The 144,179-nt window shown below is 44.6% G+C and overlaps 3 protein-coding genes across 3 annotated transcripts; all 3 read left to right on the forward strand.

Moving 5' to 3' along the window:
- Window positions 1-48: 48 nt before the first annotated feature.
- On the forward strand, window positions 49-9,342 carry LOC149434613 (etoposide-induced protein 2.4 homolog). Its single transcript, XM_089663578.1, has 3 exons — window positions 49-182; window positions 5,272-5,346; window positions 8,517-9,342. Exons 1-3 carry the CDS (start codon window positions 79-81, stop codon window positions 8,659-8,661), a joined length of 324 nt encoding a protein of 107 aa, XP_089519704.1. The 5' UTR covers window positions 49-78; the 3' UTR covers window positions 8,662-9,342.
- A 12,183-nt stretch (window positions 9,343-21,525) lies between these two features.
- STT3A (STT3 oligosaccharyltransferase complex catalytic subunit A) lies at window positions 21,526-69,650 on the forward strand. The gene is made up of 18 exons (XM_089663580.1): window positions 21,526-21,660; window positions 35,577-35,702; window positions 41,204-41,264; window positions 43,903-44,024; window positions 44,167-44,312; window positions 45,837-45,927; window positions 46,022-46,128; window positions 46,223-46,387; window positions 49,131-49,311; window positions 51,521-51,676; window positions 51,767-51,858; window positions 53,117-53,272; window positions 55,309-55,497; window positions 57,772-57,888; window positions 60,367-60,469; window positions 63,187-63,375; window positions 65,134-65,249; window positions 69,380-69,650. Exons 2-18 carry the CDS (start codon window positions 35,615-35,617, stop codon window positions 69,416-69,418), a joined length of 2,118 nt encoding a protein of 705 aa, XP_089519706.1. The 5' UTR covers window positions 21,526-21,660; window positions 35,577-35,614; the 3' UTR covers window positions 69,419-69,650.
- Window positions 69,651-88,142: 18,492 nt separating this feature from the next.
- Window positions 88,143-90,032, forward strand: LOC149434615 (uncharacterized). The gene is made up of 2 exons (XM_089663572.1): window positions 88,143-88,484; window positions 88,596-90,032. Exons 1-2 carry the CDS (start codon window positions 88,143-88,145, stop codon window positions 90,030-90,032), a joined length of 1,779 nt encoding a protein of 592 aa, XP_089519698.1.
- The last annotated feature ends 54,147 nt before the right edge of the window (window positions 90,033-144,179 follow it).

Genomic DNA, 144,179 nt, shown 5'->3' on the forward strand with positions numbered 1-144,179 from the left:
GTATGATGAGGAAAAAATATGTGGTTCACGTTCACCCACGTGTGATGACCCTTTGCTCTCCTTCCTGTAGGAATCGAGATGCACCAACGGTTATCCAACATCGAACGCAACTGGCCCTATTACTTTGGATTTGGTTTACCCTTGGCCTCCTTGACAGCCATGCAGTCCTCTTATATTATCAGGTGAATGTTATGCTTTAAAGGGTTATTGTACCTTCAGTTTTAACTTTGCATTTAGCACCCCCTACCCCCCATCCTCCTAATCCAGTTATCAATCATAATACAGACTTTAGACGCACTATTCACTCTTTCTCTACCGTGCTGTTGGGCACTTTTTATTCCCATTCCACCTTTTGGCTGCCCGTGAAATGGATGTACATACACTCATAGCTATGGATAATAATGGTTTATATCAGGGGTATCAAACTCAATTTCAGTTGGTTGCCCTCAAAGGGCTGGTTGTATCTCTAAGACTAGAGGTCCAGATCACCCCCATCCCACGACCATCAGAAGTCAAGAGTCCCCCACCCTCCCTTACATCACAGATCACCCCCCTATACCTTGTGCTGCTGCCGGAGGGAAGCTGGGGGAAAGTGCGGGATCTGGAGGAGCACCAGAGGAGGGCAGGAATCAGCTGCCAGAGTCTGCTGAATGCTGAGGCCAAAAGAGGTGGAGATGGGGGTGCTGTGGTTGCTGAGGTGTAGGATCTGTAGGAGGAGTTCTGTCCTCCTGTCTACTGCTGATTGCTGAGACAGGAAGGAAGGGGGCAGAGACGAGTAACTGCAGTAACTGCAGCTGCACAGAGAAGCACATCTGGCAGAGGAATTCTGTCCCCCCTTTTTGCTGCTGACTGCTGGGACAAGGAGACGACGTGGGGGCCATAGCTGGAGGAAAGGTGCAAGGGCCACATAAAATGGCCTGGAGGGCCGGATTCAACCCACAGGCCTTGTGTATGACACATGTGGTCTATAGCTTGGCGACTACCTTTGTTATTTATTCTGAAATATAATGCACTGCACCCCTTTATCCAATTCACAGGCCTCCACTGCTGCAAAGTAGAGAATTGCTGCTTAGCAATAGCAGCTGTAGGCTTGTTTCATTTTTAACACACGGCTCTGGGCCTTTCTGTAGAAGTAATCTGGTTGGCTGTAAAGCTGCCTGATCACGTACGCATGCTTTGGGAGTGCCCCTTGTCAGCTCTTGTGATAGTTATTGAAGTTAAGAAAGTGAAAAAATGTTAAGGAAGCTAAAACAAAAAGAATAAAAGGAAATAAACAACTGAAACAATTCCCACCCAATAAACATTCCTAAATACAGGTTGTGCTATTGTATAAGAAATGACGACTGCATGACGCATAGTGGGTGTGACTCTGCACACCAAGCTGTTTTAGGGTCATTATTTACCCATTAACTCTGAACTGATAAGCTGCAAATATTCAAACCATTTCTATTTCATCATTTTGGGTACCGCCGTTTTGCAGGCACTTGAAAGTTTAAGGTTTGAAATATTTAGTATTTGTTTACCAAAACCATTTCACCTTTATATTTTACCATAAAAAAAACAGGGGACTACATTGTGTTTGTGTGCACTAAAACTAATTTCAGTGTTATTATATTATTATTATACAGGATTTATATTATATTATTATTATTCAGGATTTATATATTATTATTATACAGGATTTATATATTATTATTATTATTATTATTATTATACAGGATTTATATATTATATTATTATTATACAGGATTTATATATTATATTATTATTATTCAGGATTTATATATTATTATTATACAGGATTTATATATTATTATTATTATACAGGAGTTATATAATATATTATTATTATTATACAAGAGTTATATATTATATTATTATTATACAGGATTTATATATTATTATTATTATACAGGATTTATATATTATTATTATACAGGATTTATATATTATTATTATTATTATACAGGATTTATATATTATTATTATACAGGATTTATATATTATTATTATTATTATTATTATTATACAGGATTTATATATTATTATACAGGATTTATATATTATTATTATACAGGATTTATATATTATTATTATACAGGATTTATATATTATTATTATTATTATTATACAGGATTTATGGCGCCAACAGTTTGCTCAGCACTGTACAAAATAACGGGAGACAATACATTAACAATACAGTTCAATACAAGAGGGATAGGAGGGCCCTGATCCTGGGAGCTTACAATCTAGGAGTGTCCACACAATCCGATTTCACACAATCCGTGTGAAAGCTAATTACCGGTACTCAAAAGTGAATGGGCCCCCTTGCCGTCCTCTCACGCAGATTGGTTGAAAGTAGTTAAAAGCATGTTGATAAGAGAAACACTTGCTTATGTGAGAAGGGGGGGCGTGGATAAATTTGAAAGGATGTGGAAGCCATAGGTGGTGGCCCCTAGGCTGGTACCTTGGTATGAGATTATAAGATTTCTTAGATTGTAAGCTCCAAGGATCAGGGCCCTCCTATCCCTCTTGTATTGAACTGTATTGTTGCTGTATTGTCTCCCTTTATATTGTAAAGCGCTGAGCAACCTGTTGGCGCTATATAAATCCTGTATTATAATAAGATAATGCCTCCATTTACAGTTTTTGAAAAAGATGTGGATGTTTTGGATAAGTTTTGTGTATTAGGGGGCTTGTGTCTTATAGTTTGGGGTTTTTCTTTTTGTTTTGCTTTGTTTTTCTGGGAGGGAGCAGGGAAAATAATGTGTACAGTATAATGTATGTATTGTATTTATATGGGACAGAAAAATTGTTAACAAAAAAAACATTTTTTTGAACAAAAAATAAAATGATTTCAGTGTATTTTACTGAAAATATAGGTTTCATATTTCATAAACAAATAGTGACAATGATAACCACACTAAATGGCAAATACAAAATAATGTGTGAGAGCTGATGTTATCAGAACTATGTGTCTGTCAGATTACAGGAAAAAAAAAATAAAAAAAAAAATATATATATATATATATATACACACACATTTTTTTATTTTTTTTCTGTTGGCGCTATATAAATCCTGTATAATAATAATAATAATAATAATAATAAAAAAATATATATTTTTTTTATTATTTTACAGGATTTATATAGCGCCAACAGTTTGCTCAGCGCTGTACAATATAACGGAGACAATACAGTTCAATACAAGTGGGATTTGAGGGCCCTGCTCCTTGGAGCTTACAATCTAGGAGGGAGGGGCTAGTGGTACAAAAGGTAGTAACTGTATAACACACACACACACACACACTTTCATAAGAATCAACCAACAATCTAACAGCGGATGATTAAAAAAATAAACTAAAAACATTTTTTATTTGTGATAAATTGTGTGAATGCGGATACATGATGTCCTCTTAGCATTAATATATAACAATTTTATGTACAAATAAAGTGAAACACTTAGTTTTCCGTGTTCATATGCAGATCCACTACTTCTTATTCGCACCAATATTATGCTGGTGCGCTCCCCCATGTTTGTGCCGGCACTCTTCAGAAGGGGTGGACTCTCTGCCATGCATTTAGAGAAGTCAGACATGGCTGTATGATGTAATCCAAAACTGTAAATGAACTTCCAAGTGGATCCTCTTCTCATATCCTCCTTCACCTTCAGTACACCGCTCTTGCCTCCTTACAAATCGTAAATGGCTCCAAGGGTAGCAGGGGAAATCCCATCATAGTGTAGTGCCTGGTTCCTGAAGACGCTCACAGGCAGGGCGAAACATGTTGGGCGGAGCCCATATTTTTGGTTCCAGTGGCCTGCTGCGGTGGCACTTCCGTGTTTTGGTTGGCAGCCATTTTTACTTGCTGAAAGCTAATATATTTTATGTGAGTGGATTTTATCTTGGCATTTTTAATAAAAGTACTGTGCCCATTTTTGTCTGTGTGTGATAAGAGCAGAGATATACTTACCTAATCCGTCGATCCTCCGAGTGCAAGACCGGTCCCTGCCGCTTCTGCCCCACTGCACGCTAGAGAAAGGACTGTTCTTGATGTCCTCACGGCCATAGACTGGCTGTGGGCGTGAGAACGGCAGGATCAGTCCACCGCTGGACTGTTTCGACGGACTGGATAAGTATAGCTTTTGCCTGACCCATAGACAAAACGAGCAATTAACCCATGCAATGCGGGCACAGCTCCACTGCTAGGAACTAAAACAATTTATGTGGAGTTCTGCTTTAAAGCGGAGCTTCACCCAAAAGGGGAAGTTCCGCTTTAAGCCTTTGTCCCCCGCTCACCATTAAGGATTAGCACCTGTGGGGGGGGAGCGAGTGCCCAAATTTGACAGGTACCCGCTCCCACTTCTACTGCGATCGCCTAGGCCACGGGTGTCAAACTGGTGGCCCTCCAGCTGCTGCCAAACTACAAGTCCCATGAGGCATTGCAGGATTGACAGTTGCAAGCATGACTCCCAAAGGCAGAGGCATGATGGGACTTGTAGTTTCGCAACAGCTGGAGGTCCACCAGTTTGACGCCCCTGGCCTAGGCGATCGGAAGTGGAAGTTGTCCTCCCCCCCTCTGTAGTCTTCTGGGACACGTGACAGGTCCCAGAAGACTACGGGGCCATTCACAAAGAGCAGCGCTTCTTGTGCATGTGCAGTGGGCACCCAGCTGTGAAGCTGCAAGCTGTCACAGCCGGGTGCCCACACTGAAGATGCCGGGGAGAGAAGACGGCTGGTGAAACCAGCGGTGGTGAGGACACCGCGGGACCGAGGGACAGGTAAGTATCTGTATTTTTAAAGTCAGCAGCTACAGTTTTTGTGGCTGCTGACTTTTATTTATTTATTTATTTATTTTTCAGGTGGAACTCCGTTTTTAAGTAATCTTCTTCAAGCTAAAAAATGCACATTCTAGCATGTGTGTGAAAAGTGGAAATAAAAATTTGTTTGGCGGCCAAAAGGATTTAGGAGGAAGCTAATTGTGATTGTGATGTTAAAGCTTTCCCTTTAATACTTTGCCTTTGAAGTTGTATGTGATAATTCCTTGCTTCTGTGGATTGTGAAATTCGTACATTGTGACTAGCTGAACTCGATCAATTAAACCGAACCTTCTGATCAAGGAGAAAAGCCGTAAGCTGGTCCAGCATAGTAGTCATGATGATGATGATTTCATAGCGATTAGTGAGTTGCATGGATTTTCTAGGGGAAGTCAGTAGTACTGCCTTGCTTTAGGTTTCTGCCCAGTGATTAAAATGATTTTGTTCTCTTGCAGTGGCTGTCTGTTCTCCATCCTCTTCCCGCTCTTCATCATCAGTGCTAACGAAGCAAAAACACCTATCAAAGCTTAGTAAGTATTTATGAGCCCAAGTGATCTTCATTTTTCCGCTAAACCAGAAATCTCCAGAGTATGCCTTTCTGAGACTACCGTTGTTAGACCCCACCTGTATATACCCCAGACTGTATATATTTGCCTGTTTTCAGAATGCTGTACTCCCATAATGTGATCCAACTTCCCTGTGTCAGCCAGCGGCAGCTGCAGGGGAGAGGATGGAGTGCCGAAAATAGATAGGCCATAGGAGTCTATGGGTGGCATCACTGCTTCCAGGAATTCCACCCATTTTGTTGAACATGCACTTCTCTCCCCTGCAGCTGGTGCTTGCTGACACATGGGATCGCATGACTGGTTCCCATCACATGATCCGACTTCCCTGTGTCAGAGTCACCCGCACGAGAGTGGATGGAGTGCTGACAACAGGCCATAGGAGCCTATGGGTGGTGTTGCTGCTCCCAGGAGTTACAGCCATTGTCGAATGCTCTCTCCTCTCCCCTGCAGCTGACACAGGATCATGTGACTGGCTCCCATCACATGATCTGACTTCCCTGTGTCAGCGTCACCCGCAGGAGAGTGGATGGAGTGCTGACAACAGATAGGCCATAGGAGCCTATGGGTGGTGTCGCTGCTCCCAGGAGTTACAGCCATTGTCGAGTGCTCTTTCCTCTCCCCTGCAGCTGACACAGGATCATGTGACTGGCTCCCATCACATGATCTGACTTCCCTGTGTCAGCATCATCTGCAGGAGAGTGGATGGAGTGCCGACAACAGGCCATGGGAGCCGATGGGTGGTGTCACTGCTCCCAGGAGTTACAGCCATTGCCGAGTGCTCTCTCCTCTCCCTTGCAGCTGACACAGGATCATGTGACTGGCTCCCATCACATGATCTTACTTTCCTGTGTCAGCAAGCGGCATCTTCAGGAAGAGGATGGAGTGCTGACTATAGATAGAGATATATATGTGTGTGTGTATATATGTGTGTGTGTGTGTGTGTGTGTATATATGTGTAGCGGAACCGACCCAGTCTGTGCTTTGGTACCTCCATTATAATACCGCTTCCCCGTCTGAACACCGACGACAGACACCACAGATTTGAAGTAAGCCAGAAAGTAGACTAGTTTATTTGAACACAGATACAAGATATATACACTCAGGGAACAATCCCCCCTCCCTGCATAATGACACAGGGCGGGGCAATCTACATTTAGTAACAAGAGACACACAGGTATTCAAACTTCACACCAGCAGACAGTCCCATCAGGAGGGAGGGCTGCTGGAGACCCCCCCACTAAGCTAATACACATAAACACATACATCCCATAATAGTTTGCTCCCAAGCAAGACAAACAATAGAACAATGGGATGCAACCATATGACACCAAACAATCCACAACCCCCCCACCCCACCTATCTCCTAGACATGTCTACACAATATGAGGACAGATCACCCTGTACCCCTAACAGGCACAGGGTGACTTACACATAATAGGGATATGGGGAGGTGAGATGGGTCTCCCCACCTCTCTAAAGTGAGCTGGGTTCCATGGGCCCCCCACCCAAAGTGACTCCCGTCATATATATACATACCTATGGGTGGCGTCAAGGAATTACAGCTGTTATCAAGGACTCTCTCCTCCCCCCTGTGGCTGGCACAGGGTATTACGTGACTGGACCAACAGGCTGAAAATAGGTAACTATATACATCTTTTTGTATACAGGTTAGTCAACATCATAAGTGTTGGGAGGGAGAAGAGAGTATTTTTAAGCTAGGTTTAGCCTGGAATTCTTCTTTACGGTGCCTGTCAGGTTTTTATTGTTGACGGTTCATCAAACCACACCGCTTAGTCTTCTAAGAGACCTTTATGTCAGGGTGGGAGTACCACTGAATGAAGGTATCGGGTGGATCCAGGAAGAAGAAAGCCAGCACAGCAACTCTACCTCCAAGCAGGAATTGCACCCTATTGTCCACAATTACAGCGGTCATATCGGTGCGGTTCGGACTTGGTCGGAGCCGCACCGATTTCTAAAGTACCGCCTGCACTACTTTTGGTGCGATTTTCATAGACCGCTGTGTCAGATCTCTTGCAAATCGCACATCAAATCAGCATGTCGTCCGGCTTTTTGAAATCGTGCGATTTCACTATAAGTCACACAATTTCAATAATAGATACTTTTATTATGCTTTTTTTTTTTTGTTTTGTTTTTTTTTTTGTTTTTTTTCTTATTATTATTATACAGTATTTATAAAGCGCCAATAGTTCGCTCAGCGCTGTACATTACAAAGGAGGACAGAACATGTGACAGAACAATACCAATACAATGCAAAACATGAGGGGATCGAGGGCCCTGCTCTTTCGAGCTTACAATCTAGGAGGGAGGGGATGGTGGCACAGGAGGAGATAGCTGTGGGGGATGGAGTGGTAGGAAGAGTGGAGGAGGTCGGCAGGTTAGCAGGGGGTGGGGTAGGCTTCCCTGAAGAGATGGGTTTTCAGGGTGCGCCTAAAGGAGAGGAGAGTAGGTGATAATCTGATGGGTTGGGGCAGGGAGTTCCAGAGGATGGGTGACACCCTGGAGAAGTCCTGGAGGCGGGCATGGGAGGAGGAGACCAGGGAACTAGAGAGAAGGAGTTCTTGTGAGGAGCGGAGTGTGCGTGTTGGGTGGTACTTGGATATTAGGTCGGTGATGTAGTTCGGGGCAGTATGGTGGACGGCTTTGTACGTCAGTGTTAGGATTTTGAATTTGATCCGTTGTGCAATCGGAAGCCAGTGGAGGGATTGGCAGAGGGGGGTGGTGGAGACGGAGCGGTTGGAAAGGTGAATGAGTCTGGCAGCCGTATTCAGGATGGACTGAAGCGGGGATAGCCAGCGGTGAGGCAGGTCAGTGAGGAGGGAGTTGCAGTAGTCGAGTCGTGATATGATGAGGAAGTGGATGAGCTGTTTAGTGGTTTCTGGGGTTAGGAACGTGCGGATTTTGGCGATAAATATTGAAGTCTGTATGGTCAGTGGGATGATTATGTGCGACTTGTAGTCTTTTCTCATCACAAGGTATAGGATTAGGACAGCAGGTAGGTGTGATAGAGCAGCAATGAGGAAACATGAATACATGGATAACAAACACAGAATCATTCTTCTAGACAGGCAAAGTGTATACAGTCTCACTTATCTTCCTTTTTGTTCTCTTCACAGTCACTTCCAGCTGCGACTCTTCTCACTGGTGGTCTTCCTCAGTAACCGGCTTTTTCACAAGACAGTCTACCTGCAGTCCACACTCGGCACCTCCACCAGCCCTCACCCATCACCTGCCAAACACAAGGCCTCATTAGGGCATTGATTCAAGTTGTGGGGGGAAGAAAAAAAAAAAAAAAAAAGAGTCCGTCCCCTGCTGCCATGTTTTTAACTGTTACTGACTGGCGGGTGTTGTGCCATGTTGGGTTTTTTTTTTCCTCCCTTGTTGCTGAGCCCTTCAGTCTTGGAACCGTTGTATTTTTCAGAAATTCATGCGTGTCGTCCTTGTGCATCCAACATCGGCTCTGAATTGTCCACTTTTTACACTTTGTAGTTCGAAAACCTTTCCTAACATTGGCTAATAAACCTTAACGCACAGCGCCATACAGGGGGTGCTGTTCCATGGACGCCGGCGCATAGTTACGTTTTTCCTGTTTGATGATAGCACATGAAAATATTAAAAGACTGATGGAATCGTCCAGCTGCAGGCAGAGATTTATTGGGATCCCCTGTTAACGGGTTTCACGTGTGCAGAATTTGTCTGCCAGGATTGGAAGTCTTTCATAGCAGACGTAAAATACCGTCATTTCGTGGGTTTCCAGTAGTTACAGAGCACTGGGGCTTCAGCACTCAGGGATGGAGGGGTTCATTCATTTTTTTTTTTGTTTCCTTTTTAATACCTTAATGTTAATTATTTGTGTTTAATTGAGCTATGGACAAACCAGATCTTTGTCTGACTGACCATTTTGTGATTTTAAAAAGCAGCAAATGAACAATTTCTATGTGACCGCTGTGTTCTGCGTGTAATCATATTTGGAGATATCCTATTGGATGGCGTCTTTCATCGTGTTTGCAGTATTGCCTAATTGATATATACATTATATTGCCAAATGTATTGGGCCCGCCCTAACACAAAGAACACAAAGATGACCTCTTCCATGTTGGAGCGTGTATGTGGGGGCAGGATGGACGGCTGTAATGGAGGGGTACAGAGGTGGAATGCAATGCTCTGTGCTGGTTAATGCATCAGATCCAATAATTCTGTGTTCTGACATTGCAGTCTCACATACACTATATTGCCAAAAGTATTGACCCCGCCCTCCCAGTCATGTGATTCATGGACACAGGTGCTTACAATCAAGCCCCTAGGCATGCAGACTGCTTCTACAAACATTGGTGAAAGAATGGGTCGCTCTCAGGAGCTCAGTGACTCCAAGCGTGGTCCCGTGATAGGTGGCCACCTGGGCAATAAGTCCATCCGTGACATTTCCTGGCTACTAAATATTCCGCGCTCAACTGTTAGTGGGATTATAACAAAGTGGAAGCAACTGGGAACAACAGCAACTCAGCCACCAAGTGGTAGGCCACGTCACATGACAGGGCGGGGTCAGCGCATGCTGAAGCGCACAGTGCGCAGAAGTCGCCAACTGTCTGTAGAGTCAATAGCTAAAGACCTCCAAACTTGGTGTGGCCTTCAGATGAGCCCAACAACAGTGCGTAGAGAGCTTCATGGAATGGGTTTCCATGGCCGAGCAGCTGCATCCAAGCCTTACATCACCAAGTGCAATGCAAAGCGTCGGATGCCGTGGTGTAAAGCACGCCGCCACTGGACTCTAGAGCAGTGGAGACGTGTTCTCTGGAGTAACCAACCACGCTTCTCTGTCTGGCAATCTGATGGACATGTCTGGGTTTGGTGCCAGGAGAGTGGTACTTGCCTGACTGCATTGTGCCAAGTGTAAAGTTTGGTGGGGGGTTGTTTTTCAGGGGTTGGGCTTGTCCCCCTCGTTCCAGTGAAAGGAACTCTTAAGGCGTCAGAATGCCAAGACATTTTGGCCCCTTCCTGTTCCAACATGACTGCCCACCAGTGCACAAAGCAAGGTCCACAAAGACATGGAGGAGCCAGTTTGGGGTGGAGGAACTTGACTGTCCTGCACAGAGTCCTGACCTCAACCCCATAGAACACCTTTGGGATGAATTAGAGCGGAGACTGTGAGCCAGGCCTCCTCCCCCGACATCAGTGCCTGACCTGACAAATGTGCTTCTGGAAGAATGGTCCAACCTTCCCATAGACACCCTCCTAAACCTTGTGGACGGCCTTCCCAGAAGAGTTGAAGCTGTTATAGCTGCAGAGGGCGGGGCCAACTCAATATTGAACCCTACGGACTAAGACTGGGGGGCCATTAAAGGTCATGTGTGTGGAAAGGGCGGGGCCAACTCAATATTGAACCCTACGGACTAAGACTGGGGGGCCATTAAAGGTCAAGTCCTTGGAAAGGCCGGCCGACCAATACTTTTGGCAATATAGTGTATGTATATTTTTATTCTATAACAACTTTATTAAAGAATATCAAGAGCACATACATAGAGGGAAACTGGTACAATTTTCGCATTGCCATATCAAATGCACAGCGCATAAAGATGCTGCACAGGAGTCTCTCATCGGAGCAAAAATAGGCCCTTATTGATATTTTTATTTGCTCATGGCGCTCTATAATCTGCCCAAATAGGTTCACATCTACGCAGGTTGCAGAGGATGTGCATTTTTGAACATACATTTTTGATGTGTTTTTTTTTTTTGGGGGGGGGGGGGTTTGGCAAATAGGAAATTATGACCGTTCTGTTCATGTAATGTGATTTTTATGCTACTTGAGTGCCAGAGAGCGTAAAGTTGCGTTAAAGTGGCTCTACATGAACAGAACTCTCATCCTTTCCTATTAGCCAAAAGCAAATGTGACTTTGGACACACAAAGGTTCCTGCACTACTTGGATGCTGCTTGAGTGCCAAAGTGTGTAAAGTGTCATCAAAGTAATGCAGGAATCTTTGTGTCCAAAGTCGCATTTTTTTTTTTTTAAGTACTGACAGGAAGGGGTTAACATCTGGGGCGATCAAAGGGTTAACTGTGTGCTGGGAGTGTTTTACTATTGTGTATGTTGTACTGTGTCAGCACTCTGCTTTGTATTGCTCAGGGAGTGTCCCTGAACCTTTACAAAAAACGCACTGGCTCAAATTGCACAGATGTGAACTAGATCAGGGCTTAAAATTTCAAGTCCTGAGCTACTAGCCAGGCCTTAGGGTTACTTTCCACCAACAAACACACAGACATGTACATACACACATGTACATGCACAGACACATGTACACGCACACACACACATGTACATACACGCAGACACATGTACAGGTACATGTACATAGACACATGTACAATTGTACATGCATACACACACGCGTACACACACGCCATAAAAAGTTGCAATACTTCATTGTTCACTCACAGAGCTGGGTACTGCACTCTAGGGGGAGGCAGAGAACACAGCACACACTCCATTTGCTTTCACTGCGCTCAGCTATTGAGCAGTCTGACGGCTCCCACTGCCAATGACAGATCTGGCCTGAGCTCCGAGCCTGCTCAGCAAGATGGCCCTGGGGGACACACTCGCCCCCACCATAATTTCCACTCACCATTGGCGAGCAGGCGAATGGGAATTTCAAACCCTGAACTAGATCCATAGGAAACCATGTTTAGTGGACTGGAGTGAGTTTCTGCAAAATGCACTAAAAAAAAAAAAAAATACATTGGTGTGAACCAAAGGTAATGGAGAGTTACAGGAAAGAATGATCAAGTTCAGAGGTACAGGGAGGAGAGGCTTTCTGCGATAATGGTAGAGTGGCTCAGTAATGTCTGGTGCAACACAACAGGCATAAGAAATGTGTGGTGCTAAGAAAAAACACCCCGGGGCTAAAAAAAAATGGGGGTCCATTGTCTCCTGTAGAGTGCACTAGAATCAGGCCCAGGTACTGGTAATGACAGGCTTCTAGGGTTACTGCTAAACGCCAAGCAAAACCCATCCAGGGAATTTATACATTTCTCAGCCCCCCACCTCTCTTTTTTCCAGTGTTATGTTGCAGCCTGATCCTGCAGTTGTTTACATTCATTCCTTTTATTCCTTCATTAACCCCTTGCCCTCCAGAGGATTCCCCACCCCTCCCTAACCAGGTCATTTTTTGCGATACGGCGCTGTATTACTTTAACTGCCAATTGCGCGGTCATGCAACGCTGCACCCAAATGAAATTTACATTCTTTTTTCCCCACAAATGGAGCTTTCTTGCGGTGGTATTTGATCATCTGTGCAGTTTTGTGTTTTTTTTGCACTATAAACAAAAAAAAGACAATTTTTAACCATATCCATTAAAAATATGTTTTAAAATCCAAATTTAGGACAAAATGCATTCTGCTCTGTGTCTTTGCTTAAAAAAAAAAAAAAACCCAATATGTGTAAATTAATTGGTTTATGTGAACGTTATAGCATCTACAAAGGGCGATATGTACAGTATCTCCCAGAAGTGAGTCCCCCCTCACATTTTTTTAAATATTGGATTCTCTCTTTTCATGTGACAACACTGAAGAAATGACACTTTGCTACAATGTGACGTAGTCAGTGTACAGCTTGTATAACATGGAAATTTGCTGTCCCTTCAAATTAACTCAACACACCGCCATTAATGTCTAAACCGCTGGCAACAAAAGTGACTCCACCCCTAAGTGACACGGTCCATACTAGTAATGGCGGCGATCAGCGACTTATAGCGGGATGGCAGCGGGCATTCTGACACTGGAGGGGGGAAACTAACTTCCACTGACTCAATAATAAATTATAAAACGACTTCCTGTGCTAAGAATGAGACCCTATCCCTATAGCTGCTGACACTTAACCTCCTACCAATGTGAGTCCAATACAATAAATAAATAGTGCAGCGCTAAACCATAAATCTAAAGTAAATATATAAATAAATATAAATCATATAAAAGTGCAACCGTGCAAATACAGTATTAATTGAATAAAGTGTAACACGTGTATTCCCACCGGGAATAATCAAAGTGACCAAGTGATCAAATATATTCAATAAAGTGCAATCCGTGTATTCCCTACGGGAATAATCAAAGTGACCAAAACAAACAATATATCACAATACACTCTAATACAAATCTCCACTCATTGTGAACATGTCCATATATATATATATATATATATAGTGTGTCCAATACACAATCTTCATGCAGGTGATATCAAGTGTCCACACTGTGTGTATCCAAAAATAGCTGCAATGGCCCCTCACCTCCTTACATAGACCCACTTGGGCACTTTGATTATTCCCGTAGGGAATACACGGATTGCACTTTATTGAATATATTTGATCACTTGGTCACTTTGATTATTCCCGGTGGGAATACACGTGTTGCACTTTATTCAGTTAATACTTTATTTGCACGGTTGCACTTTTATATGATATATATTTATTTTGTATTTATATATATATATATATATTTACTTTAGATTTATGGTTTATTGCTGCACTATTTATTTATTAATTATAATTTCCACTGACATCTCCAGTGACACTAATACATTGATCAGTGCTAATAAATAGCAGTGCTGTGTGTGTTGTTTTGTGTAAGCATATTGCTTTGTATGGCTCTGCTATGCAGAGCCATACAAAGCAGTGTGCTGGAGCTGGCAGGGGAGAGATCCGTATTGTTTATATACAGACCTCTCCCCCATCCGTGAGACTTGGTGATCACTGGGTGTTGGTGAGGAATTACTAGCCAGGACCTGGTGATCAACAGCTAAAGCTAGCAATGGTGGTGCGGGTAGGACACGTGTGTGTGCGGCCCCCCCCCACCCGGAAATGCAGAATCACGTGTATATACAGTCATGGCCGAAATTGTTGGCACCCTTGATATTTCTCCAGGAAATCATGTATTTCTCACGAAACGTATTGCATTAACACATGTTTTGCTATACACATGTTTATTCCCTTTGTGTGTATTGGGACAAAACAAAAAAAGGGAGGAAAGAAAGCAAATTCGACATAATGTCACACAAACCTCCAAAAATGGGCTGGACAAAAGTATTGGCACCCTTTCACAACTGCGGATAAATAAGAATGTTACAAGCATGTGATGCTCCTGTAAACTCACCTGGGGCAAGTAACAGGTGTGGGCAATATAGAAATCACACCTGAAAGCAGATAAAAAGGAGAGACGTTCACTTAACCTTTGCATTGTGTGTCTGTCTGTGCCACACTAAGCATGGACAACAGAAAGAGGAGACGAGAACTGTCTGAGGACCTGAGAACCAAAATTGTGGCAAAATATCAACAATCTCAAGGTTACAAGTCCATCTCCAGAGAACTAGATTTGCCTTTGTCCACAGTGCGCAACATTATCAAGAAGTTTGCAACCCATGGCACTGTAGCTAATCTCCCTGGTCGTGGACGGATGAGGAAAATTGATGAAAGATTGCAACGCAGAATAGTCCGGATGGTGGATAAGCAGCCCCAAACATGTTCCAAAGACATTCAAGCTGTCCTGCAGGCTCAGGGAGCATCAGTGTCAGCGCGAACTATCCGTCGACATTTAAATGAAATGAAACGCTATGGCAGGAGACCCAGGAGGACCCCACTGCTGACACAGAGACATAAAAAAGCAAGACTACAGTTTGCCAAAATGTACTTGAGTAAGCCAAAAGCCTTCTGGGAAAACGTCTTGTGGACAGATGAGACCAAGATAGAGCTTTTCGGTAAAGCACATCATTCTACTGTTTACCGAAAACGGAATGAGGCCTACAAAGAACAAAACACAGTACCTACGGTAAAATATGGTGGAGGTTCAATGATGTTTTGGGGTTGTTTTGCTGCCTCTGGCACTGGGTGCCTTGACTGTGTGCAAGGCATCATGAAATCTGAGGATTACCAAAGGATTTTGGGTCGCACTGTAGGGCCCAGTGTCAGAAAGCTGGGTTTGCGTCCAAGATCCTGGGTCTTCCAGCAGGACAATGACCCCAAACATACGTCAAAAAGCACTCAGAAATGGATGGCAAAGAAGCGCTGGAGAGTTCTGAAGTGGCCAGCAATGAGCCCAGATCTAAATCCCATTGAACACCTGTGGAGAGATCTTAAAATTGCTGTTGGGAAAAGGTGTCCTTCCAATAAGAGAGACCTGGAGCTGTTTGCAAAGGAAGAGTGGTCCAAAATTCCGGGTGAGAGGTGTCAGAAGCTTATTGATGGTTATAGGAAGCGACTGATTTCAGTTATGTTTTCCAAAGGGTGTGCAACCAAATATTAAGTTAAGGGTGCCAATACTTTTGTCCAGCCCATTTTTGGGGTTTTGTGTGACATTATGTCATATTTGCTTTTCTGCCTCTGTTTTATATTTGTTCCAATACATACAAAGGGAATAAACATGTGTATAGCAAAACATGTGTTAATGCAATACCTTTTTTGTGTGAAATACTTGATTTTCAGGAAAAATATCAAGGGTGCCAACAATTTCGGCCATGACTGTATACAGAATATCGCGCAGCGCGGCTGTGCCCTTTACCAGTATTTCTGCTGTAAGGGGGTGGGCAAGCAGTTCATCTACACTCAGTACCCCATAATGACAAAGGGAAAATAGAATTTTAGAAATAAACGATAACAAAGTGTCAATGTGCGCGGTCATCCAAAAGGAAAAACTCAATATAATCTGTATAAAGGATGCAAGAGCTGAACCCCTATAGGTTTTTCACATAACCCAATACATTAACAAAATAAATAATCAAGTGCAGTGCCCCCCAATGTGCAAATTTATACATATAATAATGTGAATGTATCAATGTCCATCAAATCCACGTGATAGAAACTGTTCCCATCCACCACCCCGTGATCCTGTAAAATCCTGGTATTGCCTGGATAACCACATATCTCTGTAGGTACAAGGGGGGAAATGAGTGCATGCCCCGAGAGACAGAAAGTGTGCTATTTGCATGATTACCAGGTTGAAAATAAAGCTGAAAAAGACTGAAAAGGTAAACTAATGCAGCCGCCACAACCAAGGACTGGTAAGCTAAAATACATTGAGTTTAGATATGTGTTCAAAAGATTGTGACACTTTCATGCTCCTATACTATACACATCACCCAGGGAAGTGGTCTCCAAACTGCGGCCTGGGGGGCCAGATGCGGCCTTTTGCTTGGTTTTATCTGGCCCTTGGGGCATTATTCCTCCACTGTCAGAAACTGTGGGGCACCGTTCCTCCCACGGACACCAGTGATGGGGTACCGTTCCTCCCACGGACACCAGTGATGGGGTACCGTTCCTCCCACGGACACCAGTGATGGGGTACCGGTCTTCCCACAGACACCAGTGATGGGGTACCGGTCTTCCCACAGACACCAGTGATGGGGTACCGGTCTTCCCACAGACACCAGTGATGGGGTACCGGTCTTCCCACAGACACCAGTGATGGGGTACCGGTCCTCCCACAGACAGCAGTGATGGGGCACCGTTCCTCCCACAGACACCAATGATGGGGCACCGTTTCTCCCACTGACACCAATGACGGGGCATCGTTCCTCCCACTGACACCAATGACGGGGCATCGTTCCTCCCACTGACAGCAATGATGGGGCACTTTTCCTCCCACAGACACTAATGATGAGGCACTGTTCCACTGACACCAATGATGGGGCCCCGTTCCTCCCATTGACACCAATGATGGGGCCCCGTTCCTCCCATTGACACCAATGATGGGGCCCCGTTCCTCCCATTGACACCAATGATGGGGCACCGTTCCTACCACAGACACTAATGATGGGGCACCGTTCCTCCCACAGACACTAATGATGGGGCACCGTTCCCACTGAAACCAATGATGGGGCACCCTTCCATCCACTGACACCAATGATGGGGCTCTGTTCCTCCCACTGAAACCAATGATGGGCACCCTTCCTCCCACTGACACCAATGATGAGGCACCCTTCCACTGAAACCAATGATGGGGCACCCTTCCTCCCACTGATACCAATGATGCAGCACCGTTCCTCCTACAGATGCCAATGATGGGGGACTGTTCCTCCCACTGACACCAATGATAGGGCACCGTTCCTCCTACAGACGCCAATGATGGGGGACTGTTCCTCCCACTGACACCAATGATAGGGCACCGTTCCTCCTACAGACGCCAATGATGGGGGACTGTTCCTCCCACTGACACCAATGATAGGGCACCGTTCCTCCTACAGACGCCAATGATAGGGGACCGTTTCTCCCACAGATGCCAATGATGGGGCACTGTTCCTCCCAAAAACACGAATGATGGGGGCACTCTTCTTTCCTTGCATATGAACAAAAGGACACTATCCCTCCTACTAAAATCAACAATGGAGCATTAATGTACCGGACCCCAGACACCCATGACTGGGTATCTCCATCAAGAAGCTGCTTCTCAGGCTCTGGAACACGAGACCAGTGAATCTGGCTATTGCTACCCCCAAATCCAGACGACACCAGATTTGAAGTAAGCCAGAAAGTAGACTAGTTTATTTGAATACAGATACAAGATATATACACTCAGGGGACAAATCCCCCCCCTGCATAATGACATAGGGCGGGGCAATCTACATTTAGTAACAAGAGTCACACAGGCAGGGGCAGACTGACAACTCATGGGGCCCCCGGGCAATAGGGGGTCATGGGGCCCTTGTGTCCTTGCCCAAACTCAAAAAAGCCTATGAAAAAGGTACCAGGGGCATCTCATTGGGCCCCCTATTGATCCTGGGCCCTCGGGCAGTGCCCGAGTTTCCAAATTGTCAGTCCGCCCCTGCACACAGGTATTCAAACTTCACACCAGCAGACAGTTCCATCAGGAGCTAAGCTAATACACAAACACATCCCATAATAGTTTGCTCCCAAGCCAGACACACAATAGACCAACGGGATGCAACCACACAACACCAAACAATCCACACCACACCTATACATGTCTACACAATATTAGGACAGATCACCCTGTACCCCTAACAGGTATACACATGTGATGTACAAACACATACTGTGCATATATATATATATATTACAATAAAATATTAATGTAATGAATTATTATTGTTATTAAATTATTTTATTATATATTATGATTATATGATATACACTATATTACTAATTCATTATATTATTATGCTTATTAAAAATAGATGTCGTTAATATTAATTCAACACACATATTAGTGTAAATACTAATATAGTGAATTAGTAGTGTATAATGCTGTAAAGTGCTGCGTAAACTGTTGGCGCTTTATAATCCTGTATAATAATAATAATAATGGAAACATAGGGTATTAGAACACATATATAATATATAGTATATCATATATTTTTTTTATAATATATGATATAAAAACATACTGTGTATATATATATATATATATATATATATATATATATATATATATATATATAATAAAATACTAATATAATGAAAATATAATGAATTCTTATTATTATAACATTATATTATTTTTATAATATGTCATATATGTCTTTATTCTTTATACCTTGTGCTTTTATCATATATTATGTTTATAAACAAAAAATATTATATATAGTATACCATACAGAATATGTGTTTAGATACTGTGTGTGCATATATATATATATATATATATATATATATACAGGTGAAACTAGAAAAATTAGAATATCGTGCAAAAGGTCATTTATTTCAGTAATGCAACTTAAAAGGTGAAACTAATATATGAGATAGACTCATTACATGCAAAGCAAGATAGTTCAAGCCGTGATTTGTCATCATTGCGATGATTATGGCTTACAGCTCATGAAAACCCCAAATCCACAATCTCAGAAAATGAGAATATTTCATACAATCAATAAAACAAGGATTGTACATAGAACAATATCGGACCTCTGAAAAGTAGAAGCATGCGTATGTCCTCAGTACTTGGTTTGGGTCCCTTTTTCAGCAATTACTGCCTCAATGTGGCGTGGCATGGAAGCTATCAGCCTGTGGCACTGCTGAGGTGTTATGGAAGACCAGGATGCTTCAATAGCGGCCTTCAGCTCTTCTGCATTGTTTGGTCTCATGTCTCTCATCTTTCTCTTGGCAATGCCCCATAGATTCTCTATGGGGTTCAGGTCAGGCGAGTTTGCTGGCCAATCAAGCACAGTAATCCCACGGCCATTGAACCAGGTTTTGGTGCTTTTGGCAGTGTGGGCGGTGCCAAGTCCTGCTGGAAAATGAAGTCAGCATCCCCATAAAGCTCGTCTGCGGAAGGAAGCATGAAGTGCTCCAAAATGTCCTGGTAGACGGCTGCGTTGACCCTGGACTTAATGAAGCACAGTGGACCAACACCAGCAGATGACATGGCTCCCCACATCAACACAGACTGTGGAAACTTCACACTGGACTTCAAGATTCTTGCAGTGTGTGCCTCTCCATTCTTCCTCCATGCTCTGGGTCCTTGGGCCTCTCCATTCTTCCTCCATACTCGGGGTCCTTGGGCCTCTCCATTCTTCCTCCATACTCGGGGTCCTTGGGCCTGTCCATTCTTCCTCCATACTCGGGGTCCTTGGGCCTCTCCATTCTTCCTCCATGCCCTGGGTCCTTGGGCCTCTCCATTCTTCCTCCTTGCTCTGGGTCCTTGGGCCTCTCCATTCTTCCTCGATACTCGGGGTCCTTGGGCCTCTCCATTCTTCCTCCATACTCGGGGTCATTGGTTTCCAAATGAGATGCAAAAGTTGCTCTCATCAGAAAAGAGGACTTTGGACCACTGAGCAACAGACCAGGTCTGTTTTTCTTTAGCCCAGGTAAGACGCTTCTGACGTTGTTTGTTGTTCAGGAGCGACTTGACAAGAGGAATACGACATTTGAAGCCCATGTCCAGGATCCGTCTGTGTGTGGTGGCTCTTGATACACTGACTCCAGCCTCAGTCCACTCCTTGTGAAAGTCCCCAACACTTTTGAATGGCCTTTTCCTGACAATCCTCTCCAGGCTGCGGTCATCCCTGCTGCTTGTGCACCTTTTTCTTCCACACTTTTCCCTTCCACATAACTTCCTATTAATGTGCTTTGATACAGCACTTTGGGAACATCCAACTTCTTTTGCAATTACCTTTTGAGGCTTTCCCTCCTTATGGAGGGTGTCAATGATGGTGTCAGGTCAGCAGTCTTTCCCATGATTGTGATTCCTACTGAACCAGACTGAGAGACCATTTAAAGGCTCAGGAACCCTTTGCAGGTGTTATGGCTTAATTAGCTGATTAGAGTGGGACACTTTGAGCCGAGAATATTCCACCTTTTCACAATATTCTCATTTTCTGAGATTGTGGATTTGGGGTTTTCATGAGCTGTAAGCCATAATCATCGCAATGATGACAAATCACGGCTTGAACTATCTTGCTTTGCATGTAATGAGTCTATCTCATATATTAGTTTCACCTTTTAAGTTGCTGCACTGAAATCAATGAACTTTTGCGCAATATTCTAATTTTTCGAGTTTCACCTGTATGTATATATAGTTATTACTATTAATGTATTGGTATATACCCTGTGTGTAATATGTGTGTTTTATTATTATTGATGATAATTCATGATCATATACTATATGTTTATGTTAGTATTCTTATATTAGTATATAGATTGTGTGTAGTAGTAGATGTGTATATACAGATATGTAATACATGTGTTTTATTAGTAATAATAGTCATGGTTCGTTATCATAGCCATGTGTGTTTTTTATATTATTATATTGGTGTCTGCCCTGTGTGTAGTTACAGCACTCTTCCATTAGGTGTCGCCCTGTCCCACCCTAGCCTGATGCTGTGCAGTGATTGGCACACTGGCCATGATTTGTGCTCTCAGTACCAGTATAAGATGCCCGGATTCCTCCCAGAGAGCAGGTGGCGCTGTCCGACCCTCCAGCTCTCCTCCCAGCTTTGAGCGCCTTGCTGGAATGGACACGTCACTCTTCGCTTCTCAACCTAACCCGGCCTTGGCTTTCCAGCTTCTCCCGTGACAGTACACCAGCCAGCTCTGCCCCCTCCCCAGCGCCTGACGTCATTAGCCGTCGTCCAATAGCCATCTGCCCCTTCGCCTTCCCTCGGCCGGCCTCGTTTCCGTCCGCCAATCGAAGTGGAGGCGGAAGTGCCAGGGACCAATGGGCGGCTGACGCCGGGGCCGGAGGTGGGGCAGAGTGACTGTCGGGTTAGGCTGAGAAAGTGTGGGGAGTTTGATGGGGAGAGTGAGGAGAGAGGAGCGGCCGCTGGCAGGTGAGTGCGGGGAGCGGAGGGGGACCCGGGGCGGGGAGACGTGTCTGTGTGCGCCGTGTACTCCGCCATGTACCGCAATCCCAGCCCGCCTCTCTGCTGCTCCGTGTTCTGTGAGGGAGACTTGCTAAGACCGCATGGTGCAGCTCTGCATAGGAACCAATCAGCTTCCAGCTTTTATTGTCAAAGCTTACCTGAGCAAGCTGAAGCTAGAAGCTGATTGGCTGCCATGCACAACTGCACCAGATTATAAATGAACCAGTCTTAGTAAATCTCCTCCAATGAATTATATCTGTCAGTTATACAATGTATCAGATCTGTACCATAGATACATACAATGTGTTCATTTCCATTACAGACCCCCCCCCATCCTGTATATGTGTCATCTATATACACTATATTGCCAAAAGTATTGTCCCCCCCCCCCCCCTATAATGTGATTCAGGTGTTCCAATCCCTCCATATCATGTGATTCAGGTGTTCCAATCCCCTCCATAGACACAGGTGTATACAATCAAGCCCCTAGGCATGCAGACGGCTTCTACAAACATTGGTGAAAGAATGGGTCGCTCTCAGGAGCTCAGTGACTCCAAGCGTGGTCCCGTGATAGGTGGCCACCTGTGCAATAAGTCCATCCGTGACATTTCCTGGCTACTAAATATTCCACGCTCAACTGTTAGTGGGATTATAACAAAGTGGAAGCAACTGGGAACAACAGCAACTCAGCCACCAAGTGGTAGGCCACGTCACATGACAGGGCGGGGTCAGCGCATGCTGAAGCACACAGTGCGCAGAAGTCACCAACTGTCTGCAGAGTCAATAGATAAAGACCTCCAAACTTGGTGTGGCCTTCAGATGAGCACAACAACAGTGTGTAGAGAGCTTCATGGAATGGGTTTCCATGGCCGAGCAGCTGCATCCAAGCCTTCCATCACCAAGTGCAATGCAAAGCGTCGGATGCCGTGGTGTAAAGCACGCTGCCACTGGACTCTAGAGCAGAGGAGACGTGTTCTCTAGAGTGACCAATCACACTTCTCTGTCTGGCAATCCAATGGACATGTCTGGGTTTGGTGGTTGCCAGGAGAATGGTACTTGCCTGACTGTATTGTACCAAGTGTAACATTTGGTGAAGGGGGGATTATGGTGTGGGGTTGTTGTTCAGGGGTTGGGCTTGGCCCCCTAGTTCCAGTGAAGGGAACTCTTAAGGCGACATTTTGGACAATTTCATGCTCCCAAATTTGTGGGAAGAGTTTGGGGATGGCCCCTTCCTGTTCCAACATGACTGCACACCAGTGCACAAAGCAAGGTCCATAAAGACATGGAGGAGCCAGTTTGGGGTGGAGGAACTTGACTGTCCTGCACAGAGTCCTGACCTCAACCCCATAGAACACCTTTGGGATGAATTAGAGAGGAGACTGTGAGCCAGGCCTCCTCCCCCGACATCAGTGCCTGACCTGACAAATGTGCTTCTGGAAGAATGGTCCAACCTTCCCATAGACACCCTCCTAAACCTTGTGGACGGCCTTCCCAGAAGAGTTGAAGCTGTTATAGCTGCAAAGGGCGGGGCCAACTCAATATTGAACCCTACGGACTAAGACTGGGGGGGCCATTAAAGGTCATGTGCGTGGAAAGGCCGGCCGACCAATACGTTCGGCAATATAGTGTATTTGTTAGGTGCTCCCCCCCCCCCCCCCCTCTTGTGTGTTAGGTGCTCCCCCCCTCTTGTGTGTGTTAGGTGCTCCCCCCCTCTTGTGTGTGTTAGGTGCTCCCCCCCCCCTCTTGTGTGTGTTAGGTGCTCCCCCCCCCCTCTTGTGTGTGTTAGGTGCTCCCCCCCCCCTCTTGTGTGTGTTAGGTGCTCCCTCCCCTCTTGTGTGTGTTAGGTGCTCCCCCCCTCTTGTGTGTGTTAGGTGCTCCTCCCCCCCCCTCTTGTGTGTGTTAGGTGCTCCCCCCCCCTCTTGTGTGTGTTAGGTGCTCCCCCCCCCTCTTGTGTGTGTTAGGTGCTCCCCCCCCCCCTCTTGTGTGTGTTAGGTGCTCCCCCCCCCTCTTGTGTGTGTTAGGTGCTCCCCCCCCCCCTCTTGTGTGTGTTAGGTGCTCCCCCCCCCCTCTTGTGTGTGTTAGGTGCTCCCCCCCCCTCTTGTGTGTGTTAGGTGCTCCCCCCCCCTCTTGTGTGTGTTAGGTGCTCCCCCCCCTCTTGTGTGTGTTAGGTGCTCCCCCCCCCCTCTTGTGTGTGTTAGGTGCTCCCCCCCCCCTCTTGTGTGTGTTAGGTGCTCCCCCTCCCCTCTTGTGTATGTGTTAGGTGGTGCTCCCCCCCCCTCTTGTGTATGTGTTAGGTGGTGCTCCCCCCCCCTCTTGTGTATGTGTTAGGTGGTGCTCCCCCCCCCTCTTGTGTGTGTTAGGTGCTCCCCCCCCTCTTGTGTGTGTTAGGTGCTCCCCCCCCCTCTTGTGTGTGTTAGGTGCTCCCCCCCCCTCTTGTGTGTGTTAGGTGCTCCCCCCCCCCCTCTTGTGTGTGTTAGGTGCTCCCCCCCCCCCCCTCTATTATTTGAATGGATTTCTATGACCACAGGAAACACAAAACAGAACTCCACCAACCCTGTATGAAAACACGATGCTGCAGCACCAATGTAATTTTGTGTACAAACACGCGCATGTCCCGATTCACAGAGGTACCCGCAAGAAGTCATGGCGTCCCCACACATTACTAGAGAGCAACGCGTTTCTGTGTAGGCTGGGAGCGTTTGCGATGATGCACGTGTTCCTGCCCCACATCTAAGGCTAGATTCACACTATGTTGGTTCCCCTGCGGCCGCGTGTGCATGTGTACAGCAGCCTATTCATTTAAATGGATTGCTGCGCAGGGAGAAGATCCCCGCACCTTCCTCCACACTCGCAGCCGCAGGGAAACACACAGTGCATTGCAGTGTCCAGCACAAGAAAAAGTCCTATGGTCTGCTGTGCATGGGGGGCGGTATTGAGGGTGAACTCACACTATAAGGAGACCTGCCACAGACAATTACCCGCTGCACTAGGGGGCGATGTGGTGCACAATTCTGCACATCACAGCTTTTGTTTTTTTTGTTTTTTTTGTTTTTTTTTTAATGAACTTTATTTGGAATGTACAAAAGGAGCACTTGATTCATGGTAATGTACAGCAGTGTGATGCTCTGCACTGCCATATATTGCCGTGTGATTCAGCATGTCTGCATTTTCTCACAGCATGCCGCAGCACAGTTGTTGGCTACGTTGCAGTGTGAATGGGACACATAGGAAACAATTGTCCCTGTGTGTCCCTGTGGTGACAGACATATTACCGTGCAGTAAAACATCTGTCACCGCATATTGTGTGAATTCACCTTAAGAATGACAACCCCCCCCCCCCCCCGGGAGTCTGCTGAAGAGCCGGGTGGTTTGTGTGTGGTTCGGGAATGCGCAATTAAGTGTGTTCCCAATCTGCACATGTGTCATCCTAGCACAAAGAGGGAGTCCAGATATGGATTTTATTGCACCGTTCCATTGATTGCGGATCAATGTAACTATGTACCATACCTGCGGGATCCCCCTAGAAGCTGGAAATCGCTCTATAGGCACCGCTTCTCCAGCTGTCTCTACTGGCTTCCGGTTCCCATACCGAGCGGCTGCCCTACACACTGACCCCGGGGGGTTGTTCGCTCCGCATGGGCGTCATTCACCTTGTAGTATTCTCAGTGGATGCAAACCATTCTCTGATTGGGTGAGGTGGAGAGATGGTGTGGTGACGTCATCATGATCTACACTTTGTCCAATCAGAGGACAGCTTATATTCATTGAGAAAATTCAAAATGTCTGAATGGCGCCCAGTCCCAATGTACACCATGCAGCAGCTCAGCTCAGCACAGGACCCAGAAACAAGTGGAGAACACTGGAGTAGCAGTGTCTATACCAGTGTTTCTCAACCTTTTTTCAGTCAAGGCACCCTTTAAAATTCAGGACAGTCCCGGGGCACCCTTTAAAATTCAGGACAGTCCCGGGGCACCCTTTAAAATTCAGGACAGTCCCGGGGCACCCTTTAAAATTCAGGACAGTCCCGGGGCACCCTTTAAAATTCAGGACAGTCCCGGGGCACCCTTTAAAATTCAGGACAGTCCCGGGGCACCCTTTAAAATTCAGGACAGTCCCGGGGCACCCTTTAAAATTCAGGACAGTCCCGGGGCACCCTTTAAAATTCAGGACAGTCCCGGGGCACCCTTTAAAATTCAGGACAGTCCCGGGGCACCCTTTAAAATTCAGGACAGTCCCGGGGCACCCTTTAAAATTCAGGACAGTCCCGGGGCACCCTTTAAAATTCAGGACAGTCCCGGGGCACCCTTTAAAATTCAGGACAGTCCCGGGGCACCCTTTAAAATGCAGGACAGTCCCGGGGCACCCTTTAAAATGCAGGACAGTCCCGGGGCACCCTTTAAAATGCAGGACAGTCCCGGGGCACCCTTTAAAATTCAGGACAGTCCCGGGGCACCCTTTAAAATTCAGGACAGTCCCGGGACACCCAATTCTAAAATGTGAAAAACTATTCTAATAGTTTTATATAACACAGTAAGAGCCACACATGGAGGACACCCAACATTAGAGGGGATTTTTTTCTTCCAAAGCAAATACACTTATGCACACTGGTACTGACTAGTATTCCAATGTTTCTCTTCTCCCTCACTGAGCTAATGTGACCCCAGCACTGATGGAGAGGGGCGGGGGAGGGTCAAGCTAGGATGTTGTGCAGAAGACCAACATCCTCCTTATCAACTGATGATGTCATTGGTTGTCAGGGATGCCAGCGGCTAGAAGGTGGTAATGGTGCACAATGAGAGCCTGTGGCTTTGTGTACGTAAAAGGCGGGCTTGTTCCACCTGCTGGCTTGTATACAAATTTTGGGCAATTTTTAGACATTTTGCCAAGGCACCCCTGAAGAAACCTCAAGACACCCTGGTTTAGAAAGGCTGGTCTATGCAGTGATTTCCATGGGGATCCCACAGGTATAGGACATACACACTTTCAGTGGATATAAAAAGTCTTCACACCCCTGTTAAAATGTCAGTTTTCTGTGATGTAAAAAAAATGAGATAAAGATAAATCATTTCAGAACTTTTTCCACTTTTTAATGTGACCTATAAACTGTACAACTCAGTTGAACAACAAACTGAAATCTTTTAGGTGGAGGGAAGTAAACATAAAAAAAACTAAAATAATATGGTTGCATAAGTGTGCACACCCTTACAATTATTTATTACAGGTACTTCTATAACGCTGTAAATTATCGCTGCTATATATATTTATTGTACATTCCCATCAGTCCCTAACCCTCAAGGGGCGTACAATCGAAGGTCCCTAACCCTCAAGGGGCGTACAATCGAAGGTCCCTAACCCTCAAGGGGCGTACAATCGAAGGTCCCTAACCCTCAAGGGGCGTACAATCGAAGGTCCCTAACCCTCAAGGGGCGTACAATCGAAGGTCCCTAACCCTCAAGGGGCGTACAATCGAAGGTCCCTAACCCTCAAGGGGCGTACAATCGAAGGTCCCTAACCCTCAAGGGGCGTACAATCGAAGGTCCCTAACCCTCAAGGGGCGTACAATCGAAGGTCCCTAACTCACATTCATACATACACATACTAGGGACAATTTAGACAGGAGCCAATTCACCTCCCAGCATGTCTTTGGAGTGTGGGAGGAAACCGGATTACCTGGAGGAAACTCACGCAGGCACAGGGAGAACATGCAAACTCCAGGCAGTGGTGCCGTGGTTTGGAATTGAGCCAACGATCCTAGTACTGCCAGTCAGAATTACTAACCATTTACCCACGGATTTGATTCCAGCACTCAGTCTTTTTGGGGAGGAGTCTATCAGCATGGCACATCTGGACTTGGAAATATTTTTCGGCTCTTCCTTGCAAAAACACTCCAAATCTGTCAGATTGCGAGGGCATCTCCTGTGTACAGCCCTCTTCAGATCACCCTACAGATTTTCGATTGCATTCATGTCTGGGTCATTCCAAAACTTTCCTCTTCTTCTGGTGAAGCCGTTCCTTTGTTGATCTGGATGTATGCTTTGGGTCGTTGTCATGCTGAAAGATGAAGTTCCTCTTCATGTTCAGCTTTCTAGCAGAAGCCTGAAGGTTTTGTGCTGACATTGACTGGTATTTGGAACTGTTCATCATTCCCTCTACCTTGACTGAGGCCCCAGTTCCAGCTGAAGAATAACTGCCCCAAAGCATGATGCTGCCACCACCATGCTTCACGGTGGGTATGGTGTTCTTTTGGTGATGTGCAGTGTTTTTGCACCAAACATATCTTTCGGAATTTTAGCCAAAAAGTTCAACCTTGGTTTCATCAGACCAGAACACATTTTCCCACATGCTTTTGGGAGACTTCAGATGTGTTTTTGCAAAATTTAGCCGGGCTTGGATGTTTTTCTTCGTAAGAAAAGGTTTCCATCTTGCCACTCTACCCCATAGCCCAGACATATGAAGAATACGGGAGATTGTTGTCACATGTACCACACAGCCAGGACTTTCCAGATATTCCTGCAGCTCCTTTAACGTTGCTGTAGGCCTCTTGGCCGCCTCCCAGACCAGTTTTCTTCTCGACTTTTCATTCATTTTGGAGGGACGTCCAGTTCTTGGTGATGTCACTGTTGATGATGTCACTGTTGCGCCATATTTTCTCACTTGATGATGACTGTCTTCACTGTGTTCCATGGTATATCTAATGCCTTTTAAAATTCTTTTGTACCCTTCCCCTGACTGACACCTTTTAACAGTGAGATCCCTCTGATACTTGGGACGCTCTCTGCAGACCATGGCTTTTGCTGTAGGATGCGACTAAGAAAATGTCAGGAAAGGCTTACTAAGCAGCGGAACTTTATTTGGGGTTAATCAGAGGCACTTTAAATGATGGCGGTGTGTACTGACTCCTATTTAGCAAGATTTTGAATGTGATTGCTTATTTCTGAACACAGGTACAACCCCAGTTATAAGAGGGTGTGCACACTTACGCCACCATATTATTTTAGTTTTTTATGTTTACTCCCGCTCCCCAAAATAAAAGATTTCAGTTTGTTTTTCAACTGAGTTGTACAGTTTATATGTCACATTAAAGGTGGAAAAAGTTTTGAAATGATTTATCTGTCTCATTTTTCTACATCACAGAAACCTGACATTTTAACAGGGGTGTGTAGACTTTTCATCTCCACTGTATATGCACATCCCAGGGCTAATTTATACAGGAGCCAACTGACCTACCAGCATGTATTTGTAGTGCCGGAGGAAACCCATGCAAACTCCATGCACATAGCATCCAGGCCAAGCTTCACACTGAGAGCCCCAGTGCTGTATGATCGAATTCCCAAGCAGAAAGCCGCTGTGTCCTCAGAGCTGAGATCAGCAACCTTCAAAGTGGGCAAAATTAAAGTGTTCTAAAGGGTGAAGGTTTTTTTTACCCCAGTCCCCTCTAATACTTACCCGTGCCTCCTCTCGATCTAGCGATTGTGCAGGAGAGCAGCGGCTATCCCGGGTCTCTCTCCTCATTGGCTAACATAGTAGGCTTGTTATTGGAGACACTTGTCGGGGGGGAGGTGCCAGGATCGCCAGCAGGGTACCCGAGAAAAGGAGGATTGGGACTGTTCTGTGCATAACCATTACACAGAGCAGGTATGCATGACCTGTTTAAATCTTTCCTGTAGAATCCCTTTATTAAAGGCATGCTCTTATTATCGCACAAGGGGCATGCCATGACATGCGATGTCTCTTCTGCAATTAAACTTACCTGCCTGTCCACAATCTTCTTTGTACTCTACGCTGCACAGAGAGCATCGGCATGGCTGCTTATAACCTCCGCCAGAAGCACATGTGACAGGGTGACAACTCAGGAGAGCGATTGGGAGACACCCCATATCGGGACGTGTCTGAACAAGGACCTTCATGACAGAAGCACCGGATGTTCTTTTACTGAAAGCCGCAGATTGAAAAATATTGAACGTGGCTCCCGATATTACATTAACCCCTTGGCACCGGCGCCTCCCGGCCCTTTAAGGGTTTCAGAAGCCGGGGGGCGGGGTTTTAAGGTCATGTGACCGCCGTGATTGGCCGTCACGGCGGTCACATGATCTGGAAAGGTCCCTATCGAAAGAGGAGATCAGGACCTTTTCCGTGAGTACCGGACGTGTGCGGTCAGGGCGCGCGCGCTCAGCACATATGTTTTTCTTGATTGCACGCAAATGTGCGGCCGCTCAACGTCAAGGCCCAGAGGTTAAAGGATGAGTTCACTTTTGGGAACGTGTTATGTTAGACCCAGGGGCGGACTGACAACTCATGGGGCCCCCGGGCAATAGGGGATCATGGGGCCACTGTGTCCTTGCCCACACTCAAAAAAGCCTATAAAAAAAGTTACCGGGGGCATTTCATGGGGTCCCCTACTGACCCCGGGCCCTCGGGCAGTGCCCGAGTGCTCAAATGGTCAGTCCGCCCCTGGTTAGACCCATTTTTAAGGTGCAACATGTAACATGCTCCCAATGCTGCAGCCTCTGCCCCCGATTTCTTCCTCCCTCCCCGTAACAGTAGCACAGGGAAAAGTTCCCCCTACTGGCTGTCCCTTTTTAGAAACAGCGACCGTGTCATTCATTCACAGACTTCTGTAAATGAATGAACTACAAGTCCCAACAGCCTTACGTTCATTCACAGACCTCTGTAAATGATTGAGTACTACAAGCCACGTCTGTCGGCTTGTAGTACTCAATCAACCACCATGGAGCTGTGGAACGCCGTAGTAGTTCATTGAAGCTTTCTGTCAGTATATCTGCTTATCTGCTCTCCTGTACAGCAAGCAGATCTCTACTGACTGGTCTGCAGGAGATCTGCATGGCACCAGCGATCTGCTGGTATGCAATCTGCAATGCTTTCCAGGTAGTTCATTGAAGCTTCCTGTCAGTATATCGGCTTAGCGGTACATCCCATATGGCAATGGCAAGCAGATATACTGACCTCCGCCGAACCCCCGAGACTGACTCACCGAACCCCTGGGGTTCGATCGAACCCAGGTTAAGAACCACTGCTATAGAGGGATATGTTTTGTTCAGATTTCATGTCTGAGGATTACAACCACTATAAGGTGCCAAAACTGGATGTGATCCATTTATCTGGTGTCGTTGCATTTTCTTGGCAAGGTCCAGTAAGTGACGGCACAGATTGAGAAGGGTCATCAGCATTTATCTCCTGACCACGCTGCCAGAATTCCTTCTAGTGAGGAGATTACTGGACATCATGTTTTTTTCCATCCACAAGCTGTAATTTTTTGGCCCGTGGCCCATTGTTGTAGAGTGTCTGCTCAGGGTAAGAGCTTTGTGTTTCCTCAAAGACTTTTGAAAGATAAATTCACTGGAGGTAGAAATCTCCCAGAATAATATGGAATGTAAAGCACAGAATATGAAATGTGTGAAATGTACTTCATCCCAATGCAACACAGCAGGTGGTTCTGGGCTAAAGAACATGGAGCAGGTTAAAGCCGAACTCCGGGCCAAAAAAATAAAAATGATTTTTTGCAGTGGGGCTGTAGCCACGCCGCAAGGGTTATCGCTCTTTTTTTTTTTTTCCGTCTAGACCAGTGGTCTCCAAACTGTGGCCCTTTGCTAGCCTTTATCCAGCCCTTGCAGCAGTATTCTCCCCCCCCCCCCCTTCCCACTGACAACAACAGTGGGGCATAATTGTTTCCACTGACACCAATAATGGGGCACTATTCCTCCCGCTGACACCAATGATGGGACACTATTCCTCCCACTGACACCAATGATGGGGCACTATTCCTCCCACTGACACCAATGATGGGGCACTATTCCTCCCACTGATACCAATGATGGGGCACTATTCCTCCCACTGACACCAATGATGGGGCACTATTCCTCCCACTGACACAAGTAATGGGGCGCTAGTCCTCCCACTGACACCAGTGGTGGGGGCGCTAGTCCTCCCACTGACACCAGTGGTGGGGGCGCTAGTCCTCCCACTGACACCAGTGGTGGGGGCGCTAGTCCTCCCACTGACACCAGTGGTGGGGGCGCTAGTCCTCCCACTGACACCAGTGGTGGGGGCGCTAGTCCTCCCACTGACACCAGTGGTGGGGGCGCTAGTCCTCCCACTGACACCACTGGTGGGGGCGCTAGTCCTCCCACTGACACCAGTGGTGGGGGCGCTAGTCCTCCCACTGACACCACTGGTGGGGGCGCTAGTCCTCCCACTGACACCACTGGTGGGGGCGCTAGTCCTCCCACTGACACCACTGGTGGGGGCGCTAGTCCTCCCACTGACACCACTGGTGGGGCACTATTCCTCCCAGTGATGGGGCACTATTCCTCATACTGACCACCAACCCTGTGGCCATGTTTATTCACACTGATGCTGGGCCCGAGACAGTTTCTACCCCCATTGGCCACAATTCAGCCCCCCTAAAGTTTGAAAGACAGTACATTGGCCCTTTGTGTAGAATGTCTGGAGACCCCCTGCTCTAGGGGAATGGTTATTATTGCACAGGATTTATGTAGCACCGACAGTTTGTGCAGCACTTGACAATATAAAGGGAGACCGGTATCGTTCCGATACAAAAAAACACAAGATGGTTCGGAGGGCCTTGCTCATAGGAGCTCACAATCTAATAGGACGGGGCAAGTGGTACATAAGTTTATACCTGCGGGGGATGAGCGGATGGAACAGTAAGTCCTCATGCACACGGGATGTTTTTACAGCGGCTGTTTTTGGCTTTTGATGTTTTTTTTTTATACAGCCAGTAAACTCCCCAGCATGTTCTCCTATGTGTCCATCCCCAGCATGTTATCCTATGTGTCCATCCCCGGCATGTTCTCCTATGTGTCCATCCCCGGCATGTTCTCCTATGTGTCCATCCCCGGCATGTTATCCTGTGTGTCCATCCCCGGCATGTTATCCTACGTGTCCATCCCCGGCATGTTATCCTGTGTGTCCATCCCCGGCATGTTATCCTACGTGTCCATCCCCGGCATGTTATCCTGTGTGTCCATCCCCGGCATGTTATCCTACGTGTCCATCCCCGGCATGTTATCCTACGTGTCCATCCCCGGCATGTTATCCTGTGTGTCCATCCCCGGCATGTTATCCTACGTGTCCATCCCCGGCATGTTATCCTACGTGTCCATCCCCGGCATGTTATCCTACGTGTCCATCCCCGGCATGTTATCCTATGTGTCCATCCCCGGCATGTTATCCTACGTGTCCATCCCCGGCATGTTATCCTACGTGTCCATCCCCAGCATGTTATCCTATGTGTCCATCCCCGGCATGGTATCCTATGTGTCCATCCCCGGCATGGTATCCTATGTGTCCATCCCCGTCATGTTATCCTATGTGTCCATCCCCGGCATGTTCTCCTATGTGTCCATCCCCGGCATGTTATCCTGTGTGTCCATCCCCGGCATGTTATCCTGTGTGTCCATCCCCGGCATGTTATCCTACGTGTCCATCCCCGGCATGTTATCCTGTGTGTCCATCCCCGGCATGTTATCCTGTGTGTCCATCCCCGGCATGTTATCCTACGTGTCCATCCCCGGCATGTTATCCTACGTGTCCATCCCCGGCATGTTATCCTACGTGTCCATCCCCGGCATGTTATCCTATGTGTCCATCCCCGGCATGTTATCCTATGTGTCCATCCCCGGCATGTTATCCTACGTGTCCATCCCCGGCATGTTATCCTACGTGTCCATCCCCAGCATGTTATCCTATGTGTCCATCCCCGTCATGTTATCCTATGTGTGTCCATCCCCAGCATGTTATCCTATGTGTGTCCATCCCCGGCATGTTATCCTATGTGTGTCCATCCCCGGCATGTTATCCTATGTGTCCATCCCCGGCATGTTATCCTATGTGTCCATCCCCGGCATGTTATCCTACGTGTCCATCCCCGGCATGTTCTCCTACGTGTCCATCCCCGGCATGTTCTCCTACGTGTCCATACACATATAGACTGGAATCAACGTTTTTGGGCTGGAAAAACCCCCCAGAACTAATGTGTTTCTAGAGGAGTTTTTTTTAGCTGTAAAACGCGGCAAACTGGCTTTTTTGGATGTTTTTGTGAGAAAAAAAGCTAAAAACCGCAAATGTGGCTAAACGCTAATTCAAAAATGCTAACAAACGCTGAAAAACTCACGTTAACGTGACTACACAGACAACGCTACCAGCGTTATTAAAACTGCGAGTGTGCATGGAGCCATGATGGGCCTCCCTGAAGAGATGAGTTCTCGGGGATCATCTAAAGCTGGCCAGTTTGTGAGATAGTTGGACAGATTGAAGTAGAGCGTTCCAGAGGATGGGAGAAGTTCCGGAGACAAGCATAGGAGGAGGAGACGAGAGGTTGAGAGCAGGAGGCCTTAGGAGCTTAAAAGGAGATGCACTTATCTTATCCTCCGCTACCCCCAACCCCTCCCCCCCCCCCCCCCATCTAGCAGTGTAGGGTTCTGACATCAAGACCAGAGCAGGGTCCATTGCCCCGTACTGATTGTGAGACTGTTCACTGCCGTTGTGGGAGAGGAGGATGAGGTAAGTAAAACAATTTCTCCTCTCCCCTAGACAAAACGCATGCACAGCCCCACTGCAAGGGATCTTCTTTTTTTTTTTTTGCCTAGAGTTGGTCTCTGAACATTCCTGAATGCTTCAGGCTGCTCTCCCCACGTTTTTGCCTTTTTTTTTCTTTTTTTTTCTTTTTTAACCCCCCTGGCGGTATTCCTGAGTGTAGCTCGGGGTAAAGTTTCAGCACCACAAGCGGTAACCCTGAGCTACACTCGGGAATACACTGCAGCGCTGCTCCGGGATCCCTCGATCACTTACCTTGTCCTGCGCTCCTGCGATGTCCCTCCTGCAGTGTCACCTGTAATGTCCTCCGGCCCATGCATCTGTCTTCCGGGTTCCGTTCCCTGCGACGTCGGGACGTACGGGGGACGGAACTGGCAGGAAATTTGAAAGTTGTAAAAGTGACATTCACTAAATACACTAAAATCTCATAGTATAACATTCCTGTATCAAACCATTTCACATACATTTTGTCCCGAGTGCTTTGTCCGGCGCCCTGCCTGCATTTTTACCGCCCTTTCTGCCTGGAAACTGAGAAACGTCCATGGCGTCCAAAAAGCGTCCCTTTAGGTCAAAAGCGGTTTTAGACCGGCTAGAGAACAGCGATAGTAAATCAGAACCACTTGCAGAATTGAGTGATAATGATTCGTGGGGGAAATTCATCATCAGACACTGAAAACGATTCTGCGACTGAGCTCAGCGATGTGCGAACTTGGCGCTATATTTCATATTTCAGTGTTTTTGGTTTGATTATATTATTGAATTAAATTTATTATTATATTATTTTTTATGATTATTAAATTATAATTTATGATTTCATGTTTAAAATGTTATCATCCCCGGGATGTTTACTAGACTCTTGTTCGGACAGATTTCAGTGAGTTATTCCTAAAAATTACAGACCTACAGTAAAAAAAATACATATTTCCATGCAAAAAAAAGTGCCGCTTTGAGCACAGAAATATCGACATAATCAGGTTAAAAGTTGTTTATTATTTTGCATTTATAAAACACAACAATAACAGAACAGATAAATGATAACAGGAACCCAAAACTAAAACCTAAGAGCAAGGGTACGCAGAAAGGGATCAGAAACAATTAACAAATTATTGCCAGGCCGCGAGTAGGAAAAATTGCAAAACAAAAACAGATCAACAATCAAAAAGAGTCAAACACACACAGCAGCCACAAACAGCCGCACCACGAACCTCCCATACCACATTTTACCTTTGAAATAAAGTCCACTTACCGTCCTGTACGCTGGATACGGTCTGAACTCCGAATTCTTACGTCCTCTTTTGTCTTTGTAGGTGTTTAAGTGTTGTGCGTCCCATCCCTGCATGTGAAGATGACTCGGTTAGGGTTTTTGCGGCTGTCCTATGAGAAACAGGACACTCTCCTCAAACTCCTCATCCTGTCCATGGCTGCAATTCTCTGTAAGTACCATGGGGACTTTTACAGTTGTTTGGGGGGTTTCATAGTATATACATTGGGGGGAGATTTACTAAGGCTGGCCATACACTATACAATTTTCTGACCGATTTCCTTTAAATTTATCTTCAACTGTGTAGTGCAAGAGCCTGCCTAATTGGATACAATTGAAAGTTTTGTTAGGTTTGACCTATTATATGGTTTTTAAATCTAAACCAAAAATCGCAAGAAAATTGTATAATGTATGGCCAAGCTTTAAACTGGTGCAGCTGAGCATGGTAGCCAATCAGCTTCCAGGTTTGATTGGCAAAGCTTAATTGAACATGCTGAAGGTAAAAGCTGATTGGCTCCCATGGCTGCAGCAGATTCTGAGAGCTCCAGTTTTAGTAAGTCAACCCAATTCTCTTTTGAAACTGCATTTTGGGAAGAGCTGTGTTGTAGGGATGCACCGATATCGATATATGTATCAGCCGAAAAAAAACGTTGATGATAAATGACCTATGAAAAACCACTGCAAAATCACAAGAAAAATCGCACATTTAGTAAACGTAGTGCAGTGTTGATACTTTTTTTTTTTTTTTTTTTTTTATGTGTTTTGAATCTGCCCAGCAACAAGTTAGCCCAAGGAAAAAAAAACACCCCCATTAACAAAAAAAAAAAAATGCAAAACCGTTCAAAACCGCATGCAAAAGGACAAAAACACAAGCTGCATTGGTGTGAACTAAATGCATTGAAAACGCACATGTATTGCATTTCTGATGCGGTTTTTGAGTCACGTGACCTGTGAAAAAGCATGGCTAAATCGTGGGTAAAATTGCACGTTTATTGGCAGCCGAAAAAAGCTGACGGTAGCCACCAGTAAACGTGTGATTTTTACCTGCGATTTAGCTACGGTGTTTCATAGCTCATGTGACTCAAAAACCGCATGAGAGATGCAATACATGTGCGTTTTCAATGCATTTTAGGCCTAGTTCACATCAATGCAGCTTGTGTTTTTGTCCTTTTTGCAGTGCCTTTTGCATGTGCTTTTTTGATGTGTTTTGCATTTTTTTTTCTTTGGCTAACTTGTTGCTGGGCAGAGTAAAAAAAAACATCAAAAAAGTGTCAAAACTGCACTAAATACGTTTACTGCAGTGTCCCTACTGAAGCCTATTAAACCAAAAACACAACATTTGCGTAAAAAAAGTCCCTGACCCTTTCTAAAAACGCAGCAAAAAATGCATAGATGTGAACATGTTCTATAGGAACCCATGTTAAATGGATTGAAGTATGTTTCTGCAAAAAACTCTAAAAAATGTATTGGCATGAACCAGGCCTCCATGGGGAGGTGCACTTCTGGTTCCCTTTTTTTTTTTTTTTTTTTTTTTTTTTTTTTTTAATGACTAAAAATGTGGCAAGCAGGATTTTTAACGAACGCCACAAGGGAAGCACAACAGACCAGTGTAAAGATATACATTTGAATTTAAGGGGATACATTTATTTTGAGCTTTTCTTGAACTTTTTTTTTTTTTCTTTTTAAACTAATAAAGCGGTTCAAAAACTCAGTGTGAAAGCAGCCTATTAGCCAAAAGGTGCTGAAAATATATTAATATTCATTAAAAATTCATATTAACCACTTGCCCTCCAGAGGATTCCCCCCTTCCTGACCGGACCATTTGTTGCGATGTGGAGCTGCGTTACTTGAACTGATAATTGCGCTGTCATGCAACACTGTACATAGATAACATTTGTCATTTTTTTTCCCCACAAATAAACCTTTTTTCTGCCTTTTTTTATTTTTTGCAGTATAAACAAAAAAAGACCGATAATTTTGAAAAAAAAACAAAACCATATTTTTGACTTTTTACTATTAAACATATCCATTAAAAAATCAAATTTCATCATAAATTTAGGACAAAATGTATTCTGCTCCATGTCTTTGCTAAATAAAATATATATATAAATATACATACACCAATAAGTGTATTACATTGGTTTACATGAAAGTTACAGTGTCTACGAATGGCGGTGTGTATATATACTGGAATTTATTTATTTTTTTCTATTAGTAATGGCTGCGGTCAGTGACTTATAGTGGGACTGTAGCGGACAGTCTGACACTGGGGGAAAACTAACTGCCAATGACACTAATACAGTGTTCAGGGCTAATAAAAAGCACTGACACTGTACTAATGGAACTGGGCAGGAAGGGGTTAACATCTGGGGCGATCAAAGGGTTAACTGTGTGCTGTTTTACATTATGTGCTGTGTGTGTGTTTTACTATGTAGACAGGCTGCTTTGTATTTCTCTGCTGTATAGAGAAATACAAAGCAGCATGTCCTTGCTGGCAGGAGAGAGACCTGTGTTGACACACAGGTCTCTCCCCTGCCAGTTTTACATGGCAATTGCCGGGTGCCGGCGGGGAATCTCTGGCTGGGACCTTGTGATTGACATCCCTAGCCACCAATGGCGGTGGGGGTAGGGAGGTGCACGCACTCCTGCTACACAGAATTGCAGATCACGTGTGTATATATACGTGATTTTGCGAAGCCCTGTAGCAGTAGTTCTGCTATAGAGTGGAGGGTAAGCTGGTAATTAAAAAGTCTAATATAAATAAATATATATATATATATATATATATATATATATAAACAAACTGTCCGTTTTTTTATTTTTTTGGCCAAATGCATGGTGAAGTTTCGGCCCAGATTTTTAATTTTGGTGCACAACTGTTGTATCAGTTATTAGAGACATACCCGGTAGTCTCCTCCACATTGTTGGTTGCATTACCAGGTAATGGTCCAACACAAGACAGGAAAAAGGCCTTCACTAATAGGGAAGATGGGGCAGCCTTGATTATGTGACTGCGGGACCTGCCAAGGAGGGATTTTCAGTTGGGTAAATGGTTTCAGCTAGAAACCTTTAACCACTTCCAGAACTACTGCAACAGGGTGGCAGGGCTGCGCAAAATCACGTGTGTATATATACGTGATTTTGCATTTCCAGGTAGGGAGCACGCGCCACCATTGGTGGCTGCAGATGTCAATCACCGGGTCCTGGCCGGAAATTCCCCGTCGACACCCGGCGGTCGCCAAGTGTCACTGTCAGGGGAGAGATCTGTGTGTAAACAACACAAGTCAGTCTCTCCTGCCAGCAGTAACATGCTGCTTTGTATTTCTCTGCACAGCATGTCTCCTTAGTAAAGCACACAGTTAACCCTTTGTTCATCCCAGATGTTAACCCCTTCCTGCCCAGTGCCATTAGTACAGTGTCAGTGCTTTTTATTAGCACTGATCACTATTCGTGTCACTGGAAATGTGAGTCGTCGTCGTCGTCCCCCCCCCCCCCCCCCAGTGTCAGAATGACCGTTGCAGTCCCGCTATAAGTCACTGATTGCCACCATTACTACTATAAAGAAAAATTCCAGTCTCTATACCACCATTTGTAGACGCTAGAACGTTCATGTAAACCAATTAATTTACATGTATTGGGATGTTTTTTGTTACCAAAGACTAAATTTTGCCTAAATTTGATTTTTTTTTTTTTTACTGGACATGTTTTGTAGCAAAAAGTCAAAAATATACTGTTTTTTTTTTTCAAAATTGTCAGTCTTTTTTTTTGTTTATAGCACATAAAATAAAAAATGCACAGGTGATCAAATACCACCGAAAAAGCCCTATTTGTGGGTAAAAAAGGGCGTAAATTTAATTTGAGTGCAGCATTGCATGACCGCGCAATTGTCAGCCTCTTGCCTACCGGGCAGTTATACCCCCTTCCTGTCCAGGCCAATTTTCAGCTTTCAGCGCTGTCGCACTTTGAATGACAATTGCGCGGTCATGCAGCACTGTACCCATATTATTATTATACAGTATTTATAAAGCTCCAATAGTTCGCTCAGCGCTGTACATTACAAAGGGGGACAGAACATGTGACAGAACAATACCAATACAATGCAAAACATGAGGGGATCGAGGGCCCTGCTCTTTCGAGCTTACAATCTAGGAGGGAGGGGATGGTGGCACAGGAGGAGATAGCTGTGGGGGATGGAGTGGTGGGAAGAGTGGAGGAGGTCGGCACGTTAGCAGGGGGTGGGGTAGGCTTCCCTGAAGAGATGGGTTTTCAGGGTGCGCCTAAAGGAGAGGAGAGTAGGTGATAATCTGATGGGTTGTGGCAGGGAGTTCCAGAGGATGGGTGACACCCTGGAGAAGTCCTGGAGGCGGGCATGGGAGGAGGAGACCAGGGAACTAGAGAGAAGGAGGTCTTGTGAAGAGCGGAGTGTGCGTGTTGGGCGGTACTTGGATATTAGGTCGGTGATGTAGTTCGGGGCAGTATGGTGGACGGCTTTGTACGTCAGCGTTAGGATTTTGAATTTGATCCGCTGGACAATCGGAAGCCAGTGGAGGGATTGGCAGAGGGGGGTGGAGGACACTGAATGGAGACCAGTGGAGGGATTGGCAGAGGGGGGTGGCGGAGACAGAGCGGTTGGAAAGGTGAATGAGTCTGGCAGCCGTATTCAGGATGGACTGAAGCGGGGATAGCCAGCGGCGAGGCAGGCCAGTGAGGAGGGAGTTGCAGTAGTCGAGTCGTGATATGATGAGGGAGTGGATGAGCTGTTTAGTGGTTTCTGGGGTTAGGAACGTGCGGATTTTGGCGATGTTGCGGAGGTGGAGTCTGCATGAGTTACCATATGAAATTTTTATAATTTTTTTTTTTTCAAACAAATAGAGCTTTCTTTTGGTGGTATTTAATCACCACTGGGGGTTTTATTTTTTGCGCTATAAACAAAAAAAGCAAAAAAGTTTTCTATTCTAAAATTTTGCAAATGGGTAACTTTTCTCCTTCACTGATGTGCATTGATAGGCAGCACTGCAGAGGCGGCATGGATAGGCGGCACTGATGGACAATGATGGGCAGCACTGGTGGGGGGCACTGCTGGGCACTGATCATCAGTGCCCTGATGATCTGTGCCAATCCATCCTCTGACAATTGCCGGTTATGGGGCAGTACTTTCCTCACACTGTGACAGCATGAGGAAAGTGCAGCCGATAACCTGCAACTGCATTTACCGATGATCTGCTGTGTCATTGGACACGGCTGATAATGTGTTTAAAAGGCCGCTGTAATTGGCCTTTTACCACATCGCGTGATCAGCTATGTCCATAGGACACAGCGTTCATGGAGATCGCCGGGGGCGTGCAGAAGGGCGTGTTCTGGTGTCACAGAACGCCCTCCCAGGACTGGACAGCCGCGCTGTAGCCGTCATTTGGCAAGTGGTTAAAGTGACGAAGCGCCATATCACAAAAAAATGGCCTGGTCAGGAAGGGGGGTAAATCCGCTGGAGGGCGAGGGGGTATTAATTCCAGTGGGATTTACAAGAAGCAAATATAATGCTCTATGTTACCAAGTCAACAATGCAATGATTTTAATAAATACAAAAAAGTTCCTCTTCTGTGTTAGTTTAGTGTTCAGTTTGTAATCTAAAGGCAGATACAAAATGCACAAAATTTTTTTTTTTTTTCTTTTCAGCTTTTTCAACCAGGTTATTCTCCGTGTTGAGGTTTGAAAGTGTCATCCATGAGTTTGATCCGTAAGTTCACCAACGTTCCGTACTGGTAGAGGTGCTGGGTAGGACGTGGTGAGGTGTGACTGACTAGTACATAGAAGTTTGTATATAAAGATTAAAGGGACGGCTTGATGTTTTTATTCCACGCCCTGAACATAATACTCAGGAACTTTAATGAATGTCCTTTTGGTGTTTGAGGTCTGTTTATGGCCTTACCCTGGAGTAATAATCCCTCCACCCAGATATTTACTACTCTGGATTCTCACACTGGCTTCTCGTTGTATAGGGAGAGCTCAGCAATATGATCTACTTGTATAGTCGCAACACAAAAAAAAAACGCGCACAAGCTCTGGTACAGTCCCCTTTATCACTAATATGCGTGCATTCTAGCACATATTGGCATAGAACTTCCAGTGGCTCATTTGTTTGAAAAAATAAAAAAATTGTTTAATTCCACTATTTAAGGTGTTACTAAATCCAAAACTGTAAAATCAATCTGTAGATGCAGTAAAGTATGCTTGTTCTACTCACTGTGGAATCTAAGGGGTTAATCATCTGCATTGTGTAAAAAGACTGTTTGATCCTGTCTTCTCTGATCCTCTCCTTTTTCTACTGTCCCCAATCCATGTCCTGATAGAACAGAGCCATGGGGGCAAGCTGCACATGTTCAGTTTGGTGTGTATTGCTTGAGAGTTTTTAATGAGCATTTCTAAAAGCTTTAGCCAGTGCTCTGCTAGACACGGATAGAAGTCACAAGACTCCCCTAACTGTTGATGAGAAAAGGTATTAAGCAGTTTATTTTTCCTGAAATAATTGCATTTCCATGTTCTGTGTACTGTGAGAGACCAGTGATGCAATTTGTTTACTCCTAGTGACCACCAAGCCTATGGCACTGTTTACTCCCACCGGTGTCAGGGCATTTTGTACTTCCCACTGGCCACAGTCCGGATCTCCCCGGACCCTGCTTTCACTGTATCGGCTCTCCCCGGACCCTGCATTTCCTATATCCGGTCTCCCCGGACCCTGCATTTCCTATATCCTCTCTCCCCGGACCCTGCAGTTCCTATATCTGCTCTCCCCGGACCCTGCAGTTCCTATATCTGCTCTCCCCGGACCCTGCAGTTCCTATATCTGCTCTCCCCGGACCCTGCAGTTCCTATATCTGCTCTCCCCGGACCCTGCAGTTCCTATATCTGCTCTCCCGGACCCTGCAGTTCCTATATCTGCTCTCCCCGGACCCTGCAGTTCCTATATCTGCTCTCCCCGGACCCTGCAGTTCCTATATCCGCTCTCCTGCAGTACACAGAACATGCTAAATACCTTTTCTCATCAGCAGTATATAGCAGTCTTGTGACTTCTGTCGGTGTCCAGCTGAGCACTGGTTAAAGCTTGTAGCAGGAGTTTTCATTCTGCTCTGACTGTACTGTGAGGCAGTGCAACCCTTGGCCCTCTGTCTGGACAGTGCTGTTTGGCCCTGTGCTGATCACACGCACCTTCCCAAAGAAAAAGAAAAACTCTAGCAATACACACTAAATTAAGCATGTGCAGAGTGACTCCTAGAGCTCCGTACGATCAGCAGATGGATTGGGGACAATAGAAAGGGAGAATCAAAGAAGACAGGATCAAACAGCCTTTTTAAAAAAATGCAGAGGATTAACCCCTTAAGTTCCACAATGAGTATAACAAGCATGCATTACTGCAAATACAGACCTATTGTACTGTTGTGGGTTTAGTAACACTTTAAAGTGGAAGTAAACAATATTTTTTTTTTCAAATAAATGAGCCACTGGAAGTTCTGTGCCAGTATGTGCTAGCATGCGCCGCATATTAGTGCCTTGGGCAGCACAGTGGCTAAATGGTTAGCACTTCCGCCTGGCAATATTAGGGTCATTGGTTCGAATCCTAACCACGGCACCACCTGCCTGGAGTTTGCATGTTCTCCCTGTGCGGGTTTCCTCCAGGTACTCCGGTTTCCTCCCACACTCCAAAGACATGCTGTTAGGTTAATTGGATCCTGTCTAAATTGGTCCTAGTATGTGTATGTATGAATGTGAGTTAGGGACCTTAGATTGTACACCCCTTGAGGGTTAGGGACTGATGTGAATGTACAATATATATGTAAAGCGCTGTGTAAATTGACGGCACTATACAAGTACCTGAAATAAATAAATTATAGCAGACTTGCCTTTCAAACTATATCTCCAGCGCTCTCTGCTAGTCATGGGCACTTCCATCTTCTCCTGGTCTTCCTTCCTAGTTCTGTCTGGTCGGCCGCTTGAGTGGCTGGGCCACAATGACATCAGTCCCGCGCATGCCCACAAAAGTCACATCACCCCAAAGAGGTGGAGCTGTAAATAGTCTCTTCTGTCATAAATAAACTCTGATTTTTGGCTTTTTGGAGTTCAGTTCTACTTTAATAAAATGTAATTTATTACATTTTGAGAATTCTAATTAAAAAAAAAAAAATATATAAAACCGTAAACTGCGCTATGCATCTGGATCGGCACTTCGGCACAGAGTCTTATCCGTTGACGCCAGAGGCTATGCGGTCAGCACAGCGACTAGTGTGACTCGGCCCAGATTGTTCAGCTCTACTCCAACTTTAAGCTGTGCCTTCGTCTTATTGTTTTTGAGAATTGATCCCCCGTTTCCTGCATTTCAGGTACTTTAACTACCGGACCACAAGGTTTCTGGCAGAGGAAGGCTTTTACAAGTTCCATAACTGGTTCGATGACCGTGCCTGGTATCCGCTAGGGAGGATTATAGGGGGAACGATCTATCCAGGTATGTTGGGTCAAGGCGTTGGACCTAAAGACTGTGCTTGATGACTTGGCCTTGACCCAGCTTATGTCTTTGGTACGTTGCATCTGTTATGTTCTGGCATCCGATGGAAGACGGTATAATTGTTGTATTGGCTCTTCTTTAGGTTTGATGATCACATCAGCAGCATTTTACCACATTCTGCACTTCTTTCACATCACCATCGACATTCGAAATGTATGTGTGTTCCTGGCTCCTCTCTTCTCCTCCTTCACCACCATTGTTACCTACCACCTCACCAAAGAGCTAAAGGTAAGTTTGCTACGTTATAGGGGCAGAGACGAACCTCTGTGACTGCACGGAGAAGCGCAGAGTCTGCAGGAGGAGTTCTGTCCTTCTCCTGCTGCTGACTGTTGAGATGAGGGGGGGGTGCCGCAGCTGCGGGAGAGGTATGGGGGCCACATAGAATGCCATGGCGGGCCAGATTTGGACCTTGGGCCTTGTGTTTTGACACGTGGTGTAGGCCGTTAACAAACCTTGAAGCCTGGTCAAAAAAACTCCCAGAGGTGGCATCATTCTATTCCGCCTGGTTGCTAGGACTTGTTGGACTAGAATCCACGGAATTTATAGGCACCACAGTACACTTCTTTGTTTATAAAATTACAAAATGTTTATTAGAACATGATTAACCTCTTTGCGCCGGCCGGCCGCAAATGTGCAACCTCCCGGCATCTGGGTCTAGACATCGAACGGCCGCACATTTTGCGTTCTATTAAAAAAACATATGTGCTGAGAGCGTGTGCCCTGCGCGCTCCCAGCACACATGTTCAGTATTCACAGAAAGGTCCCGATCTCCTCTTGCGATCGGGACCTTTCCCGAACATGTGACAGCAAATCTCGGCAGTCACATGACCCTAAAACCCCACCCGCCTCCCGACTTCTGAAACCCTTAAAGGCCCGGGAGGCGCCGGTGCCAAGGTGTTAAATGCTTCCGTGCCGCCCTATAGCAGAAATACTGCTACAAGGCGGCATGGGTGCACAAAATCACGTATATATACCTGCTCCAGATATAGTGGGAGGGCAAGCGGGGATCAAATTTTGACATGTACCCACTCCTACTTCTGCTTGGATTGCCCAGCATTCCCCCCCACAGTCTCCTGAGACACAGCACAGGTCCCAAAAGACCGCAGAAGCAATCACAGTGCACGTCTTGCGGTCACCCCACTGTGAAGCCGCACACTGTCACAGCTAAGATGCCAGGGACTAAAGACGGTACCCGGCGCCCTTTCACGTGAGCACACAGGTTTTTTTTGTAGCTGCTGACTTTTAATTGTTACAAAAACCACTGGAGGTTTGCTTTAAGATCTGGGATTCAGGAAACCATTTAGGCCTCATGTACACATGAACTCTCCTGGCAGCGGTACTGCGTTTAGCGCTTGGACGTTTATTCATTTGATTGGTCAGAGTATTTTCCATTGACATGGATAAACGCCCAAGCACTAAACATGGCTAGCGTTAAGACACGTTTAGCCGCGTTTACAGGCATTTTTGCCGCGTTTTGGCCAAAACATTTCTCTCCTGAACGTGATTATTCTACGTTCAGAAGAGGAACGTTTAACTGCCCCTAAACTGGTAAAAGCCTGTGTGTACATAGACTTTGACTGAGTTTAGTTCAGGGGCTTTGGCAAAAAAAAAACGCCAAAAGCTCCTAAACGCACGTTTATGACCAGCAGTGTACATGAGGCCTACGTTTGTTGGAAGTGAGGATAGTTTTAGTCGCTGCGTATACGGAGGTGGCCAGTGTCTGAATGATGAGGGTTTCCTTGTTTTCTCCAGGATGCTGGTGCTGGTCTGTTAGCAGCAGCAATGATCGCTGTCGTTCCAGGCTACATCTCCCGTTCTGTGGCTGGATCGTATGATAATGAAGGTAACCAGGAAAATTTTAGATCTTAAAAACTCGAAGTTTCAATGTCTTGAATATCTGTTCTCTTCATGTTTTGTTGCTTCTTCACCCTGCCCAGGTATAGCCATTTTCTGCATGCTTCTGACATACTACATGTGGATCAAGGCCGTGAAGACTGGCTCCATCTACTGGGCAACCATGTGTGCCCTGGCCTATTTTTACATGGTGAGCCTGACACCCTGGTAATCTGTATATTTCTTCCTTGCCAAGAACGCAAGTGAGAAGATGTTTGATGATAACCTTTTCTGATGGTTTACAGGTTTCGTCCTGGGGAGGTTATGTGTTTTTGATCAATCTGATCCCCCTTCACGTCCTTGTCCTGATGCTGACTGGCCGCTTCTCCCATCGGATCTATGTAGCGTACTGCACTGTGTACTGTCTGGGCACCATCCTGTCTATGCAGATTTCCTTTGTTGGATTCCAGGTATGTTTCTTGCATGCATTCTTGGATGTGTTAGGACTAGTTCACAATATCACAGTAGCTGTTGAGGGACAGTAAATCCCAGCAGATGAGATGTGTTTTTAGCACCCGCTTCCCCCCCCCACCCCCCCCCCCACACCCCTCCACCCAAATGTTCCATCTTTAGCTGCAGTGGCCGGAGGTGTACACTTGCCATGGCAGGAATTCTACCCCTCGTCGCTTTCACTCAAATGAATGGGGCTGTTCTGAATTTGTGCCTCGCTACCGAGGGATTCAGAGGGTTAAAGCAGACAGAAGGCAGTTCAGTACCTCCTCAACTGCATGTCAAATGCTCTCTGCAGTGCGATCCAAATGTGTATCACTCTTCAGAGAAAAGAGCATGTGTGGACAAGCCCTAAGTGATTCTTCATCCAAGATTCACTGGAACATTTAAATATAGTGTGTGTGTGTATGTATGTAAACATGTGTGTTATATATATATATATATATATATATATATATATATATATATATATATGGCAGCACAGTGGCTAAATGGTTAGCACTTCCGCCTGGCAGTACTTGGGTCATTGGTTCGAATCCCAACCACTGCACCACCTGCCTGGAGTTTGCATGTTCTCCCTGTGCCTGTGTGGGTTTCCTCCAGGTACTCCGGTTTCCTCCCACACTCCAAAGACATGCTGGTAGGTGAATTGGCTCCTGTCTAAATTGTCCCTAGTATGTGTATGTATGAATGTGAGTTAGGGACCTTAGATTGTACACCCCTTGAGGGTTAGGGACCTTAGATTGTACGCCCCTTGAGGGTTAGGGACCTTAGATTGTACGCCCCTTGAGGGTTAGGGACCTTAGATTGTACGCCCCTTGAGGGTTAGGGACCTTAGATTGTACGCCCCTTGAGGGTTAGGGACCTTAGATTGTACCCCCCTTGAGGGTTAGGGACCTTAGATTGTACGCCCCTTGAGGGTTAGGGACCTTAGATTGTACGCCCCTTGAGGGTTAGGGACCTTAGATTGTACGCCCCTTGAGGGTTAGGGACTGATGTGAATGTACAATATATATGTAAAGCGCTGTGCAAATTGACAGCTCTATATAAGTACCTGAACACACACACACTATATATATATATATATATATATATATATATTACGTGTGTGTATATTGGAGTTGGTCTATAATGGATTATAGTATTCCCCGTCATTGAGAGGTTCTAGTTAATGCAGATCTGCAATGTTTGTTTTAAAGGAAAAGTAGGGCCAAAGCTCTTTTGACTCTACTTCTCCTGTAGTAAGCGAGATACCCCCAAAAAAGAGTGGGTTTGTACAGGCAACACAAAAACAAGTACTGAGGTAAAATAAAACAAAATTGTATTACAATACCTAAAAGACACACGATGTCATTGGTAAAAAGCAAAAGACAAAATGATATCACATTGCATGGCTACAGTTATTTGAAAGATCCGGTATAACCAGCCTGTGAGGAATAAGAAATTGTCCTCATCTTAATGGAATATCATCAGTAGAACACCCGACGTGTTTCGGATCGCTCTTTCATCAGGGGTGAGTATTTTGGTTTTTTGGATCAGGTGCAGCCATATCAAACGTGGAATACGTCTGTCATTGCCTATTGGTACAGACACGGGGATTCCATGAACTACGTGCACCCAGCCCAGGCTCTCTCAGCCCGGTTTCACACTGATGCTGTGCAGAATTGACACTTTTTTCTGTGCAAATTCCGCACCACATCAAAATCGCACACTGTTCATGCAAACCACTGTGGGTGTGTATGTTAACACCCCAAAACGCTGTGCGATGTGCAGAATCTGATCGCATAGGTGTGTATACCCATGCAATCCGATTCTAGTGCAGACAAAAAAAAGGGTCCTGCTACTTTTTAGTGCGGATTCGGTGCGATTTGAGCCATACAAATTGCACAGCACAGAAATCACATGTGATTTGCACAGGAATGCGGTGTGGTTTCTGTGCAAATCACATGCGATATGCCACACCGCAGAAGTGTGAATCCAGACTCACACTGAGACCGCAAGCAAGGGGGAAACAGAGATCCCAACCCAAAATTAGGCAGATTATTCCATGAAGAAAGGGACCCACTTCCAAAACAAAATATATTAAAAAACCACAAGATTCAAGCAGAAAAATGTATGTCTGGTGCCCTTTGAAACAGACGTTTGTGGTAATATGTCCTGTGGATGCCAAGTGATACTTCTCCTGTAGGTCAGTTTGTTCTGCACCCCTGTGACCTGGATTCAGCCGACTGCGAGGTGACAACACTCAGCCGGTCCAGACTTTGGAGGGATCCTGATTTGAATGTCGGGATCCACCCAGATGCCTAACAGACAGCTGGCTCAGCCTCTCAGCAGATGCTCCCGCCCTCTGCACAGCCCTACACTCCAGTGAAAGCTGGAGGGACAGAGCAGAGAACAGTGACTGACAGTCACTGCTCTCTGCTCAGTGAAGACCAAGAACTGAGCGATCAGCTGTCATGTGATCACCCAGTCTTAGGGGCAGCAGGGGACAAATGCAGCTTCAGAGCAATGCTGCATCCACCTAGGTGAGTATAAATGTTTGTATTTCTTCAAGACCTATACTTCTCTTTTAATCTTGAAATTCAAAACATAGTGACATTTTTTTATTTTTATTATTAGAACAGTTCATTAAAATATTAGAGTGCCGATTCTTTTTCTTTCTTTGGTAACTTAATGTAATCTATAGGCTTTTTCTTTCCACAGCCTGTCCTGTCCTCTGAGCACATGGCGGCTCTGGGTGTGTTTGGATTGTGTCAGATCCATGCATTTGTGGATTACTTGAGGAGCAAACTGAACCCCCAGCAATTCGAGATCCTCTTCAGGAGTGTCATCTCACTGGTGGGATTTATCCTGCTGACTGGAGGGGCCGTTCTCATGCTGACAGGTAGGAGATTGTGAAATTTTGTCAGAATGACCCTCATGTATGTGAGAAAGTCTCAAATGGACTTCTAATACACTGGGATTTTACAGACAGAAAAATTAATTGATATTTCAGCATACTTTGGTTACTTCTTGGTGTCCTTGAGAAGACTTATAGTGGTTATAAGCCCTTCCATACACCCAGTGAAGTAACTGGCCTCAGGTGATACACAGAGATGAAACAAATCATCCTACATACGTTGTACCTGTTTATCTGCCGTCTTCTCTCTACATCCATTCAAACTCCAGAATTTTTAAAGCCTGTCTGAGTGTCAGAAAAAAGATGACAGAGTTGAAATTACACACTGCAGAGCTCAGTGAAGAGAAAGCTGATTGGAGGGAAAGGACACCCCCCCTTCCACAGAGCTAAGGCTGCCAGTCTGCTGGAGGTCCCTCCCTTGTCACCATTTTTCTCTTGGTGACAGGAAAATTTGCTATCAGCTTGAATCACTTCTGACAGAGGAGGGAGGCAGCAGAAATGACACTCAGTGCTCTGGATTCTACATACATATTCTAGAGGGATATGCTTTGTTCATATTTGAGGTTTACAACCACTTTAAAGCCTAACTCCAAGTTGACTGTTTCTTTCAACTAGTTAGTTTGTGCCAAGCTAGCCAAACAAACTATTTGCTACCCTACTGGCTGGTTGCGCTGCATAAACTGTATGTAGGTTCGGCTGCATACTGAATACAGTGCTGCGTTCCAGCGGTGGGAAGGGACCTTCCCATCCCACTTACGTAACAAAATAGTCGGGTTGAATACTGCTCAGCCATTGCTAGGCAGCTTTGTCTCTGAATACAACGCTTCCTCTGGCTGAGGCCGAGATCATGAGGTTATCTGCCCGCCTCTCCACCTCAACCATTCAGAGAAAACAAAGCTGCCTATGAATTGCTGAGCAGCGCTCAACCCCACTCGTTTGTTTCAGTAGTGGGACAGGTAGTTCCCGTCCCTCTGCAAGGAACACAGTGCTGTATGTTTTATGTAGCTGATGCTACTTACAGTTTTACAGCTCGCCCAGCAGACGCACCTGTTAGTATAGAAAATGGTTCCAAGGTGGCCCAAACAAGCTAGGTAAAGGAATATTCACCTCTGTGCTGTGCACAGCCATGCAAAGCAGTGTGCTGGAGCTGACAGGGAGGAGAACTGTTTTGTTTATGAACAGTCCTAGCCACCCCCTCCATCACAGATCTTTGGCAGTCTCCGGGCACTGGGGAGTAATCACCTGCCGGGACCCGGTGATTGACAGCACGGCCGAGAATGGCGGTGCAGGTAGGGCTCGTGTGCACCCCCTACCCGGTAATGCAAAATCACGTATAGATACGTGATTTTGCACAAAGGTGCCGCTCTGTAGCAGTATTTCTGCTTTGGGGCGGAGCTGAACCGGTTAAGTTGTGCACACATGGTGAGCTATGTCCCTCAGACACGGCTCAAAACAAATCGGGGTAACGAGCCAATGATGTTTGCTCTTTGCTGTGTGATCAGCTGTGTCTAATCACAGCTGATCACATTTAAACAAATATTGGTTATCAGCATTTCCTTTCCTCAGCTGCTGCCACAGCACTGAGGAAAAAAAAGCCGATAACCAGCTTTCCTGTGACGGGGACATTTACCCTGGTAATTAGGGCACTGATAATCCGTTCCATGAATGTCAGTGCAGCCCCATCAGTCCAGCATATATCCGTGCCAAAAAGTGGCCCGTCGGTGCAGCCTCGTCAGCGCCCGTCGGTGCAGCCTCGTCGGAGCCCGTCGGTTTGTAGTTTTCTTAGTTTGTTTTATAACAAACTAAGAAAACATTTTTGTTTTTCTTTCAAAATTTTAAATCTTTTTTTCGTTTAGCAAAAAATGAAAAACCAACCCCAGTGATGGTTAATTATCACCAGAGGAAAGCTCTGTCTCAAAAAAATGCTAAAAATGTCAGTGTTGCATGACCGCTTAATTGTCGTTTTAAAGTGAGACAACATTGAAAGCTGAAAAGTGACCTGGATAGGAAGGGGGTGAAAGTGCCTGGTATTGAAATGGTTAAACATGGAGTTAGGCTTTAAGATATGAGAGACATCTGGTGATAGAATCAGGATTAGTTGGCAGGATTCATGTACAGACGATTGGAAATGGGATTTATTGTATAACGTATAACTTACTGCTTTTTTGTTGATATTTTATTACTTCTTTAATAGGTAAAATCTCTCCGTGGACTGGCCGTTTTTATTCCCTCCTGGATCCGTCTTACGCCAAGAACAATATTCCTATCATTGCGTCCGTTTCGGAACATCAGCCAACCACCTGGTCCTCTTACTACTTTGACCTGCAGCTCCTCGTGTTCATGTTTCCAGGTTAGAGAAATGCTGCGCTCTTTACTCCGTAAACAGAAACAAAACCGGGAAGGCTTGCTGAACTGCATTGTGTTCTTCTTTCCCTTGTAGTGGGTCTGTATTACTGCTTCAGTAATCTGTCTGATGCCAGAATATTCATCATCATGTATGGTGTCACCAGTATGTACTTCTCCGCTGTCATGGTAAGAACTATGTCCAGGCCTATAACATAATGATTCCTGACTAGGCCATTTTTTTTGCTGTTCGGAACTGTGCTATTTCAACTGGTAATTGCGCAGTCGTGCAGTGCTGTACCCAAACTAAATGTATGTCCTTTTTTTCACACAAATAGTGCTTTCTTTTGGTGGTATTTGATCACCTCTGCAGTTTTTTATTTTTTTGCGATATAAACAAAATAAGACCGAAAATTAAAAAAAAAACAAACAGTATTTTTAAATACTGGTTATAAAATATATCCAGCAAACCCATGCCCTATAGTAGAAGTACTGCTGCAGGGCTGCGCAAAATCGTGTGTGTGTGTGTGTGTGTGTGTGTGTGTGTGTGTGTGTGTGTGTGTGTGTGTGTGTGTGTGTGTGTGTGTGTGTGTGTGTGTGTGTGTGTGTGTGTGTGTGTGTGTGTGTGTGTGTGTGTGTGTGTGTGTGTGTGTGTGTGTGTGTGTGTGTGTGTGTGTGTGTGTGTGTGATTTTGCATTTTCAGGTAGGGGGCTGAACAATACAGATCTCTCCCCTGTCAGCTCCTGCACACACTGCTTTGTATGGCTCTGCATAGCAAAGCCATACAAAGCAATGTGCTTACAGTGTAAAACACGGCAAAAAGTTAGCCTTCTGATCACCCCAGATGTTAACCCCTTCCTGCCCAGCGCCATTAGTACAGTGACTGACAGTGCTTTTTATTAGCACTGCTCACTTTATTGCTATCACTGGGGATGTGAGTGACACCAAGTCAGTTCCCTCCAGTGTTAGATTGCCCGCCTCAGTCCCTCTATAAGTCGCTGATTGCCACCATTACTAGTAAAAAAAAAAAAAAAAATTCCAGTATATATACCGCCATTTGTAGTTGCTATAACTTTCATATAAACCAATTTACACGTATTGGGATTTTTTTTTTTTTTTATTGGACATTTTTAATTGCAAAAAGTCAAACATTTTTTTTTATTTTCTCAAAATTGCCAGTTTTTTTTTTTTTTTTGTTAAAAAAAATAAAAACCGCAGAAGCGATCAAATACCACCTAAAGACAGCTCTATTTGTGGGGGAAAAGGGCATAAATTTGGGTGCAGTGTTGCATGACTGCACAATTGTCAGTTAAAATAACAGCAGCACCGTCTCACAAAAAAATGGCCTGGTCAGGAAGGGGGGTAAATCCTCTGTGGGGCAAGTGCTAGAGGCTTGTTGATGTTATACATCAATGGATACGTTGAAATTGATCCCTTTTCCGTACAGGTGCGTCTGATGCTGGTGTTGGCCCCAGTTATGTGTATTCTGTCCGGTATTGGGGTATCTCAGGTGTTGTCTACGTATATGAAGAACCTTGATATAAGCCGTCCTGATAAGAAAACAAAAAAACAACAAGATTCAACGTATCCAATTAAGAATGAGGTATGTTTTTCTGACATATGGTTAATTCAATATTTTAAAAGGTGTCTTGGAAATATTATATATATGCAACTTCTATTGTAATAATGTCAGTGGTTCCAAATTAATAAGTACTGCAGTAGGGAGCAAACGCCAGAAGGTACTCAGCATCTTTGTAACTATATGTTGTTTGGTGCACTTGGGTTTTTATTTTTTTTTTTAACCTGCTTACATAAGAATCACAGTAATATTATCATTGTAAGTGGCTTTAGGAATGTATGTGCTAGAAAAGTTAGGATAATGCCGCCGACTATACATGCTATCGTCTTTAAGTGCCCGGTCATACCAGTGCGATTTGCGAATTGAAATCGCATCTAATAAATGTGAATGTCAGTGTCTTAACATGTGCAATTTGCTGCAGTGCGATTTCTACAGTAGTTCTTGCGTTACGTTTTTTGCAGTTTTGTTGCAATTTCACATACATAAAATATAATATAAATTGCACTGCAAATTGCAAGAAATCGTTGAACATTTTCACAAGTAGCAATAAAGTCTTCAGAAATCGCACCTAATATTGCACACAAATCAGTTACATAGTCTGGCTGAAAAAAGACAAAAGTCCATCCAGTTCAACCATTTAAAAAAAAAAAAAAAAAAAGTTATAACCCTACACCCACAGTTGATCCAGAGGAAGGCAAAAAAAAAACCCCAGCAAAGCATGATCCAATTTGCTGCTTCAGGGAAAAAAATTCCTTCCTGATCCCCCGAGAGGCAATCGGATATTCCCTGGATCAACTTTACCTATAAATGTTATATCCGGTTATATTCTGTGTATCTAAGAAAGAATCCAGGACTTTTTTTAAAGCAATCCACTGAGCTGGCCACAACCAGTCTATTCCACATTTTTACAGCTCCACTGCGCTACTTTAAATTGCAGCGGTGTGACTAAAGTAGAAGTATAGCCAAGGCTATTTTCACAGTTCATTCTGCACTCCTGTGACCCGTTTTCAGCCAACGGTGGGTTAAAGTACACCGTCAGCTGATGTCACAGAGCAAGTGTAGACCTTGGAAATATCCAGACAATATAATCAGGATCTGCCTAACAGCCCAAGCCAACAGCTGTCTCAGCCTCTCAGTAGACACCACTGGGAGACTGAGCCAGCCGCTCCCGTCCCCACCACAGCCCACCACTTCAGTGAGCATTGGAAGGGCAGAGCAGAGAGCCGGTAACCGGCAGTTACAGCTCTCTGCTCCGAGTTCAGTGCAGAGCTGATGGGGGACAGATGCAGCATCGGATCTATGCTGCATCCACCTAGGTGAGTACATATTTTATATTTTATTTTTCCACAACCCCATACTTCTCTTTTAACCGGGAATAATAGTATAGCATGGTGTTTTCCTAAAGTGTGTCCCCTTGATGATACAATCCTCCTTGTGGGGTGGTATTTTGCTCAGCCAAAAAGTTAAAGTGAACCTGAACTTAAAATTCAAAGATTTCTCATCTTATAGGAATATCCAGAAAACATAACTGTGTCTAAGCAGTGCCCTGAAAAAAGTGACCTTTTGCCTTGAGTTCCTCCAAAAATATAACAGTGTAGTTTCTTTGCCTAGACGCCCATAGCTGTGTGTCCGCAGTGTGAACTCCTCTAAGGCATTGTGCTTCTTACTGCCAGTTTGCATGACATTTGGTGATATCAGTACTGAGCTGCTTGCTGGAGAGGAAGCTGTTTCCAAGGACCTCTAGTGCAAGGATCTCCCTGCTTTTGATTAATCTGTTAAGGGGATCTGTGCTTTCTGATCCACTTACAATGCTTCTTGAATTGTATCACACTAGACTTATTCATTAAAAAAGTAAGAATAGATTAATAGAATATTCCTTATTATAAAATGTCACTTAGACTACTTTGTGCTACTTTGGAATACATTTTTGATTTTTCCTGTTCTGTTTATTCCACAATTTGAAAGCACTTGTCACAAGCATTCTGTTTATTTCTCATCGGTGGTTGGATTCCTTCCTGTGTTCTAATGCAGACCTCTTCTTTTTTTTTTTTGACTGACAGGTTGCCAGTGGTATGATCATGGTCATGGCTTTCTTCCTGGTCACCTACACATTCCATTCCACTTGGGTCACCAGCGAAGCGTATTCTTCCCCTTCTATCGTGTTGTCTGCACGTGGCGGGGACGGGAGCCGGATTATCTTTGACGATTTCAGAGAAGCCTACTATTGGCTGCGACACAACACGCCAGAGGTGAGGGGTGGTACTCTGGTATGGATTGATGCTTTTGTGGTGTGGAAAAAGAAAGGGAGTTTGAACACTCATTGTAAAATATTCAGCGGGAAAAAAATACACTTTCCCTTTTTAAGCTTTTATTGGCATTAGGTTGTGACAGATGATATGTTGGATATGTCAGCACAATTATTATTAAATATACAGGATTTATGGCGCCAACAGTTTGCTCAGCTCTTTACAATATAATGGGAGACAATACAGCAACAATACAAGAGGGTTAGGAGGGCCCTGATCCTGGGAGCTTACAATCTAAGAGCACAATACGCTACTAAAAGATTTTACACTTAGCAAAATCATGGTTTGTTGGGCTTCGTAAATAAAATAAAACTATGTTCACTTCAATGAACCAATCATGTGCTATTAATAATCCTGCTTTTACTTCCTTGCATGAATGGGTATTTAAAGTGATATTAAAGATTGTTTGTTTTTTTTTGTTATACTTGCCTGTTCTCAATCGTTTTGCACAGAGCAACTCCAGTCCTCCTCTTCTTGGGTCCCCTACGGGTGCTCCAGGCCTGTCCTCCCTGCCTAGTTCCCTGCTATGGGAGCTCCCTAGCTGCTCTGTATGTCCATTCACAGTCCCCGCTATCTCCTCATTGGCTGTGATTAACAGTAGCCAATGGCTACCGCTGCTGTCTCAGCCAATGAGGAGGAAGAGACCTGGGAGAGGCTCTCTTGCACATCGCTGGATCGAGGGGGAGCTCGGGTAAGTATTAAGGGGGAGCTGCACCTAGGTTTTTTATTTTCATGCATAAATGTATGAAGGTAAAAAAATATTTGAGCCTTTACAAATACCTGGAATTCATCTTTAAACAGTTACATTGGTCAAAGCTGGATATACCATACCTGACCAATGCTCCTTAATCGGAGTTCTACCTGAAAAAAACAAAAATAAAAAATAAAAGTCAGCAGCTTACAAAAACTGTAGCTGCTGACTTTTTAAAATACAGACACTTACCTGTGCCCACTGTGCATGCTAGGAGAAGCGCTGTGCTTAGTGACTGTGCTTAGTGAATGGCCCCGTCTTCTGGGACCGGTCACGTGTCCCAGAAAACTACTACGGGGAGGGAGGGGGGAGGACAAGTTCCACTTCCGATCGCCTAGGCGATCACAGCGGAAGTGGGAGCGGGTACCTGTCAAATTCGGGTACCCGCTCCCCAAAGGTGCCAATCCTTAATGGGAAGCAGGGGGACAAAGGCTTAAAGCAGAACTTCCCCTTTTGGGTGGAGCTCCGCTTTAATGAATGCAAGCTTTGATGTCACCGCTCCACCTCTCTGCCTTGTCCAAACAGAGAGCGCTTTTCATTCATTCAGAAAATGCAAATTATTCTCTGAAGGACGCGCATGCCGAGCAGACGACGACCTGTATTTTGTTCTCCATGCACCAGGCTGGCCACTCCTAGCGGTGCTGCTAGCGTTGTCTGCTTCAGCAATTTCCAGCTTCCAGGGGCTTCGGCCAGGTATGGTATATACATAGCTACATTGATCCAAGCTAGCCCAATGTAACCATGTACAAAAGAAAATGCCTGCCTAGAATTCTTTAAAACAGCACAAGTTCGGCTTATTTACCATTATTTGCTTTACTAACATAAGTGACTGTACACTTGGAAAAGGTATTGTTCAATTTGGTTTAAAAAAAAAAAAAAAAAAGTTTTCTTCACCTAAAGGAGAAGTAGGGCCAAAGCTCTTAGTTGTGCACCCCTGTGACCTGCTTTGAGCCAACCGTGGGCTAAAGCCCACTGTCGGCTGACGTCACGGAGACGGTCCAGGCTCTGCAAAGATCCCTACAATGTTGTCCGTATCCACCAAGAAGCCTGACCTGCAGCAGGCTCCCCCACCCCCTCCACAGCCTGGCGCTACATTGAGTGCTGGAGGGGGCTGTGCAGAGAGCCAGTGACTGACAATCAGCAGCTCACTGAAGACAGAGAACTAAACAATGTGTTTGATCGCTCTTTTCTCGTTCTGGGAGGCAGTGGGGGAACAGCTACAGCATCGGGCCAATGCTACATCCAACTGAGTATGACTGACTGTTTTAGGGGTTAAAGAAACAAAAAAAAAAAATCCTGGTTTTTATGCCCTTCCTGCTTTGTTGGGTATTCAAAGTGAATGCGTATTTGCTATCATTCACTTTGTAAGGTGTACAATCTCTCTACTCCTTTAGTAAATCAACACCTATGGCTTTGGCAATCACTGAATTTATAGCTAATTTGCTGTGTTGTCTTTGTCTTTTCAGGATGCTAAAGTCATGTCATGGTGGGATTACGGGTACCAGATTACAGCGATGGCCAATCGAACAATTCTAGTGGACAATAACACTTGGAATAACACGCACATTTCCAGAGTGGGCCAGGTGAGTTATGTGCGCTTACATGGACTCTGTTTAGTCTCTTATGGGAAGTGGGTAAGCTGTCAGTTATAGGGGTTTATTTACTAAAACTGGAGAGTGCAAAATCTGGTGCAGCTCTGCATGGAAACCAGTCAGCTTCCAGGTTTTATTGTCAAAGCTTAATTGAACAAACTAAAGTGTTATGATTGTCTAGTGTGGTGATATTCAAGAAACAGAAGTGGATCAGAAAGCACAGATCCTCTTAACCTCCCTGGTGGTAATCCCAAGTGTGACTCGGGGGTTAAATTTCAGTACCAAAAGCAGTAACCCCGAGGATTACTCTATAGCGCTTCTCCTGTGATCCCCGATGTCCTCCCGCTGTGTCCTCCAGCCATGTCCTCCGGTCGATGCTGGCATCCGTCTTTCCGGTTCCCTTCCCTACGAGCGTCGGGACACCGGGGGGCAGAACCGGCGAGAGAGTCAAAAAAGTAAAAATATGACATACACGTAATACATTGTAATCTGTTAGGATTCCATTCCTGTATCAAACCATTTCACATACATTTTGTCCCGAGTGCTTTGTCCTGCGCCCTGCCTGCATTTTTACTGTTCTTTCTGCCTGGAAACTGAGAAACGTCCATGGCGTCCAAAAAGCATCCCTTTAGGTCAAAATCAGTTTTAGACCGGCTAGAGAACAGCGATAGTAAATCAGAACCACTTGCAGAATTGAGCGATAATGATTTGTGGGGGAAATTCCTCATCAGACACTGAAAACGATTCTGCGGCTGAGCTCAGCGATGTGCCAACTTGCCGCTTTATTTCAAATTTCAGTGTTTTTGGTTTGATTATATTATTGAATTGCATTTATTATTATATTTTTTATAATTTATGATTTCGGGTTTCATACTTTATCATACCCGGGATGTTTACTAGACTCTCGTTTGGACAGATTTAAGTGAGTTATTCCTGAGAATTACAGGCCTACAATATAAAACAACTAATTTCCATGCAAAACAATGTACTGCTTTGACTTTAAAAAATATTAACATAATTAGGCTGCCAGGGAAGTTAATAGATGAAGTAAAAGCAAGGAGATCCTTGCATTAGAGGTCCTTGGGTACAGTTTCCTCTCCAGCAAGCACAGCAGTGCACAGCTCAGTACTGACATCGCCAAATGTCACACAGACTGGCAGAGAGGCACATGGGTTGATTTACTAAAACTAGAGAATGCAAAATCTGGTGCAGCTCTGCCTAGAAACCAATCCGCTCCCAGGTATGGTGTTTTTTTTTCTGTTTTGTTTTGTTTTTTTGGTCAAAGCTTAATTGAAGAAACTGAAGTTAGAAGCTGATTGGCCACCACTAGATCTCACACTTTCCAGTTTTAGTAAATCAATCTCATGGTGTTATGTACTAGTTCCAGAGACACATGGCTTCATATAATAGGTTTGGCTTAAGTGCCCCAAAATAGGTATTGATTGAAAGACTTGAAATGGCTACTTCCACCACACCCCAATGTTTGCCATGTGACATTTATTTATTTCAGGTACTTGTATAGCGCTATCAATTTACGCAGCACTTTACATATATATTGTACATTCACATCAGTCCCTAACCCTCAAGGGGTGTACAATCTAAGGTCCCTAACTCAGATTCATACATACACATACTAGGGACAATTTAGACAGAAGGCAATTAACCTACCAGCATGTCTTTGGAGTGTGGCAGGAAACCGGAGTACCCAGAGGAAACCCACGCAGGCACAGGGAGAACATGCAAACTCCAGGCAGGTGGTGCCGTGGCTGGAATTCAAACCAATGACCCGAGTACTGCCAGGCGGAAGTGCTAACCATTTAGCCACTGTGTGACATTCTCTTTTAGGGTCCCTATGGCAGCCATGCACTAGTTAAAGAGATTGTAAAGCCTCAACTTTGTTTTATTAAAATAACAACCATGTGATACTTACCTGCTCTGTGTAATGGCTTTGCATAGAGCAACCTCAAACTTCCCCTTCTGGAGTCCCCCGCCGGTGCTGCAGGTTCCCTCTCTTTGTGTGCCACCCATAGCAAGCTACTATCTATTGGGGCATACCTGCAGACTCGCTCCTGAGCCACCCTGCTCTCCTTTGACACAGACGATGTGACCCTGCCCCCATCTCACCTTACACCATTTGATTGACAGCAGCAGGAGCCAATGGCTTCTGCTGCTGCCCAAGTCTGAGAAAAGGAAGAGAGAGGAGAGAAAACTGCAGCTGGACACAGCACTGGATTGCTGACAGGCTCAGGTAAGTATTTAGAGGGGGACGGGGGCAGGAAAATGGTTAGTGGGGTGTGTTTATCTTAAGACAGTGATGCAGTCAGGTGAAAAACACTCAGCCATTAGATCCACTATAACACATGCAAGTACTGGAAATTATTTTGAATGTCGATAGGGATTTGCATGTTTAGATTTGGCTGGTTGGTGCCTGTTGCTTGTGTAACTACTTGTATGCTTTCTGTCCTGCAGGCAATGGCATCCACAGAAGAAAAAGCCTATGAGATTATGAGGGAGCTGGATGTCAGTTATGTCCTTGTTATATTTGGAGGCCTTACCGGATATTCTTCAGATGGTGAGAAATAAGTCTTTAACCATTAGCCACCCGGCCTATAGCCATTTGGCGGCGGCAAAAATGCATCACTTCCCCCAAAAAAATACTGATCACTTCCTCAAAGTAGTACAATGTTACTATGGTAACATTGTACTACTTTAGTCATAGTAAAATATGAAAAAAAAAAATCTTAAAAAAAGTAATAAATTAAAAATAAAAAAAAAATATATATATTTTTTTTTTCATACTGTCACCAGTCAGTGTCCCTGTTCACCGCCATGCCAGTTATATGATGAGGCTGTACTGCACTGGTGACAGTATGTAAAAAAAAAAAATAGTAAATAATTTTTTTAATTTTTCCGAAAAAATTATGACAAAAAAAATACAACTTCAAAAAACTCGCCATTCCTCTTATGAAGTACGTCGGACTGTCTACTCTGCAAAAAGGGGTCATTTGGGAATATCTGTACTGTTCTGACATTTGGGGGATGTCTGTACTGTCCTGACGTTTGGGGGATATCTGTACTGTTCTGACGTTTGGGGGATATCTGTACTGTCCTGACATTTGGGGGATATCTGTACTGTTCTGACATTTGGGGGATATCTGTACTGTCCTGACATTTGGGGGATATCTGTACTGTTCTGACGTTTGGGGGATATCTGTACTGTTCTGACGTTTGGGGGATATCTGTACTGTCCTGACGTTTGGGGGATATCTGTACTGTCCTGACATTTGGGGGATATCTGTACTGTTCTGACGTTTGGGGGATATCTGTACTGTTCTGACGTTTGGGGGATATCTGTACTGTCCTGACGTTTGGGGGATATCTGTACTGTCCTGACATTTGGGGGATATCTGTACTGTTCTGACATTTGGGGGATGTCTGTACTGTTCTGACATTTGGGGGATGTCTGTACTGTTCTGACATTTGGGGGATATCTGTACTGTTCTGACATTTGGGGGATATCTGTACTGTCCTGACATTCTTGGACCTCAAGAAATTAGATTGGCCGTCAGTACTTCAGGATTGATCAATATTCAGATCTATCCCATAGTTTGTGAACTCTATAACTTTCCTACAAACTAAATAATACATCCTAATTTGGGTTATTTTCACCAAAGACATGGAGCAGAATACATCTCGGCCTAAATTTATGAAGAACAATTATTTATTTGCAAACTTTTTTATAACAGAAACGAAGAAAAACGTGTTTTTTTTCAAAATTTTTGGTCTTTTTTTGTTAATTTAGCAAAAAATAAAAACCCCAGCGCTGATTAAATACCACCAAAAGAAAGCTCTAGTTGTGTGAAGAAAATTATAACATTTTAGTTTGGGTACAATGTTGTATGAACGCGCAATTGTCATTCAAAGTGTGAGAGCGCTGAAACCTGAAAAATGGCCTGGGCAGGAAGGTGTAAAATTGCCCGGTATTGAATTGGTTAACATGATTGTAAAGCTTCATATTTCTTTTTATTAAAATAAGAAACATGCCATACCTGCTCTGTGTAATGGTTTTTCACCCTCTTCTGGGTTCTCTGCTGGTTCTCCTGGCTCCACCCACTTGCTGAGTGTCCCCTGAGCAAGTTGCTTGCTCTGGAGGCACTTGTGCATACTCACTCCTAAGCCCTGCTTTGTGTGTCCGTAAGATACACAGAGCAGGACTCGCCCCTGCTCATTGTCACTGGCTCTGATTGACAGCAGCAGGAGCCCATGGCTTCTGTTGCTGTATCTGAGCCAAAGAGGAGCAAAAGAGCCAAGAGAGTGTGGGCTCTCGTGCACATCGCTGGATCAAGATCGGGCCACGGTATGTATTTAGGTAGGCTATGAGGCAAGCTGCATATAGAAGGATTTTGACCTCGATGCATAGAAGGCAGTAAGGTGTAAAAGACCACCTGCCTTAACGACCACTTTTAAACCCTTCCAGCCAGGGGGGTTGGCCTCTTATACGTTGGTAATGCATAGGCTTCCTGACTGATTCAGTGATCATGTGATGGGGAACCCATCTTACCGACTCATGATTGTCAACAGCGACTGCACAGTCACAGTGCTTGGGGGCACCAAGCAGAAAACCATGGCAGCCGTGTGTGTGTTTTCATGTACTTGTATAGCGCCGTCAATTTATGCAGCACTTTACATATATATATTGTACATTCACATCAGTCCCTAACTCACATTCATACATACTAGGGCCAATTTAGACAGGAGCCAATTAACCTACCAGCATGTCTTTGGAGTGTGGGAGGAAACCGTAATACCCAGAGGAAACCCACGAAGGCACAGGGAGAACAAGCAAACTCCAGGCAGGTGATGCCGTGGTTGTGATTCGAACCGACGACCTGAGTACTTCCAGGCGGAAGTGCTAACCATTTAGCCACTGTGCTGCCCATATATTTTATATATATATATATATATGGCACCCCCATGCATTTGCATATATGGCCGGCGTTGAGTTAAGAAATCATAATGCAACATCTTGGTGGCTCTATATATATATATATATATATATATATATATATATATATATATATATAATTATTTATTTTGGGTTGGAAGGGTGGCTTTTTTTTTTTCTTTTCTTTTTTTTTTTTAGATTGTTTGTAGCTACAGCTTGTATCTAAGTTTTTGTAGCTTGCAGTGGGAAGAGTTGTGGAGGGGGTTCGTCTACCCCGCCATTATTTTTAGTTTTGTGTTGGCCTTGAGATGAGTTGACTTCATCAATGTGTTTTTTACTTTCAGATATCAACAAATTTTTGTGGATGGTGAGAATCGGTGGCAGCACAGACACGGGAAGACACATTAAAGAACATGATTACTACACACCGACAGGGGAGTTCCGCGTGGACCGGGAAGGCTCCCCAGTTCTTCTTAATTGCCTTATGTACAAGATGTGCTATTATCGCTTTGGCCAAGTCTACACAGAAGCCAGTGAGTGTCCTCCATACGCTTTCCTTCTCCATTGGTATAATAGCGTCATCTTTCTGTCAGGTCATTTGGCTTTAATGGTGATAATATATACAAGGGTTAGACCAAAGAATGGAAACACAACATGATTTGCAGGTGTGAAAGTGACAACATGTTTCGTGGTATTATTTCAGGTACTTATATAGCGCCGTCAATTTCTGCAGCGCTTTACATATATATTGTACGTTCACATCAGTCCCTAACCCTCAAGGGGGGTACAATCTAAGGTCCCTAACCCTCAAGGGGGGTACAATCTAAGGTCCCTAACCCTCAAGGGGTGTACAATCTAAGGTCCCTAACCCTCAAGGGGCGTACAATCTAAGGTCCCTAACCCTCAAGGGGTGTACAATCTAAGGTCCCTAACCCTCAAGGGGCGTACAATCTAAGGTCCCTAACCCTCAAGGGGCGTACAATCTAAGGTCCCTAACCCTCAAGGGGCGTACAATCTAAGGTCCCTAACCCTCAAGGGGCGTACAATCTAAGGTCCCTAACTCACACATACACATATACACAAACTAGGGCCAATTTAGACAGGAGCCAATTAACCTCCCAGCATGTCTTTGGAGTGTGGGAGGAAACCGGAGTACCCGGAGAAAACCCACACAGGCACAGGGAGAACATGCAAACTCCAGGCAGTTGGTGCCGTGGTTGGGATTCGAACCAACGACCCCAGTACTGCCAGGCGGGAGTGCTGCCCATTTAACCACTGTGCTGCCCTAAAAGTGGAAGTGATGTAACATTCTTTTGCTTCCGCTGTGTGATGCGACACCTAGCTAGCAGGTGGGAAGCCTCACTTTCCTCACTCATTGCATGCACTGCTAGTAATACGGAGTCATGTCGGAGCTTACTGAGCTTCAAAGAGGGTAAATTGTTGGTGCCGCTTAGCTGGTGCCTCTGTGACGGAAGTTGCCAAATTTTTTGCCAAGTCGCCAGGTACAGTATCAGAGGTTCTGGCGGTATATACACTTTCCAGGAAAACGCTATCTAAGCATAAACATGGTCAACTGACCGAAAGAAACAAAAGGACATTGCGCAGGATTGTGACCCGGAATAAGAAAACAACTGCTGCAAAAGTGACTGCAGAGCTCAATCTCAGTCTTCACAGGACTGAGATTGAGCTCTGCAGTCACTTTTGCAGCAGTTGTTTTCTTATTCCGTGTCACAATCCTGCACAATGTCCTTTTGTCTCTTTCGGTCAGTTGACCATGTGACCACACCTATGCTCATTAGATGACCTTTTTCTGGAAACTGTATATGTCGTCATAACCTTTGATGCTGTACCTTGTGACACAGCAAATTGACAACTTCAGACACAGAGGCACCAGCTAAGCAGCACCAACAATTTGCCCTCTTTGACGTTCAGTAAGCTCTGACATGACTCCATACTACTAGCAGCGCATGCAGTGAATGACACAAGTGAGGTTTCGCACCTGTTAGCTAGGTGTCTCATCACACAGCAGAAACAAAAGAATGTTACCTCACTTCCGCTTTCAATGCAAAACATGTTGTCCCTTTCACACCTGCAAATCATGTCATGTTTCATTTGTCTAACCCCTGTGTATCAGTCATTACGGACTGTGGATGTGTAGTTATATTTGCTAGTAATCTACCCTTTTTTGCATTGGATGAAGCCTACATATTATAAATTGAATGTGACGATAAAGTTTGCATTATTCCAAACGCCATATTCTCCAATTTTTGTTTTTATTCTTTAAACTACAGAGAGACCTCCAGGATATGATCGGGTGAGAAATGCTGAGATTGGAAACAAAGACTTTGAGCTCGATGTTTTGGAGGAAGCCTACACCACTGAGCACTGGCTTGTTAGGATATACAAAGTATGTGTTTTTATCCTCAAATTCTCCCATTATCTTTAAACTAGAAGTGTTAAGTGGTCCTTGTGGTTTGTAAACCTTAGGCCATACTACAAGTGCCAAAGGATTGCATGTTCCTCTACATCAGTGGTCTCCAAACTGTAGCCCGGGGGCCGGACACAGCCCTTTGCTTGCTTTTATCTGGTGCTTGGGGCACTTTTTCTCCCACTGATGCAAGGCCCTATTCCTCCCACTGACACCAGTGATGGGGCACTGTGCCTCCCACTGACACCAGTGATGGGGCACTGTGCCTCCCACTGACACCAGTGATGGGGCACTGTGCCTCCCACTGACACCAGTGATGGGGCACTGTGCCTCCCACTGACACCAGTGATGGGGCACTGTGCCTCCCACTGACACCAGTGATGGGGCACTGTGCCTCCCACTGACACCAGTGATGGGGCACTGTGCCTCCCACTGACACCAGTGATGGGGCACTGTGCCTCCCACTGACACCAGTGATGGGGCACTGTGCCTCCCACTGACACCAGTGATGGGGCACTGTGCCTCCCACTGACACCAGTGATGGGGCACTGTGCCTCCCACTGACACCAGTGATGGGGCACTGTGCCTCCATCACTGACACCAGTGATGGGGCACTGTGCCTCCCACTGACACCAGTGATGGGGCACTGTGCCTCCATCACTGACACCAGTGATGGGGCACTGTGCCTCCATCACTGACACCAGTGATGGGGCACTGTGCCTCCATCACTGACACCAGTGATGGGGCACTGTGCCTCCATCACTGACACCAGTGATGGGGCACTGTGCCTCCATCACTGACACCAGTGATGGGGCACTGTGCCTCCATCACTGACACCAGTGATGGGGCACTGTGCCTCCATCACTGACACCAGTGATGGGGCACTGTGCCTCCATCACTGACACCAGTGATGGGGCACTGTGCCTCCATCACTGACACCAGTGATGGGGCACTGTGCCTCCATCACTGACACCAGTGATGGGGCACTGTGCCTCCATCACTGACACCAGTGATGGGGCACTGTGCCTCCCACTGGCACCAAAAAACAAGACCGACAATTTTGAGAAAAAAAAAAACAATATTTGTGACTTTTTGCTATTAAACGTGTGCAATAAAAAAATGTAAAAATTAAATTGTCATAAATTTAGGCCAAAATGTATTCTGCGACATGTCTTTGCTTAAAAAAAAAAAAATCTCAATATGTGTAAATTAATTGGTTTACATGAAAGTTATGGCGATTTTATAAATATATACACACACACTAATAGCAGCGATCAGCAACTTATAGCGGGACTGCAACAGTCATTCATCCCCAGTGACACCAATACAGTGATCAGTGCTAATAAAAAGCAATGACATTGTACTAATGGCACTGAGCAGGAAGGGGTTAACATGTTGGGTGATCAAAGGGTTAACTGTGTGCTGTGTTTGTTGTTTGCTAACAGTTCTTCCCCCTGTCGTTGATGCTTGGCAATCACCGGGCACCGGCGAGTAATCACTGGCGGGGACCCGGTGACTGTCGGCTGCTGCCACAAATGGCGGTGAGGGTAGGGCACACGGGCCCCCTACCCAGAAATGCAAAATCACGTATATATACATGATTTTGCACACCTGTGCCACCCTGTAGCAGTATATCTTGTTTTTTTTAAACCAAAATAACAAACATGTTCTACTTACCTGCTCTATGTAATGGTTTTGTACAGAGCTGCCCCGATCCTCCTCTTCTCAGGTCCCCTGCCAGCGCTCCTGGCCCCTCCTTCCTGCTGAGTGCCCCCAGGTCAAGCAGCTTGCTCTGGGGGCACCCAAGCAGACGCACTCCCGAGCTCCCGCTACTGTCATAGCCAATCAGGAGTAAGAGTCCCTAGAGAGCTGAGGCTCTTGTGGCCATCGCTGGATCGAGAGGGGGCGCAGGTAAATATTAAGGGGGGTGGGGTTTGCTGCACAACGAAGATTTTTTTTTTTAAAAGTAAAAAAAAACTTGAGCCTTTAGAACCACTTTAACCTGTGTGTTGCCCATGTCCCTACAAACCAGCAGGTTCACCTAATATTCACCCTCCAGTACTGTACTGTTACCTTCTCTTTGATTCCATTGCTGCGGCCAAAGGAAACAAGAAAGGCAGTGTTTGTGTATGCGGGCTGGGAACCCTTATCTATGTGACAGCCCTGGGTGCCTGAAAAGACGACCTCGAGCACCAGCGCTGTCACAATAGGTAGGTACGGCCAATCCTTAAAAACCTGGGAGGCATGTTTCTCAAAACTGGAAGTACCACTGTTACCCGGTACCTGAACAGAACAGCTGGAGAGCATTGTGTGCATGCGTGCGTACGTACGTACAGCTGAACAAGGCAAAGGAGAGTCCATCCCCCACACTAAAAATTTTTGTAGTCTTCCATAATCACTTTTCGGTGCTGTCTTGCTTGAATAACATACTTACAAGCCCAACAGATCCAGCATTGTCCTCTTTGTGGGTGCCATTCTCTTATGCCAGATTCTGTCCCACACCGCCATCTTTCTTTTCTGGTTGTCAGCAAGTGCCCACCCCCATCCCATTGATGTTATCTGGCGCCATGTCTGTTTAGCTATTCCTCCTGCTGTAGCGATATCCCTTATCCAGGGAGGCATTACTTTCTTCTGTTCATAGATAGAACAATATGGACACAGCGACAGATCTCTGCCTGCACATGTGAGAGATCTGGGACCACCCTTGTGTACATATTCTATAAATGGGGGAAGTAATGCTGCCTGGGATATGTGAGGATGATATTCGAGGAGGCTGCAAGTGACAAAATGCCATTCTTGCCTACAGCAAGAAAAGCAGATGGGGGGGCAAACTGAAAAAGGGAAAAAATGTAAAAAATTAAATTAAATTAAAGTTCATATTTATATATATATATATAGTGCAGCAACATAACTTCCTTTTTTCAAAACGCAATAAAACCCATTTTATGAATCAGAATTGTTTTTATTGTCTTTAATAATGTAGGTCCATATCTAAAGTTCTGTTTTACACAGTTTTGAAAATCATATCAGGTAGGTGACGCCCCCCATTGTCCATACACTGAATAAGTGAATTCAGACCGGTATGGGAACATGTTGGAGGAATTTGTTTTTCCACAACTTGATGAATTGGACTTAGGGGACATTTGGTTCCAACAGGACGGAGCAACGGCTCACACTTCAAGAGCATCAATGGCTGTTTTAAGGGAACACTTCCCGGAGCGCCTCATCTCAATAAGGGGCGATTTGGAGTGGCCAGCCCGCTCCCCCCGATTTGGCCCCTTGCGACTTTTTTTTGTGGGGTTTTTTGAAATCCCGCATTTATGTAAACCGTCCAAGGACCCTACAAGACCTGAAGGCCAACATCCGCGCAGAAATTGCCAACATACCCGCTGCTATGCTGGTAAGGGTCATGAAAAACGCCAGAAATCGGCTTATTCAGTGTATGGACAATGGGGGGCGTCACCTACCTGATATGATTTTCAAAACTGTGTAAAACAGAACCTTTAGATATGTACCTACATTATTAAAGACAATTCTGATTCATAAAATGGGTTTTATTGCGTTTTGAAAAAAGGAAGTTATGTTGCTGCACCCTGTATATATATATATATATATTTTTTTTTTCAATTTACCTTTTTCAGTTTTGCCTCCACCCCCTCCTTCTATTCTCACCTAGGCAAAAATGGTGTTTTAGTCTCCTGCAGCCTGCGATATCAATGTTGCATACCCCAGGAAGCATCACTTCCTCCATTCATAGAACAGCAGATGGGGATTAGACTGCAGCAAAATGTCAGTTTGGAGTGAAGCTCTGCTTTATGTGAACCTGTTGATATGCCACGCGTGGCCAAAGCGTAGATTCACGTCAATGTATCTGAAGGAGGAACTGTTGTAGCATCCAGATCTTTTCTTTGATTCTGCCACACTGAGCTAGAGGGAGAATCTATTTGTGGTCAATGCAGTTTTATTCTACTGTCATACTGTACTGATATTAAGCTGTAGTGTCCGCAGACACCCTCCTGTGCACCTCAGAGAACATTTCAGTGAATATTATAAAATGCTTATTCAATATAATTCTAAAATCTGACAAGTTCTGAAATTCTCACCAACAGGTGAAAGATCTGGATAACCGCGGATTATCACGGACATAACGTTGCCTTCAGCTTTAACACAAACAGCACTGAAAGAGCCCTTGCCTGTGAACCAGAATTTTTTTTTTATACTGTTTCTATTGACAGGAAGAATGGAACTTGATTGGCCGCGGTGGTGCACCGCTCGCTGTCCATGCGGAGCAGAGTGCTTTTTACCAATATGAATGTGTTGCCAAATGGTTGAAATTGTGGTTTAAACTTTATGGTGGTCAATTAAAGTTGGGGATACAAATTCTGTTTTCATTTTTTCTTTGTCTTGGGAGAATTGATTTTTTTTTTCTAGGGCCCCCATGGTTTAAGGGATATATTACATAATCTCACTTTGTTTAGGTTCTGGAAACCTACATGTAGTTACTTTGATGTATCTGAACCCCTTGGCCTTTTTTAATGGTATTGGCAGATTAATCACATAGACAGATTTCAAGGTAGGATTTGCTGAATAATCTATATCAATATGATATTCAGACACACATGCTGCTGCAATGCATTCCTTTTATTTTCTAAAGTCACATAAATGGATGTGAAGTTAGATGGACTTTGCCTTAATGACCACCATTTTCTCATTTACCCCCCACTTTCCTCTTACAGCAGCTGTGCTGGGTGGTCTATGCAGTTCAATAGGCACCAGAGTAAGATTCTGCCGCTCTTAGTAATGTAACAGACCTGGTCAGATGTTCTCCGTCTGCCTTGCGGGTGCTTGCACTGAGGGGTGTGGCTTATACTCAGCTCTGCCAGTACAGGGCACTGCAGCCTGAGAGCCAAAAGCAGCATTTTGACATGGTAGAGGAGGGTACAGGATTATAAACGGATAGAAGGGTGTGAGGTCAGTTGGGATTTAAAGTACATTTGTGCTAGAGCCCCCATAAAAATAACATGCTTGAGCAACTAGTGGTGTGTGGTCAGGGGCAGCTAAATCCAGGTCTTAATCTTGGCTGTGGTGTCAATAGTGGCATGTAAGACTGCGAGACCTCAGACACAAGTTAGATATAATAACATTTGGGTAATGCATGGTTCAGGGAGTACGATTGTAGGCAAGTCCTCTAATGAAATTGGAGACTGAAGTTTACTTGCGCCTTCAAACACAGTGAGGGTGAGAGGTATTCTGAGATATTTGATATAAGGCTTGGGTGGATTAAAAATTTAATTTGGTGTCCAGCCTCTTACGAAATTTGATTTGCTGCCCAGCCTCTTACAAAATTTGATTTGCTGCCCAGCCTCTTACGAAATTTGATTTGCTGCCCAGCCTCTTACGAAATTTGATTTGCTGCCCAGCCTCTTACGAAATTTGATTTGCTGTCCAGCCTCTTACGAAATTTGATTTGCTGTCCAGCCTCTTACGAAATTTGATTTGCTGTCCAGCCTCTTACGAAATTTGATTTGCTGTCCAGCCTCTTACGAAATTTGATTTGCTGTCCAGCCTCTTACGAAATTTGATTTGCTGTCCAGCCTCTTACGAAATTTGATTTGCTGTCCAGCCTCTTACGAAATTTGATTTGCTGTCCAGCCTCTTACAAAATTTGATTTGCTGTCCAGGCTCTTGCAGGTATCCCAGAGTCTCCTGCCTTCCTCAATGAACCAGAAGCCCAGATGTGTAAATTGGACAATATAATTTTTTTGGGGAGGTTTCTAAATGCTGGATTGAAAGCCTGCTTTTTTGGTTTTTTTTTTTAAGGTTTTGCTCTGATTCTTGATGTCTTGTAGTGTGGACATTTGCCATTTTGTTTAATACACCATTCTTAATTAAATATTTCCTTCCTGACACTCAAATCTGCAGTTTCTGTAACAAGTCATGTATCGGGTTGATTCCGTTCTACTGAGCGGTCTGCATTCTCAAATCAATCGGTAGAAGATGATTTTAGATTGTAAGCTCTTAACACGCAGGGCCCTCTAATCCCTCTTTATAAAATGGAGGGAGACGGGACAGGTACAATACAAGAGGGATCAGAGGGCCCTGATTGTTAGAGCTTACAGTCTAAAATCTCCTTCAGTCTGATCTGTTGAGCAGTGTGAAAGATTAATGTTGCAATATATTGATGTACAAAGTGCCTACAAATATTGGGACGATTCGGAGACTGTCCATATCTTCTGGAAGGAAACAAAACAAACCACTCCAAATAATATGAGAATCATCTTGCTCATGGGCCAGCCTGAGCCTATTCATGTATTGCCTCCGCCCAAGCAGCGCACAGCCTGTCATTGACATAGGTGACTGGTACATCGGACTGCAAGGCGATACTACTGACACTGCACCTGGGTTGCCCAGATCTACTTCTACTTGCAATTGGAGCCTTTTAGATTATAAAATGGTTGAAGGATTTCACAAACCAGTTTTGGCAAAATTTCTTTGTACAGTTTAAGTTCTAAGTCTGGGACGATGGACTGATTTCAAGTGCATTTTGGATTATCACATAACTAGCATTATCTGGGCCTCCACCCCAGTTCATTTTTTTGATAAGGCTCCCAGTAGTGCATTCCAACACCTCAGATGGCACTGCCGGGTTTCAAGGAGCAGCTGCTGTTCCTGGATCCAACTTATTCTTGCCTTTCATAGATCTGAAGTCCACCAGTCCGGTGGAGAAACCTCATCTTCACTGCTTGCACCCATGTCCTTGCCTGGTAGGTCATTACCAATAATTGCTCGACCATAGAAGAATACAGGAAAGGTTGAGTGTTGAGTTCAGCCTTACCTGGAAAATTACCTTTCCAATGTTACCAATACAGTGCTTATAAAAATTGCCCATGCACTCTACAGGGGATGCTTTTAAACATTTTGGGTTAAAGAGACCACCTTGTCCATGCAAGAAGCCTTAGGAAAGAAACCCCCAGAAACCGTAGCTGTGCTCCCACTTTTTTTATTGGCTTCTCAGCTATTAGAGATGTGCGAATCGAACCAGGCGAAGTAGAATTCGATTCAAATTTCAGGAAAAATTCGATTCGCGTCGAATCCGAATATTAGCCTACTTCGGGTGCGCAAATCGGATTTTCCCGATCAGCCGGCAAAAGTGTCCCTGCAGAGAGCTCCGCTATTTCTGACAGTTCTCTGACAGTTCCTTCACATGTACAGCGGTTGAAACATTGTATCTATTTGTTTCCATTTAGGATACAGATGTTTTTATTCGGAAACAGATACAATGTTTCAACCGCTGTAAATGTGAAAGTCAGAGAACTGTCAGAAATAGAGGAACTCTGCAGATACACTTTTTGCCGGTTTGGAATTATTCTTATTTTCATCCTACTTCTTCTTCTTCTTCATCCTCATCCTCAGAAGATGAGGATGAAGAAGAAGTAGGATGAAAATAAGAAGAATTCCAAGCCGGCAAAAAGTGTATCTGCAGAGCTCCTCTAAGTGTATCTGCAGAATAGAGGAGCTCTGCAGATACACTTTTTGCCGGCTTGGAATTCTTCTTATTTTCATCCTACTTCTTCTTCTTCTTCCTCTTCATCCTCATCCTCTTCTTCTTCTTATGAGGATGAAGAAGAAGTAGGATGAAAATAAGAAGAATTCCAAGCCGGCAAAAAGTGTATCTGCAGAGCTCCTCTATTCTGCAGATACACTTAGAAGAGCTCTGCAGATACACTTTTTGCCGGCTTAGAATTCTTCTTATTTTCATCCTACTTCTTCTTCTTCTTCTTCATCCTCATCCTCTTCTTCTTCTTCTGAGGATGAAGAAGAAGAAGTAGGATGAAAATAAGAAGAATTCCAAGCCGGCAAAAAGTGTATCTGCAGAGCTCCGCTAAGTGTATCTGCAGAACTCCGCTATTTCTGACAGTTCTGTGACATTCCCTCCATACAGCGGTTGAAACATTGTATCTATTTGTTTCCATTTATGGAAACAAATAGATACAATGTTTCAACCGCTGTATGGAGGGAATGTCACAGAACTGTCAGAAATAGGCTATTTCTGACAGTTCTGTGACATTCCCTCCATACAGCGGTTGAAACTCCTTCTTCTCATCCTTCTCCTTCTCCATCTTCTCATCCTTCTCCTTCTCCTTCTTCTCATCCTTCTCCTTCTTCTCATCCTTCTCATCCTTCTCCTTCTTCTCATCCTTCTCCTTCTTCTCATCCTTCTCCTTCTTCTCATCCTTCTCCTTCTTCTCATCCTTCTCCTTCTTCTCATCCTTCTCCTTCTTCTCATCCTTCTCCTTCTTCTCATCCTTCTCCTTCTTCTCATCCTTCTCCTTCTTCTCATCCTTCTCCTTCTTCTCATCCTTCTCCTTCTTCTCATCCTTCTTCTTCTCATCCTTCTTCTTCTTCTCATCCTTCTTCTTCTTCTCATCCTTCTTCTTCTTCTCATCCTTCTCCTTCTTCTCATCCTTCTCATCCTTCTTCTCATCCTTCTCCTTCTTCTCATCCTTCTCCATCTTCTCATCCTTCTCCTCTTCTCATCCTTCTCCTTCTCCTTCTCATCCTTCTCCTTCTCCTTCTCATCCTTCTCCTTCTCCTTCTTCTCATCCTTCTCCTTCTTCTCATCCTTCTCCTTCTTCTCATCCTTCTCCTTCTTCTCATCCTTCTCCTTCTTCTCATCCTTCTCCTTCTTCTCATCCTTCTCCTTCTTCTCATCCTTCTCCTTCTTCTCATCCTTCTCCATCTTCTCATCCTTCTCCATCTTCTCATCCTTCTCCATCTTCTCATCCTTCTCCTTCTTCTCATCCTTCTCCTTCTTCTCATCCTTCTCCTTCTTCTCATCCTTCTCCTTCTCCTTCTTCTCATCCTTCTCCATCTTCTCATCCTTCTCCTCTTCTCATCCTTCTCCTTCTCCTTCTCATCCTTCTCCTTCTCCTTCTTCTCATCCTTCTCCTTCTTCTCATCCTTCTCCTTCTTCTCATCCTTCTCCTTCTTCTCATCCTTCTCCTTCTCCTTCTCATCCTTCTCCTTCTTCTCATCCTTCTCCTTCTTCTCATCCTTCTCCTTCTTCTCATCCTTCTCCTTCTTCTCATCCTTCTCCTTCTTCTCATCCTTCTCCATCTTCTCATCCTTCTCCATCTTCTCATCCTTCTCCATCTTCTCATCCTTCTCCTTCTTCTCATCCTTCTCCTTCTTCTCATCCTTCTCCTTCTTCTCATCCTTCTCCTTCTCCTTCTTCTCATCCTTCTCCTTCTTCTCATCCTTCTCCTTCTACTCATCCTTCTCCTTCTTCTCATCCTTCTCCTTCTTCTCATCCTTCTCCTTCTTCTCATCCTTCTCCTTCTTCTCATCCTTCTCCTTCTTCTCATCCTTCTCCTTCTCCATCTTCTCATCCTTCTCCATCTTCTCATCCTTCTCCATCTTCTCATCCTTCTCCTTCTTCTCATCCTTCTCCTTCTCCTCATCCTTCTCCTTCTCCTCATCCTTCTCCTTCTCCTCATCCTTCTCCTTCTCCTCATCCTTCTCATCCTTCTTCTCATCCTTCTTCTCCTTCTTCTCATCCTTCTCCTTCTCCTTCTCCTCATCCTTCTCCTTCTCCTTCTTCTCATCCTTCTCCTTCTCCTTCTTCTCATCCTTCTCCTTCTCCTTCTTCTCATCCTTCTCCTTCTCCTTCTTCTCATCCTTCTCATCCTTCTCCTTGTCCTTCCTCATCTCCAAGGGCATTTAAATTAAAGGTACAGTGTTCTGCACTAATTTAAAGGCTCTCTGAAGCCTAGAAACCCTTTTAATAAGTTAAATTCGTAGCGAATTAATTTGCATCGAATTTCTTCCTCAAATTCGGCGAATCAGCCGAATCGAATTTTTGAATAATTCGCTCATCTCTATCAGCTATTGGCAAGAATACCAGCACTCTCGGGTATAGAGAAGTATGTGCTTTGCTCTCCAGTGATAGTGTCTAGCAATGAATTGCTAGGCCCAAGTACTATCACATGACCAGGATGGTGATGTTAAGGCTCCATCAGGTTTCTGATGCAGCCAAACTTGGTGTCGGCCTCAGAAGAGCAAGCTGCAAGGGAAGCATTATGGGGGGGAGTCAAGGGATGCTCTTTCCAGAGACACACTCATCCTTCCCTGCATGGCCTGACTGACTGTTTAAACCTTCCTCTGGCTTTTAGGGTGGCCAAGGCAGATCCGGAATTCTACAATAATTTCTCCAACCCTCTCTCCCATTTGTATGGATCCCCCAACACAGTATAATGTATCGACAACAAAGTTTCAGTCTCTGCAGCTGGTTATTCAAACAATCTCATCTGAACAAGACAACCAAATTACTTTGTAGGGTGTGCCTGCCCCTCTATGAAGTGCTCATGTCGCTGTAGTGAAGGAGGCCAGGATGTAAGCCCAGAGTAAATTTTGTACCAGTCATGCCACCGAACGTTCTTCAGAAGTCATCAACTGGGGAATGGACTGCTGCAGCTCTTACCGATTCCTCTAACCTTCACATCAATGCAAGGATCCTTATCCTGGTGTGCTAACGTAAATTGGGAAAATTGTGTGCGGTTAGAGGAACTTCATCCCAGCTGACTTTTTTTTAATTTCTTGGGTTATCTTCAAAACTCAGACATTCTTGATGAACCCTTCTGCATGCGGCACAGGGATTTTTGGTTCACACATATTGCAATTCCTGTTTTAAAGTGGTTGTAAAGCCTTCCCTATACCCAGTGAAGTGACTGACCTCAGGTAACACACCACAGAGATGAAACAAATCCTCCTACATAAGTTGTACCTGTTTATCTACAGTCTTTAGCTTTAAAAGTAAGCATCCTACCTAAGAGCAGACACCACAACATGCCCCCCCCCCATTGCTTTTAAAGAAAATGATTCTTTTCTGTGGCCCTATTCTGACTTACCTGTAAATTCCATAGCTGGGAGTACAGTACAGGCCACCATCCCTTCCATTCTTTAATTACTCTACATTGCTTACTTAAAAAACTGAGATCTCAGAGTGAGATAGGGGAGACATGTCCTCTACAGCTTTGTCACTGTCTGGTCACCAGGTACCACCAGCCCCTAACTCAAGGTCTATGAATACGTCATGGCTAAGTCCTGTACTGTACTCCAAGTAATTGAATTTACAGGTAAAGTCAAATTTTCCCGAGTCATCTTCTAGGACAGCTCACTTGAGAGATAGGGCTCCTCCCAGGAAACACCCGCTCCACCTTTTTTTCCCCTTTATAGGCGTCCTCTCTCCCATTGGCCCCCAGTTTTAGTGTTTCCTCCGGCCAGGAAGGAGCTACGCCCGTTTTTTATTTTTTATCTGGGCTCTCTGGCGGAGTACAGAGGGTCCCTGGCTGGGGCCCCCCCCTTCCTCCAAGCAAGGCAGGGGCCTTGTGAGGGGGGGGGGACCTTTCAGCCAGTTTCACCAGGGATGCCCGTTGTGGGGTGGGGGCGTCGGCCCCAGATGGTCCCAGCGGGGCTCTCCAGGGGGGTAGAGCCCGCTCCGCCGACCGAGGCATTGGTGTCTTTCCCTGGGGGTTCAGGTAAGTCTTACCTGCTCCTGGATCCCGGCAGCATGGCCAGGAGGCTCGGCTGCGGTCTGGACGCTGCGATCGCGTCACTTCCGGGCGCCGGGTGTCGTCACTTCCGGCGCAGGAGCAGGGAACGGCCGCCGCCATCTTGGAAATGGGCGGCGGGCCGTGGAAGGAACCCGTGCCACGGCCGCTTCTCCACCGGCGGCCGTGAGAGGGGGGTCGGCGAGGGGGGATCGCAGGGGGGGGGCGGAGCCCACCAGCCCCTGAAAAACCGTCGCACCGAGGCAGAGTCTGCGGCGGCATGGAGGCAGATCTGTCAGGAGCGGGGGAGGCCTGCAGTAAGGTAAGGGCCTTGTTTGGCAAACTTCCTTTTGTTTTTACCCCCCTCCTCCCCCCCCCCCTCCCCCCTCCCCGGGATGATTGGGTACCCCCCACGCACACACAGCCCCCCTCTCCCCCCCCCCCCCCAGGCCCACAGCTGGAGCTTGCACAGTGGCACAGGGGGGGAGGCGTTGCTGTTACAGACGCATGAACGCGTGTATCTCCTTGTCCCCAGATGGGCCCACAGGAGGAGGATAGAGGGGAGAAAGAAGCTCCTTGTGAGCAGAAAAAGAAGTGTGCCACTTGTAGGAAGAAACTGGCGAGCTCCTGGAGGAAGCAGCTCTGCCAGGGGTGCATAGACAAGCTCATCAAGAAGGAGTCTGGATCTCTTTTTAAAGACTTCCTACAGAATATGACACAAGAGATGTCCAAGACATTTCAAAGCTTCAGAGAACAGAAGCCGGGACCGGCCCAGGATGAGCCCCAACCGGGCACTTCTGGCACCCAAGGGGGGAAAAAGAGGAAGCTGGTAGCGCCGGTAAGGGACTGGGAGGACGAACAGTCGGACACCTCAGACTCGGAGGAGGGTGAGATTGAGGCTCAGGGCCCAAAGGCAGACAGGTTCCTTTTTCAGGTGGAAGACACGGAGGACCTGTTAAAGGTGATCTATGAGACCCTGGATCTGGAGGAAGAACAGCAGGACCTCTCCCTCCACGACCAACTGTACGCAGGGCTACAGGCAAAAAGCAGCCGTACATTCCCAGTACACCCTGCCCTATGGTCCACGATCAGGAGAGAATGGGAAGAGCCAGAGAAGAAGGCTTTCCTTCCCAAGAACCTCAAGAGACGTTTCCCCTTTAAGGAGGAAGATGCCTCGGTTTGGGAGACTTGCCCAAAGCCAGACGCCCCTCTCTCGAGGATCTCGAAGGACACGGATCTGTCCTTTGAAGACGGTGGGTCCCTAAAAGACCCGATGGATCGGAAAGCGGACGCCTTCCTGAAGAGGGCATGGGAAGCGTCCGCAGTGAATTTTAAACCTGCAGTGGCAACGACCTGTGTGTCCAGAACCCTGGATGTGTGGTTGGGGCAGCTCCGTTTGCATCTGGAACAAGGCACTCCGGGGGAAGAGATTCTGAAGTCCCTTCCGGTGCTGGAGAAAGCGGTAGCCTTCATCGCGGACGCATCAGCAGAGACCATCAGACTCTCTGCTAGATCTACGGCGCTCATAAACACGGCAAGGAGGGCTATTTGGCTGAAATCGTGGCAGGGGGATCTGGCCTCCAAATCTAAACTCTGTGGCCTGCCGTTTGAAGGTAAACTCCTTTTCGGCCCGGAGCTGAATTCAGTCCTGGAAAGGTCGGCCGACAGGAAAAAGAGCTTCCCGGTCCCCAGCAGGCAGGTTGGACGGAAGGGGTTTCGCCCATCCAGGCGATACGCGTCAAGGGAAGCTAGGTTCCAAACCCAGCGCCCAGGCTGGGGCGCAAGAAGAGGCAGGAACGAGCCGAGAGGCAGGGGAGGTTTCCTTTTCAACCCCGGCCAGAATAGACCCAAAACCCAGCCGAAGTGACTGGAGAGGCCAGGTGGGAGCGAGACTGGGGCGCTTCCACGCACAATGGCTAAGGATAACCCAGAACACCTACATTCTAGAGGCCATCCACAGGGGGTACAGAATAGAGTTCACAAGGGCCCCCCCTCAGAGATTCTTTGCAACACCCCTGCCAAAGGACAGGGCTATGGCGGATGCGCTGGTGGACCTCCTACAAAATATGCTCAGTCAGAACGTTATCTGCCAGTTGAGAGAAGAGGAAAGGGGAAGTGGATTCTTCTCCCATTTCTTTCTAAGGAAAAAACCGTCAGGTACTTACAGGATGATATTGAATCTGCGGAAGGTGAACGAGTTCGTGAGGCCCAGCAAATTCCGTATGGAATCCATATACACGGTGAAGGAACTCCTTTCACCTGGGGTGTTCATGGCCTCGATAGATCTGCAAGACGCATACCTACATGTCCCGATAAGAGAAGATTCCAGGAGATTCCTGAGGTTTGCGCTGGAAGGAGAAAAGGGTCCGGTGCTATTTCAGTTCAACACACTCCCCTTCGGCCTGTCGTCGGCCCCGAGGATATTCACCAAGATTTTAGCGGAGCCTTTAAGAGTTTTGAGACTGGAAGGGATAAACATTATCCCCTATTTGGACGACCTGCTTGTATTTGCGGACACAGAGGGAGGCCTGAGATCGCACATCGAACGTACGATATCTTTTCTGGAAAGTCTGGGGTGGCTTATCAACAAGGAGAAGTCACAGCTAACCCCCTCCAAGAGGATTACGTACTTGGGGTACGTCCTGGACTCCGCACAGGCCCGATCGTACCTAACATCAGAAAAAGCCCTCAACCTGCGGCAGGACACAAGGGCCCTCCGGAGGATGTCGACCTGCACGGTCAGGACCGCGATGAGAATAATCGGGCGGATGACAGCGGCAATTCCAGGGGTGCAATGGGCGCAACTTCACTCCAGGGTGCTGCAAAATCACACCCTTTCCCACTGGGACGGCAGCCGAGCAGGTCTGAGTTCCAGGATCCGCATCACGCACGAAGTGAAGGAATCGCTAAGGTGGTGGGGAAGCAGCCTCACCTTGGAACGAGGAAGAAGTTGGAGGCTGGCCAACCCACTGCGGATCACCACGGATGCAAGCATGACTGGTTGGGTGCCCATATGGAAGACGGCCTGGCCCAGGGCACGTGGAGTGCAGTAGACTCCAGCAGGTCGTCAAATTACAGGGAGCTGCTGGCAGTTTTCAAGGCACTTACGACCTTTCAGGAAAAGATAAGGGGGAGAGGTGTCCAGATTCTCTCCTACAATACCACTGCAGTGGCGTATTTGAACAGGCAGGGAGGCACAAGGTCCCCAAGGCTGATGGAGTTGGCCGGATCCCTCCTGAGCTGGGCGGAGGAAAACCTGGAGTTCATCACGGCAGTACATCTGAAAGGGGACCTGAACCAGTTGGCGGATCAACTGAGCCGAAGAGAGGTCATCCAGACAGAATGGTGCCTCAGCCAGTCAGCGTTCGATCAGATTTGCGCCAGGTGGGGCTCCCCCTCTATCGATCTATTTGCCAACGGCCAGAACACAAAGCGGGAAAGGTACTTCTGCCTGCAGAAGGACCCCAAAAGCGAGGGGATAGATGCGCTAGCCCAGCAGTGGGAAGGAGACCTCCTTTATGCCTTCCCTCCATTCAGACTACTGCCGAAGGTGATTCAGAAGATCCGGGTGTCTCAAGCCAAAGTTATTCTGATCGCGCCATTCTGGCCCAAGAGATCTTGGTTCTCCCGGTTGAAGGAGCTCAGTTTAGCAGACCCTTGGATGATACCACCCACGCGCGATTTACTCAACCAAGGGAGGGTGATGCATCCTCATCCAGAAAGGCTGTCCTTAGCGGCGTGGCTTCTGAGCGGGACAGGCTAGCGGAAAAGGGGCTCTCGGCAAGAGTGGTCGCCACCCTTTTGGATGGCCGGAAGAGGTCGACGAACGCCTTGTACGACAAGGTCTGGAAGAAGTTTTCCGCCTGGAAGGTCAGAAACGAAGCACCGGGCACGCCCATTTTGCATACAGTTCTTGAATTCCTTCAAGCCGGGGCGGATAAGAGTCTGGCCGCCAATACCCTCAAAGTACAGGTAGCGGCTCTGTCGAACTTTCTCGAGCTGAGGTTGGCGGCAGACCCATTAGTAATCAGATTCCTGAGGGCTATCTCCAGGCGCCGTGCCCCGTCCTTGCCAAAACTTCCATCATGGGACCTGGGCACAGTCCTGAAGAGCTTTCAGCGGGGGCCTTTCGAACCGCTGGATGAATGTTCGCTCAGATCTTTGACTCTTAAAACCATCCTCCTCACGGCACTAGTTTCTGCCCGCAGGGTCAGCGAGTTGCATGCCCTTTCAGTGATCGAGCCGTACTGCACCATCTTATTGGATAGAATCATCCTCCGCACGGACGCGGCCTTCCTACCTAAGGTCGCGTCACACTTCCATAGATCTCAGGAAATAGTAATACCTTCCCTGGAGGCCGATCCGGGCAGCGCGGAGGACTGTAGCAGGTTAGACGTAAGACGGTGTTTGATCACGTACATCGAACGCACAAAGACATGGAGACGCTCGTCCCGGCTTTTCGTCCTATTCCAGGGACCAAGGAAGGGGGACGGTGCCTCCAAGGGCACCATCGCCAGATGGATCAGAGAGGCAGTTTCGGAAGGTTACAAGTCGGCAGGCCTGTCACCACCGCCCGGCCTAAAAGCCCACTCCACAAGGGCCACTGCGGCCTCCTGGGCGGAAAAAGGGGGGGCCTCCCCCGGACAGATCTGCAGAGCCGCGACGTGGTCCAGTTTCGCCACCTTCACTAAACATTACAGGCTGGATCTGATCGGCAGCAAGGACCAGGCATTTGGCAGGAAGGTCCTACAAGCAGGGTGCCCGCCCTAATGTACGTATTTCTATTCTACTCCTCTCAAGTGAGCTGTCCTAGAAGATGACTCGGGAAAACGCAGTTATTTACCTGTTAACTGTATTTCCAGGAATCTTCTAGGACAGCGTAACTCCCCCCCGATTACTGTTTGATCACACGATTATGTGCAGGTATGTTGCGAACCTATGGGGGATATCTTTATTACTGGTTTTCTTCTTTGTTTTTCTCCTAGGCCTTCGGTCATATTCTTATACTGGGGGCCAATGGGAGAGAGGACGCCTATAAAGGGGAAAAAAAGGTGGAGCGGGTGTTTCCTGGGAGGAGCCCTATCTCTCAAGTGAGCTGTCCTAGAAGATTCCTGGAAATACAGTTAACAGGTAAATAACTGCGTTTTCTCCTTTTACAGAAAAACATCAAAGCACAGGTTCACTTTAAGGGCTCATTCACTGGTTTAGCAATGTGAGTTGGTGTGCGTGAATCCCAAGGGCACCTGCAGAAAGATATAAGGTATATGGTGGCAGCACAGTGGCTAGGTGGTTAGCACTTCCACCTGGCAGTACTAGGGTCGTTGGTTTGAATCCCAACCACGGCACCACCTGCCTGGAGTTTGCATGTTCTCCCTGTGCCTGTGTGGGTTTACTCCGGTTTCCTCCTACACTCCAAAGACATGCTGGTAGGTTAATTGGCCCTAGAGTGTCAGGGCAAGGACAGATGTGAATGTGTAATATAAATATAAAGCGCTGCATAAATTGGCAGCGCTATACAGCAAGTACCCGTAATAAATAAAAAAAAATAAAAAAAAACAATATGGTGAGCTGTCAATCACAGGGCTCAGTTCACAAAGCTTTACACACCAATAAGGATCTTTATTTTCAGCCATGTGACTGTTCTTAGAAATCTGATTGGATAGGTTTATCAAATCCTTATTCCTGCTCAGGGGATGGGTTTCAGAAAAAAATAGGAAGGAGAAATGTCTATAGGGAGCATTTAGAAGCTCAATGACATTTCCCACTTTCCCCAGTTTATACAAAATTACAAAGAAAAAAAAAAACAAGATGGAAACCATTGGATAGAGTTGGACTTTAAGGTCCAATTTAAGTAACTTTGGCTACTAGCAGATCTCTCTGACAATAATGACTTTTGTATAACATTCAAATTGCCATCATTACATTACACTAATTAAATCATTAGAATAATCAATTACATCATTAAGTTATGTTAATTACATTAATGACACTAGTAATGATGTAGTTATTGGTGTCATTAATGTAATTATTTAAATATAATTATCATTTATTTTATTCTTGTAATGATTTTAATGTAATATAATTAATGGTATTAGTGTCATTAATGTATTTACAAATAATGTAATTGTAATTTAAATGATTATTGTAATGTAATGATATTTATTTCAGGTACTTATATAGCGCCGTCAATTTACGCAGCGCTTTATATATATATTGTACATTCACATCAGTCCCTAACCCTCAAGGGGCGTACAATCTAAGGTCCCTAACTCACATTCATACACACACATACTAGGGACAATTTACACAGGAGCCAATTCACCTACCAGCATGTCTTTTTGGAGTGTAGGAGGAAACTCACGCAGGCACAGGGAGAACATGCAAACTCCAGGCAGGTGGTGCCATGGTTGGGATTTGAAGGAACGACCCAAGTACTGCCAGGCGGAAGTGCTAACCATTTAGCCACTGTTTTGCCCTATGATATAATTAATGTTATTGGTGTCATTAATGTAATTTTAATAAAATGTAGTTTATGTAATTGATTATTGTAATGATTTTAATGTAAAGGTATCCTAGATTGTAAGCTCCAAGGAGTAGGGCCCGCCTAACCCTCTTGTATTGAACTGTATTGTCTCCTGTTATATTGTAAAGCGCTGAGCAAACTGTTGGCGCCATAAATCCTGTATAATAAGTTATTGTCAATAATTAATGTAAATATTTAAATATGTGACTTGTGTAATTTGTGATTATTGTAATGATTTTAATGTAATCAATTACATAAATTATGTTTAATTACATTAATGACACCAATACCATTAATTATATTGCATTAAAATCATTACATTACAATAATCAATTACGTAAATTACATAGATTTTTATTTAAATAATTACATTAATGACACCAATAACATGAATTTTATTGTTTCATTAATATCCCCATTGCACTGCACAGGAGCCTGGACTTTGCTTGTTTGTTCTTTGCCCATATAAGGCTTGGCATTTCACATGACTGGGTTCCATTTAAGAGAGGTAAGTAGGCAGAGAGGCATTTGTAGCTGGGAGAGTGAAGAGGTAAGTCGTGATTTGCAGACTGTAGGGTGTTTTGTGTGTGCTGCTATTGTGAAAGGGGCGGGGCAAGCAGGTGTAGGATTTGAATTACTGTTGGATCCCAACTGACTGTTCAGTTTAAACAACCTGCAGCAGTTCCATGAAGACCAAAGCTGGGCAACGCCCTATAGAATATAATCCGCCCCGGTCTATGCAGAAATTAAAAATGATTTAATGTAATTAATTACATTAATTATATCATTCCATTAAAATCAATACACTACAATAATCACACAAATTACATACATTTTTATTTAAGTAATTACATTCATTAATGACACCAAGAACAATATATATATATCGTTGCATTAATATCTTCATTGTACAGGAACCTTGGCTTGTTTGTGCCTTTGACCATATATGGTATTGTGCTTGGTCACATGACCGGGTTGATGACATCACAGTGGAGGGAAGGCAGAGAATCAGTTGTAGCTGGGGGAGTGAAGAGGTAAGTTGTGTTTTTTGTTCTGTTCTACTTATTTATATAACTCTGACATATCCTGAGGTTTCCTATATTCTCCTAATAATCTGATCTGATGGAAATCAAACGCCAACCAGATCTTCTGTCATTATTTGTTATTGTTCATGGAGTTTATTGATTTTAAATATAATAGATATATAGATGGACATATAGATAATAATGATGTATATACAGGGACATGCTGGCTGTGATAGTTTTAAATCCTAACTGATATTTTAGTTTAGCTCAGCTGATGACATTTTGGGGGAATTAAAGCAAATGTCATGTACAGTCTCTGTAATTAGTAACACGCTTTTCCCCAACTTATATCATGACATTATTATATTATTTAAACAATTACATTCATTAAATTATATCATTTCATTTAATCATTACATTACAATAATCAATCACATCAATTATGTGTTTGCGTTGATATGGAGAAAGGGGCGGGGCAAGCAGGTGTAGGATTTGAATTACTGTTAGATCCCAACTGACGGTTCAGTTTAAACAACCTGCAGCAGTTCCATGAAGACCAAAGCTGGGCAACGCCCTATAGAATATGCTCAGCCCCGGTCTATGCAGAAATTAAAAATGATTTTCATGTAATTAATTACATTAATTATATTTAAATAATTACATGAACACGGATTACATTATATCATTGCATTGAAATTATTACATTACAATATTCAATTACACAAATTACATACATTTATATTTATTTAAATCATTACATTCATTAATGACACCAAGAACAATAATTATAGCATTGCATTAATATCCTCATTGCACTGCGCAGAAGACATGGCTGGACTTGTTTGTTCCTTTGCCCATATAAGGCTTGGCATGTCACATGACCAGGCTCCGCCCACTGTTGATGACATCACAGCGGAGGGACGGTGATTTAAGAACTGAGCAGGCAGAGAATCAGTTGTAGCTGGGGGAGTGAAGAGGTAAGTTGTGTTCTGCTCTGCTCTGCGCAGACTGCAGTGTGTGTGTGTGTGATGCTATGGAGAAAGGGGAGGGGCAAGCAAGTATGTGATTTGAACTATTTTTAGATCCCAACTGACTGTTCAGTTTAAACAACCTGCAGCAGTTCCATGAAGACCAAAGCTGGGCAACGCCCTATAGAATATAATCCGCCCCGGTCTATGCAGAAAAGCCTGTGTACAATGTCATTTATTACAATATGACCATTTCTCATTATTTGCACCAATTAGAAAAGCCTGTGCTAAGGAAGTGAAGGGTGAATCTCCCTGACGGGGACACAGACAGCAGTAAGAACCTGCCAGGGGGACTAATCCATCTCCATTATGTCCAAAACAAAAAAAAAGTTTTGTCTTTAGTTATACTTCAATGACCTCCGGGGTTTAATTTTTTATTAGATAATGGAAAAAAGAGGGAAAATTTGGGTTTGCATATTCACCTCTTTTTTTTTTTAAATCGATCCCACAATCATTGGTGGTTATTGGTGATGCATACCCTGCCCCCTCCCTCTCGGCTCTTGTTCAGTCGTATGATTGCTATAAGTGGTAGTTATGGGCACTGACTTTGTGTGATGTCTAGTTACATGAATGTATTATTAATCTTGTCTTTCTTTCTTTACAGGTTTATTGTCGGCTACTTCATATTTGGTAACCGTTAATTGACGGTTGCTAAGCGGTTGTGATTTTTCACACAAATTCTGAGAAGTGCAAAAATGACCCAATTCGTAAGTATTTTTTTTTCACTATTCTTGTGACACCCACCCACAACTGCACATATACAAAGGGATGGGGGGGGGGGCTCATGACATTATCAACCTAATATGGACACATGGCTGCATTTGTTTTCATTTTCAGACTTTTTCACTAAATTTTCACCTACATATCCTGTGAAGAACACATTTCCTGTCCCTGGGTGGCTATGTTCACCTCTCCCAGGGCTGTGGATATGGGGGTACCACCGGTCCTCCTGTATGGGGCCCAGGCCAGCAGGGGGACCCAAGCAGTAGGGTGAATTGGATGTAGACATGGAGTGTGATTGGCACAGTGGGGGGGGGGAAGCTACTTGAATCGATCCCCTGTATGACTCTCTGCAGCAGCTGAAAGCTGGATTCTTCTCTTTTCCCTCCCGACAACTTTCAGCCACTGCAGGGAGAGCCATACAGGGGATCAGTTCCAGTAACTGCCCCCTTGCCATAGCCATCACTCTCCTTGTGCACCATACATTTCCCTTTGCTGCCCAGGCCCCCCTGTGTACCCCCACAATGCTGCCAGCTTCTCTCCTCTCCTTACCACCAGCAGCTATAAGCACGCAATAGGATCCTAATAGGAACTTTCAGGACGGAGAGCAGGGGAAGGGTCCGATGAATGCCACATTTACCAGCCCATTCCTTTCCTGAATAAACACAATGAGTGCTCGGCGTTGATCACTCACTGTGTTCATTCCTAACTGAAGCCTAGTAAACAGAGTTTATTTGGGGGTCCCTGTCAGGTTGGCTGTATGGGTCCCTGTGGTTTCTAGCAGCAGCCCTGACTCCTCCACTGTATCTATACAAGAAGTCATAGCTGCCACGCAGGTGGGACTACAAACACGCCTGCCTTTGTTCTTCTATAAATTACATGGGGGGAAATTAACAGTTTTCAGAAGAAGGATAACCTTGGTAATGCTGTCTATTTCCAGCATTTTTCGGCAAGATCAGCAGATATTTTCTGTATTTGCTAAAAATCGTCTTAGGCTGAAAAATGAAAACTAATGCAGCCATAACATGTAAGGACTGTCCATATGCAATATATTGCATTTTTGTTCATGGGTAAACTGTCCTTTAAAAGTATATGTAAAGGCGTCTTTTATTTTTGGATAGAGTGGTGAGAAGTTAGATGCCATGTTGATTTCTTCTTGTGATCTGTGTTGCCGCTGAGGAGTGCTAATCCAAACATTCTGGGCCATTGGTGAAGGAAAATCTTCCAATAGAGACACCCACTCCTGTGACAACTAAGAAGGGAATTACATTCACATTAGAGAGATTTCCTCACATTTCCTGTTGCATCTCTAGGACAAGAAGTGATGGGAAATCTCCTGGACACAGAAAAAAAAATAACTTCATAGGGGTTGTAACCCTTCCCTATACTATCTATAGACTAGAACAAAAGGCTTTGGCTCTACATACACTGTATACAGTGAGGGGCGATGCCAGACATAGTGAGACATAGAATATGGGTTTACATACACTTTATGTGATGCAGATGAAAATATTCTACAGAAATGTCACAATTATATAATCAACCATACAAAACAAAATCCAAATTACTGCCAATGTAATGTAAATCTGAACGTCCACTAATCGCTTTGTTTTCATTTATAGGTGAAGCGCACAACTTCTAGCTTCCGAGTTCAGGAAGATATTATGTGGGAAGAACTGAGGAAAGGGAGGAAGAGGTGGTATGAAGAAGATCGCAGGAAACGGAAGGCGGAAAAGATGGAATTAGAGCAGAAGATGATGGAGAAGAAGAGAAAGGAGGAGGAGGAGGAGGAGGAACAGAGAAGGAGGGAAAAAAGAGAGGCGGAGGAACAGAGAAGGAAGGAAAAAAGAGAGGCGGAGGAACAGAGAAGGAAGGAAAAAAGAGAGGAGGTGGAGAGAAAATGTGAAAACAAAAAAGCACGAGACACGCAGCGGATGGATGACATTCGCAGGAGGGAGGGAGCGAATTGGATAACAGCAGTGCTAAAGAGAGAAGAACAGAAGAGAAAGGAGGAGGAGGAACAGAGAATGGTGGATATAATCAGAGAGGAGGAGGAGAGAAAGTGGCAAAACAAACAAAGAGAAGAGGAAGAATTTTGCAAGAGGGAGGAAGCGAAATGGAAAAAAACAGAGGAAAAGAGAAAAGCAGAACAGAGGAGAAAGAAAGAGGAGGAACAGAAAAAGATGGAAAAACTCAGAGAGGAGGAGGAGAGAAAATGGGAAAACAAAAAAATAGAAGACATGCAGCGGATGGATGAAATTCGCAGGAAGGAGGAAGCTAATTGGAGAAAAGCAGAGCTAAAGAGAGAAGAACAGAAGAGAAAGGAGGAGGAGGAACGGAGAATGATGGATAAAATCAGAGAGGAGGAGGCGAGAAATTGGCAAAACAAAAGAAGAGAAGAGGAGAAGCAGCTGGAAGAATTTCGCAAGAGGGAGGAAGAGAATTGGAAAAAAACAGAGGAAAAGAGACAAGCAGAACAGAGGAGAAAGAAAGAGGAGGAACAAAAAAAGATGGACAAACTCCGAGAGGATGAGAAGAGAAAATGGGAAAACAAAATAATAGAAGAGAGGCAGCAGCAGGAAGAAGTTCGAAGGAGGGAGGAAGCTAAGTGGTTAACAGCAGAGATGAAGAGACGAGATCAGAAGAGAAAGGAAAAAGAGGAACAGAGAATGATGGAAAAACTCAGAGATGACGAGGCAAGAAAATGGGAACGCAAAAAAACAGAAGAGAAGAAGCAGATGGAAGAAAATCGCAAGAGGGAGGAAGCTCATTGGAGAAAAGCAACGGAGAGGAAAGAAGAACAGAACCGTAGGGAGGAAGAGGTACTGAGGAAGATGGAAGAACTCAGAGATGAGGGGGCGGTAAAATGGGAAAAAAGAAAAAGAGAAGAGGAGAAGCAGCAGGAAGAATATTTCAAGCAGGAGTTAGCTAATTTGAGGAAGGCAAGAGAAGTACAGAAGAGAAAGGAAAGAGAAGAGGAGAAGAGAAGGGAGGAAAGTTTAAGATATATGGAGGCAAAAACCAGAGAGATGGAAGTGGAGAGGCAGAGGCAAAGAGATGAGGAGAAGTGGCTGGAGGAAGGTTACAGGAGGGAAGACGCTGAATGGAAAGAAGCAGAGGAGAAGAGAAAAGCAGAGAAGAAAAAGGAAGGAGAGGATCAGAGAAGGCTGGGCAGATTCATAGATAGGGAGGCCAGAAGATGGGAAAACACAAAAAAAGAAGAGGATCACCTGCTGGAAGAGGATCGCAAGATAGAGGAGGATAAATGGAGAAAAGGAGAGGAGAAGAGAGAAGAACGGAAGGAAAGGGAAGAAAGGGAGCAGAAAACAATGGTCAGACTCAGAGAAAAGCAGGCGATAAGATGGGAATACATAAAAAGAGAAGGGGAGGAGCAGCAGGACCAAGTTCGCAAGGGAGAGGAGGTTAAAAGGAGAAAAGCAGAGGAAAGGAAAGAAGAACGGAAGAAAAAGGAAGAAGAGGAACAGAAAATGATGGACAAATTCAGAGCTGGGCAGGCCCAGAGATGGGAAAACAGGAAAGAAGAAGAGAAGAAGCGGCTAGATCGAGATCGCAAAAGAGAGGAGGATATATGCAAAAGAGCAGAGGAGATGAGAAAAAACCGGAAGAAAAGGGAAGAAGAGGTACAGAAAATGATGGACAGACTCAGAGCTGGAGAGGGGAAAAGATGGGAAAAGAAAAAAGAAGAGGAGGAGAAGCGTCTGGAAGAAGATCGCAGGAAAAAGGAGGCTACAAGGAGACAAGCAGAGAAGAAGAGAGAAGAACAGAAGAGAATTGAAGAAAGTGATTGGAGAATGATGGAGAGATTGAAAGAGGAGGAAGCAAAAAGAAAGGAAAAGAAAATGAAAGAACAGTGGCTGCGGCACAGAGAAGATCTCACGACAGAAAACAAAAGATAAACAATGGGAAGCGGAAGAAACAATCAGAAAGCAGGAGCTAAAGATTAGATATTTTAGTCTGTTAGTCTGTTGCTGGATATGGGTGATATCCCTTGCTGGATATAGGGGATATCACTTGCTGGATATGGAGGATGACTCTTTGCTGGATATGGGTGATATCCCTTACTGGATATGGGTGATATCCCTTACTGGATATGGGTGATATCCCTTGCTGGATATGGGTGATATCCCTTGCTGGATATGGGTGATATCCCTTGCTGGATATGGGTGATATCCCTTGCTGGATATAGGGGATATCACTTGCTGGATATGGAGGATGTCTCTTTGCTGGATATGGGTGATATCCCTTGCTGGATATGGGTGATATCCCTTGCTGGATATAGAGGATGTCTCTTTGCTGGATATGGGTGATATCCCTTGCTGGATATGGGTGAAATCCCTTGCTGGATATGGGTGATATCTCTTGCTGGATATGGGTGATATCTCTTGCTGGATTAGGGTGATATCCCTTGCTGGATTAGGGTGATATCCCTTGCTGGATATAGAGGATGTCTTTTTGCTGGATATGGGTGATATCCCTAGCTGGATATGGGTGATATCCCTTGCTGGATATGGGTGACATCCCTTGCTGGATATAGGGGATATTAATTTGTGGATATGGAGGATGTCTCTTTGCTGGATATGGGTGATATCCCTTGCTGGATATAGAGTATGTCTCTTTGCTGGATATGGGTGATATCCCTTGCTGGATATGGGTGATATCCCTTGCTGGATATGGGTGATATCCCTTGCTGGATATGGGTGATATCCCTTGCTGGATATGGGTGATATCCCTTGCTGGATATAGAGGATGTCTTTTTGCTGGATATGGGTGATATCCCTTGCTGGATATGTGTGATATATCTTTGTTGGATATGGGTGATATCCTTTGCTGGATATGTGTGATATATCTTTGTTGGATATGGGTAAAATACTTTGCTGGATATAGAGGATATCTCTTTGCTTGATATGGTTAAAATCCCTGGCTGGCAATGGGTGATATCCCTTGCTGGCTATGGGTGATATCCCTTGCTGGCTATGGGTGATATCTCTTGCTGGATATGGAGGATGTCTCTTTGCTGGCTATGGGTGATATCCCTTGCTGGCTATGGGTGATTTCCCTTGCTGGCTATGGAGGATGTCTCTTTGCTGGCTATGGGTGATTTCCCTTGCTGGCTATGGGTGATTTCCCTTGCTGGCTATGGGTGATTTCCCTTGCTGGCTATGGGTGATTTCCCTTGCTGGCTATGGGTGATTTCCCTTGCTGGCTATGGGTGATTTCCCTTGCTGGCTATGGGTGATTTCCCTTGCTGGCTATGGGTGATTTCCCTTGCTGGCTATGGGTGATTTCCCTTGCTGGCTATGGGTGATTTCCCTTGCTGGCTATGGGTGATTTCCCTTGCTGGCTATGGGTGATTTCCCTTGCAGGCTATGGGTGATAGCCCTTGCTGGCTATGGGTGATAGCCCTTGCTGGCTATGGGTGATAGCCCTTGCTGGCTATGGGTGATAGCCCTTGCTGGCTATGGGTGATAGCCCTTGCTGGCTATGGGTGATAGCCCTTGCTGGCTATGGGTGATAGCCCTTGCTGGCTATGGGTGATAGCCCTTGCTGGCTATGGGTGATAGCCCTTGCTGGCTATGGGTGATAGCCCTTGCTGGCTATGGGTGATAGCCCTTGCTGGCTATGGGTGATAGCCCTTGCTGTCTATGGGTGATATCCCTTGCTGGCTATGGAGGATGTCTCTTTGCCGGATATGGGTGATTTCCCTTGCTGGCTATGGGTGATTTCCCTTGCTGGCTATGGGTGATTTCCCTTGCTGGCTATGGGTGATTTCCCTTGCTGGCTATGGGTGATTTCCCTTGCTGGCTATGGGTGATTTCCCTTGCTGGCTATGGGTGATTTCCCTTGCTGGCTATGGGTGATTTCCCTTGCAGGCTATGGGTGATTTCCCTTGCTGGCTATGGGTGATAGCCCTTGCTGGCTATGGGTGATAGCCCTTGCTGGCTATGGGTGATAGCCCTTGCTGGCTATGGGTGATAGCCCTTGCTGGCTATGGGTGATAGCCCTTGCTGGCTATGGGTGATAGCCCTTGCTGGCTATGGGTGATAGCCCTTGCTGGCTATGGGTGATAGCCCTTGCTGGCTATGGGTGATTTCCCTTGCTGGCTATGGGTGATTTCCCTTGCTGGCTATGGGTGATTTCCCTTGCTGGCTATGGGTGATTTCCCTTGCTGGCTATGGGTGATTTCCCTTGCTGGCTATGGGTGATTTCCCTTGCAGGCTATGGGTGATAGCCCTTGCTGGCTATGGGTGATAGCCCTTGCTGTCTATGGGTGATATCCCTTGCTGGCTATGGAGGATGTCTCTTTGCCGGATATGGGTGATATCCCTTGCTGGCTATGGGCGATATCCCTTGCTGGCTATGGGCGATATCCCTTGCTGGCTATGGGCGATATCCCTTGCTGGCTATGGGCGATATCCCTTGCTGGCTATGGGCGATATCCCTTGCTGGCTATGGGCGATATCCCTTGCTGGCTATGGGCGATAGCCCTTGCTGGCTATGGGCGATAGCCCTTGCTGGCTATGGGCGATAGCCCTTGCTGGCTATGGGTGATAGCCCTTGCTGGCTATGGAGGATGTCTCTTTGCCGGATATGGGTGATATCCCTTGCTGGCTATGGGTGATATCCCTTGCTGGCTATGGGTGATATCCCTTGCTGGCTATGGGTGATAGCCCTTGCTGGCTATGGGTGATAGCCCTTGCTGGCTATGGGTGATAGCCCTTGCTGGCTATGGGTGATAGCCCTTGCTGGCTATGGGTGATAGCCCTTGCTGGCTATGGGTGATAGCCCTTGCTGGCTATGGGTGATAGCCCTTGCTGGCTATGGGTGATAGCCCTTGCTGGCTATGGGTGATAGCCCTTGCTGGCTATGGGTGATAGCCCTTGCTGGCTATGGGTGATAGCCCTTGCTGGCTATGGGTGATAGCCCTTGCTGGCTATGGAGGATGTTTCTTTGCCGGCTATGGGTGATGTCCCTTGCTGGCTATGGGTGATGTCCCTTGCTGGCTATGGGTGATGTCCCTTGCTGGCTATGGGTGATGTCCCTTGCTGGCTATGGGTGATGTCCCTTGCTGGCTATGGGTGATGTCCCTTGCTGGCTATGGGTGATGTCCCTTGCTGGATACGGAGGATGTATCTTTGCCAGATATGGGTGATATCCCTTGATGGATATGGGTGATATCCCTTGATGGATATGGGTGATATCCCTTGATGGATATGGGTGATATCCCTTGATGGATATAGAGGATGTCTCTTTGCTGGACATGGAGGATGTCTCTTTGCCGGATATGGGTGATATCCCTTGCTGGCTATGGGTGATATCCCTTGCTGGCTATGGGTGATATCCCTTGCTGGCTATGGGTGATATCCCTTGCTGGCTATGGGTGATATCCCTTGCTGGCTATGGGTGATATCCCTTGCTGGCTATGGGTGATAGCCCTTGCTGGCTATGGGTGATAGCCCTTGCTGGCTATGGGTGATAGCCCTTGCTGGCTATGGGTGATAGCCCTTGCTGGCTATGGGTGATAGCCCTTGCTGGCTATGGGTGATAGCCCTTGCTGGCTATGGGTGATAGCCCTTGCTGGCTATGGAGGATGTTTCTTTGCCGGCTATGGGTGATGTCCCTTGCTGGCTATGGGTGATGTCCCTTGCTGGCTATGGGTGATGTCCCTTGCTGGCTATGGGTGATGTCCCTTGCTGGCTATGGGTGATGTCCCTTGCTGGCTATGGGTGATGTCCCTTGCTGGCTATGGGTGATGTCCCTTGCTGGATACGGAGGATGTATCTTTGCCAGATACGGGTGATATCCCTTGATGGATATGGGTGATATCCCTTGATGGATATGGGTGATATCCCTTGCTGGATATAGAGGATGTCTCTTTGCTGGACATGGAGGATGTCTCTTTGATATAAAGGATATCCCTTGTTGGATATACAGTGAGGAACAGAAGTATTTGAACACCCTGCGATTTTGCAAGTTCTCCTACTTAAAAATCATGGAGGGTTCTGAAATTCACATTGTAGGTGCATTTCCACTCTGGGAGACAGAATTAAAACAAAAATTTCAGGAAATCACATTGTATGTTTTTTAAAGAATGTATTTGTCTTGCACTGCTGAACATAAGTATTTGAACAGCTAAGAAACAGCAAGAATTCTGGGTCTCAAATACCTGTTACTGTGCCTTTAAAAGGTCCACCTCTACTCCACTCATTAATCTAACGTAGTAGCACCTGTCTGAGCTCTTTAAAGATACCTGTCTACCCCACAGTCAGTCAGACGCCTACTACCATGGGCGAGACCAAAGAGCTGTCAAAAGACACCAGAGACAAAATTGTGGACCTCCACAAGGCTGGAAAGGGCTACGGGGCAATTGCCAACCAGCTTGGTGAAAATAGATCAACTGTTGGAGCAATTGTTAGAAAATGGAAAAGGCTAAAGATGACTGTCAGTCTCCCTCGGACTGGGGTCTCACCTCGTGGGGTATCACTGATGATAAGAAAGGTGAGGAATCAGCCCAGAACTACAAGGGAGGAGCTGGTCAATGACATGAAGAGAGCTGGGACCACAGTTTCAAACGTCACTGTCGGTAGAACACTACGCCGTCATGGTTTCAAATCATGCATTGCACGGAAGGTTCCCCTGCTCAAGTCATCACATGTCCAAGCCTGTCTGAGGTTTGCCAATGACCATCTGGATGATCCAGAGGAGGCATGGGGGAAAGTCATGTGGTCAGATGAGACCAGCCCCAAAACCTGACAGATCTAGAGAAGATCTGTGTGGAGGAGTGGGCCAAAATCACTGTTGCAGTGTGTGCAAACCTGGTCAAGAACTACAGGAAACGTCTGACCTCTGTAATTGCAGACAAAGGCTTCTGTACCAAATAATAACACTGATTTTCTCAGGTGTTCAAATACTTATGTTCAGCAGTGCAAGACAAATACATTCTTTAAAAATCATACAATGTGATTTCCTGAATTTTGTTTTTCAATTCTGTCTCTCAGAGTGGGAATGGACCTACAATGTGAATTTCAGACCCCTCCATTATTTGGAGGGGTCCGAAACTCAAAAAATTAGAATATCGTGGAAAAGTTCATTTATTTCAGTAATGTATTTCATGAGCTGTAAGCCATAATCATCGCAATGATGACAAATCACGGCTTGAACTATCTTGCTTTGCATGTAATGAGTCTATCTCATATATTTGTTTCACCTTTTAAGTTGCTGCACTGAAATAAATGACCTTTTGCACGATATTCTAGTCTTTCGCGTTTCACCTGCAACAGAAAAATCTCTTTGAAGGACAGTTTGTTGGGGACTTTTTCACTATTTCACATTGAAGCATTGTTTGCGCTGTATTATTGATTTATTATTATTTAAAGTGTTTTTCACTTTAGGAACAGCGGCAACATATTTTATTCTATTTTGGCATACTGTATATGATTTGTCACATTAGCGCATGTATTTAAAGTTATATGTAAAATCGCTGCATAATTGACGGCCCTATATAAGTACCTGTAAAAAATAAATAAGTATGCTATAAGCAAGTACTTTGCAGCGTAGATTAGGGACTGGCCAGAGAGGGATTACTTTGACGTAGTTGGCTGGCTTAAACATATATTGCAATGTATGTAAACTAAAAATCCCTGTTTTTGTGCAAAGTTTGCTAGAAAGGAGGTTTAAGAAACGTGCAGAGAGTTTAGTCAGAATTTTTAGTTTAAACATGTGGTCACACCCCTTTAGCACCTGATGGGTTATATACTGTACATATATAGACTGTTTGGATTTTAGCACAGGGAGTCAGGTCATTGTTTCTCAGGTCTCTTTATACTTTACATTCAATGCAGAATGCGATGGGACCAGATGGAGCTGCAGCATCGGATTTAGTGACGGGCGAATTTGCCGGAGTTTAGTTCTTCCAGGGTGGATCTCATTCAAAATGAGGGAAACCCCAACTTAGAGGCGGAGTCTATAGAGAATGAATCTTGTTGCTGAATTCTGGCCATTCTTAGAGCTAATAGGCTACCACTGTATATAAAAAATCCCGAGAAGCTGTGCGCTGCCAAGGGGGGCATGTACCAAATAAATACACTATACAGCAGGGACAGGGTATGTTATGTGGCTTCAAAGGCAGCAATGAAAATACACAAACCATTTTAACCGCTTCCCGACCACCCTATAGCAGAAGTACTGCTACAGGGAGGTGGGGCTGCGCAAAATCACGTGATCACTGCATTAGTGTCACTGGAGATGTCAGTGGCAGTTAGTCAGTGTCAGTTATGGTCAGAATGCCCGCCGCAGTCCCACTCTAACTCGCTGATTGCCGCCATTACTAGTATAAAAAAAAAAAATATCCCATTATATATACCGCCATTTGTAAACGCTATAACTTTCACGAAAACCTATTAATTTACACGTATTGGGATTTTTTTTTTAGCAAAGACATGTCACAGAATACATTTTGGCCTAAATTTATGACGAAATTTAGATTTTTAAAAAAATTTTTACTGCCCATGTTTAACCACTTGAGCTCCTGAGGATTTACTCCCCTTAATGACCACAGCTTTTTTTGCTGTTTGGCGCTGCAGTAATTCAAATGATAATTGCGCGGTCATGCAATGCTGTACTTAAACGAAATTTACGTCCTTTTTTTCACACAAATAGAGCTTTCTTTTGGTGGTATTTTATCACCTGTGCGCTTTTTATTTTTTGTGCTATAAACAAAAAAACACGAACATTTTTTAAAAAAACAATATTTTCTACTTTCAGCTATAAAAAATATATCGTAAACTCAAAGTTAGTCATAAATTTAAGCCAAAATGTATTCTGCTACAAGTTTTTGGTAAAAAAAATCCCGTGCATTAGCAGGCAAACTGGCGCTATCTGGGAGGGGCGCTAACACTATCGGAAGTCACCAGTGACACTAATACAGTGATCAGTAACAATCTGTTCACTGTAATCAATGACACTGGTGACAGGGCAGTGAAAAGGTTAACTGGCCGGGGGGTGGGGGGCGATAAAGGGGTTAAATGGGATTACTGGTGTACTGGCGGGCAAACTGGCGCTATCTGGGAGGGGCGCTAACACTATCGGAAGTCGCCAGCGACACTGATATAGTGATCAGTAAAAATCGGTTCACTGATCAGTGACACTGGTGACAGGGCAGTGAAGGGGTTAACTGGGGGGGGGGGTGATCAGGGGGTTAAATGTGTCCTACAGTGTTCTAACTGTGGGTATGTGCTGTTTTACTCACAATTTGTATGTCTTCTTCTCTGTCTGGAACGGAATGTGCCCAGGCAGAGAAGAATGACATCATATCCTGTCCTGTGTAACTGTCAACACAGGATAGGACAGGGACCGATCATCTGATTTCAGGCAGACATCACTGGCTGAAATCGAATGATTGATCCCTCCGGGATCAAATGGTGTCACCCGCGGGTCGGCGGGAGCACGCGCCACCTGCCCGCGAAAACGTCGGGAGAGCGGAGCCCGTTTTAAAATGTGCTTTTGCGCCCCAGTGCCGCCCTGCACACGTATATATGCAGTGGCAGGGCGGCAAGTGGTTAATAGCAAAAAGTCACAAATATGTTTTTTTTTTTCAAAATTGTCGGGTTTTTTTTATAGTGCAAAATAACAAATACCAATCAATCAAATACCACAGAAAGAAAGCTCTATTGTGGGAAAAAAGGACATAAATTTAATTTGGGACCGCGCATTTGTCAGTTATAGTAACACAGCGCTATAACGACAGATTGCGACAGCGGGAGTCCATTACCGGATCCCGGCGGGTCATTAGCCGCCGGGTGCCGGCGATTACCGGTAATCATTGACAGATGGCACGGCTGCAGTGTTTACATTGCAGCTCTGCTGTCAGTTCAGAGTATGCTGAACCTGAGAGAAGACTATCTCTGGGGATCAGCGTGTTCCTGTGAAGTACACACCCCACCCACTAGTAAAACACTTTTTTTCTCAAAATTGTCAAACTTTTTTTTTTATAGAGCAAAAAATAAAAAACACACAGGCAATCAAATACCACAGAAAGAAAGCTCAGTTTGTGGGAAAAAAAGGATGTAAATTTCATTTATGTACCGTATTGCATGACCGCGCAATTGTCAGTTAAGCTACCGCAGCGCTGTATAGCAAGATGATGTTAATTGCAGTATCTGGAAATACATTGGTAGGACAACCAGGCGTCTCAGGGACCGCCTTCGGGAACATGTTAACAACATAAAGAAGGGATATAAGGAACACTCATTGTCCCTCCATTATAGGAAACATCATCATAGAGACCCTACCAGCTTGAGATTTGTGGGCATTGATATTGTTACTCCACACTGGAGAGGAACTTGTAAAACTAGGGCCGTCTCACAACTAGAGACTAAACACATTTTTGAACTAGATACCTTATATCCTGCAGGTTTGAATATCGAACTGGATGTCAATTGTTACATTGACAACAGTTAACCCTGCGATATTCGACCAACAGATTGTGAATTTGTTCATTACCTTAGGACATTAGACTTATTGCTACCCACTTACATATTTAGGCCAATTAAGCGGATTGGTTTATACTACATTTTCAGGCCCTTATTGCGCATTTGCATAGGATTATGTATTAATCCCGCCATCTTCCATATGCGCTTATATGACTTCAATTTTGATCTTCAATAGACCTATCTCCTTTTTTCATTGTGTTAGTGCCAACTGCACCTTGTTTATTTATTTGAATTTCTACTGTATACCACTTGTTTTATTTTGTACTCCATATGCATGTTTTAATTGTTACATATGGGTTTTGATCGAATTTGTTGATCAATTCCCGTGCGTCATTTTATTAAATTTTATTATGTTGCCATTTCACCATGGTATCTTTAACCTTATAGGTAATTTTCCTGTGGTGAGGGCTTGACATCACAATTGATTTATTATTGATTTAACATTCAACCATTAACCCTGCTTCATTTGTTTGGGGCATATAGAGTTAATGGCTTTTTTTATCATACCAGCACTGTTACCAGCATCTCTTGATCTGGTTTTCTTTACATCAATTTTTTTTTTTTTTTCTCTTATGTGCATTATTTTGTATGGGATGCCCTTGGGTGGGTTTTCTATTTAATATTGCGGTATTTTCCGAAATCGTTTTTTCGTAGCTGTTCACCACCAGAGATTCATCTTTCTCTGCGCCAGTGAGATTGAACTATGTATGCACAAGAAAATGGCACCCGCACATGCGCTCTGAGCATATATTGGACGCCCGAGCTCCGCTTATATGGAGCCGTTCCTTAGTGATCTGTGTTCTCTCTAGGTCCATGGTGAAATGGCATCCGCGTATGCGCACTTGGGTATTGCGGACGCGTGGACTCCGGCAAGATGGCGCCGCATTATTGCGCACGCGCGAAATACGGTATTTAGGTACGACCAAGCGGTCACGGCAGTCCTATGTTCCACCTCTGAAGAAGTGCGTGCGCACGAAACGCGTCAGTGGGACCCAGGACGCCGTTGACACCAAGCCGCCGGTGCCACGAGGAGGCCCGGCGGCCATTTTGACTTCCAAACGGGTCAGTGTGTTTGCTCATACTTGGCTATTCTATTGTATTTTGCACCTGTGCTGTTCTCAATAAAAGTTTTAATTACTACACTATGAGTGCTCCCCTATGTCTCCTGTGAGGAGCTTCTCCCATCTTTGTAGCCCTGGGGATTCCTGTGCCAGTTCCTTTGGAGGCTTACTTCGATCGCTATTGCTCTGACCTGCTGAATCACTTCTCACCTCATGAGGGCGTAGGATCTCCATCCTTCCCAGCCACATACCTGACCAGACTTAAGTGGAGAGAGGATCTTCAGGATATATATACACATATGCGCATTACCTATGCGCGTTCTGGTTAGTGCGAAATTTTACCATTTACACTGGGAAACAAGGAGCACTGTTTTTTACTGGACTGTGTTTATCATTACCATTTTTCATTTTTATGAGCGCTGCATTTTTTATCTATGCAAATTGCAGTATCTGTACCACAGTTTGTAGACGCTATAACTTTCACACAAAGCAATCAATTTACACTTATTGGGATTTTTTTTACCAAAACTATGGAGCAGAATACATTTTGGCCTAAATTTATAACTAACTTTGAGTTTACTATATATTTTTTATAGCTGAAAGTTAAAAAATATTGTTTTTCTTCAAAATTTTTGATTTTTTTTGTTTATAGCGTGAAAAATAAAAAGTGCACAGGTGATCAAATACCGCCGAAAGAAAGCTCTATTTGTGTGGAAAAAGGATGTAAATTTTGTTTGGGTGCAGCGTTGCATGACCGCGCAATTATCAGTTGAATTAGTGCAGCACCAAGTAGCAAAAAGAGGCGTGGTCAGGAAGGGGGGTAAATCCTCAGGAGGGCGAGGGGTTAATAATGAAATGTGCTTACACACAAGCAAGGTGTCTTAGCATACACTCCTACTGGCAAAACTGGATGAATACCTTTTCCAAAATGGCCGCTCCGTAACTTCCGCTTTATATATATATATATATATATATATATAGGTGATTCTGCGCACCGCTGCTGCCCTGTAGCAATATTTCTGCTATCGGGCGTCGGTAATCGGTTAAAGTGTCGCCTATGGATAGTAAAATTCACTCGGTGCGGACGGCGTACAATCCCACCATACGTGTACTCGGTGCGGACGGCGTACAATCCCTCCATACATGTACTCGGTGCGGACGGCGTACAATCCCATCATACATGTACTCTGTGTGGACGGCATACAATCCCTCCATACGTGTACTCTGTGTGGACGGTGTACAATCCCACCATACATGTACTCGGTGTGGACGGTGTACAATCCCACCATACATGTACTCGGTGTGGACGGCGTACAATCCCATCATACGTGTACTCGGTGTGGACGGCGTACAATCCCACCATACATGTACTCGGTGCAGACGGCGTACAGTCCCTCCATACATGTACTCGGTGTGGACGGCGTACAATCCCTCCATACATGTACTCGGTGCGGACGGCGTACAATCCCTCCATACATGTACTCGGTGTGGACGGCGTACAATCCCACCATACATGTACTCGGTGCGGACGGCGTACAATACATGTGTGCTCAGAAATACCGTAGGCCCGGTCCAGACCTATCAGCAGTGTGAAGTCAGTTGCTAAGCAACCATGACAGTCCCCCCCCCCCTCCCCCAGGGACATTTATAGGGTGATAAACATACAATACGGCCCAGGCTGGCCTCACTTTTCTCAGCTGTATATATGGGATAATATCTGACTCACATGGTTTTCTTCAGTCCGCCATTCATGTCCCCTTCCCCTCAGCTCAGGTAAGGGATCCAAAAACAAGGCAGAGGGATAGAAGGGCTGCCAGCATCCCGGCTCTCTGCTGCCCTCTGCAGCCTGGAGGGAGGAGAAAGACAAATCCTCCTTCCAGCAAGAGTGAGCCTAAAGTCACTCAGTCAATGAGGAGCGGAACCAATCTCCAGCACACCCCCCTCAACGTGGCGCCCAGGGCAGGTACCCCTTCTGCCCCCCACCGCCAAGGGACTGAGATTGGGCAAATTGTTGGTGCCGCTTAGCTGGTGCCTCTGTGACTGAAGTCGCCAATTTTCCATGTGGCGACATTCAGTATCAAAGGTTATGACTTTCACAAAAGCCTATTAATTTACACATATTGGGATTTTTATTTAGCAAAGACATGTCACAGAATACATTGGCCTCAATTTATGAAGAAATGTAGATTTTTTAAAAATTTTTACTGCCCATGTTTAACCAATTCAATACCGGGCAATTTTACACCTTCCTGCCCAGGCCAGTTTTCAGGTTTCAGCGCTCTCACACTTTGAATGACAATTGCGCGGTCATACAACACTGTACCCAAACTAAAATTGTATCATTTTCTTCACACAACTAGAGCTTTCTTTTGGTGGTATTTAATCACTGCTGGGGGTTTTATTTTTTGCTAAATTAACACAAAAAGACCAAAAATTTTTTTTAAAAAACACGTTTTTCTTTGTTTCTGTTATAAAAGTTTGCAAATAAATAATTGTTCTTCATAAATTTAGGCCGAGATGTATTCTGCTCCATGTCTTTGGTGAAAATAACCCAAATTACGATGTGTTTTTTAGTTTGTAGGAAAGTTATAGAGTTCACAAACTATGGGATAGATCTGAATATTGAACAATCCTGAAGTACTGACAGCCAATCTAATTTCTTGAGGTCCAAGAATGTCAGAACAGTACAGATATCCCCCAAATGTCAGGACAGTACAGATATCCCCCAAATGTCAGGACAGTACAGATATCCCCCAAATGTCAGAACAGTACAGATATCCCCCAAATGTCAGAACAGTACAGATATCCCCCAAATGTCAGGACAGTATAGATATCTCCCAAATGTCAGAACAGTACAGATATCCCCCAAATGTCAGGACAGTACAGATATCCCCCAAATGACCCATTTTTGCAGAGTAGACAGTCCGACGTACTTCATAACAGGCATGGCGAGTTTTTTGAAGTTGTATTTTTTTTGTCATAATTTTTCCGAAAATTAAAAAATTAAAAAAATTAGTTTCACTATGTTTTTTTTACATATTGTCACCAATATGATCAGTATTTTTTTTTTTCCACACAATTTGCTTATGGCAAAGAATTACTTTGCTATAAGCAATCATTTACCTGAATGACATCGATTCATTCAGGGTTTTTTTTATTTTGTGCTTAGCTGTGATTTGGCCACAGCTAATCACATGACATGTGCATGTGATTAGCTGTGACCATTCACAGCTAGACACTAGTATACAATGGATGGCATGAATGAAGCCATCCATTGTATACAACTGTCATGTGACCTTCTGTGATTGGTCACCGCAGGTCACATGGTACCGGCAAAGGGGGCCGATACTCAGATCTGTCATCGGCCGTGTCCGAGGTACACGGCCGGTGACAGATCGCTCCGCTGCGCGGCTCTACAGGAGCGCAATCTGCACATGTGCGGGAGGACACCATATGGCGTCCACCCGGAACGCTGACGACATTTGCCAGCCGCCATTAGGCCATAGGGCGTGCGGCAAATGGTTAATAGCAAAAAGTCAAAAATATGGGGATTTTTTTCAAAATTTTCGGTCTTTTTTTGTTTATAGTGCAAAAAATAAAAACAAATACCAATCAATCAAAGCTGCATTCGTGGGAAAAAAAGGACGTAAATTTAATTTGGGATCGCACAATTGTCAGTTATAGTAACGCAGCGCCGTATCATGAAAAATGGCCTGGTCAGGAAGGGGGGTAAATCCTCAGAAGGGCAAGGGGTTAATAATATGCTTGGGAATGCCTTGAATCTGTGTATGGAGTTACAGAACAGTATGATTTTCACTGACAGTCCCAGTTACCCCAGGTTCACATCTGTGCGGTCGTGCGGGCCGCGATTTGCATTCATTTGCATGGACCCCCGTGCCCCGGGACACGCAGGGAAGAAGTCCCTGCACTACTTAGGAAATCATAGCCCGCACGGGAACCCAGTATGGTTGCGATTTCCAGTGTGGGTGGTGTGCCATTAGAATTATTGGCCCCCGCCTTCCTCTGTGTGGGTGGTGCGGCTGCAGGTATTTGTGCGGGTCCTGCAGCGGCACCACCAGCACAGATGTGAACCGAGTGTAACAGTGTACCTTGGCAGTGCATATTGGGGCTGTGAAATAGATTTTTTTTCTTTTCCATCTAGCTTGGCTTACATAAAGCAGCAGCATTCCAATCTGAATCATTTCAGTTTTAAAATAATTTTTTTTCTATTTATCATTATTAGCGACACGCTTTTTCATCAGATGGTAAAAGGCCTGATTTCAAAGGTGGAAAGAAATCAGCCGGTAGTTCACCGTGGATGTCCCTTTTTTCATCTGTCCTGCTGCTGGACAATTTCTTCTAAGCTGGAAAACAGGAAGTAACTGAAGAAATGTGAAAAAAAAAATGTAAACCAAATAAATATGATATACTTCCTATCCATTTAGTCATGCTAGCAGCATAAGGATTTAAAATAGTCCATGTTGATAGAGAAAGTTCCACTTTGAGTGACTGCAGAGGATAAACATGTAACATTAGCCAGCAGCAGGGCATTTTTCTAATGAGAGAACTGGTTAAAATGTACTAGAGAAAACATGAAATGCATTAACAGGTTTTTTTTACTACATGGAGGACAATGGCAGGACAATTCCCATGACAAGACTAGGCCCAAATTTACTAGAGACAAAGAGCTCAGACTGAGGTTTTAATGAAAGAATTAAGATACTGCAGAGAGATATCATACGTTTCTTTGAACATCCATCATCCTCGTTAAAAGGAATCTCACACATCTATAAACTGCTACATTCCCAATGCGCAGAACAAATATTGCCTTCCATGGAAACTTGGGACAAATCGCTCAACTTCCAGCTGGATTTAACCGAATGGCATGCAGCAACTCAATCTACCCTACGATTCTCTAGAAATCTCATCCACTGGGAGAGAGCCCAAAAATCCTTCACAACTGGTATTACACACCAGCAACACTCTCCCATCTCTTTCCATCCAACTCTCCAGCTTGCTGGAGAAATTGTGGCCATAGAGGAACAACAGTACACATCTGGTGGACTTGCCCTATTTTAATTTCCTTTTGGATTGATGTACAGTCCCTAATTAGAAGAATTCCAGGTATATCCCATGATCTTACACCCCAACTGGCGCTGCTCGGAATTAGCCTGGAGCGATGGCTTAGTCAGTACCACTCCATTATCACACACATCTTGATAGCAGCACGCCTATCTGTTGCTCGCACCTGGAAAAATCAAACACCACCAAATATTCCACAACTTATTTCCATTCCTAACCAAATTCTAAATATGGAATATGTGTTTGCTAAAGCTCATTTAAAAATCCCCAAATTTTTAGCAAATTGGTCACCCTGACTAAATGATCTCTCCAGTGACCCTCTCATCACATAGTTTCTGCCTGTCACCGGAATATCTGTGGTGAAACCCATCTGATCACCCCCATCGATGATTATATGATGACAATACTTGGCTTGAATTGCTTCAACGTACCTTATGTAGCTCTCTTTTTTTTCTCTCTTTGTTTTGGTTGATACCCGGGTCAGGATGCACGCCATCTCTTCCTGGAGTTCATCCTGTATATACGAATATAGTGTGTTACCTGAATGTCATCTGCTCAGAAATGTCATTACAGCACTTCTAAACGCTTTTATTACTCTGTATCACCTCTTTGTTGAAATCAATAACATTTTTAAAGTGAAAAAAAAAAGATACCGCAGAGAATACAGCAGTGTGCAATTGGCCAACAATAGGACAATTGTAACCACTTCACAACCTACGGACACAGCTGATCGTGTGATGAAGTAAAGGCCAATCACAGCGGCCTTTTACCACGTGATCAGCTGTCTCCAATGACACAGCAGATCACCGAGTAAATACATTTGCCGGTTATCAGTAGCACTTTCCTCACGCTGTGACGGCACGAGGAAAGTACTGCCGATAACCGGCACATGTCACACAGCAGATTGGCAGTGATGATCAGTGCCCTGATGATCAGCACTCAGCATTTGCGCCCAGCAGTGCCAGTCAGTGCTGTCAGCCTATCAGTGCCCACCAGTGCCAACTATCAATGCCCATCATTTCTGCATGTCAGTGCAGCATCATCAGTGCCTCCTTATCAACGCCCATCAGTGCCGCCTCATCAGTGCAGCCTATCAGTGCCCATTAGTGCTGCCTATAAGTGCCACCTCATCAACGCACGTCAGCGAAGGAGAAAAATTACCTGTTTGCAAAATTTTATAATGGAAAAAAAGAAAAACTTTCTTTTTTGCTCTTTTTTTGTTTATAGCACAAAAAATAAAACACCCAGTGATGGTTAAATGCCACCAAAAGAAAGCTCTATTTATACAAATTTCATATGGGTACAATGTTGCATAACCGCGCAATTGTCATTCAAAGTCTGACAGCATAGGAGACATGGCTGGGCACTTGTTTGTGCATTTGACCATATATGGTATGATGCTTGGTCACATGACCAGCTTCCACTGTGTTGGGGGGGGAGTGGGGGGGGGTATAAAGGAGGTGAGTGGCAGAAGTGGCAGTTGTAGCTGGGAGAGTGAATAGGTAAGTCGTGTTTTGCTCTGCTCTGCACATTTATATAGCTGACATATACTCCTGAGATTTCCTATATTCTCCCAATAATCTGATCTGATGGAAATCAAACTCCAACCAGATATTCTGTCATTATTTCTTATTGTTCATGGAGTTTATTGATTTTAACTGGTTGATGACCAGCCAGAGTACATTCACTGCGGAAGGGCGACACCGCTGCACAAAATCATGTATATATACGTGATTTTGCATATCGGGTAGGAGGCGTGTGACTGCCCTACCCACGCTGCCGATCGCGGCCACAGGTGTCAATCACCGAGTCCCTGCCGGTGATTACCCGCTGGAGCCCAGCGATTACCGGCAATTACTGACAGAGAGGACGGATGCAATGTTTACACTGCAGCTCTCCTCCCTGTTAGTTTCCAGCACACTCTACCAGATAGCAGAGTTCAGCTTTCCAGATCAGTGTGTTCCTGTGAAGAACACACTACCGCCCCCTAGTGAATGTATGCAGTTTGTCGCCATTGCACAGGGCATGTGCAGTTTTAAATAATGTCATGTTTGGAATCTGTTTACTGGGCATACCATCATCTTTTATATTTTACCAAATAATTGGCCAATATACTTGTAGCAGGCTCCTTGTACAAGAGGATTTATCACACGTTCAGCAGTCAGTCCTTCCTCTCTCTCCCCTATTTGTAAAACCTGGGCATTCTGCCAAGTTCATGACTCATCCACTACACAGCAAAGAACGCTGGGGGGGGGAGGAAGCAGGAAGTGAAGGGGGAGAACAGGGAGACATGAGGCTGGAGAAAAGACAGGGACATGTGGAGCCCGTCCAAGCAGAGGAGGAGGCACTACAGCACTCAGCGCGGATAGAGGGACCCTGCTGTGTGTTCAGAGTCTGGTGAGCTGTCCCACTGGAGAGAGTAAGACACACCATTTACACTTTGCATATAGACTGGGACATCCGCACCCCACTGCTGGGATCTCACCCATTCGGGGCCCTGTGCAAGCCACAGATCCCTCTGCCTGCTTTGCCCCTCACCACCAGTGTAATTGAGACTGTCTGCCCCGGGGACTGACACATACTGGGAGATTGCATCCTGCGACTGCCTCTGGTCTTGGGGTGCTTTGTGTTGCCTTTAGACACGGAGGTTGGACCCTCTCAGCTCAGAAACCTAGTGAAATCGGATGTAACCCACACCAGCTGAAACTCCAAAGAAGCCTTCAGCTGCTATTTACTTCATTGTAGGGACTAAACGTGCACCAACTAGAGCTCCACCGTTACAAGGACTGAAGTGGGGGAATCTGGCTTAGTAGCCTTATTAGAGGTACCTCTTTATTGCATCCTGTTCTGACTCTGAGGTGATTTTTGGCTAACGCCCCTCAGAAGCAGAATCATACACCGGTGTGGGTAATACATTTCATTGATAGAGCATAAGTAAGTTTATTTGTTTGATATCAGTTGTATTCTGCTTAAAGTGTGGCTCTGCCATCCGGAGACTCTTGGCTGTGAAGCCCTCTAGTGGCAGACCAAATTTACTGCATTGCATAAAAGAAGAAAAGTAAGTTTTGAAGTTGAAAGGGGAACCCCACCCCTCTACACTGCATTTCATTCTCCATAAAATTGTTCTTGTTTCATTTAACCCTGTGTCAGCAAATTTCTTGGCGGGGTATTTGCTATTCATTACCAGTTGTGCCAGAGGGATTGGGTTTGCTTAGGGTTGGATCTATTGAGCGCAGGACCCATAATATATTCCAGCTTGTCCCAAGGGGCAGTGCTACATACTGTATTGTGTTTTTGTACATTAAAAGTAAAAAAAGAGAATTTTTGTTTTTAATTTGCTTTTGAAAAATCGCTGTGTGAATATTTTATTCATTAGGGTGTCTGCTTTAAAAAAATATATAATGCTTGGGGGTTTAAATTAATTTCCTAGCAAAAAAATACTGATTTTTTTGATGTGAACAAAAAGTGTCAGAAAAGAATTGATCTTCAGGTGGTTTGAAGAGTGAGTGATGTGTGGCACAAACTTCTAATGCTGGGCATAAAATCCCCCACCCCCCAGAATGACCCCTTTTTGGAAAGTAGATACACCAAACTATTTGCTGAGAGGCATGTTGAACGAATAGAAGAATTCATTTTTTTACCACAAGTTTTTGGAAAATGACAAAGATAATTTTTTTTTTTTTACACAAAATTGTCAATTAAATGATTTATTGCTCACACATGCCATTGGTATATGTGGAATTGCTCCCCAAAATACATTCTGCTACGTCTCCCGAGTATGGGGGTACCACATGTGAGAGACGTTTTGGCAGTCTAGCCAAGTACAGGACCCCAAAATCCAATAAGCACCTTCAGGCTTTTAAAAGGCTTTATTTCCTCATTACACTTCCTGACTACCTATCACAGTTTCGAAGGTCCTGAGATTTCCATCATAGCACCAAACCCCCCCACCAAATGACCACGTTTTGGAAAGTAGACACCCCAAGGAATTTGATGAGAAGCATGGTGAATATTTTGCAGATCTCGTTTGTTGCCACAAGTTTTTAGAAAATTAAGAAAAAAAACAAAAATATATTTTTTCTTTTCTTTTTTCATATTTTAAAACCTTGTGAGAAAAAATGAGATCTGCAAAATACTCACCATGCCTCTTTTTAAATTGCTTGGGGTGTCTACTTTCCAAAAAGGGGTAATTTAGGGGTGGGGTGGGGAGGGTTGGTGCAATCCTGACATTTCAGGGCCTCCAAAACTGTGATAGGTAGTGAGGAAGTGAAATGAGGAAGTTACGCACCTTCAGGCTTTCAAAGTGGTCATTGGATTTCAGGCTCCTGTATGTGGCTAGGCTCCCAATATATTTAGAAATAAATCATTTAAATGACAACTTTATGTAAAAAAAAAAAAAAATTTGTTTTCCACTAGCTTGTGGAAAAACAAATCTTCCATGGACTCAATATGCATCTCAGCAGATAGCTTAGGGTGTCTACTTTCCGAAAAGGGGTCATTTGGGGGTGTTTGTACTGTCCTGGTATTTTAGCACCTCAAGAAATGTGATGGGCAGTCAGAAATAAAAGCTGTGTAAATTGCAGTATCTGTAGCACAGTTTGTAGACGCTATAACGTTCACACAAAGCAATCAATTTACACTTATTGGGATTTTTATAACCAAAAACATGTAGCAGAATACAATTTGGCCTAAATTTATGATGAAATTTTAGTTTTTTGGATATTTTTTATGACCAAAATCAGAAAATATCGTTTTTTACAAAAACATTTTTTTTCTTAAAAATTTTTTTAGTTTATAGCGCCGAAAATAAAAAGCACACAGGTGATCAAATACCACTGAAAGAAAGCTCCATTTGTGAGAAGAAAAGGACATACATTTTATTTATGTACCGTATTGCATAACCGCGCAATTGTCAGTTAAACTAGCGCAGCGCTGTATAGCAAAACAATGGAGTAAATTGCAGTATCTGTAGCACAGTTTGTAGACGCTATAACGTTCACACAAAGCAATCAATTTACACTTATTGGGATTTTTTTACCAAAACCATGTAGCAGAATAAATTTTGGCCTAAATTTATAAGTTTGCGTTTAATATATATTTTTTATAGCCAAAAGTAAAAAATATCGTTTTTCTGCAAAATTTTTGTTTTTTTTTGTTTATAGAGCAAAAAATAAAAAGCGCAGAGGTGATCAAATACCAGCAAAAGAAAGCTCTATTTGTGTGAAAAAAGGATGTAAATTTCGTTTGGGTGCAGCATTGCATGACTGCGCAATTATCAGTTAAATTAGTGCAGCGCCGAGTAGCAAAAAGAGGCGTGGTCATTAAGGAGGGTAAATCCTCTGGAGGGCGAGGGGTTAAATATAATAGATAGATATATAGATGTACAGATAGATAATAATGATGTATATACAGGGACATGCTGGCTGTGATAGTTTTAAATCCTAACTGAAATTTTAGTTTAGCTGATGACATTTTGGGGGAATTAAAGCAAATGTCATGTACAGTCTCTGTAATTAGTAACACGCTTTTCCCCAACTTATATCATGACGTTATTATATTAAACAATTGCATTCATTAAATTAATATCATTTAATTAAATCATTACATTAATCAGTTACATCAATTACATTATTATTATTTAAATAATTACATTCATTAATGACACCGATATCATGACATTAATATCCCCATTGCACTGCACAGGAGACATGGCTGGGCATTTGTTTGCACCTTTGACCATATATGGTATTGTGCTTGGTCACATGACCGGGTTGATGACATCACAGTGGAGGGAAGGCAGAGAATCAGTTGTAGCTGGGGGAGTGAAGAGGTAAGTTGTGTTTTTTGTTCTGTTCTACTTATTTATATAACTCTGACATATCCTGAGGTTTCCTATATTCTCCTAATAATCTGATCTGATGGAAATCAAACTCCAACCAGATCTTCTGTCATTATTTGTTATTGTTCATGGAGTTTATTGATTTTAAATATAATAGATATATAGATGGACAGATAGATAATAATGATGTATATACAGGGACATGCTGGCTGTGATAGTTTTAAATCCTAACTGATATTTTAGTTTAGCTCAGCTGGTGACATTTTGGGGGAATTAAAGCAAATGTCATGTACAGTCTCTGTAATTAGTAACACGCTTTTCCCCAACTTATATCATGACGTTATTATATTAAACAATTGCATTCATTAAATTATATCATTTCATTTAATCATTACATTACAATAATCAATCACATCAATTATGTGTTTGCGTTGATATGGAGAAAGGGGCGGGGCAAGCAGGTGTAGGATTTGAATTACTGTTGGATCCCAACTGACGGTTCAGTTTAAACAACCTGCAGCAGTTCCATGAAGACCAAAGCTGGGCAAAGCCCTATAGAATATACTCAGCCCCGGTCTATGAAGAAATTAAAAATGATTTTCATGTAATTAATTACATTAATTATATTTAAATAATTACATGAACACGATTACATTATATCATTGCATTGAAATTATTACATTGCAATATTCAATTACACAAATTACATACATTTATATTTATTTAAATCATTACATTCATTAATGACACCAAGAACAATAATTATAGCATTGCATTAATATCCTCATTGCACTGCGCAGAAGACATGTCTGGACTTGTTTGTTCCTTTGCCCATATAAGGCTTGGCATGTCACATGACCAGGCTCCGCCCACTGTTGATGACATCACAGCGGAAGGGACGGTGTTTTAAGAACTGAGCAGGCAGAGAATCAGTTGTAGCTGGGGGAGTGAAGAGGTAAGTTGTGTTCTGCTCTGCTCTGCGCAGACTGCAGTGTGTGTGTGTGTGATGCTATGGAGAAAGGGGAGGGGCAAGCAAGTATGTGATTTGAACTATTTTTAGATCCCAACTGACTGTTCAGTTTAAACAACCTGCAGCAGTTCCATGAAGACCAAAGCTGGGCAACGCCCTATAGAATATAATCCGCCCCGGTCTATGCAGAAAAGCCTGTGTACAATGTCATTTATTACAATATGACCATTTCTCATTATTTGCACCAATTAGAAAAGCCTGTGCTAAGGAAGTGAAGGGTGAATCTCCCTGACGGGGACACAGACAGCAGTAAGAACTTGCCAGGGGGACTAATCCATCTCCATTCTGTCCAAAACAAAAAAAAAAGTTTTGTCTTTAGTTATACTTCAATGACCTCCGGGGTTTTAATTTTTTATTAGATAATGGAAAAAAGAGGGAAAGTTTGGGTTTGCATATTCACCTCTCTTTTTTTTTAAAATCGATCCCACAATCATTGGTGGTTATTGGTGATGCATACCCTGCCCCCCCCCCCCTCGGCTCTTGTTCAGTCGTATGATTGCTATTAGTGGTAGTTATGGGCACTGACTTTGTGTGATGTCTAGTTACATGAATGTATTATTAATCTTGTCTTTCTTTCTTTACAGGTTTATTGTCGGCTACTTCATATTTGGTAACCGTTAATTTACGGTTGCTGAGCGGTTGTGATTTTTCACACAAATTCTGAGAAGTGCAAAAATGACCCAATTCGTAAGTATTTTTTTTCACTATTCTTATGACACCCACCCACAACTGCACATACACAAAGGGATGGGGGGGGGGCTCATGACATTATCTACCTAATTTGGACACATGGCTGCATTCGTTTTCATTTTCAGACTTTTTCACAAAATTTTCACCTACATATCCTGTGAAGAACACATTTCCTGTCCCTGGGTGGCTATGTTCACCTCTCCCAGGGCTGTGGATATGGGGGTACCACCGGTCCTCCTGTATGGGGCCAAGGCCAGCAGGGGGACCCAAGCAGTAGGGTGAATTGGATGTAGACATGGAGTGTGATTGGCACAGTGGGGGGGGAGCTACTTGAATCGATCCCCTGTATGACTCTCTGCAGCAGCTGAAAGCTGGATTCTTCTCTTTTCCCTCCCGACAACTTTCAGCCACTGCAGGGAGAGCCATACAGGGGATCAGTTCCAGTAACTGCCCCCTTGCCATAGCCATCACTCTCCTTGTGCACCATACATTTCCCTTTGCTGCCCAGGCCCCCCTGTGTACCCCCACAATGCTGCCAGCTTCTCTCCTCTCCTTACCACCAGCAGCTATAAGCACGCAATAGGATCCTAATAGGAACTTTCAGGACGGAGAGCAGGGGAAGGGTCCGATGAATGCCACATTTACCAGCCCATTCCTTTCCTGAATAAACACAATGAGTGCTCGGAGTTGATCACTCACTGTGTTCATTCCTAACTGAAGCCTAGTAAACAGAGTTTATTTGGGGGTCCCTGTCAGGTTGGCTGTATGGGTCCCTGTGGTTTCTAGCAGCAGCCCTGACTCCTCCACTGTATCTATACAAGAAGTCATGGCTGCCACGCAGGTGGGACTACAAACACGCCTGCCTTTGTTCTTCTATAAATTACATGGGGGGAAATTAACAGTTTACAGAAGAAGGATAACCTTGGTAATGCTGTCTATTTCCAGCATTTTTCGGCAAGATCAGCAGATATTTTCTGTATTTGCTAAAAATCGTCTTAGGCTGAAAAATGAAAACTAATGCAGCCATAACATGTAAGGACTGTCCATATGCAATATATTGCATTTTTGTTCATGGGTAAACTGTCCTTTAAAAGTATATGTAAAGGCGTCTTTTATTTTTGGATAGAGTGGTGAGAAGTTAGATGCCGTGTTGATTTCTTCTTGTGATCTGTGTTGCCGCTGAGGAGTGCTAATCCAAACATTCTGGGCAATTGGTGAAGGAAAATCTTCCAATAGAGACACCCACTCCTGTGACAACTAAGAAGGGAATTACTTTCACATTAGAGAGATTTCCTCACATTTCCTGTTGCATCTCTAGGACAAGAAGTGATGGGAAATCTCCTGGACACAGAAAAAAAAATAACTTCATAGGGGTTGTAACCCTTCCCTATACTATCTATAGACTAGAACAAAAGGCTTTGGCTCTACATACACTGTATACAGTGAGGGGCGATGCCAGACATAGTGAGACATAGAATATGGGTTTACATACACTTTATGTGATGCAGATGAAAATATTCTACAGAAACGTCACAATTATATAATCAACCATATAAAACAAAATCCAAATTACTGCCAATGTAATGTAAATCTGAACGGCCACTAATCGCTTTGTTTTCATTTATAGGTGAAGCGCACAACATCTTGCTTCCGAGTTCAGGAAGATATTATGTGGGAAGAACTGAGGAAAGGGAGGAAGAGGTGGTATGAAGAAGATCGCAGGAAAAGGAAGGCGGAAAAGATGGAATTAGAGCAGAAGATGATGGAGAAGAAGAGAAAGGAGGAGGAGGAACAGAGAGGGAGGGAAAAAAGAGAGGCGGAGGAACAGAGAAGGAAGGAAAAAAGAGAGGTGGAGGAACAGAGAAGGAAGGAAAAAAGAGAGGAGGTGGAGAGAAAATGTGAAAACAAAAAAGCACGAGACACGCAGCGGATGGATGACATTCGCAGGAGGGAGGGAGCGAATTGGATAACAGCAGTGCTAAAGAGAGAAGAACAGAAGAGAAAGGAGGAGGAGGAACAGAGAATGGTGGATATAATCAGAGAGGAGGAGGAGAGAAAGTGGCAAAACAAACAAAGAGAAGAGGAAGAATTTTGCAAGAGGGAGGAAGCGAAATGGAAAAAAACAGAGGAAAAGAGAAAAGCAGAACAGAGGAGAAAGAAAGAGGAGGAACAGAAAAAAATGGAAAAACTCCGAGAGGAGGAGGAGAGAAAATGGGAAAACAAAAAAATAGAAGACATGCAGCGGATGGATGAAATTCGCAGGAAGGAGGAAGCTAATTGGAGAAAAGCAGAGCTAAAGAGAGAAGAACAGAAGAGAAAGGAGGAGGAGGAACGGAGAATGATGGATAAAATCAGAGAGGAGGAGGCGAGAAATTGGCAAAACAAAAGAAGAGAAGAGGAGAAGCAGCTGGAAGAATTTCGCAAGAGGGAGGAAGAGAATTGGAAAAAAACAGAGGAAAAGAGACAAGCAGAACAGAGGAGAAAGAAAAAGGAGGAACAGAAAAAGATGGACAAACTCCGAGAGGATGAGAAGAGAAAATGGGAAAACAAAATAATAGAAGAGAGGCAGCAGCAGGAAGAAGTTCGAAGGAGGGAGGAAGCTAAGTGGTTAACAGCAGAGATGAAGAGACGAGATCAGAAGAGAAAGGAAAAAGAGGAACAGAGAATGATGGAAAAACTCAGAGATGATGAGGCAAGAAAATGGGAACGCAAAAAAACAGAAGAGAAGAAGCAGATGGAAGAAAATCGCAAGAGGGAGGAAGCTCATTGGAGAAAAGCAACGGAGAGGAAAGAAGAACAGAACCGTAGAGAGGAAGAGGTACTGAGGAAGATGGAGGAACTCAGAGATGAGGGGGCGGTAAAATGGGAAAAAAGAAAAAGAGAAGAGGAGAAGCAGCAGGAAGAATATTTCACGCAGGAGTTAGCTAATTTGAGGAAGACAAGAGAAGTACAGAAGAGAAAGGAAAGAGAAGAGGAGAAGAGAAGGGAGGAAAGTTTAAGATATATGGAGGCAAAAACCAGAGAGATGGAAGTGGAGAGGCAGAGGCAAAGAGATGAGGAGAAGTGGCTGGAGGAAGGTTACAGGAGGGAAGACGCTGAATGGAAAGAAGCAGAGGAGAAGAGAAAAGCAGAGAAGAAAAAGGAAGGAGAGGATCAGAGAAGGCTGGGCAGATTCATAGATAGGGAGGCCAGAAGATGGGAAAACACAAAAAAAGAAGAGGATCACCTGCTGGAAGAGGATCGCAAGATAGAGGAGGATAAATGGAGAAAAGGAGAGGAGAAAAGAGAAGAACGAAAGGAAAGGGAAGAAAGGGAGCAGAAAACAATGGTCAGACTCAGAGAAAAGCAGGCGATAAGATGGGAATACAAAAAAAGAGAAGGGGAGGAGCAGCAGGACCAAGTTCGCAAGGGAGAGGAGGTTAAAAGGAGAAAAGCAGAGGAAAGGAAAGAAGAACGGAAGAAAAAGGAAGAAGAGGAACAGAAAATGATGGACAAATTCAGAGCTGGGCAGGCCCAGAGATGGGAAAACAGGAGAGAAGAAGAGAAGAAGCGGCTGGATCTAGATCGCAAAAGAGAGGAGGATATATGCAAAAGAGCAGAGGAGATGAGAAAAAACCGGAAGAAAAGGGAAGAAGAGGTACAGAAAATGATGGACAGACTCACAGCTGGAGAGGGGAAAAGATGGGAAAAGAAAAAAGAAGAGGAGGAGAAGTGTCTGGAAGAAGATCGCAGGAAAAAGGAGGCTACAAGGAGACAAGCAGAGAAGAAGAGAGAAGAACAGAAGAGAATTGAAGAAAGTGATTGGAGAATGATGGAGAGATTGAAAGAGGAGGAAGCAAAAAGAAAGGAAAAGAAAATGAAAGAACAGTGGCTGCGGCACAGAGAAGATCTCACGACAGAAAAAATAAGATAAACAATAGGAAGCGGAAGAAACAATCAGAAAGCAGGAGCTAAAGATTAGATATTTTAGTCTGTTAGTCTGTTGCTGGATATGGGTGATATCCCTTGCTGGATATAGAGGATATCTCTTTGCTTGATATGGTTAAAATCCCTTGCTGGCTATGGGTGATATCCCTTGCTGGCTATGGGTGATATCCCTTGCTGGCTATGGGTGATATCCATTGCTGGCTATGGGTGATATCCCTTGCTGGCTATGGGTGATTTCCCTTGCTGGCTATGGGTGATTTCCCTTGCTGGCTATGGGTGATTTCCCTTGCTGGCTATGGGTGATTTCCCTTGCTGGCTATGGGTGATTTCCCTTGCTGGCTATGGGTGATTTCCCTTGCTGGCTATGGGTGATAGCCCTTGCTGGCTATGGGTGATAGCCCTTGCTGGCTATGGGTGATATCCCTTGCTGGCTATGGAGGATGTCTCTTTGCCGGATATGGGTGATATCCCTTGTTGGCTATGGGTGATATCCCTTGCTGGCTATGGGTGATATCCCTTGCTGGCTATGGGTGATATCCCTTGCTGGCTATTGGTGATATCCCTTGCTGGCTATGGGTGATAACCCTTGCTGGCTATGGAGGATGTCTCTTTGCCGGATATGGGTGATATCCCTTGCTGGCTATGGGTGATAGCCCTTGCTGGCAATGGAGGATGTCTCTTTGCCGGCTATGGGTGATATCCCTTGCTGGCTATGGGTGATATCCCTTGCTGGCTATGGGTGATATCCCTTGCTGGCTATGGGTGATATCCCTTGCTGGCTATGGGTCATATCCCTTGCTGGCTATGGGTCATATCCCTTGCTGGCTATGGGTCATATCCCTTGCTGGCTATGGGTCATATCCCTTGCTGGCTATGGGTCATATCCCTTGCTGGCTATGGGTCATATCCCTTGCTGGCTATGGGTCATATCCCTTGCTGGCTATGGGTCATATCCCTTGCTGGCTATGGGTCATATCCCTTGCTGGCTATGGGTCATATCCCTTGCTGGCTATGGGTCATATCCCTTGCTGGCTATGGGTGATTTCCCTTGCTGGCTATGGGTGATTTCCCTTGCTGGCTATGGGTGATTTCCCTTGCTGGCTATGGGTGATTTCCCTTGCTGGCTATGGGTGATTTCCCTTGCTGGCTATGGGTGATTTCCCTTGCTGGCTATGGGTGATTTCCCTTGCTGGCTATGGGTGATAGCCCTTGCTGGCTATGGGTGATATCCCTTGCTGGCTATGGGTGATTTCCCTTGCTGGCTATGGGTGATTTCCCTTGCTGGCTATGGGTGATTTCCCTTGCTGGCTATGGGTGATTTCCTTTGCTGGCTATGGGTGATTTCCCTTGCTGGCTATGGGTGATAGCCCTTGCTGGCTATGGGTGATATCCCTTGCTGGCTATGGGTGATAACCCTTGCTGGCTATGGAGGATGTCTCTTTGCCGGATATGGGTGATATCCCTTGCTGGCTATGGGTGATATCCCTTGCTGGCTATGGGTGATATCCCTTGATGGATATGGGTGATATCCCTTGATGGATATGGGTGATAGCCCTTGATGGCTATGGGTGATAGCCCTTGATGGCTATGGGTGATAGCCCTTGATGGCTATGGGTGATAGCCCTTGCTGGCTATGGGTGATATCCCTTGCTGGCTATGGGTGATAGCCCTTGCTGGCAATGGAGGATGTCTCTTTGCCGGCTATGGGTCATATCCCTTGCTGGCTATGGGTCATATCCCTTGCTGGCTATGGGTCATATCCCTTGCTGGCTATGGGTCATATCCCTTGCTGGCTATGGGTCATATCCCTTGCTGGCTATGGGTCATATCCCTTGCTGGCTATGGGTCATATCCCTTGCTGGCTATGGGTCATATCCCTTGCTGGCTATGGGTCATATCCCTTGCTGGCTATGGGTCATATCCCTTGCTGGCTATGGGTCATATCCCTTGCTGGCTATGGGTCATATCCCTTGCTGGCTATGGGTCATATCCCTTGCTGGCTATGGGTCATATCCCTTGCTGGCTATGGGTCATATCCCTTGCTGGCTATGGGTCATATCCCTTGCTGGCTATGGGTCATATCCCTTGCTGGCTATGGGTCATATCCCTTGCTGGCTATGGATCATATCCCTTGCTGGCTATGGGTCATATCCCTTGCTGGCTATGGGTCATATCCCTTGCTGGCTATGGGTGATTTCCCTTGCTGGCTATGGGTGATTTCCCTTGCTGGATATGGTTGATATCCCTTGATGGATATGGGTGATATCCCTTGATGGATATGGGTGATATCCCTTGATGGATATGGGTGATATCCCTTGATGGATATGGGTGATATCCCTTGATGGATATGGGTGATATCCCTTGATGGATATGGGTGATAGCCCTTGATGGCTATGGGTGATAGCCCTTGATGGCTATGGGTGATAGCCCTTGATGGCTATGGGTGATAGCCCTTGCTGGCTATGGGTGATATCCCTTGCTGGCTATGGGTGATAGCCCTTGCTGGCAATGGAGGATGTCTCTTTGCCGGCTATGGGTCATATCCCTTGCTGGCTATGGGTCATATCCCTTGCTGGCTATGGGTCATATCCCTTGCTGGCTATGGGTCATATCCCTTGCTGGCTATGGGTCATATCCCTTGCTGGCTATGGGTCATATCCCTTGCTGGCTATGGGTCATATCCCTTGCTGGCTATGGGTCATATCCCTTGCTGGCTATGGGTCATATCCCTTGCTGGCTATGGGTCATATCCCTTGCTGGCTATGGGTCATATCCCTTGCTGGCTATGGGTCATATCCCTTGCTGGCTATGGGTCATATCCCTTGCTGGCTATGGGTCATATCCCTTGCTGGCTATGGGTCATATCCCTTGCTGGCTATGGGTCATATCCCTTGCTGGCTATGGATCATATCCCTTGCTGGCTATGGGTCATATCCCTTGCTGGCTATGGGTCATATCCCTTGCTGGCTATGGGTCATATCCCTTGCTGGCTATGGGTGATTTCCCTTGCTGGCTATGGGTGATTTCCCTTGCTGGATATGGTTGATATCCCTTGATGGATATGGGTGATATCCCTTGATGGATATGGGTGATATCCCTTGATGGATATGGGTGATATCCCTTGATGGATATGGGTGATATCCCTTGATGGATATGGGTGATATCCCTTGATGGATATGGGTGATATCCCTTGATGGATATGGGTGATATCCCTTGATGGATATGGGTGATATCCCTTGATGGATATGGGTGATATCCCTTGATGGATATGGGTGATAGCCCTTGATGGCTATGGGTGATAGCCCTTGATGGCTATGGGTGATAGCCCTTGCTGGCTATGGGTGATATCCCTTGCTGGCTATGGGTGATATCCCTTGCTGGCTATGGGTGATTTCCCTTGCTGGATATGGTTGATATCCCTTGCTGGATATGGGTGATAACCCTTGCTGGATATGGCTGATATCCCTTGATGGATATGGGTGATATCCCTTGATGGATATGGGTGATATCCCTTGATGGATATGGGTGATATCCCTTGATGGATATGGGTGATAGCCCTTGATGGATATGGGTGATAGCCCTTGATGGATATGGGTGATAGCCCTTGATGGATATGGGTGATAACCCTTGATGGATATGGGTGATAGCCCTTGATGGCTATGGGTGACAGCCCTTGCTGGCTATGGGTGACAGCCCTTGCTGGCTATGGGTGACAGCCCTTGCTGGCTATGGGTGACAGCCCTTGCTGGCTATGGGTGACAGCCCTTGCTGGCTATGGGTGACAGCCCTTGCTGGCTATGGGTGACTTCCCTTGCTGGCTATGGGTGATTTCCCTTGCTGGCTATGGGTGATTTCCCTTGCTGGCTATGGGTGATTTCCCTTGCTGGATATGGGTGATTTCCCTTGCTGGATATGGGTGATTTCCCTTGCTGGATATGGGTGATTTCCCTTGCTGGATATGGGTGATTTCCCTTGCTGGATATGGGTGATTTCCCTTGCTGGATATGGGTGATTTCCCTTGCTGGATATGGGTGATTTCCCTTGCTGGATATGGGTGATATCCCTTGATGGATATGGGTGATATCCCTTGATGGATATGGGTGATATCCCTTGATGGATATGGGTGATATCCCTTGATGGATATGGGTGATATCCTTTGCTGGCTATGGGTGATTTCCCTTGCTGGCTATGGGTGATTTCCCTTGCTGGATATGGGTGATTTCCCTTGCTGGATATGGGTGATTTCCCTTGCTGGATATGGGTGATTTCCCTTGCTGGATATGGGTGATTGCCCTTGCTGGATATGGGTGATTGCCCTTGCTGGATATGGGTGATTTCCCTTGCTGGATATGGGTGATTTCCCTTGCTGGATATGGGTGATATCCCTTGCTGGCTATGGGTGATTTCCCTTGCTGGATATGGGTGATTTCCCTTGCTGGATATGGGTGATTTCCCTTGCTGGATATGGGTGATTTCCCTTGCTGGATATGGGTGATATCCCTTGCTGGATATGGGTGATATCCCTTGCTGGATATGGGTGATATCCTTTGCTGGATATGGGTGATATCCTTTGCTGGATGAGGGTGATATCCTTTGCTGGATGTGGGTGATATCCCTTGATGGATGTGGGTGATATCCCTTGCTGGATGTGGGTGATATCCCTTGATGGATGTGGGTGATATCCCTTGATGGATGTGGGTGATATCCCTTGCTGGATGTGGGTGATATCCCTTGCTGGATGTGGGTGATATCCCTTGCTGGATGTGGGTGATTTCCCTTGCTGGATGTGGGTGATTTCCCTTGCTGGATGTGGGTGATTTCCCTTGCTGGATGTGGGTGATTTCCCTTGCTGGATGTGGGTGATTTCCCTTGCTGGATGTGGGTGATTTCCCTTGCTGGATGTGGGTGATTTCCCTTGCTGGATGTGGGTGATTTCCCTTGCTGGATGTGGGTGATATCCCTTGATGGATGTGGGTGATATCCCTTGATGGATGTGGGTGATATCCCTTGATGGATGTGGGTGATATCCCTTGATGGATGTGGGTGATATCCCTTGATGGATGTGGGTGATATCCCTTGATGGATGTGGGTGATATCCCTTGATGGATGTGGGTGATATCCCTTGATGGATGTGGGTGATATCCCTTGATGGATGTGGGTGATATCCCTTGATGGCTGTGGGTGATATCCCTTGCTGGCTGTGGGTGATATCCCTTGCTGGCTGTGGGTGATTTCCCTTGCTGGCTATGGGTGATTTCCCTTGCTGGCTATGGGTGATTTCCCTTGCTGGCTATGGGTGATTTCCCTTGCTGGCTATGGGTGATTTCCCTTGCTGGCTATGGGTGATATCCCTTGCTGGATATGGGTGATATCCTTTGCTGGATATGGGTGATTTCCCTTGCTGGATATGGGTGATTTCCCTTGCTGGATATGGGTGATTTCCCTTGCTGGATATGGGTGATTTCCCTTGCTGGATATGGGTGATTTCCCTTGCTGGATATGGGTGATTTCCCTTGCTGGATATGGGTGATTTCCCTTGATGGATATGGGTGATTTCCCTTGATGGATATGGGTGATTTCCCTTGATGGATATGGGTGATATCCCTTGATGGATATGGGTGATATCCCTTGATGGATATGGGTGATATCCCTTGATGGATATGGGTGATATCCCTTGATGGATATGGGTGATATCCCTTGATGGATATGGGTGATATCCCTTGATTGATATGGGTGATATCCCTTGATGGATATGGGTGATATCCCTTGATGGATATGGGTGATATCCCTTGATGGCTATGGGTGATATCCCTTGATGGCTATGGGTGATATCCCTTGCTGGCTATGGGTGATATCCCTTGCTGGCTATGGGTGATTTCCCTTGCTGGCTATGGGTGATTTCCCTTGCTGGATATGGGTGATTTCCCTTGCTGGATATGGGTGATTTCCCTTGCTGGATATGGGTGATTTCCCTTGCTGGATATGGGTGATTTCCCTTGCTGGATATGGGTGATTTCCCTTGCTGGATATGGGTGATTTCCCTTGCTGGATATGGGTGATATCCCTTGCTGGCTATGGGTGATTTCCCTTGCTGGCTATGGGTGATTTCCCTTGCTGGCTATGGGTGATTTCCCTTGCTGGATATGGGTGATTTCCCTTGCTGGATATGGGTGATTTCCCTTGCTGGATATGGGTGATTTCCCTTGCTGGATATGGGTGATTTCCCTTGCTGGATATGGGTGATTTCCCTTGCTGGATATGGGTGATTTCCCTTGATGGATATGGGTGATTTCCCTTGCTGGATATGGGTGATATCCCTTGATGGATATGGGTGATATCCCTTGATGGATATGGGTGATATCCCTTGATGGATATGGGTGATATCCCTTGATGGATATGGGTGATATCCCTTGATGGATATGGGTGATATCCCTTGATGGATATGGGTGATATCCCTTGCTGGCTATGGGTGATATCCCTTGCTGGCTATGGGTGATTTCCCTTGCTGGATATGGGTGATTTCCCTTGCTGGATATGGGTGATTTCCCTTGCTGGATATGGGTGATTTCCCTTGCTGGATATGGGTGATTTCCCTTGCTGGATATGGGTGATTGCCCTTGCTGGATATGGGTGATTTCCCTTGCTGGATATGGGTGATTTCCCTTGCTGGATATGGGTGATATCCCTTGCTGGCTATGGGTGATATCCCTTGCTGGCTATGGGTGATTTCCCTTGCTGGATATGGGTGATTTCCCTTGCTGGCTATGGGTGATTTCCCTTGCTGGCTATGGGTGATATCCCTTGCTGGATATGGGTGATATCCTTTGCTGGATATGGGTGATATCCCTTGCTGGATATGGGTGATATCCCTTGATGGATATGGGTGATATCCCTTGATGGATATAGAGGATGTCTCTTTGCTGGACATGGAGGATGTCTCTTTGATATAAAGGATATCCCTTGTTGGATATACAGTGAGGAACAGAAGTATTTGAACACCCTGCGATTTTGCAAGTTCTCCCACTTAGATATCATGGAGGGGTCTGAAATTCACATTGTAGGTGCATTTCCACTCTGAGAGACAGAATTAAAACAAAAATGTCAGGAAATCACATTGTATGATTTTTAAAGAATGTATTTGTCTTGCACTGCTGAACATAAGTATTTGAACACCTAAGAAACAGCAAGAATTCTGGGTCTCAAATACCTGTTACTGTGCCTTTAAAAGGTCCACCTCTACTCCACTCATTAATCTAACGTAGTAGCACCTGTCTGAGCTCTTTAAAGATACCTGTCTACCCCACAGTCAGTGAGACGCCTACTACCATGGGCGAGACCAAAGAGCTGTCAAAAGACACCAGAGACAAAATTGTGGACCTCCACAAGGCTGGAAAGGGCTACGGGGCTATTGCCAAGCAGCTTGGTGAAAATAGATCAACTGTTGGAGCAATTGTTAGAAAATGGAAAAGGCTAAAGATGACTGTCAGTCTCCCTCGGACTGGGGTCTCACCTCGTGGGGTATCACTGATGATAAGAAAGGTGAGGAATCAGCCCAGAACTACAAGGGAGGAGCTGGTCAATGACATGAAGAGAGCTGGGACCACAGTTTCAAACGTCACTGTCGGTAGAACACTACGCCGTCATGGTTTCAAATCATGCATTGCACGGAAGGTTCCCCTGCTCAAGTCATCACATGTCCAAGCCTGTCTGAGGTTTGCCAATGACCATCTGGATGATCCAGAGGAGGCATGGGGGAAAGTCATGTGGTCAGATGAGACCAGCCCCAAAACCTGACAGATCTAGAGAAGATCTGTGTGGAGGAGTGGGCCAAAATCACTGTTGCAGTGTGTGCAAACCTGGTCAAGAACTACAGGAAACGTCTGACCTCTGTAATTGCAGACAAAGGCTTCTGTACCAAATAATAACACTGATTTTCTCAGGTGTTCAAATACTTATGTTCAGCAGTGCAAGACAAATACATTCTTTAAAAATCATACAATGTGATTTCCTGAATTTTGTTTTTCAATTCTGTCTCTCAGAGTGGGAATGGACCTACAATGTGAATTTCAGACCCCTCCATGATTTGCAGGGGTCCGAAACTCAAAAAATTAGAATATCGTGGAAAAGTTCATTTATTTCAGTAATGTATTTCATGAGCTGTAAGCCATAATCATCGCAATGATGACAAATCACGGCTTGAACTATCTTGCTTTGCATGTAATGAGTCTATCTCATATATTAGTCTCACCTTTTAAGTTGCTGCACTGAAATAAATGACCTTTTGCACCATATTCTAGTCTTTCGCGTTTCACCTGCAACAGAAAAATCTCTTTGAAGGACAGTTTGTTGGGGACTTTTTCACTATTTCACATTGAAGCATTGTTTGCGCTGTATTATTGATTTATTATTATTTAAAGTGTTTTTCACTTTAGGAACAGCGGCAACATATTTTATTCTATTTTGGCATACTGTATATGATTTGTCACATTAGCGCATGTATTTAAAGTTATATGTAAAATCGCTGCATAATTGACGGCGCTATATAAGTACCTGTAAAAAATAAATAAGTATGCTATAAGCAAGTACTTTGCAGCGTAGATTAGGGACTGGCCAGAGAGGGATTACTTTGACGTAGTTGGCCGGCTTAAACATATATTGCAATGTATGTAAACTAAAAATCCCTGTTTTTGTGCAAAGTTTGCTAGAAAGGAGGTTTAAGAAACGTGCAGAGAGTTTAGTCAGAATTTTTAGTTTAAACATGTGGTCACACCCCTTTAGCACCTGATGGGTTATATACTGTACATATATAGACTGTTTGGATTTTAGCACAGGTATACCTTATTTCTATTGCATGGTGAAGGTCAGTAACCAGACCGGAACCTGTAGCTCTCCTACAGTTTGTGTCTATCTGCCTCATATTGGCCCTGCATTCACTATATCCGCTCTCCCCGAACCCCGCATTCACTATATCTGCTCTCCCCGAACCCCGCATTCACTATATCTGCTCTCCCCGAACCCTGCATTCACTATATCTGGTCTCCCCGAACCCCGCATTCACTACATCCGGTCTCCCCGGACCCTGCATTCACTATATCCGCTCTCCCTGGACCCTTCATTCACTATATCCGCTCTCCCCGAACCCCGCATTCACTATATCTGGTATCCCCGGACCCCACATTCACTATATCCGCTCTCCCCGGACCCCGCATTCACTATATCTGCTCTCCCCCAGCCCTGCATTCACTATATCTGGTCTCCCCGGACCCAGCATTCACTATATCCGCTCTCCCCGGACCCTGCATTCACTATATCTGGTCTCCCCGGACCCCGCATTCACTATATCTGGTCTCCCCGGACCCTGCATTCACTATATCCGCTCTCCCCGGACCCTGCATTCACTATATCCGCTCTCCCCGGACCCTGCATTCACTATATCCGCTCTCCCCGAACCCCGCATTCACTATATCTGGTCTCCCCGGACCCCACATTCACTATATCCGCTCTCCCCGGACCCCCCATTCACTATATCTGCTCTCCCCCGGCCCAGCATTCACTATATCTGGTCTACCCGGACCCTGCATTCCCTATATCCGCTCTCCCCGGACCCAGCATTCACTATATCCGCTCTCCCCGAACCCCGCATTCACTATATCTGGTCTCCCCGTACCCCGAATTCACTACATCCGGTCTCCCCGAACCCTGCATTCACTATATCCGCTCTCCCCGGACCCTGCATTCACTATATCCGCTCTCCCCGGACCCTGCATTCACTATATCCGCTCTCCCCGGACCCTTCATTCACTATATCCGCTCTCCCCGAACCCCGCATTCACTATATCTGGTCTCCCCGGACCCCACATTCACTATATCCGCTCTCCCCGAACCCCGCATTCACTATATCTGCTCTCCCCCGGCCCTGCATTCACTATATCTGGTCTACCCGGACCCTGCATTCACTATATCCGCTCTCCCCGGACCCAGCATTCACTATATCCGCTCTCCCCGAACCCCGCATTCACTATATCTGCTCTCCCCCGGCCCAGCATTCACTATATCTGGTCTACCCGGACCCTGCATTCCCTATATCCGCTCTCCCCGGACCCAGCATTCACTATATCCGCTCTCCCCGAACCCTGCATTCACTATATCCGCTCTCCCCGGACCCTGCATTCACTATATCCGCTCTCCCCGGACCCTGCATTCACTATATCCGGTCTCCCCGGACCTTTCATTCACTATATCCGCTCTCCCCGAACCCCGCATTCACTATATCTGGTCTCCCCGGACCCCACATTCACTATATCCGCTCTCCCCGAACCCCGCATTCACTATATCTGCTCTCCCCCGGCCCTGCATTCACTATATCTGGTCTACCCGGACCCTGCATTCCCTATATCCGCTCTCCCCGGACCCAGCATTCACTATATCCGCTCTCCCCGAACCCCGCATTCACTATATCTGCTCTCCCCGGACCCCGCATTCACTATATCCGCTCTCCCCGGACCCCGCATTCACTATATCCGCTCTCCCTGGACCCTGCATTCACTATATCCGCTCTCCCTGGACCCTGCATTCACTATATCCGCTCTCCCTGGACCCTGCATTCACTATATCCGCTCTCCCCGAACCCCGCATTCACTATATCCGGTCTCCCCGGACCCCACATTCACTATATCCGCTCTCCCCGGACCCCGCATTCACTATATCTGCTCTCCCCCGGCCCAGCATTCACTATATCTGGTCTATCCGGACCCTGCATTCCCTATATCTGCTCTCCCCGAACCCAGCATTCACTATATCCGCTCTCCCCGAACCCCGCATTCACTATATCTGCTCTCCCCGGACCCTGCATTCACTATATCTGCTCTCCCCGGACCCTGCATTCACTATATCCGCTCTCCCCGGACCCTGCATTCACTATATCTGCTCTCCCCGGACCCTGCATTCACTATATCCGCTCTCCCCGGACCCTGCATTCACTATATCCGCTCTCCCCGGACCCTGCATTCACTATATCTGGCCTCCCTGGACCCCGCATTCACTATATCTGGTCTCCCCGGACTCTGCATTCACTATATCTAGTCACCCCAGACCCTGCATTCACTATGTCCGCTCTCCCCGGGCCCTGCATTCACTATATCTGGTCTTCCCGGACCCTGCATTCACTATATCCGCTCTCCCTGGGCCCTGCATTCACCATATCTGGTCTCCCACAGTACACAAAACACGGAAATGCAATTATTTTCGTAAATATAAACTGCTAAATACCTTTATTCATCAGCAGCATACAGCAGCCTTGTGACTTCTATCAGTGTCCAGCAGAGCACTGGTTAAAACTAGTAGGAGGAGTTTTCATTCTCCTATGACTGCCCTATGAGGCTGCATGACCCCTGACCCTCTGGATAGCGCTGATTGGCCCTGTGCTGTTCACATGCACTCTCCCAAGAAAAAAAAACACTCTAGCACATACACACTAAGCTGAGCATGTACAGAGTGACTCCAAAGGCTCTGTTCTATCAGCAAATAGATTGGGGACAGTAGAAGAAAAGAAGGATCGAAGAAGACAAGATCAAACAGCCTCTTTAGATAATGCTGAGGATTAACCCCTTAGGTCCCACAGTGAGTACAACAAGCATGCATGACTGCATATACCGACTGATTTTACTGTTGTGTTTTTAGTAACACTTTAAATAAATGATCTGTAATACGGTTGGATTAATAAGGACATCTATCTGCTACTGACCCCGAGGTGAAAAATAGCTGTGATATCCACTCAGTCCCATATATTAAGGCCACACCCCTTTTTCATGGGGTTTCCGCTGATCATAAACCAGGGAGTCAGGTCATTGTTTCTCAGGTCTCTTTATACTTTACATTCAATGCAGAATGCGATGGGACCAGATGGAGCTGCAGCATCGGATTTAGTGACGGGCGAATTTGCCGGAGTTTAGTTCTTCCAGGGTGGATCTCATTCAAAATGAGGGAAACCCCAACTTAGAGGCGGAGTCTATAGGGAATGAATCTTGTTGCTGAATTCTGGCCATTCTTAGAGCTAATAGGCTACCACTGTATATAAAAAATCCCGAGAAGCTGTGCGCTGCCAAGGGGGGCATGTACCAAATAAATACACTATACAGCAGGGACAGGGTATGTTATGTGGCTTCAAAGGCAGCAATGAAAATACACAAACCATTTTAACCGCTTCCCGACCACCCTATAGCAGAAGTACTGCTACAGGGAGGTGGGGCTGCGCAAAATCATGTGTATATACGTGATCACTGTATTAGTGTCACTGGAGATGTCAGTGGCAGTTAGTCAGTGTCAGTTATGGTCAGAATGCCCGCTGCAGTCCCACTCTAACTCGCTGATTGCCGCCATTACTAGTATAAAAAAAAAATATCCCATTATATATACCGCCATTTGTAAACGCTATAACTTTCACGAAAACCTATTAATTTACACGTATTGGGATTTTTTTTTTAGCAAAGACATGTCACAGAATACATTTTGGCCTAAATTTATGACAAAATTAAAATTTTTAAAAAATTTTTTACTGCCCATGTTTAACCACTTGAGCTCCTGAGGATTTACTCCACAGCTTTTTTTGCTGTTTGGCGCTGCAGTAATTCAAATGATAATTGCGCGGTCATGCAATGCTGTACTTAAACGAAATTTACGTCCTTTTTTTCACACAAATAGAGCTTTCTTTTGGTGGTATTTTATCACCTGTGCGCTTTTTATTTTTTGTGCTATAAACAAAAAAACACGAAAATGTTTTAAAAAAACAATATTTTCTACTTTCAGCTATAAAAAATATATTGTAAACTCAAAGTTAGTCATAAATTTAAGCCAAAATGTATTCTGCTACAAGTTTTTGGTAAAAAAAATCCCGTGCATTAGCGGGCAAACTGGCGCTATCTGGGAGGGGCGCTAACACTATCGGAAGTCACCAGTGACACTAATACAGTGATCAGTAAAAATCTGTTCACTGTAATCAATGACACTGGTGACAGGGCAGTGAAAAGGTTAACTGGCGGGGGGTGGGGGGTGATCAAGGGGTTAAATGGGATTACTGGTGTACTAGCGGGCAAACTGGCGCTATCTGGGAGGGGCGCTAACACTATCGGAAGTTACCAGTGGCACTGATACAGTGATCAGTAAAAATCGGTTCACTGATCAGTGACACTGGTGACAGGGCAGTGAAAGGGTTAACTGGGGGGGGGGGAGAGATTAAGGGGTTAAATGGGATTACTGGTGTACTAGCAGGCAAACTGGCGCTATCTGGGAGGGGTGCTAACACTATCGGAAGTCGCCAGCTACACTGATATAGTGATCAGTAAAAATCGGTTCACTGATCAGTGACACTGGTGACAGGGCAGTGAAGGGGTTAACTGGGGGGGGGGGGTGATCAGGGGGTTAAATGTGTCCTGCAGTGTTCTAACTGTGGGTATGTGCTGTTTTACTCACAATTTGTATGTCTTCTTCTTTGTCTGGAACGGAATGTGCCCAGGCAGAGAAGAATGACATCATATCCTGTCCTGTGTAATTGTCAACACAGGATAGGACAGGGACCGATCATCTGATTTCAGCCAGACATCACTGGCTGAAATCGAATGATTGATCCCTCAGGGATCAAATGGTGTCACCCGCGGGTCGGCAGGAGCACGCGCGAGCCCCCTGCCCACGAAAATGTTGGGAGAGCGGAGCCCGTTTTAAAACGTGCTTTTGTGCCCCAGTGCCGCCCTGCACACGTATATATGCAGTGGCAGGGCGGCACGTGGTTAATAGCAAAAAGTCACAAATATGTTTTTTTTTTTCAAAATTGTCGGGTTTTTTTTATAGTGCAAAATAACAAATACCAATCAATCAAATACCACAGAAAGAAAGCTCCATTGTGGGAAAAAAGGACATAAATTTAATTTGGGACCGCGCATTTGTCAGTTATAGTAACGCAGCGCTATAACGACAGATTGCGACAGCGGGAGTCCATTACCGGATCCCGGCGGGTCATTAGCCGCCGAGTGCCGGCGATTACCGGTAATCATTGACAGATGGCACGGCTGCAGTGTTTACATTGCAGCTCTGCTGTCAGTTCAGAGTATGCTGAACCTGAGAGAAGACTATCTCTGGGGATCAGCCTGTTCCTGTGAAGTACACACCCCACCCACTAGTAAAACACTCCCCTCACACAGTTAACCCTTTCATTTAATAAAAAAGTTAACCCCTTCCTCCCCAGTGCCATTAGTAGTGTCAGTGGTTTTTTTTTGCACTGATCACTGTATTGGTGTCACTGGGGATGTCAGTGACTCCAAGTCAGTTCCCCCCCAGTGTCAAAATGTCCGCCGCAGTCCTGCCATAAGTCGCTGATCACTGTCATAAATTGCTGATCACCGCCATAAGTCGCTGATCACTGTCATTATTAGTATAATGAAAAAAAATAATGTTATTTTTTTCTCAAAATTGTCAGCCTTTTTTTTTATAGAGCAAAAAATAAAAAACACACAGGCAATCAAATACCACCGAAAGAAAGCTCAATTTGTGGGAAAAAAAAAGGATGTAAATTTCATTTATGTACCGTATTGCATGACCGCGCAATTGTCCGTTAAGCTACTGCAGCGCTGTATAGCAAGATGATGTAAATTGCAGTATCTGTACCACAGTTTGTAGACGCTATAACTTTCACACAAAGCAATCAATTTACACTTATTGGGATTTTTTTACCAAAACCATGTAGCAGAATACATTTTGGCCTAAATTTATAACCAACTTTAAGTTTACTATATATTTTTTATAGCTGAAAGTTAAAAGTATTGTTTTTCTTCAAAATTTTTGATTTTTTTTTGCTTATAGCGTGAAAAATAAAAAGTGCAGAGGTGATCAAATACCGCCAAAAGAAAGCTCTATTTGTGTGAAAAAAAGGACGTAAATTTCATTTGGGTGCAGCGTTGCATGACCGCGCAATTATCAGTTGAATTAGTGCAGCACCGAGTAGCAAAAAGAGGCGTGGTCAGGAAGGGGGGTAAATCCTCAGGAGAGCGAGGGGTTAATAATGAAATGTGCTTACACACAAGCAAGGTGTCTTAGCATACACTCCTACTGGCAAAACTGGATGAATACCTTTTCCAAAATGGCCGCTCCGTAACTTCCGCTTTATATATATATAGGTGATTCTGCGCACCGCTGCTGCCCTGTAGCAATATTTCTGCTATCGGGCGGCGATAATCGGTTAAAGTGTCGCCTATGGATAGTAAAATTCACTCGGTGCGGACGGCGTACAATCCCACCATACATGTACTCGGTGCGGACGGCGTACAATCCCTCCATACATGTACTCGGTGCGGACGGCGTACAATCCCACCATACGTGTACTCGGTGCGGACGGTGTACAATCCCATCATACATGTACTCGGTGTGGACGGCGTACAATCCCACCATACATGTACTCGGTGTGGACGGCGTACAATCCCTCCATACATGTACTCGGTGCGGACGGCGTACAATCCCACCATACATGTACTCGGTGTGGACGGCGTACAATCCCACCATACGTGTATTCGGTGTGGATGGCGTACAATCCCATCATACATGTACTCGGTGCGGACGGCGTACAATACATGTGTGCTCAGAAATACCGTAGGCCCGGTCCAGACCTATCAGCAGTGTGAAGTCAGTTGCTCAGCAGCCATGACAGTCCCCCCCTCCCCCAGGGACATTTATAGGGTGATAAACATACAATACGGCCCAGGCTGGCCTCACTTTTCTCAGCTGTATATATGGGATAATATCTGACTCACATGGTTTTCTTCAGTCCGCCATTCATGTCCCCTTCCCCTCAGCTCAGGTAAGGGATCCAAAAACAAGGCAGAGGGATAGAAGGGCTGCCAGCATCCCAGCTCTCTGCTGCCCTCTGCAGCCTGGAGTGAGGAGAAAGACAAATCCTCCTTCCAGCAAGAGTGAGCCTAAAGTCACTCAGTCAATGAGGAGCGGAACCAACCTCCAGCACACCCCCCTCAACGTGGCACCCAGGGCAGGTACCCCTTCTGCCCCCCTCCCCCCACTGCCAAGGGACTGAGATTGGGCAAATTGTTGGTGCCGCTTAGCTGGTGCCTCTGTGACTGAAGTCGCCAATTTTCCGTGTCACGAGGTTCAGTATCAAAGGTTATGACTTTCACAAAAGTCTATTAATTTACACGTATTGGGATTTTTATTTAGCAAAGACATGTCACAGAATACATTGGCCTCAATTTATGAAGAAATGTAGATTTTTAAAAAATTTTACTGCCCATGTTTAACCAATTCCATACCGGGCAATTTTACACCTTCCTGTCCAGGCCAGTTTTCACGTTTCAGCGCTCTCACACTTTGAATCTTTGAATGACAATTGCGCGGTCATACAACATTGTACCCAAACTAAAATTTTATCCTTTTCTTCACACAACTATGGCTTTCTTTTGGTGGTATTTAATCACCGTTGGGGTTTTTATTTTTTGCTAAATTAACAAAAAAAGACCAAAATTTTTTTTTTAAAAAAAACACAAAAGTTTGCAAATAAATAATTGTTCTTCATAAATTTAGGCCGAGATGTATTCTGCTCCATGTCTTTGGTGAAAATAACCCAAATTACGATGTGTTTTTTAGTTTGTAGGAAAGTTATAGAGTTCACAAACTATGGTATGGATCTGAATATTGATCAATCCTGAAGTACTGATGGCCAATCTAATTTCTTGACGTCAAAGAATGTCAGAACAGTACAGATATCCCCCAAATGTCAGGACAGTACAGATATCCCCCAAATGTCAGGACAGTACAGATATCCCCAAATGTCAGGACAGTACAGATATCCCCCAAATGTCAGGACAGTACAGATATCCCCCAAATGTCAGGACAGTACAGATATCCCCCAAATGTCAGGACAGTACAGATATCCCCAAATGTCAGGACAGTACAGATATCCCCCAAATGTCAGGACAGTACAGATATCCCCCAAATGTCAGGACTGTACAGATATCCCCCAAATGTCAGGACAGTACAGATATCCCCCAAATGACCCCTTTTTGCAGAGTAGACAGTCCGACGTACTTCATAACAGGCATGGCGAGTTTTTTGAAGTTGTATTTTTTTTGTCATAATTTTTCCGAAAATTAAAAAATTTAAAAAATTAGTTTCACTATTTTTTTTTTTACATATTGTCACCAATATGATCAGTATTTTTTTTTTTCACACAATTTGCTTATAGCAAAGAATTACTTTGCTATAAGCAATCATTTACCTGAATGACATCGATTCATTCAGGTTTTTTTTTTTTGTGCTTAGCTGTGATTTGGCCACAGCTAATCACATGACATGTGCATGTGATTAGCTGTGACCATTCACAGCTAGACACTAGTATACAATGGATGGCATGAATGAAGCCATCCATTGTATACAACTGTCATGTGACCTGCTGTGATTGGTCACCGCAGGTCACATGGTGCCCCGGGACACACAGGGAAGAAGTTCCTGCACTACTTAGGAAATCGCAGCCCGCACGGGAACCCAGTATGGTTGCGATTTCCAGTGTGGGTGGTGTGCCATTAGAATTATTGGCCCCCGCCTTCCTCTGTGTGGGTGGTGCGGCTGCAGGTATTTGTGCGGGTCCTGCAGCGGCACCACCAGCACAGATGTGAACCGAGTGTAACAGTGTACCTTGGCAGTGCATATTGGGGCTGTGAAATTGATTTTTTTTCTTTTCCATCTAGCTTGGCTTACATAAAGCAGCAGCATTCCAATCTGAATCATTTCAGTTTTAAAATATTTTTTTTTCTATTTATCATTATTAGCGACACACTTTTTCATCAGATGGTAAAAGGCCTGATTTCAAAGGTGGAAAGAAATCAGCCGGTAGTTCACCGTGGATGTCCCTTTTTTCATCTGTCCTGCTGCTGGACTATTTCTGCTAAGCTGGAAAACAGGAAGTAACTGAAGAAATGTGAAAAAAAATATGTAAACCAAATAAATATATTATACTTCCTATCCATTTAGTCATGCTAGCAGCATAAGGATTTAAAATAGTCCATGTTGATAGAGAAAGTTCCACTTTGAGTGACTGCAGAGGATAAACATGTAACATTAGCCAGCAGCAGGGCATTTTTCTAATGAGAGAACTGGTTAAAATGTACTAGAGAAAACATGAAATGCATTAACAGGTTTTTTTACTACATGGAGGACAATGGCAGGACAATTCCCATGACAAGACTAGGCCCAAATTTACTAGAGACAAAGAGCTCAGACTGAGGTTTTAATGAAAGAATTAAGATACTGCAGAGAGATATCATACGCTTCTTTGAACATCCATCATCCTCGTTAAAAGGAATCTCACACATCTATAGACTGCTACATTCCCAATGCGCAGAACAAATATTGCCTTCCATGGAAACTTGGGACAAATCGCTCAACTTCCAGCTGGATTTAACCAAATGGCATGCAGCAACTCAATCTACCCTACGATTCTCTAGAAATCTCATCCACTGGGAGAGAGCCCAAAAATCCTTCAAAACTGGTATTACACACCAGCAAACCTCTCCCATCTCTTTCCATCCAACTCTCCAGCTTGCTGGAGAAATTGTGGCCATAGAGGAACAACAGTACACATCTGGTGGACTTGCCCTATTTTAATTTCCTTTTGGATTGATGTACAGTCCCTAATTAGAAGAATTACAGGTATATCCCATGATCTTACACCCCAACTGGCGCTGCTTGGAATTAGCCTGGAGCGATGGCTTAGTCAGTACCACTCCATTATCACACACATCTTGATAGCAGCACGCCTATCTGTTGCTCGCACCTGGAAAAATCAAACACCACCAAATATTCCACAACTTATTTCCATTCCTAACCAAATTCTAAATATGGAATATGTGTTTACTAAAGCTCATTTAAAAATCCCCAAATTTCTAGCAAATTGGTCACCCTGACTAAATGATCTCTCCAGTGACCCTCTCATCACATAGTTCCTGCCTGTCACCGGAATATCTGTGGTGAAACCCATCTGATCACCCCCATCGATGATTATATGATGACAATACTTGGCTTGAATTGCTTCAACGTACCTTATGTAGCTCTCTTTTTTTTCTCTCTTTGTTTTGGTTGATACCCGGGTCAGGATGCACGCCATCTCTTCCTGGAGTTCATCCTGTATATACGAATATAGTGTGTTACCTGAATGTCATCTGCTCAGAAATGTCATTACAGCACTTCTAAACGCTTTTATTACTCTGTATCACCTCTTTGTTGAAATCAATAACATTTTTAAAGTGAAAAAAAAAGATACCGCAGAGAATACAGCAGTGTGCAATTGGCCAACAATAGGACAATTGTAACCACTTCACAACCTACAGACACAGCTGATCGTGTGATGAAGTAAAGGCCAATCACAGCGGCCTTTTACCACGTGATCAGCTGTCTCCAATGACACAGCAGATCACCGAGTAAATACATTTGCCGGTTATCAGTAGCACTTTCCTCACGCTGTGACGGCACGAGGAAAGTACTGCCGATAACCGGCAAATGTCACACAGCAGATTGGCAGTGATGATCAGTGCCCTGATAATCAGCACCCAGCAGTGCCAGTCAGTGCTGTCAAGTCAGTGCCGCCTATCAGTGCCCATCATTGCTGCATATCAGTGCAGCATCATCAGTGCCTCCTCATCAATGCCCACCAGTGCAGCCTATCAGTGCCCACCAGTGCCGCCTATCAGTGCCCATCATTGCTGCATGTCAGTGCAGCATCATCAGTGCCTCCTTATCAACGCCCATCAGTGCCGCCTATCAGTGCCCATTAGTGCTGCCTATAAGTGCCACCTCATCAACGCACGTCAGCGAAGGAGAAAAATTACCTGTTTGCAAAATTTTATAATGGAAAAAAAGAAAAACCTTTTTTCCTTTTTTGCTCTTTTTTTGTTTATAGCGCAAAAAATAAAACACCCAGTGATGGTTAAATACCACCAAAAGAAAGCTCTATTTATACAAATTTCATATGGGTAAAATGTTGCATAACCGCGCAATTGTCATTCAAAGTGTGACAGCACAGGAGACATGGCTGGGCACTTGTTTGTGCATTTGACCATATATGGTATGATGCTTGGTCACATGACCAGCTTCCACTGTGTTGGGGGGGGAGTGGGGGGGTATAGGGGAGGTGAGTGGCAGAAGTGGCAGTTGTAGCTGGGAGAGTGAATAGGTAAGTTGTGTTTTGCTCTGCTCTGCACATTTATATAGCTGACATATACTCCTGAGATTTCCTTTATTCTCCCAATAATCTGATCTGATGGAAATCAAACTCCAACCAGATATTCTGTCATTATTTCTTATTGTTCATGGAGTTTATTGATTTTAACTGGTTGATGACCAGCCAGAGTACATTCACTGCGGAAGGGTTACACCGCTGCACAAAATCATGTATATATACGTGATTTTGCATATCGGGTAGGAGGCGCGTGACTGCCCTACCCACGCCGCAGATCGCGGCCACAGGTGTCAATCACCGAGTCCCTGCCGGTGATTACCCGCTGGAGCCCAGCGATTACCGGCAATTACTGACAGAGAAGATGGATGCAGTGTTTACACTGCAGCTCTCCTCCCTGTCAGTTTCCAGCACACTCTACCAGATAGCAGAGTTCAGCTTTCCAGACCAGTGTGTACCTGTGAAGAACACATTACCGCCCCCTAGTGAAACAGTCCGCTCACACAGTTAACCCTTTGACTTTCTCCAAAAGTTAACCCCTTCCTTCCCAATAATTACACAGTGGCAGTGGGGTTTTTTTTTACACTGATCACTATATTGGTGTCACTGGAGATATCAGTGACCCCAAGTCAGTTTTCCCCCAGTGTCAGAATGTCTGCCACAGTCCCACCATAATTCACTGATCGCCTCCATAGGTCGCTGATCGCCGCCATTATTAGTATAAAAAATGTAAATTCTAGTATATATACACACCGCCATTTGTAAATGCTATAACTTTCACGTAAACCAATTAATTTACACGTATTGGGATTTTTGTTTAGCAAAGACATTTCGCAGAATACATTTTGGCCTAAATTATGACAAAATTTGATTTTTAAATTTTTTTACTGGGCGTGTGTTATAGCAAAAACTCTAAAATATTGTTTTTTTCTAAAAATTGTCAGTCTTTTTTTTATAGAGCAAAAAATAACCATAGAGCTGATTGGAGACCAGAATGGTGTCAATCATCTCTATAGTCTAAGAAATCGGATAGCTACGAGCATTTCATCACTTCAGTTTCGCAGGATATAAACAGCGCAATTTGTAAATTGGGAAAGCATCTGATCACACCGATCTTGGTTTGATTAGATAATGTAAGGGCAGAGGAGATATCTAGAGTCTGATAGACCTCAAATTTCTGAAAAAAAGAATATATGACAATGCCCATTGAAGTTATTGGGGATATTTGCATTCCCTGTGATAGCATTAAAAGTGATAAAAAAATGAAAGGGGCAGTGTAAAAATAATTTAAAAAGTATCAAAATAACTTAACCCCCCCCCCCCCCATGCACACACGCACACCTATGTGCATGAGCGTTGACCCTGTGGCGATATGTAAACAGCGCTTGTACCATGCATGTGAGGTATCGCCATGAACGTCAGATCAAGGGCAGTAATTCGAACACTAGACCTCCTCTGTAAATCTAAAATGGTAGCTTTTAAAACCTTGCCTATGGATATTAAAAATGTATGCAGTTTGTCGCCATTGCACGGGGCATGTGCAGTGTTAAATAATGTCATGTTTGGAATCTGTTTACTGGGCATACCATCATCTTTTATATTTTACCAAATAATTGGCCAATATACTGTATTGTGTTTTTGTACATTAAAAGTAAAAAAAGTGAATTTTTGTTTTTAATTTGCTTTTGAAAAATCGCTATGCGAATAATTTATTCATTAGGGTGTCTGCTTTAAAAAAATATATAATGTTTAAGGGTTTAAATTAATTTCCTAGCAAAAAAATACTGATTTTTTTCATGTGAACAAAAAGTGTCAGAAAAGAATTGATCTTCAGGTGGTTTGAAGAGTGAGTGATGTGTGGCACAAACTTCTAATGCTGGGCATAAAATCCCCCACCCCCCAAAATGACCCCTTTTTGGAAAGTAGATACACCAAACTATTTGCTGAGAGGCATGTTGAACGAATAGAAGAATTCATTTTTTTACCATAAGTTTTTGGAAAATGACAAAAATAATTTTTTTTTTTTTACACAAAATTGTCAATTAAATGATTTATTGCTCACACATGCCATTGGTATATGTGGAATTGCTCCCCAAAATACATTCTGCTACGTCTCCCGAGTATGGGGGTACCACATGTGAGAGACGTTTTGGCAGTCTAGCCAAGTACAGGACCCCAAAATCCAATAAGCACTTTCAGGCTTTTAAAAGGCTTTATTTCCTCATTACACTTCCTGACTACCTATCACAGTTTCGAAGGTCCTGAAATTTCCATCATAGCACCAAACCCCCCCTCAAATGACCACGTTTTGGAAAGTAGACACCCCAAGGAATTTGATAAGAAGCATGGTGAATATTTTGCAGATCTCGTTTATTGCCACAAGTTTTTAGAAAATTAAAAAAAAAAACAAAAATATATTTTTTCTTTTCTTTTTTCATATTTTAAAACCTTATGAGAAAAAATGAGATCTGCAAAATACTCACCATGCCTCTTTGTAAATTCCTTGGGGTGTCTACTTTCCAAAAAGGGGTAATTTAGGGGTGGGGTGGGGAGGGTTGGTGCAATCCTGACATTTCAGGGCCTCCAAAACTGTGATAGGTAGTGAGGAAGTGAAATGAGGAAGTTACGCACCTTCAGGCTTTCAAAGTGGTCATTGGATTTCAGGCTCCTGTATGTGGCTAGGCTCCCAATATATTTAGAAATAAATCATTTAAATGACAACTTTATGTAAAAAAAAAACCAAAAAATTTTGTTTTCCAGTAGCTTGTGGAAAAACAAATCTTCCATGGACTCAATATGCCTCTCAGCAGATAGCTTAGGGTGTCTACTTTCCGGAAAGGGGTCATTTGGGGGTGTTTGTACTGTCCTGGTATTTTAGCACCTCAAGAAATGTGATGGGCAGTCAGAAAGTAAAAGCTGTGTAAATTGCAGTATCTGTAGCACAGTTTGTAGACACTATAACGTTCACACAAAGCAATCAATTTACACTTATTGGGATTTTTATAACCAAAAACATGTAGCAGAATACAATTTGGCCTAAATTTATGATGAAATTTTAGTTTTTTGGATATTTTTTATGACCGAAATCAGAAAATATCGTTTTTTACAAAAACATTTTTTTTCTTAAAAAATTTTTTAGTTTATAACGCCGAAAATAAAAAGCACACAGGTGATCAAATACCACTGAAAGAAAGCTCCATTTGTGGGAAGAAAAGGACATAAATTTTATTTATGTACCGTATTGCATAACTGCGCAATTGTCAGTTAAACTAGTGCAGCGCTGTATAGTAAAACAATGGAGTAAATTGCAGTATCTGTAGCTCAGTTTGTAGACGCTATAACGTTCACACAAAGCAATCAATTTACACTTATTGGGATTTTTTTACCAAAACCATGTAGCAGAATACATTTTGGCCTAAATTTATATGTTTGCGTTTAATATATATTTTTTTTATAGCCGAAAGTAAAAAATATCGTTTTTCTGCAAAATTTTTGGGTTTTTTTGTTTATAGAGCAAAAAATAAAAAGTGCAGAGGTGATCAAATACCAGCAAAAGAAAGCTCTATTTGTGTGAAAAAAGGATGTAAATTTCGTTTGGGTGCAGCATTGCATGACCGCGCAATTATCAGTTAAATTAGTGCAGTGCAGAGTAGCAAAAAGAGGCGTGGTCATTAAGGAGGGTAAATCCTCTGGAGGGCGAGGGGTTAAATATAATAGATAGATATATAGATGTACAGATAGATAATAATGATGTATATACAGGGACATGCTGGCTGTGATAGTTTTAAATCCTAACTTATATCATGACGTTATTATATTAAACAATTGCATTCGTTAAATTAATATCATTTAATTAAATCATTACATTACATTAATCAGTTACATCAGTTACATTAATATTATTTAAATAATTCCATTCATTAATGACACCGATATCATGACATTAATATCCCCATTGCACTGCACAGGAGACATGGCTGGGCATTTGTTTGCACCTTTGACCATATATGGTATTGTGCTTGGTCACATGACCGGGTTGATGACATCACAGTGGAGGGAAGGTGATTTAAGAGCTGAGCAGACAGAGAATCAGTTGTAGCTGGGGGAGTGAAGAGGTAAGTTGTGTTTTTTGTTCTGTTCTACTTATTTATATAACTCTGACATATCCTGAGGTTTCCTATATTCTCCTAATAATCTGATCTGATGGAAATCAAACTCCAACCAGATCTTCTGTCATTATTTGTTATTGTTCATGGAGTTTATTGATTTTAAATATAATAGATATATAGATGTACAGATAGATAATAATGATGTATATACAGGGACATGCTGGCTGTGATAGTTTTAAATCCTAACTGAAATTTTAGTTTAGCTCAGCTGATGACATTTTGGGGGAATTAAAGCAAATGTCATGTACAGTCTCTGTAATTAGTAACACGCTTTTCCCCAACTTATATCATGACATTATTATATTAAACAATTGCATTCATTAAATTATATCATTTCATTTAATCATTACATTATAATAATCAATCACATCAATTATGTGTGTGCGTTGATATGGAGAAAGGGGCGGGGCAAGCAGGTGTAGGATTTGAATTACTGTTGGATCCCAACTGACGGTTCAGTTTAAACAACCTGCAGCAGTTCCATGAAGACCAAAGCTGGGCAAAGCCCTATAGAATATACTCAGCCCCGGTCTATGCAGAAATGAAAAATGATTTTAATGCAATCAATTACATTAATTATATTTAAATAATTACATGAACACGGATTACATTATATCATTGCATTGAAATTATTACATTACAATATTCAATTACACAAATTACATACATTTATATTTATTTAAATCATTACATTCATTAATGACACCAAGAACAATAATTATAGCATTGCATTAATATCCTCATTGCACTGCGCAGAAGACATATCTGGACTTGTTTGTTCCTTTGCCCATATAAGGCTTGGCATGTCACATGACCAGGCTCCGCCCACTGTTGATGACATCACAGTGGAGGGAAGGCAGAGAATCAGTTGTAGCTGGGGGAGTGAAGAGGTAAGTTGTGTTTTTTGTTCTGTTCTACTTATTTATATAACTCTGACATATCCTGAGGTTTCCTATATTCTCCTAATAATCTGATCTGATGGAAATCAAACTCCAACCAGATCTTCTGTCATTATTTGTTATTGTTCATGGAGTTTATTGATTTTAAATATAATAGATATATAGATGGACAGATAGATAATAATGATGTATATACAGGGACATGCTGGCTGTGATAGTTTTAAATCCTAACTGATATTTTAGTTTAGCTCAGCTGGCGACATTTTGGGGGAATTAAAGCAAATGTCATGTACAGTCTCTGTAATTAGTAACACGCTTTTCCCCAACTTATATCATGACATTATTATATTAAACAATTACATTCATTAAATTATATCATTTCATTTAATCATTACATTACAATAATCAATCACATCAATTATGTGTGTGTGCGTTGATATGGAGAAAGGGGCGGGGCAAGCAGGTGTAGGATTTGAATTACTGTTGGATCCCAACTGACGGTTCAGTTTAAACAACCTGCAGCAGTTCCATGAAGACCAAAGCTGGGCAACGCCCTATAGAATATGCTCAGCCCCGGTCTATGCAGAAATTAAAAATGATTTTCATGTAATTAATTACATTAATTATATTTAAATAATTACATGAACACGGATTACATTATATCATTGCATTGAAATTATTACATTACAATATTCAATTACACAAATTACATACATTTATATTTATTTAAGTCATTACATTCATTAATGACACCAAGAACAATAATTATAGCATTGCATTAATATCCTCATTGCACTGCGCAGAAGACATGTCTGGACTTGTTTGTTCCTTTGCCCATATAAGGCTTGGCATGTCACATGACCAGGCTCCGCCCACTGTTGATGACATCACAGCGGAGGGACGGTGATTTAAGAGCTGAGCAGGCAGAGAATCAGTTGTAGCTGGGGGAGTGAAGAGGTAAGTTGTGTTCTGCTCTGCTCTGCGCAGACTGCAGTGTGTGTGTGTGTGATGCTATGGAGAAAGGGGAGGGGCAAGCAAGTATGTGATTTGAACTATTTTTAGATCCCAACTGACTGTTCAGTTTAAACAACCTGCAGCAGTTCCATGAAGACCAAAGCTGGGCAACGCCCTATAGAATATAATCCGCCCCGGTCTATGCAGAAAAGCCTGTGTACAATGTCATTTATTACAATATGACCATTTCTCATTATTTGCACCAATTAGAAAAGCCTGTGCTAAGGAAGTGAAGGGTGAATCTCCCTGACGGGGACACAGACAGCAATAAGAACCTGCCAGGGGGACTAATCCACCTCCATTATGTCCAAAACAAAAAAAAAGTTTTGTCTTTAGTTATACTTCAATGACCTCCGGGGGTTTAACTTCTTATTAGATAATGGAAAAATGAGGGAAAGTTTGGGTTTGCATATTCACCTCTCTTTTTTTTTTTAAATCGATCCCACAATCATTGGTGGTTATTGGTGATGCATACCCTGCCCCCCCCCTCGGCTCTTGTTCAGTCGTATGATTGCTATTAGTGGTAGTTATGGGCACTGACTTTGTGTGATGTCTAGTTACATGAATGTATTATTAATCTTGTCTTTCTTTCTTTACAGGTTTATTGTCGGCTACTTCATATTTGGTAACCGTTAATTGACGGTTGCTAAGCGGTTGTGATTTTTCACACAAATTCTGAGAAGTGCAAAAATGACCCAATTCGTAAGTATTTTTTTTTCACTATTCTTATGACACCCACCCACAACTGCACATACACAAAGGGATGGGGGGGGCTCATGACATTATCTACCTAATATGGACACATGGCTGAATTCGTTTTCATTTTCAGACTTTTTCACTAAATTTTCACCTGCATATCCTGTGAAGAACACATTTCCTGTCCCTGGGTGGCTATGTTCACCTCTCCCAGGGCTGTGGATATGGGGGTACCACCGGTCCTCCTGTATGGGGCCCAGGCCAGCAGGGGGACCCAAGCAGTAGGGTGAATTAGATGTAGACATGGAGTGTGATTGGCACAGTGGGGGGGGGAAGCTACTTGAATCGATCCCCTGTAGGACTCTCTGCAGCAGCTGAAAGCTGGATTCTTCTCTTTTCCCTCCCAACAACTTTCAGCCACTGCAGGGAGAGCCATACAGGGGATCAGTTCCAGTAACTGCCCCCTCGCCATAGCCATCACTCTCCTTGTGCACCATACATTTCCCTTTGCTGCCCAGGCCCCCCTGTGTACCCCCACAATGCTGCCAGCTTCTCTCCTCTCCTTACCACCAGCAGCTATAAGCACGCAATAGGATTGTAATAGGAACTTTCAGGATGGAGAGCAGGGGAAGGGTCCGATGAATGCCACATTTACCAGCCCATTCCTTTCCTGAATAAACACAATAAGTGCTCGGCGTTGATCACTCACTGTGTTCATTCCTAAATGAAGCCTAGTAAACAGAGTTTATTTGGGGGTCCCTGTCAGGTTTTCTGTATGGGTCCCTGTGATTTCTAGCAGCAGCCCTGACTCCTCCACTGTATCTATACAAGAAGTCATGGCTGCCACGCAGGTGGGACTACAAACACGCCTGCCTTTGTTCTTCTATAAATTACATGGGGGGAAATTAACAGTTTACAGAAGAAGGA

The sequence above is a fragment of the Staurois parvus genome, unplaced genomic scaffold (genome assembly GCF_062004578.1).
Source record: "Staurois parvus isolate SC_StPar_1 unplaced genomic scaffold, SC_StPar_1.0 ptg001723l, whole genome shotgun sequence".
NCBI classification, from domain to species: domain Eukaryota; kingdom Metazoa; phylum Chordata; class Amphibia; order Anura; family Ranidae; genus Staurois; species Staurois parvus.

What these genes read in the sequence shown, in the direction of transcription:
- STT3A (XM_089663580.1), top strand. Translation starts at nt 35,615, where the DNA reads ATGACTCGGTTAGGGTTTTTGCGGCTGTCCTATGAGAAACAGGACACT. An exon ending in ACATTTCCAGAGTGGGCCAG is followed by an intron (nt 57,889 to 60,366) that starts GTGAGTTATGTG and finishes TCTGTCCTGCAG; the next exon opens with GCAATGGCATCCACAGAAGA. An exon ending in TACCGGATATTCTTCAGATG is followed by an intron (nt 60,470 to 63,186) that starts GTGAGAAATAAG and finishes TTTTACTTTCAG; the next exon opens with ATATCAACAAATTTTTGTGG.
- LOC149434613 (XM_089663578.1), top strand. Translation starts at nt 79, where the DNA reads ATGCACCAACGGTTATCCAACATCGAACGCAACTGGCCCTATTACTTT. An exon ending in CAGTCCTCTTATATTATCAG is followed by an intron (nt 183 to 5,271) that starts GTGAATGTTATG and finishes GTTCTCTTGCAG; the next exon opens with TGGCTGTCTGTTCTCCATCC. An exon ending in AAAACACCTATCAAAGCTTA is followed by an intron (nt 5,347 to 8,516) that starts GTAAGTATTTAT and finishes TTCTCTTCACAG; the next exon opens with TCACTTCCAGCTGCGACTCT.
- LOC149434615 (XM_089663572.1), top strand. Translation starts at nt 88,143, where the DNA reads ATGGTGGATATAATCAGAGAGGAGGAGGAGAGAAAGTGGCAAAACAAA. An exon ending in ATAAAATCAGAGAGGAGGAG is followed by an intron (nt 88,485 to 88,595) that starts GCGAGAAATTGG and finishes CAAGCAGAACAG; the next exon opens with AGGAGAAAGAAAGAGGAGGA.